At 34.1% G+C, this 111422-nt stretch overlaps 1 protein-coding gene across 1 annotated transcript; it reads right to left on the bottom strand.

Moving 5' to 3' along the window:
* Positions 1-19742: 19742 nt before the first annotated feature.
* LOC146536388 (lachesin-like) lies at positions 19743-55960 on the bottom strand. The gene is made up of 7 exons (XM_085190333.1): positions 55796-55960; positions 48385-48496; positions 46700-46779; positions 45831-45964; positions 45074-45276; positions 25447-25543; positions 19743-20331 (listed from the first exon to the last, which is right to left on the bottom strand). Exons 1-7 carry the CDS (start codon positions 55906-55908, stop codon positions 20222-20224), a joined length of 849 nt encoding a protein of 282 aa, XP_085046459.1. The 5' UTR covers positions 55909-55960; the 3' UTR covers positions 19743-20221.
* Between the last annotated feature and the right edge of the window lie 55462 nt (positions 55961-111422).

Genomic DNA, 111422 nt, shown 5'->3' with positions numbered 1-111422 from the left:
AGTCCTTCTTGTGAGACGTTCTTGTGAGACGTTCTTGTGAGACGTTCTTGTGAGACGTTCTTGTGAGACGTTCTTGGGAGTCCTTCTTGTGAGACGTTCTTGTGAGTCCTTCTTGTGAGACGTTCTTGCGAGACGTTCTTGCTATACATTGAAACAAGATACTGAAACAGGATGTTGAAACAGGATATTGAAACAAGATGTTGATCACTGTATAACGGTCGGTGACTGTCGGCTCTATTCGTGTCTTGTTCCGATTCTATCTTCTTCCTGTTGTGCTCACCGTTGATTGCCGACTGTCTCTGTCTCGCCCGACGCGCACCTCCGTTGCGCGGAGCTAAACGGTAACGAGAGCCGCGAGCCACCGAGCCGTTTTATCTTTATTTACAACAATATTTTTACTATGATTATCACACATTTACATTTATATTTTAATAACTAAAAATCGGATGTTTTTACAATTTATACATATTAAAAGAACATAAAAATATCTATCTATCTATGTATAAAACATTATACTATTTAAGTATTATCTATTATTAAATTACGAAAAATGCTGTTACGATGACGAATTTTACATGAGTTTTTACAATGAAAATTCTCTCTAAAATTAATTACACACATTAGGAATATACAAATCTGTTATTTTGTTACAGAAAACTATGACAAACAATAATTAATAATAAAATTTACTATACGGAAGTTACTATTATATAAAAAGCGATTAATGCGGCAAATCATAGTACAACTATACAAATAAGATATAAAGTCGAAAATTATTATCTAAAACGGAACCCAAATCTATTTATATTTATTATTTAATGTAATTACTTATTTACAAAGGAAAAAACACTATTAATTTAGAAAAGACACTAATAATAACATTCAAAATTACGAGAGTGGTATGACGTCACTTTTTGCCAAACTAAACAGTCTCTAACATGTTGTGACGAGTTCACAGCCGATGATGCGCGTCGGTTGTCGCGAACAATATAAAAGGACTTGTCCTCACTGACTGAGGTAAGACGCACGCACAGCCGTAACCGTTGATGGTAGAAACGTGGAATTTGGACAGATGTTTACCTTCGTAATCTGGACATCCACTAAGAAGGGATTTTGAAAAATTTTAACCCTAAAGGGGTGAAATAGGGATTGAAAGTTTGTATGGAAAAAAAATTAAATCTGCACCGATTTTTATAAAATTGTAAATTCAGACTCTTAAAAATATTTAATTGAACATGTGTTTCATGGTTTTCTAGAATTCACCCCCTAAGGGTGCAAATAAGGGGTTGAAAGTTTGTTTGGAAAAATCTTTAAAACGCACACATATTTTTATAAAATTTGAAATTTAGACTCTTAAAAATATTTCATTGAACACATGTTTCATGGTTTATTAGAATTCACCCGTAAATAGGCAAGCGAAGCTGCGCGCGTCCGCTAGTATTCTATAAAGCCTTACCATATATTGATAATGAAATGTAATTTCAAAGTTACCAAAATTAATTATAATACTTAAAAGCTTTTATGTTTCATAATTTCGTACAATTATATACCGTTCTTCATTAAATTTTCTTCGTATACAATCTTTTGATAGCGCGATTAGTTAAATTAACCTGTCATGACGCGATGTTTTCCGCGTTGTATCGTTACTTACGTTTATAGGTAATTTTAATAAAATTCGTGGCAATATAAAAAGGAAATTGAATATAGCTTATATTTCTTAATTGTTTTTTTTTGTTTAGTTTTCTATAAAAACTAAGTGGCCATCGAGGACAGTTGTAGCGCAGAGGCACAAGTGTGACTGTAAACGCGACAGGTTGCTGGTTCGATTCTCACTCGGGGAAGTGAAATATTTAATTTTCATTTTTTCGCTTTAGTGTCGAAGCGAAGCGTGGCGTTGACTTTTGCCACTCAACAAACAATGCTTCCAGAAAGTGGGGAGAAAGTGTTAATACTAGGCTCCCTCTGACTACCCTACCATATACGGGATACAGAGTGATGCTTAAAAAAATAAAAAAAAACTGAGTAACTACGTAAGAGACGCAGATATTAGGTTAATAATTTAAATATTACAATATCGATGGCATAACGCAGTTGGAATGCACGTGATGGTTGCTGGTTCGATTCTCACTACATTTTATGTAATGTCTTCATAGTTAGAAATTATGTAAATAAAGAAACCTAGCACTACATTTTTTCTATTTATCCTTAAGATGCGGAAAACCGTTTACCGACCCATTTGGGAACCTTCTTCTTATTGAAGTCGGTTAAAAAAATAGTTCCAACCGTAATTAACTATAAGCCGTATGAAATAATAACATTTTGTATAACTAAAGTAAGCAAGATCCACCTAATCTCATGACAAAGTATTCCTGCAAGAAGCTCGACAAATCCTCAGGATATCTTTGTGGAGGATGCTCTCTAAGATATTCATAGCTAGGGACAGATCATAACAATGTGAATGAAAAGCGGAAAAATACTTGCGGTTCGAGTTTGTTTTTCTTTGTAAATATTATGAGGAGTTTTTTTGTCGTTGATGTTCTTTTTCGTAAAAGAAGCCACTTCCTCCTGATTTTGTTTCAGGTTGAAGTACGTTACGCAGACGTTGACTGTGACATGTTATTTTTAATTCTGTGAAATTTGAGGACCAATATACAAAAACATACATGCTTGTAAATCTTCATAAATTTATTTTATTTTTTTATTACCTTCACGCTATATCCCGCAAGTTAGGCAAAGGGAACCTACTATTTTAAGACATTCCTTTCTATACTTTCTCTGTTTAAAGAAATCAACGCCGTGTTTTGCCTTATTACCAATGGAAATCGTACCCACCATCGTCATTTTATCAGTTACGCGCTTATGCCACCACGATAATCCTTTTTTTAAAATTGATTAAAAAGTGAAAACAATTCAATTGCCAAATCACTGAATGGGCCTGTATAAGGCCCAGGTTTAGCGACATAAGGATTCTCATCCCGGGCTGGCATCGGCAAGTCACATGCTTGTGGCCTTGCCTTACCAGCCTCTTATAAATAGTATATACCTAGCCAAAAAAGAAAAAATATTTGAAAATACACTTACTTAAGTAAAAGTACATTGTACATACGAGTACATTCAAAGCCTAAATAAAATAAACCGTTTATAATAAAATTCATTCGTTTCAAATGCCATTTCCTTGCGAGTGTTTCGTCTGTTATCTAGAAAGGAGTTCTTGAATTATGCAAGAGTTTACGTTGTTTAAAACAAAATCCTTCTCTTCCGACGGTAAAGCATTTTTATAGTGAAACCCGCCTCTAAGTGCTATAGAGAATCTGTTTAGAAAGCTAAATTTACTTAGGCTTTAGCCGCTACTGATCTGTCATTATATTAGGAAAATGTTTATCTTAAACGGTTACGGAAATAGATTTTTTTTAAATATTTTTTTTATATTATTCGGTTATATAATACGGACTAACTCTTTTTTTTTAATGATTGAAAGATTGCATGTGGAAATTTGTGTTGAAATTTCATAAATAGGTTGGGTTGAGAAGTGTAGGGGGACATTGAAAGAGATGTGAAATTTTAATTTGAAATTCCTCTAATTTTTTTAGCTTCATGCTGTTTGTAGATTAGGCAGATGGAACGTAGTGTACTCGTCACTTTCCGTCGAAATTTTCAAGTCATTGTGTGTTGAGTGGCAGAACTCAACGTCGAGCTTTTGGCCTTAGTGTCTAAGACGAACGAAGAAATTAAAATATTAAGAAATAATAATTCATTCCCACGAGCGGGGATTGAACTTACAATCGTCGCGCACACCTCTACACCACCATGGTCTCTTCTTTATTTTATTTGACACATAAAATTTTGCTCAAAAACAATAAAATTAAAATAAAAAAAAAAACTATTCCAAACAATACCTTTCTTTAATTTCACACTAAAGCACCTTCCACACTATCTAAAAGTCCACAAACTGCCGTAACGTGAGTACACGAAGTACCTACTTGTACTCATATTTCACAGTACGTCGACACTATAGCAGCACTCAGCAATTTGCGGCATTAAAAAGGCAATTTGGGAACTAAATTGGGAACCTTTAAGAAAATTTACACGTAAATCACGTGTTTATTGCTTGGTGAATTTAAATGAGGACAATTTTCCAGTGTCCCGTTGTAAATTGGGTGATTCTGATTTTGGATGGCGGCCAGCGCTAACTATTAAAATATGATATATGTACCAATAACTTGATGCTATTGGTGTGATCGATAAATTTCAAATTGATATTGTTTTTTATGGATAGTTTTTTTTTTGTTTCGTACTATATTCCTTACATAGGACTGTAGGCAGAGGGAACCTGGGAACCTAGTGTTAAGACTGTATTCGTTCCCATGATCCCAAAATTTCTTCCACTCAGTTTCCCTAAACTATCTTCTATTATATTTTACCCTAAGAAACATTAACATATAATTAATTTAACAGAGTGTCTTGACACTAGCTTCCCTCTGCTTGTGTACATAGTTTCGTTCTAAGTTTCAGAACATGATAATAGAATGATTATTCGGGAAATACGTGAAAGTAGTGAAACGTATGAAAGAACACTATTATCTTTTTCCCGCATAATATTGGAAAAAGCGTGAAACTGCGTGTAAGTACACTTAATTATAACACGATCATATCTTGAAACTAAGATCCACATCGAAACGGCTATAAGCTATGTGTTGACTCTCCCTGTAATAATGTTTGTAGTTACCTCCTCATACGTCAAGCGAAAAATAAACTCGACAAATAGGAAAATGAGGAAAAAGTAAATAAAGTCTCGTGTCATTTCCAACATTTGCACAGGCCAATTAAATTCATATGAATTTTGTTCACATAATATATGTATATTGAAATATTATTCCTGATATTTTTATAAGGTAATGATGGCTCAATTGATGTTGTTTACTTTTATATAATATCTTAGATATAAAGTTTTATCCACACACAACAGGGTAGGCAGAGGGAATTTAGTGTTAAGGTACTCCGTTGCCAATTATCCGTTGAATTCTGGAGGCTTTGCCACGACACCAGAGTGAAGAAAATGGAAATATTAAATATTTAATTTCTTCAAGTGGGAATCGAACCCATAAATTTTAATTGGGGAACGTTCATTTTAAATAACATGTACTTTCACAATCTGAGATAACAAAGAATAACAATTTTATATTTTCACATTCACATAACATTTTTAACAAGACGTTTTGATTCAATAAAAGGCATTGACAATGACGTTCAGTCTTGTCTCCCAATTGGAAATATATTTTTTTATTTCGGTATTCTCTTTTAGGAAATTCAATTTTTTACTTTTTATCCATTCTGTGGACATTATTTTTATTTACCAATATTATAAAAACTAATGAAAATATTTAACACAAAAAAAGCAAAACTACCCTCATTAAATGGCAACACCGACTACTTGACCGCCGATATAATAGAGTAAAGGAAAAATTTTCATATTGTCTATTACAGCGAGACCGCGTATCTACCTACAGCAATTTCGTGCACGCGCTCGGCCAACTTTTATAAACTTTCTATATTAAAAACATAAGAATACTGAAAGTAGTGTACTTTTTCGTGTATCTTGTAAAACAAAAGCTGGTTAGTTTTTTTTTTAAAGTCATTTTTGGAATATTGTATTTATAAAACAGCTTCAGCGTCATGCTTTAAATAGGAAAGGTATCAATAGGAAAGGTATAGGGAACCTAGTGTTAAAATACTTCGTTTCTCCCTTTTTACAAAATACTCCAGATATAGCGTGTTGAATAGCGGAATTCAACGTGCTAGCTAAGCGGAGAAATGATAATAAAAAAAATGAAAATAATCTTTCTCCGAGTGGGAATCGAACCCACAACCAATTGCGCTTTAAGTTGTATGGAAAGTGATTTCTTGACAATAGGTTTCCTCTGCCTATAAAGTACGGCCTATACAGGATAAAGGAAGTAGCTTAAAAAAGATATTTCTTCTAATAATAATTGAACCTGTTATCATTACGTTTCTATTTAAACGGCTGAGACGCTACTCTGATAAGTAAAAGATATTTAATATTTCAATAACAATATAATTTTAGAAGCTACCTTCTTAAAGCAAACCTTCTTCTTCCTTCTTCCTGGCATTAATCCCGGCTATTACCAGGGTCTGCCTTCCTGCTTAACCTACTCCACTTTGCACGATCTTTTGCGTCCTCGGTGGTTAGACCATTGGCTCTCATGTCCTGCATCACGACATCCAACCAGCGCTTCCTTGGGCGTCCGGGAGGTCGCGCCCCAGGAACTAGTATAGCAAGGCACTTGCGTCCGACATAGTTCTTAGGCCGGCGCGCAACGTGGCCAAACCATCTCAAGCGACGCTCTTGGAGCTTATCCGCTACGTCACGGACCCCAAGACTACCTCGAATGAATGTGTTGCGTATGCGGTCAGACCGCGTTACGCCGCACATCCACCTCAGCATCTTCATTTCCGTGACGTGAAGCTCCAGAGTGTGCCGAGATAGTGCTGGCCAACATTCGCTGCCGTATAAAAGAACCGGTCGGACGATGCTCTTGTATATCAGCCCCTTGAGCTTGGGCGGTATTCTGCGGTCGCAGACCACACCAGTGACCTCCCGCCATTTGGCCCAGGCAGCGCTTATCCGGCCATGGACATCGTGGTCGATGCCTCCAGACTCGTGCATAACGGATCCAAGGTACCTGAACTTCTCCGACTTAACGGCTGGCTCAGGACCTATAAGGATGGTGCTCGAGTCCCGGCTCCCGCAGGCCATGTACTCTGTCTTCGACACATTTAGTTTAAGACCGCCGTTCTCAAGCGTACCCTTCCAGAGGTTCACTTTACGCTCCAGCGTCAGTCGGTTCTCGGCAATGAGTGCTATGTCGTCGGCATACATCATCAGCCATGGAGGCTGGTCCTGGATGTGAGCCGAGACAGTATCCAGCACTACATTGAATAAGAACGGACTAAGAGCCGAGCCCTGGTGAACCCCCACTGTAATCGGGAAGGGTCTAGTGTCGCCAACAGCAGTCCTAACCATAGAAGCGGAATCGTGGTACATGCCTCTGATAATCTCAATATAGGCCTCAGGGATCCCTTTGGATCGCAACGCCCACCAGATACACTGACGAGGCACACAGTCAAAGGCCTTCTGCAGATCTAAAAAGGCCACGTGCAGAGCTCTCCTTTTTTCCCTGTATGCCTCCATCAAAGTTCTGAGGGCGAAAATGGCGTCCATGGTGCCCGATCCTGGCTGAAATCCATATTGAGACTCAGAGACAGTACACTCTCGGCGGAGCCTGAGGTCGATCATGCGCTCGAAGAGCTTCATGGTATGACTCATAAGCTTAATGCCCCTATAACTACCACAATCTTGAACACTGCCCCTTCCCTTGTAAATAGGGGTAATAAAGCTAAGCCGCCACTGATGCGGCATCTTACCAGTGTTCAAGATATGGTTAAAAAGGTCAGTAAGCATGAGCACACCAAGAGAGCCCAACGATTTCCACGCTTCGATCGGAATGTCGTCAGGTCCCACCGCTTTTCCGTTCTTCATGCGTCGAAGGCAATTACGTGTTTCGTCAAGGGTTATTGGGGCAATAAGTCCGAGGTTAGGCGGTGGGTCGTGATGAAGACTGCATGGGTGCTGAGTATTTAGCAACTCCTGGAAGTAGCTTCTCCACCTCTCCTTCACAGAGTCATGATTACAGAGCAGCGTACCCTGGGAATCTCTGACGCAAAGACATTTTGCAATATCTTGCGTCACTTTATCCCGGGAACGTGCCAGTTTGTAAATGAGCTTCTGCCCCTCCACAGTTTCAAGTTTATCATACAATGGTGACAAACTCTCACTGCGGGCTCTGGCTACAGCTCTTTTACTGGCACGTTTAGCTACTGTGTACTCCAGTCTGTCTTCAGGAGAGTTGGATTCCTGCCACTTCTTAAAGGCAGCCTTCTTTTCACGAGTCACCTCCTGGACCTCGTCATTCCACCACCATGTCTCCCTGTCGATGACACGTCCTCCCCTAGAAACGCCAAGAACTCGCCTGCCTGCCGCAATGATTGCCGACTGAGCCCGATCCCAAGCATCCTGAGCAGTCTCGGTGTCAGTCGAAAGATTATGACTTTTCACCTCTGCCAGGAAGTCGGTCTGCATCGGTCCATTCAGCAACCACCACTTGATCCGAGGCCTACGTTTCTCGGCTACTTTCTTCTTCGGAGTGACGTTAAAGTCCATGACAAGAAGACGATGTTGGGCCGTTAGGCTTTCGCCTGGAATGACCTTACAGTTAGTTACCCTGCCCATATGACACCGTCTGGTCAATAAGTAGTCTATTTGAGTTGAGTGGGACCCGCACTTATACGTGATAAGGTGCTGAGAATTCTTTTGGAAGAACGTATTCACGACGGCCAGATCAGACGCAATACAGGTTCTCAGAATGTTTTCTCCCTCTGCATTGCGAAGACCGTGCCCAAAACCCCCGTGAACACGTTCATACGGCTCAGCAGCCCTACCGACGTGCCCGTTCAAGTCCCCCCCAACTAAGACCAATTCAGTAGACGGCACAGCAAATAGCACCCCTTCATACTGCTCCCAGAATGTCTCCTTTTCGGCCGCGCTACATCCCGCCTGGGGAGCATAGGCACTGATTAAGTTTGTGATGACGCCCTCAATCAGTACCCTCACTCGCATCAAGCGGTCGGAGCGACGGTCAACTTCAAGGAGCCCATTCTGAAGCTCTTCAGAAAGCACTACCGCTACACCGTTTCTACCCGAAGGTGACCCAGTGTATATAAGCCGGTAACCCTGTCCGATGTTACGGGACTTATTGCCCTTCCAGCGAGTTTCCTGGAGGAAAGCACACTGGACCCGACGTCTCATGAGTACATCTGCGAGTTCCCTGCATCGTCCGGTTAGAGAGCCAATATTCCGCGTTGCAAAGCGGAGTTTCTGTCTGGGTACTCGCGTCTTTAACCGTGCCCGTACTTGACACGGTAGCCCTTGCCCACTTGTCGCAGGTGTAGGGCGATGTGCCTGCGCGTCGTTTAGCGGCGACGCCCTAGCCGTACCCAGTTTCTTTCTGTGACTCTCCATTATGTCGGCGGATGGCGGTTTTTTACATGGAGCGACTGCCGTCTGACCACCAAAACCCCTTTGTGGGGAAAAACCGGGGGGAGAGGAAAATAGAAGGGGTAGGATAGGTAAAAGGAGGGAGCTAAGGAAAGGAGGAGGGGAAGGGGGGGGGGGGTTAGGACACCATTCTTACGGACTGGATGAGGATGTAAGAGTGGCGGCTCGAGGATCCGGGGTCGCGTACCCGTATGCCCATAAACAAACATCGGACAGATATTAGTCAGGACATCCTCCTTCTTAAAGCAAACATGAAGAATAAACGTTGTTAAATAACTAAACCATATTTGAAAGCGTTGATAGTTAAAATAATACACCGTATATTTGAATTTCTTAATATTTTAACTAAATAAAATAACATTTCTAGCTTCAACTCTAACATATATGATGTTATAAGCATTTACTAAATTATATTAATTTGTGGATTTTAATTACGAATGTAAGTTTAAGTTTTAGCTTCAAAATTTCAAATGAGAACGGAATTATTTATTTAATGTTTCCGTTTTTACAGTATGGTTTAATAAAGGAAAATATAGAAAGGATTCACCACTCTATTTTCCACTTCCCGTGCAATTTTGAAATAAGAACCGGTTAAGTGCGAGCTGAATTCACCCATCGAAGGTTCCATATAAAATTCATGATTGCGTTGTTTGAAAGTTTATTTTGTACTGTGCTTGAAGGGACTAAACATGGAAATTTGATATCAATTTTATCTTAATATCTCCATTCGATCATAAGAAAGATGGTCTTGATAGACGGAACCGACAGATGAACAATAAATAGATCCTACAAAGGTTGCATTCACTTCTTTTCAGGTACGGAACCTTGAAAAGTACCCAAAATGAAAATCCAACAATAGGAAATAGTCCAGTGTTTCAAATCTATCTACCATTAAATCCCTGAAGTTCGAAATATTTCCATAAATATAATATGCTGAAATTTTGAAAATGTTTAGCTACACTACACACTAACCTTATTTTTTTTTAATTATATTTTTTTTTAGTATTTATAGCTTCACGCTGTATACCGCACACAGCAGGGAGAGGGAACCTGGTGTTAAGACACTCCGTTCCCCACTTTCTACTTAATTCTGGAGGCATTGCGTGTTGAACGGCAAAACTCAACGCCGCGCTTTGCCTCGACACCAGAGCGAAGAAATGGAAATATAAACGTAAATAAATATTTCACTTCCTCGAGTGGGGATCGAACCCGCAACCGTCGCGTTACAGTCACACCCTTGTGCCGCTGCGCCACGAAGGCATCAACCTACTTTCAATTCTATTTTTGTCACGTAAGTCCTGCCTGTCACGCAGTCGGACATAGCGAAGCACGCCGGAGTTGAATATTACATACATATTACATACTAGGTATATTAGTCTTATTCAAAAGTAAATCTGGTTTATAAATGTGATGGGATCGTGAGTTAAGTTTGATTTGTTTAGTAGAATGACATAATAAATAATTTGTGACGGCGTCTTTTTTAGTTCCATGCTTTATCCCATACTAGCGGACACGCGCAGCTTCGCTTGCTTATTTAGGGGTGAATTCTAATAAGCCACGAAACATGTGTTGAATGAAATATTTTTAAGAGTCTAAATTTAATTTTTTTTAAAAATCGGTGGCGATTTAAAGATTTTCCCATACAAACTTTCAACCCCTATTTCACCCCTTTAGGGTTAAAATTTTTCAAAATCCCTTCTTAGTGGATGTCCAGATTACGAAAGTAAACATCTGTTCAAATTTCACGTTTCTACGCACAGCGGTTACGGCTGTGCGTGCGTCTTACCTCAGTCAGTGAGGACAAGTCCTTTTATATATATAGATAATGGTGGAAGCCTAGTGTTAACATACCCCATTCCTTATTCTCTTTCAAATGTTCGAGACATTGTGTAATTAATAGCGGAAATTAACAACGCACTTTAGTTTGGTGACCAGAATGAAAAAAATAATATTTTAATTATTACACGTGCCTCTTACATGAAGATACATACGATAAGATTTTTTTTTGCTTCACAAAATACTCTGGCTTTTTGCTTCCTTCTGGCTAAAAACCCAAATAAAATAAAATTAAATACTATAGAGAAATAAAAAAAAATCTCTATTAGTTCTTTATTTCATTATTTTAATTTTGAGTATATTCCTAGTAAAACAATTCTAACATAAGAAAGTAATAATTTAATTTGGAAACCTTTTTAATAGAAACAATACAGCGGAAGTCCAAAAGAATTATAGGAAATATTAAATATACCTAGTTAATATAAGAAAAGTCGAGAGTAGTCTTCTAATGAAACGTTTGAAATATTCCTTCATAAATTTATTTTAGTCGACGGCTCTCTAGAGAGGAATTAACGCTTTTTGTAAGTTTTTATTAAAACCATTAGCTGGTGAGGTGACCTTCCCCCCTCGAATACATTTGATGAAATTGCTCTTTCCCATAGCAGCTATTCTCGTTGAATTAGTTTACTGTTTGAAATTTTAATCGTGTGGCTGTGAAGAATGTTTAAGCAGTTATTTTAATATAATAAAAATAAAATTTTAAAAAATCAGCTTTACGCTGTATCCCGCACACATCAGTGTAGACAGAGGGAACGTAGTGTTAAGATATTCCGTTCCCCATATTCCCATTCTGCCGAATTCTGAAGGCATTCGCTCAATTCCCTCTGTCTATCCTGCAGAGTGCGGGAAACAGCGTGAAGCTGATAAGAAAATAAATATTATCCTTCAAAGTAGTTGTGGGGCATTAAGGTCGATTGTATTCGTCAGTTTCGTTTCCTAAATATATTTAAGGTTTGTATTTTCAGAAAAATTATAGCAAATTCAAGAGAAATTGTTAAAATACCTTCGAGTCTACCATTAAAGTACGTTTTTACTTTGTAAGTCACAAGGGAACCTTTAAAAAGAATTCTGAATAAATATTTAAATATGTCAAGTCCCAATTTACATCTGTAAAAAATATTAATGTCTTAATGAACATTTTGTTCCGAAAATAAAATCGAGATCCTATTGAATGTGCTATCAATATTTTTTTTCAATAGACGGTTAACGCTATGGTTGGCAGTTCAATTCCCACTTGGTGCAAATAATTATTTTCACATCCACACTCTGGAAATAAAACATAGCCCAGCGTTCAGTTCCACCACTCAACACGCAATTTCTCGAACGTTGGGAGGAAAATGAGGAAAAGATTATCTACCCTGCGATATGCGGGAAGTAGAGGGAACCTAATGTTAAGACACTATATTCTTCTGCGTTAAACAGAGTGAAGCTAAAATAAATATTAAAGCAAACACGAATGTTATAACTATTCTTTAGTTCAATTAAAACTCAATAGTACAAACATTGGTATGGTAAAATAGAAAAAAATCGCTAGACCCAGTTCGTGACGGACCAGTTCTATTGTGTGTTGAAGTGTAAGGGAGAGATTATGTGTGTTATACAAACAACATGTACGTATCGATTTTTATATAAATATTTTCATTTATTAATAGTACTTTTAGTTCTTAGTATTTCAGTATGTAAGCAGTTTTAATTAATAAATATTTTCGGCTGTAAGCATTGTCAAGTCAACGTCGTATTACATATTTTTCAAAGCGGAGAAATGAAATAAATTCTTTACCCTAAGTGAAGATCGAATCCATAACCATTATTTACCAATATTAGTAGTCAAATACTATATAGAGGCGATCCCCATTCGAGGAAGCGAAACATTTATTTAGTATTATATTTCCATTCCTCTCTCTGGTGTCGAGGCAAAGGGTGGCGTTGAGTTCTGCCACTCAACACGCAATGCCTCCAGAATTTGGCAGGTTCCCTCTGCCTATCCTGCTGTGTGCGGGATACAGCGTGAAGCTGACTGATTTGTTTCATTTATTGAACAAAACAAATTTATTTTCATTATATTTTGTACAAAACAAAGTAAAAATAAGGTTTTTAATATTATTTTTAAGTATAAATACATCCATTCGTTACACATAATACAAAATATATCATCTCAATTTCAACAAGAAAATAGAAAATTGTTAGAACAACTGCTATGAATAATTTAACAACGATGCTCCTAGAAGCGGGGTAAATGCAGAGGGAGTATCAAAATAACAAAAACTAAAGCATGTTTTTTTATACTTTATTATTTCATATACTAAAGGTATCTACTATATATACTGCTTTTTGTTTGTTTTTGTTTGTTTCATATCTCGTAGTTTTATTTATACCTTACATTGTTAAATGCAATGCGATGCTTTCAGAAATCGGCGCAAAGTGAGGAACGGTAGTGTTTTAATGGGAACGTAGGGTCTCAACACTAGGTTCCCTTTGCCTACCCTGCTATGTGCATGATACAGCGTGAAGCTAAGCACACAATATAAATATAAAACACTTGTCTTCCATATTGCAAGGCGGTCGTGGTGTAAAGGACTGTGATCGCGACGGTTGTGAATTCAATTCCCACGGAGTTCATTAATTCATTTCATTTCTTCGGTCTAGTAACAAGGGAAAGCCCAGTGTTTAGTTCCGCAATTCAACTCGCCATATCTTAAATATTGAGCGGAAAGAGAGAAAATGGGTGTTATAACACTCGGTTTCTTCACGGTAGGCATTTTGCTTCTTGAAGGATATAGCGTAAAGCTAAAAAAAGTTTCTTTTTTGGTGAATTAACCCATCTGAATACTTTAATATTTTATGAAAACGTTTAAAAAGAGTTAAAAGTTGCAATAAACAATCCTAGTATTTTATAAAGTCTTATAGATTTCCAAAATTAATAAATTTTACCCAAATAAATTCATTATAATTATAATTTTATTTTTCTCATTAGAAAAAGAGTAATGGACAAATATAGCTAGGAAAAGTACTAAAACAACATATTTAATTTGTAAATATTTTATTAAAAAACATTCTTATCACAATATTACTATTAACATTATTATAACTGACGTACAGTCAACAAAAGCACCGATATGTAATTTTTTTTATATATTACAAATTAATAAATTATTATATTATGTGTGTATATGACATTTCTACATATAAAATCAAGGCACGTAAAGTAAATACAAAAGTAAGTTTCAAATATTTTTTGTATGACTATCATAAATTTTATAACACTAGCTCTTGTTTGTAGCTTTACATGAGTATTTGCTCAGATTTTTTGAAAAAATATGGAATAGCTAATATACCTAGGCTGTCCTAGATAAAATTTCAGATGGCAATAGGTACTATTTTTGGAAGCATATATCTAAATACATGTATATGTAGGTTTTTTTTAAATCATCATACAAACATGGCTTTACTACAATTTATTACATATTATATTAAGATATATATATAGAGATAATATTTACTCATATAAAATTTTTACACGAATACTTACGACATATAAGTGCAAATTTACAATATGTTACAATGATATGACAGTGCTTGAAACAAGATATATAATACAAAGATTATTTTATAATATTAACAATAGTATATTATAATTTTTATTCTAGAAGTATAATTCTTATATCCCATAAAGCTAGACTATTATATAAAACACGATGGCTGTTTTAATTAATAAGTTTCTTAAAAATATGTTATTAACATTAATTTATTTCAATTATATTTACAACTTTTAACCGATTTAAAAAAAAACGATGATGTCCTGTGTTCAACGCCTATATTTTTTATTTTGATAATTTTTTTGGAATATAAGGAAAGCTTGAAAAAAATGTTCAAAATATTCACTAACTTATGAGTTTGCTTATACTCCTTTAAACGTTAACGAAGTTTGGTAAACATTCGTACTTAAAACAAAACCTGGTAAAGCGAAGTAAGTTAATGTATTCATGGCAGAAGTAAGTAGAGTTGGAAAAAAAAATAGTTTTTATTTTATTTTTAAAAATACGGAAATATTCCAAATACATTCGTTACTACTTTAAGGATTCATGTTAAAGTAAATCGTTACAACTAATAATTAATTATTTAAATTGATAAAATATAACTAACGATATAATCTTATATCAGTAGTATTTATATTATTTTTCTATTAATTGCTTATGTAAATTAATTTTATTATTTATATTTAAATTATTTTTATTTTGCTAACGTTACCAGCTTAGCATACGCGTGTTCTGTCATGTGAAACTTCATTTTGACGAAGTTTTGATATAAACATAGGTGTTAAGTTGCTTTAAATATTTTATATACTTTAGTAGCACGAGGCCGTAGTGGCGCAGCGGCACAAGGGTGTGACTGTAACGCGAGGGTTGTGAGTTGGGTTCGAGGAAGTGAAATATTTATTTACGTTTACATTGCTCTGGTGGCGAGGTCAAGCGCGGCGTTGAGTTCTGCAACTCAACACGCAATGCCTCCAGAATTCAGCTGAAAGTGGGGAACAGAGTGTCTTAACACTAGGTTCCCTCTGTGAGCGGGATAAGCTGATTGATTTATTTCATTTATTTAGTATCATAAATATATTTTTGTACCAAATTTATTTTTACCTTATTTTGTACGTAACAAAGTAAAAATTCATTGAAACTGAACTTCAGTGGAATATATAATGGGTCAGAAAACTGATATAATAATAAAAACATAATAATATCAGTTTTCTGACCTATTTATACTTTTATTTTTACTGTGTTAATTTTTGTGTATTTTATTTTATTATTTAAAAGGTTTACATGATATGAATAAGAACAAAAAAAAATATTTAATTCAATTAACAAGGTTAAATTTTACAATTTCAATAAATTATTGATTTTTATGATTTTATGATATTTCTTAAGAAAAAAATTAAACATAAACTTAACTGTAAGTATTAAAGATATAATCTATATATATAAAAGGACTTGTCCTCACTGACTGAGGTAAGACGCACGCACAGCCGTAACCGCTGTGCGTAGAAACCTGAAATTTGGACAAAAGTTTACTTTCGTAATCTGGAAATCCACTAAGAACGGATTTTGAAAAATTTTAACCCCAAGAGGTGAAATAGGGGTTCAAAGTTTGTATGGAAAAAAATTTAAATCGGCACCGATTTTTATAAAATTTGAAATTTAGATTTTTAAAAGTATTTAATTGAACACGTATTTCATCGTTTTCTAGAATTCTCTCCCTAAGGGTGCAAATAAGGGGTTGAAAGTTTGTATGGAATCTTTAAATCACCACCGATTTTTGTAAAATTTGAAATTTAGACTCTTAAAAATATTTCATTGAACACATGTTTCATGGGTTATCAGAATTCACCCTTAAATACGCAAGCGAAGCTGCGCGCGTCCGCTAGTTATATATGTATGTAAATAACCTACTTTCTTATTAACATTTTACATAATATAACGAAAATCTTGTCAACGAGCAAAGTAATGAATCTTCAATGAACTCAATCATTCGAGTATGAAATAAATCAATTTCCCTCGCATATGCCAATCATAAGCTTTAAGCTTAACAAAATAAGGTCAATAACCTCTTGAAAGCTCGTCACAATTTTGTCCTTGTTTTTATTGATATATTAAAGTCGGCATAAATGTTCTACTTGGTAAGGTTCAGTTAATTAAATTATACGCTTGGATAATATTAAAATATATGTACATTAAGATATTGATGAAATTCCATTATAGTGTAGAAGTATTTAGCGATGGTTATAGGTTCGATCTCGGTCTATGTAATTTGTGTTTTACTTTTTTGGACAGATAGTAAATTAAAGTTATTTTTTTTCAATTTTCATTTCTTTTATATATATGCAAATATAATTTATAGTTTAAAGTAATACATTTTGTTTGTTTGAATTAACGTTATATTTCAAATAAATTCAAGAAAAGTAAAACTAACAAGTGATATTCAGTTTATTGATATGTAGATAGAATTACATTCTATAAAATATTACTACGAATAAATTACTGATTTTAAAACTGGTCAAATAATTTCATAATTCACGATATGTGTAACAATATGTTTGTCAGATTTTGGTAAATTTTACTATAGGTTGTCTTAGATTATTTATATTATAAAATATTTTAGTAAGCGAATAAAATAAATGTACCACGATTCGAACCTGCACCTCTTGGAAACCGTTCAAGAGTTTTCCAAGAGGCGTGGATTCAAGTTTTTTTCTATCATTAATGTGGAATAGCATAATAAAACGTCAAAAATTAATTATTATGATATGACATTCAGTAATTCTAATGGTAATCGTATTGAGTCATTTTCTTATTACAATTATAAAGTTCATACTACAATTATGAATTAGTTTTAAAATACACATATTCTTATGGAACGACGTTTTTTTCTTTCGTTCAGTCAAAAATTACAATTAAATGGGTACATCAGAAGGAATCCTGTTAACATAGAATTTAATATATTTATTTTAAAAAAATACTGTAGAGTTAGTTACCGGCTTCTCATCAGAACAACCTTCCTAATAGTTGGACTGACACTACTGACATTTTTACTTAACTAGACAATTCAAAAGTATTTATTTAACTGAGCGTTAAGTCTAGTTGAATAAATAATAATGTAATATTTTAAATTTAATTATTTTACCATTTATATATTTAGTGCTATTTTTATACAAAAAATGTAATTATATTTACCTTATATGTATATTTAACATTATATACATTTCATACAAACACCCGAGGACGGTAACTGATGCTGTGGATCTTTCACTGGATAAGCAAGTTTTCTTTTAAAAAGTTTAAAATAAAAATCTTTCATTAAAAATTAACGAAAAACAATATTATGGACATTCCTATTATATCCAAATTTGTTATAATTTATTTGTGGAAATATTTATTTACTTTTCACTTTAAAAAAAATAGAGAATTTTAATACTCATTTTTCCCAATTAATTTTTTAGCTACTACCTTCATGAAATCGCGTGTTATAATTTAATAAAAAAAAACTTTTGCACAATTTGAAACAGCTGTATAACAAACATATTTTTTCAGTGCACGCGCTAAAAGTCAAAATTTGCATATCTAATTAGTATTTCACATTATACAGGCGGTTCGGTTAGAACTAACAATTTCGTCAAAGTAAACATTTACGGGGCTCGTTGGAACTTCACGGCACTAAAGTTCTAAGTGTTTACACTACGCCCACTAACCTAATTAACTGTTGCGTTTTAATTACATATATAGATCCTGATCTGGGAAATTAGATTTTCAGCATTTTCATATTATATATGTTAGTATATATTAGTTAATTACTTCGAAATAGACATGATGGTTACAGGTTCGATATTCAACAGATTTTTTCAGCTTCTCATTGCATTTCGTACATTGCAGAATAGGCAAAGGGAACATAGGAACCTAGTGTTTAAAATACTCCGAGGACATAATAAAATAAATATTTCTTTCTCCCTAGTGGCAATTGAACCCACCGGCACGCCTAGCCTCGGTGTGGCACTTCGTTATTATAATTATTAGGTTTTTTTCTTATTACAGAGATTAATGCCTGTAATATTTTAAACGGCCCGTCCTCAACGTTTAATTGTTCGTAAATATGATAAGCTTATTAGGAAAATTCGAGTAGAAAAAACGAAGCAGTTTTATTAATGTAGACACTGTATTTTCTTCTAAATAAAATTGTGTCATCGCGTGTATGTCGGTGGAGTTCAATGCCCTATACTGCGGTAAAATGAAAATAATTTATTCCTCAAGTAGGAATCGAACCCATAACGATCGCGTTAACAGCAAAAGGCTAATCCATATGAAATACGAGTATTGTTCTAAAGGTAAAAGCAAATAGACAATAGAGAAAGCATCATATAACATTGAAATCTGACAATTTGAACCCATTGTAACTCAGTGGGTCGTCGGATTATATTAGAGATTAATGAGGATTCGATTCTCATTCGTGGGAATGATTATAGTTTTATTTATTTGCTCTATTAAGACAAGGGAAGACGTTGAGATTCGATACGCAACATACAATATCTCGCGAACTCGGCTGTGTGGGGAGCGGAACGTCTGGTTCCCTAGGTTCCCTCTGCCTACTGTGTTGAACGAGAAATAGAGAGAAGCTAGTACAAAAGTCTCTCAATTAAAATTATATTAATTTTCAGTTTCCTCCAATATTTTTTAATATAAATGCTCATGTTCACGTTTTACTTGTGGTCTGTATAAATCTCCTGTGAAATTATTTAATATTTACTGCACAGTTTCCATATTTTTATTGAAATTTTGGCTTAAAACGTAAAATTCAACAGATTTTCAAGAATATAAATATTTGCTGAATATTTAATGAAGTATATATTTATATGAACACATTATATTATATTATCTTTTATATCTTTTTCAGGCCCTCGTGGCGTAGTGGTCGACGTCTGTTTCTTGTTGGGGCATCGATTATAATTAATTAAGAATAATTATTAATTAAATAAAGAACGGAAAAATATGAATATTTTTGTATGTATAGTATTAAAATATTGTACTCAAGTATTTTTTATAATATACCTTTACAGTTAGTTATTATGTGTAACGAGGCGTCGTCGTTACCTCGTTATTTTCGTTATGATTGACTTTTACATTTTTCATTATAGGTATTTTTAAAATATATTTGTAAATAAAGTTATTTTGCTTAAACATTCAAATAATTCAACATTATACTTATAAGTAAGCAAATTTTGACTTTTCATTTTGTTAATTTTCATACAAAACAAATACTTTTATATACAAATACATATTTACGCGATATGTCACAAACATTATTTTCCATATAAATAAACAAAAAGAGGGCGTTATGCCGCAGAGGCAAAAAAGTGTGTCTGTAAAGCGACGGTTGTGGGTTCGATTCCCACTCCGGGGAATGAATTATTATTTATTAATATTTCCATTTCTTCACTCTGGCACCAACGCAAATGCCCGGCGTTGAGGTCCGTCACTCAATACGTAACATTTCGAAAAAATCGGCGGATAATATGTAACAGAGTGTCCTAACACTAGGTTCCCTCTGTCTATCCTGCTATATACCTTTAAAGCTTTGTAAATCTAAAATTCTCCTCGAGAAGGTGAAATACAGTCGCTTAGTATAGCGACAGCGATTTATTAATATTAATTTGTTCCCAGAGAAATTCCTGCGTTACCCAGCCTTTCTTTTCTTTCCATTCTAAATAGGTCATCTTATATCGTGGCAAGTACTAAATATGAATAGAAGTGACGTGAACAGCAAGCTCATGTAGCTGGTTGTGGTCTTGACTCCGCTCTGTAGCTCTGCGAGACTTGAACCTGTGAACAAAATGTTTTAATACTTAATATATATTTTTTATATATAAACTAGTGGACCCGAACGCGGCTACGCCCGCTTGAACTGTACCAATATTTTATTAAATATGTTTATGAAATTGTTTTCAATAGAGAGATGCGTTAAGCAAGCTCATTTTGGGTGACATTTTCTAATAAAAAACTTTGCAAATCGTTATTATTAACATGGCGGAATAAATTGCATGTCAAATTAATAAGTATATTGGTATATATCGAAAATATTACAAATATGAGAAAAAAGTATCCTATGTTCATCCCGAGACCCTCAAGTATCTCTATATGAGTATTTTATCACAATTAAATTAGCAGTTTTGCCCTGATTGCGTAAAAGACAGACAGACAGACAGAGAGAGTAACTTTCGAATTTATAATATAGGTATGGATTAAAAGGATATCTCATCTAGTCGATGCGGCCGTCATGACGCAGGGGGAGTGACTGGTTGTGGGTTCGATTCCTAATTGGGGTATAAAATACTTAAAATTCTCATTTCCTCGCTCTGGTGATGAGGCAATTCGCGGCGTTGAGTTTCGCCACTCAACACGCAATGCCACTAGAATGGCGAACGGGAAATTGGGAAACGGATGTACAGAAGTCGAGTGAGGAATATATTCAGCCGTTTCAATACATATTTTGATATTTTCTGAATCTCGAATATTATTGTAATAACATGTTTATATTTACTCTCGCTAAGTCCCTTAGGGTATCAAATATACATAACGTACTACATGATACCTATACGATATCATATCGATTTTGATAAAGAAAATGTTATATATATTTTTTGCAGGTACTTCGTTAACAATGTATAACAAGAAATATATGATGAAAAAATCATATACCTACATCTATATATATAAAATCGAAAGGTTACTCACGTGATCTCAATAACTACAAGTGCTAGGAAACTCAAATTTTGCATAGGAGTTTCTTATAGGACGTAGGTGCTCGCTAAGACGGGAATTTGCAAAATTCGACTTCTAAGGGGTTGATTTTGGGGTTAAAAGTTTGTATGAAACTTCGTTACTACAAATGCTAGGAGTCTCAAATTTAGCATGGACGTCACTTATAGGACGTAGGTACTCATGGAGACAGAAATTAATAATAACGTAGTTCACGCAGGCGAAGCCGCGGGCGGGCCGCTAGTATATTGTATATCTTTTTAGGTTCACGTATATGTCAGATTAAGCAGAGGGAACCTGTGAACCTAGTATTGAGATAATGCGTTCCCACATCCGCCGAGTTCTTGAAGCATTGAATGTTGAATGGTAGAACTCAAGGCCGAGTTTCGAAAATATTAAATATTTCTCTGCCCAAATGGGAATCGAACCCACAACCGTTACGTTTACAGTATCGCGGCCTCCTGTCTATACCTAGCTAATATTTTATAAATATATATATACTAGCGGCCCGGTAGCGGTTACACCCGCGTGAACTATGTTATTATTAATTTCTGTCTCCATGACTACGTCCTAGTGACGTCTATGTAAAATTTGAAACTTCTAGCATTTGTAGTAACGAAGTTTCATACAAACTTTCGACCCAAAAACAACCCCTTAGAAGTTGAATATTGCAAATTCCCGTCTTAGCGAGCACCTACGCCTATAAGTAACTCCTATGCAAAATTTGAGATTCCTAGCACTTGTAGTTTCTGAGATTTTGTGATGAGTGAGTGACCTTTCGATTTTATATATATAGATGAAAAATACAGTCCCAGTCGTGCTATTCTCGTTATATCCTGCATAAGCAAGGTAGGCAGAGAGAACCTACTGTTCTCTATTTTCTGCCAATTCGAGACATTTTATGATTATGAGGCCGCCGTTGGTCTTGCAAGAGCAGGAAAGTGTGAAATATAAATTCTCCCAAAATAAGAATCGAACTCACAACCACTACGCTTACGTAAAAACACGTAAAACCACCACCCCACACAAACTACAGAAATATTCCACACGTAAATTCAAATTCCAGCCAAATCTTTAATACTAAAGTCTTCATTTAACTCTCTGTTCCAGCTCTCTAATCGGCACACACTGTACATCCGGCCAGTACTGTCCTTTCATCCGGCCTCTTGTGAATGAGAATGGGGTGGCTAGTTAGCATTGTTTGCTTGCTCTTAATGACTTTTGGTCTGTCATTAGGTATTTTCAGCTATTTGCTATTTGTGATGGACTTTAGTTTCTTAATTGCGTTTGATGGTAGGTAGGGGGTGGTGGAACTGATGTGAGGATATACAGATATGATGATGGTGGGTTCGAGTTCGACGTGGTGCAGTGGAATAGTGTTTGTCTATAACATGAGCGACAGTTGTAGGTTCGATGCCTTATCAGAGGAATTAATAATTTTCAATTCCTCTCTCTGGTAACAAGGTACGGCGGCTATGAATTCTGCCACTTAATACGCAATATCTCGAAAATTGGGCTTCATATGGGGAAAGAAGTGTCTTAACTCTAGGTTACCATATTCCCTATACTTATCATGCTAGAATAAAACTTTCTTACACATTTTTTCATTTCTCAGTTCGTGTACGAGATTAAAAGGCGTTGATTTACGGCACTCAACACTCATTGTGGGCAAGGGGAGTATTTAACTAGTTCTCATCAAAAAATATTTGTCATCCTAACGACCTTGTTAGTGTCTCAACACTAGGTTAACTCCATTATTTTGCGGGATTCAGCGTGAAGCTAAATTAATAATTCTTAACACAAACATTGCATCGGAAGTAATATATGTTTATTTCATCTTTCGCTTAAGAAGTCTTGTATTTACTAAGTGTTATTACAGCTGTTTGAGATTTAATTGTTTTGTTTAGATGAGCTCGTTCTTGTTTCACTATATTATTATTGCAAGATTCATACTGTTACTCATAAAATTTATAAATTTCATAATTTCATTTTAATTTAAATTGTATGTAAAATTGAATGAATTTTACTCTTAAAGACAAAGCGCAGTGTTGAGTTTTGCCACACAACACGCGATGTCTTGAAATTTGGGCGTTGTGTAGAGAATGGATGTCTTCTTATATTTAGATCCTTCTGGTAGGATGTAGGTAAGCAAAAAAAGTTTCTTTTTTTTACTTTTTTTCAGCTTCACGCTGCATCCCGCACACAGAAGGGTAGGCAGAGGGAACCTAGTGTTAACACTCCGTTCCCCACTTTCTGTCGAATTCTGGAGTCATTGCATGTTGAGTTACAGAACTCAACGCCTATCTATATATTATATTTTACAAATTAAGCACTTTCATTTGAAATTTATATTAGGTGAGTATTTGTTGCAGCGGCCCTTTTGTTGAATTAACATCATCATAATTCAAATTTTAGCTCAATTGGATACCGACAAATGGGTATATCTGAGCAAGATTTTACATACTGACACGGCAAGTTAAATTCAAAAAGTTAAAATAAAGGATTTTTTTTAACCGAATTTACATTTGCTTATTACACCGACTCATAAAATCTGAGGACACGGGACGTTAATTTTCGATCGCTGTAAAGGCGTTAAAATGTATTTATTTTTATATAGGGCTTTTGTTGTAAGCCCGTATTTCTGTAATACTCGTATATAATTTTTTTTTATATAACACTAGTGGACTCGAACGCGGCTACGCCCGCTTGAACTATACGAATATTTATTAAATATATTTATGAAATTATTTTCAATTTTCAATAGAGAGATGCGTTAAGCAAGCTCATTTTGGGTGACGTTTTCTAACAACAAACTTTGCAAATCGTTGCTTAGCAACGACGGTTGTTATTAACATGGCAGAATAAATTTCATGTCAAATTAATAATTATTTTAATATATTGGTTATATATCGAAAATATTACAAATATGAGAAAAAAAAGTATCTTATGTTCATCCCGAGACCCTCAAGTATCTCTATATGAGTATTTTATCACAATTAAATTAGCGGTTTGGCCCTGATTGCGTAAAAGACAGACAGACAGACAGACTATTGAGTGAGACATAATTTATATAATTTTATACCCTGAAATATTTCCTTATAATTAAAGTGTATTCTTAATAGGTATTAACTGTATTAGTAATAACATTAACTATCAAACCGTAGGAAATTAGGAAAGACATAAATTAATTATTGATGCAAATTATTATAATTACATACTAACTACAGTAGTTAGCGAAGCGTGCATATATATGTATGTATATTTATCGTCTTCGCATATATGTATATACATACATTGCTTCTAAAATGTCATAAGACGAGGATTATTTTGGTTTATATAGCAGTTTTAACTTCATTATTCTATTATGTGTTTATTACTGATTGCTCTTTCGACTTTGCTTACGGTTTGGCCAGCTTGAACTATGTACCTTAAAGTCCAAGGTCGAAACGGACTACAGTAAAATTAGCTTCTGCTTTTCCTCTTTAATTATTCTTTATTTTATTTGGAAAGAAAAATATTTATCTAGAAAACATACTAAAATTTGAACGTAGCGTCGCTTGGATAACTCTAGTCACTAAGCCATATGTCCAAGCTACGTCGAAATTCTTATTAACTTGTTACAACTTATTGAAATTATTAAATATTTCATTATCTCGAGTGGGAATCGAACCACGCACCTACGCCACGACTGACCCTAATAGTTCTAATTTCTTAGACCTAACTACCAATTAAATGCATTTAACCGTTTAAAATATAAACTATACACGAACACTTCTAAACGTATGCAAGATATGCCAGATAATAACGAGCCTCATGAAATTCATATAGCCCTCATTTAAATAACTGGCAGATTTCTACAGTTTGCTATGTACGAGTAATTGTTGATTCTTAGTACAGAAGCGATATAATTTATACAGAAAGTGGGTAGATAGATAATATTGTGATGCCGGGAATTAGTTTAACCTATATTTGAACCATAATTTAGTTGTTCAGGTCGTTGTGGCACAGTGGCAAATCGTCTGAAAACGTGACGTTTATAGGTTCCTTTTCCACTTAGAATTACCTTCTTGTGTTGAGTTGAATAGCGGAACTCAGGAGAAAGAAGGAAATGGGAATATTATCATTTTTGGTCCCCCGAGCGGCAATCGAACCCACAACCTTTATAGAATTAAATCATACCTTGTAATACGTGGACTCTAGCCATAGATTTCATAGAAATTGGCGCTTCAAGAGAACAGGTGTAGTTGCCCGCATCCTCCACTTTGAGATGCGCTACCTGTAACAAAGTGCTTGTTAGTGAAACACTTAATAATAAAATACAAATATTACAGATGTCAGTCGTAGCTCAGGGACTCAAGAGTGTGTGATTCGATTCCCACTTAAGAAAAATAAAATAAAATATTTTAGTAAGGAGTAAAAGCGCGACGTTGAATTCCGCAACACAACACGCCATGTCTGCCATGCCAACTAAAAAAATATATGTTAAAAATATAAAATAAAGTTTTTTTTTTCAATATAACGTTATTTTTATAATGATAACTGCAATATAACCAAAAAAAGCATGAACCTAAAATACCCTTGCAAGGAAGGAGGTAGGAGTAGGAGGTAGGACCCCTACTATGATAAGCAGAAAAAATATTTTACGTATCTCTTCTATCTAACTCTTACCCTCTTAACCTTCTCCCTTAAAACCATATAAACGGTTGTTGAGAAGTACGAATTGGAGACGAAAACTATTGTTCAAATTTCATTTGTGTAAATTTCATTTCAAACCAGACTGATTGCTAAGATGAGTGAACTTAACCAAACTAACTCTTACAAAACAAAATTTTCAGCTTTATAATATTAAGTACAGACTTGAAATAAAAAATAAATAAAACACATAACTGTTTCTAGCAATATACATAAAATAAATAGAAAACAAAAATAGTTTTCCATACAATAATTGAATAAACTAAATAACTACAAAATCTATATTACTCATTCCTTTAGGCACGAGCTACGTATTTAAGGAGAAAGACCCATCATTATCTATTTCCGGCACAAAGAAACACGTAAGGGTAAATCAAGTTCAATAGAGGTTAGGCTGTGGATATTTAAACGTTTACCTTCGAAGATTTCCTTGGCTTTCCTAATTGAGTATTTAGCCAGCATTTGTGATGTTTAGTGATAATTCACTCTGTTTTATATTTTCTATAATTTTAGTTATCTTTTTGTTTGTAAACACTTCACGTTGCTCATATTTCGTCATCTGGAGGCATTGTGGGTTGAGTGGCGGAGCTTAGCGCCACGTTTTGTTTCATTATCAGAACGATAAAATGAAAATATTAAATATTTAATTTTCTCGAGTGGAAATGGAACTCACAACCCGTCGCGCTTATAGTTCCTTAGTGCTACGACTGGCTCTAGTAAGTAATCTATAATTTACAATTAAATGAATTCTGGAATATAATATGTAAAATGAATGGCTGTGAAGCACAGGAACGAAGAAATGAAAATTAAAATTGGTGTTTCACTGTTAAACATGATGATTATGGGTTCGATTCCCACTCGGGCCAATGATTTATTTTCAATTTCTCGCTCTAGTAACAAGACAACGCTTTGACTAGAGCTTAATCACTCAACACGCAATGTCTCAAAAATTAAGCAAAAAGGGAAACAGCGTGTTAATACCAGATTCCCGCTACTTATCCTTATGTATGCGGGATAAAGCGTGAACGTCAAAAAATTATGTATCCAAGGTAAATATTAAACGTTTCGCTCCACACATTCATTTCCTTTTTTCAACGACACTTATGCCTCTTATATATTCAGCCATTCAATTTAGGCAAAGAAATGAGAGGTGCAAAAAATTTAGCTTTACACGGTGGAAAATTTCATAACCGCCCCGCATATTGTATAATACAAAATTTCTTCGTAACTTATTGTTATATTTTACTTTATAAAATTAATCTTTGTAATGTAGGGAAAATGTAATTTTTTTGCATGAGGTTTTTTTTTTTTTGGAGGCGACGACGTGGCTTATTGATTGGGATAATAGCTGATTGTAGATGCGATGATTGTGAGTTCGAATTCCAATTAAGGAAATGAAATTTTAAATTATTTATATATTCCCGCAATATTTATTTAAATAAGACATCATAATAAGTTATATATATATATATATATATATATGTGTGTATGTTTTAGTAGGTATTACTAAGACTGTGCTGTCGGTCTGTCTCTCATCAATCTAAATCTCATGAACAGTAAAAGTTAGACAGTTGAAATTTTCAAAGATGATATATTTCTTTAACAATTTTAAGGGGGCCCTCAACACACATGATTTTTTACTGTTTTTATAGATAATGGGAACCCTTTGTGGGCGACTTACACTTTTCCCTATTAATAGATATCTATAGTATATAAATATAAATACATAATAATATTTTGTGTATGAAATCTTTAAAACTGCACTGCGTTTAGAAATTACCTATCTAAATATTTTATTTCAGAGTTCATAAATTATTCTTAGATGTTATAGGACTTATAGGTTAAAGGTAAATTTGACACAACATTAAGGCTTTGGACGGTAGATTAAGATAATACAGGGAAGCATAGGTGCCTGACATCTGCACCCTTTTATCGGTCCCATAAATATTTATATCGTAACTAGCGGCCCGCCCGCGGCTTCGCCTGCGTGAACTACGTTATTATTTATTTCTGTCTCCACGAGTACCTACGTCCTAAAAGTGACGTCGATGCAAAATATGAGACTCTTAGCATTTGTAGTAACGAAGCATAATCATATTTTTAATAATATCATAATTCATACAAATTTTCACCCCAAAAACAAACCCTTAGGAGTCGTCTTAGCGAGCACCTACGTCCTATAAATAGCTCCTATGCAAAATTTGAGATTCCTAGCACTTGTAGTTTGAGATTTCGCGAGTGACCTTTCGATTTTTTATACATAGATAAAGCAGTTACTATTATATTTTATTAATCAATAACATAATGTATACGAAATCCATAGACGTTATAAATAAATTGAATCACGCTTTATTCTGTATTCCATATAGTAGGGTAGGCAGAGGGAACCTTAAACAGAGGCTTTTACCTTGGTGCCAGAGCGAAGAAATGAAAATATTATTTAATATTAATTCATTCCCTCGAGTGGGGATCGAACCCACAACCGTCCCGTTACAGTCACCCTTGTGCTTCTGGGCTACGATGGTCCCAATAGTTAAAATCTCTTAGAAATTAAATATCTAGATAATTCTCTTTAGTTAAAAGTAGCAGATAAAAATAAAATATAATTAAAACTGATAATTATGAGAAAATAAAAAAAATGTACGGACCACTGTCTGTGTCTGTAGGATTTAGTTAAAATATATATAAAAACAAAAAAAATAACAGCTTTTGAAATTAAAATTTGTCTTAACATTTTCCTTTACTAAATTGAAACCTCGTACGAAATAACCCGTTATATTCAAAAGTACTCCAAAGCCTTGTAAAATTGCTTTATTAGAATAAATGTCCATTTCGGAACAAGCCTTGCATAATACTAGCTTGTCCGTGCCCAGTTACATGGGAGCAATTGAATTGTGCAAATAGGCAACCCGGAGAGATTGAAAACGACGAATATATTAGCATCAGGGAAATATCCAGTAAATGTGGTAGTGTTTCGATTTGGTGATATCTTCATTGTTAGTGTATTAGATGATGATGATAATCATTTTCATCATCTCTCTTCATCATTTCTCTTTTGAGTTACTAGTGTAGTTTTAATATTTTTCCCCAAATCCCCATTTTCCCCAATTTTTTAATTTCGATAGTTTACATAAGGACCCTCGAAATACGAGAATGTTTCTATATCAATTTTACAATAAAGTAAAATGAGTGATTAGTTTCACGTGCAATTTCGTATGTAGCGGGATAGACAGAAGGAACCACTAAAAAAGGGAAAGGGAAAGTGGCGAAATTCCAAACAACGCTTTGTCTTGTTACGAAAATTAATATAATTCATTTCCACGAGTGGGAATCGAATCTAAGAACTCTAATTGAACATTCATGTAAGAAGCTACCAGGGTAAGAGAGTAAGGGATACCCTACGTACGTGACATACTCGTAAGTAAATCCACCGTGTTTAGTAAACTGGACAAACGTGTTAAAACAGGAAGTATGGACAAAGCTCAAAGTCACGTTTTATCCTAATGATCCCATATAAATCCAACCCCCAAGCAAGCTGCATTAGTCAGTTAGGTATTATGCTCCATTTGGAGAAGTATTTCCCTTGTACTATCTTATCCATTCAAGATATTGAAGCTTAGTGAGAAAATGTATAGTAGATTCTTGTTTATATTACTGGGAAATGTATTTTGTTGCATATAGAATACAAATCTCAATAATATAAAAAAATCTAATCAGAGGGAACCTAGTGTTAAGACACTCCGTTCCCACTTTTCGCCGAATTTTTGGAAGTTTTGCGTGTTGAGTGGCGGAAATCAACACCGTGCTTTTGCCTCGACACCAGAAGTGGAAATATAAATTTAAATAAATATTGTATTTTTTCGAGTGGGGATCGAACCCATAACTAGTCGATATTACAACAAACTTTGTTCTTCTACGCCACCACTGGGCACAAGTTTTTTTTGTTAATTTTCTATTTTCTAATAAATTAATACATAAATTATAAAAATTATCAATTAAAATTTCAATAGCTTATTACTTAGGTGTGGGGCCAAGAACCGTATGCAGAAGACAGTGTGGTACTTGAGTGCTCGTATAGTGAGTTGTTCTGCACTCTGGATTTCTAATTATACTGGCTTGAATCTCAGTTTTAGTGTTGATGATATTCTGTATAAAATATATTTAAATAAACAATTTAAAGACATATATATAGGTTAGAGTATAGGTTTTTCAAATGTTATCGAGACATAACTTGTTGACTGGCGGAATTAAACGCCGCGCCTTGCGTTTTTAGAAGAGCGAAGAAATGATAACGTTAAATAATTCATTCCTCTCAGTGAGAATCGAACCCACAACCTTCGCGTTCACAGTCGTCACATTTTTATTGTATTAAAATTTTAAATTTCAATCGTTGTTTTTTATTAGATTTACACGGTATTCTTATAAAGCAGGGTAGGCAGAGAGAATAGAACATAGAATCTTGATATACAATCACACACTTATATCACTGTGCTACGACGGCTTCAAAATTATTATTTTATTTATACACTTAAAAAAATATATATAAATCAACAACATAAAAAACAATTACCAAAAGTCAGCCATTTCTCTTATATAACACTAACGATGATTCTTTTGAGCGAAGCAAGCTACCGAGACAGTAATTTCTTCTTTTTCGTTGGAAAATTTCATAAAAGTAGCTATACGAATATAAAATGACGCGAAGTTTTCATTCTCTTTTTACTCCTTTATTAAATTTTAATTTTCAATCGTTATACAAAATAATAAATAATGTTATGTTAATATAATTTAAGAAATGAGGGCATTTGTGGCGGCGGGGTACAAGCGTGTAAAAGCGACCGGTTGTTAGTTCGATTCCCTCTTGAGGCAATGAATAATAAATACTGTCTTGCCGGAGAAATAACCCTACCTAAAATCGAAACCCGCTTAAATAACATAAAATCCCCTACATATAAAACTACAATATTTAAAAAAAATCATATCTAAAACACCAATGAAAAAATCAAAAAAATCTACCTATTCCTTTGACTGGCTCTAACATTAAAAGCTTGCCAATTCAATTTTTAAATCTGTCATTTTTTCACAAAGCTTATAAAAGCTTTGTCACATATTCAGTTCTTTCAAAATGGAGAAGAACAAATGTTTTTTTTCTCTAGTTGAGTCAATATGAATATATTTACTTATGTTGCTTCACTCGTATAGTAGGGTAGATAGAATCTAGTGTTAAAACACTCTCAAAATATTCGTGATATAATTATAAAAATATAAATATTACAACTAATTAAATCTCATTCGTGTGAGCTTTATATTTTAATTCGGCGGAAAATGAGGGCAAGTGTCTTCATGGGAACGGAATGCCTTAACGTTAGATTCATTAGTTCTCTATAAAAAAAGAATAATTCGTATAATAATTTCATATTTCCATGTATATATATACCATTATCCACAAGTATTTACTTGTGGCTTAATTTTACACCCCCAAAATATATCAGAACCCACGCCTTTTGGAAGCCATCCAAACTAGTTTCAAACAGTTTCCAAAAGGCGTGGGTTCGAGTACCATTACGCTAAAACTTTTATAAATTTTCTTTAAAAATTAATATAAACTTTTGAAGGACATTTGTCCACAAGCATACTAGAAATCCTTGTAAAAATGGAGAAATATGCCCAAAAATCTTCTTTTAGAGGAGAAATAGCTGCATGGTTTCTTACAATCTTTAACTGACCATAAATTATAGTAGCGACATTGATGTATAGGATCCTCTATCGGAAAGGAACGTCTTCCGATTATTCACATCGAAATTGTTTGAAAGGGTGGAAATTGACATTTACTAACTGATTCAAAGTCTTTATATGTAGTTAGTGAATTGAAATTTAATTTTAAATCTATTGCTTAGCTTTTTATTGGTTTCTATCATCTATGGTTAGTCTGAAATTCATCTAAAATTACGATGAAATATATAAATATTTCGTCTCCTCGAATGGGGATCGAACCCACAATCACTAGACCAGAAGAAATATTTATTTAAATTTATATTTACATTTTCTTCGCTCTGGTCTCTAGGCAAAGCGCGGCGTTGAGTTCTGCCACGCAATATACAATGCCCCCAGAATTCGGCAGAAAGTGGGGAACGGAATGTCTTAACACTAGGTTCCCTCTGTCTACAATGCTGTGTGCGGGATACCGAGTGAAACTGTTGATGATGAAATATTTTATCTTCTTTTTTTTCAGCTTTACACTTGTATCCCATACATCATATAGCACGGTACACAGAGAAGACCTAGTATTAAAACACTCCGTACCCCACTTATGGCCGAATTTATCGAGATTTTCGTTTGAAATAAAATCAAAAACAAAATATTATTATATCCATTTCAATCACTTTTCAATTGATTGAAGTTTTAATAAACAAAACAAAATATTAATATTAATAGCTTCTTTAAAAAACTACCGCAAAACTATACTTTTAGTTATTTATAAAATACAAACTTTCATATTTTGCTAAATGACCAGCTTGTTGCGATCATCGTCACTAACGACCAAAGTTTCTAACAACGATTTTGCGTTACAGCGCTTAGTTACGGGTAGTTAAAGTATCAAAAAACTATGACATCAGTTTTAGCTCAAGATATTTTTTGTTTCCAACAAAATTTAAATAATGTATTGACAGGAGCGAGGAAATTTTATAATTTATGCTTTTTTCCAAAGCATTTCTTTGCGCTTGAAAGATTGAGGACAGCGTGGCTAGTTTAGTTTACGCATCAATATAATATTAAATAAAAAAAATCAGTTTCTCAGAACCAATTTTTGCCGAATTCTGTGGACATTGCTTGTTAAGTGACAGAACTCAACACCGCGCTTTGCCTCGACACTAGAGCGAAGAAATAAAAATGTAAACGCAAATAAATATTTCACTTCCTCGAATGGGAATCGAACTCACAACACCTGTTACAATGACCTACTCGTTATAGTTAAAGAGTGACTTAACACTATTTTATCTCTACCTGTCGTGTAAAATAAAAAAAAGAAACATTACGGGATTTATATATTGTGAGTATATTTTAAATTTAATTAATATTACTAAAAGGGAAGAGTAAAGTTTTGCTCTTGTGGTTTAAACAATTTTGGTTACTTCGGTCACATTCTCGTACAGGAAATGCACAAGCCACAGCGTATTTGGAATGTTCACTTTTATATACCTATATGTGGAATTAAAATTTACAATTCTGATTGTAAGCGTAACGGTAGTGGGTTCGATTTCACTTGCGAGCCTCCTCTCCCACCTACACCCACCTCTTGACACCCTATGACACGAAATAAGGCGGAATGTGGAGAAATAAGTCTATTATTTCCACCCTTCACCCTCTTGAGTTAATGAGATTTTCTTATTTATATATTTACTAGTGGACCCGGACGCGGCTACGCCTGCTTCAACTATAAGAATATTTATTAAATATATTTATGAAATTATTTTCAATTCTCAATAGAATTAGTAAGAAAATATAAGCTCAAATAATCAAAAAGAATAATAAGTAGATACACATTATTAGAAAAAATTATCTGAGTTATTGAAATGAGCTAACAAAAGGAATAAAAGTAACTAAAGGATAGGTATTCTTAATATTAGAAAAAGTACCTAAAGTTTTCCGTACGTGCGTACATAGATATCGACTCTACGAAATAACTAAACATTTCTCTCTATTAAGTAGGGTAATTTTAGCGGGCAATATCAAATAAAATAAGAAGAGAATCAAAGTGTATTTTAAATTAATTATAAACAACAAATAAAGTTCGAAAATGTATGAAAATTTATAAAACCGTCAACGTCATCTGCCCGTTCGCGTCGGTCATACTGTGCCGCCCGCTAGGTGGCTAGGTCATTTGGAATCAGTGACATCTCCTTAATTATTTATTAGTATGTTATACAGTAAACTATAATTTCAATCTAGATAAAATGCTAAAAGTGACTATTATATTTATTTTCATAAGGATGAATATCAAAACGTCGCGGTAGCGGTCGCGTAGCAACGACGGTTGTTATTAACATGGCAGAATAAATTGCATGTCAAATTAGAATGTACTTTAAAATATATTAGTATATATGTGTAATGTAATGTTATATAGCCTATAGCACTTCTGAAGAATGCAGCTTTTATACAAAACAAAAACAATGAAAATCGGACTAGTAGATCCAGAGATCTTAGCGTTCAAACAAACAAACAAACAAACAAACAAACAAACAAACTCTTCCGCTTTATTATATTAGTATAGATAGCTGTAACCCGCATATAGCAGGGTTGGCAGAGGGAACCTAATATTGAAAAGCCGCGTTTGTCATTTTTCGTATAATTTTCGAGACATTGCGTTTATTGAATAGCGTAACTCAACGCCGCGCTGATATGTTATCAAAAACACAGGAAATAAAAAGAAACTATTAAAAAACAATATTATTTAACTAAAACAGCCCTTAACTCGGTTTCTATCATTATTTTATTATAATTATGATAATAGGTTTAACGCTGTGTTCGTAATTAACATAATAATACATATTTACATAATATTTATCCCTCGATTAAAAATGTTTGTGACACAAATATAAAATAGCCTTGTTTCACGAATGAATTTTGTATTTTAATAGTAGTCGCTCGCAACTCTCCGAGGATGAGCTATAAAAAAATCAGCTTCACGCTTTATCCCGCATAAATCCGGGTAGGTGTCGCCTCGAAAAATTCGGTGCAAAGTGGGGAAAGTGTTAGATACATATATAATATGTGCTTGATCCTTTACTTTTGATATTCGAGCTCTTGCGAAGTCGAGGCATATTTTTTTAACTTCATGCTGTATACCGCACATAACACGTACCAGGGTAGATAGAGGGAACATAGGAATCTAGTGCTAAGATACTCCGTTCCCATTAAGACATAACTGTTCCCTACTTTCCTACCAAGTCTGGAAGAAATGCTTGTTGATAAGGAACTCCGCGTCCGTAGGCGAAGCCCAGTATGGGCTTCATGACTCTAGATACCCTACACGTGACCCCTGGGCAGTGCTAAATGGACAACACTCTTTCCGGTGGTAGGCTCCGGCCGTGGCTGGTTACCACCCTACTAACTAAATCGTACCGCCAAACGGTATCACCGCGTTCCGGTACGCAGCTAGTAGTAGCCTATGTGGAGGTTGGGTCTGTGCAGTTGCATCTTGACAGTAAGCGGTTTGGAGCGCCTGACTGTCGCGGCACCGGGTGTCTGGCTCTGGAGGCTAGCGGGATCCGAAGCACGGTGCACCGCTGGCCGACCGTAGGCAGTTGGGGGCCCAAGTAGCGGGAAAGCCACCCGTGAAAGGCTGCCCCGCCACCTGACGAAAAATCCCGGGTTGTTCCACCTTGCCGGTTGGCGACCGGATGGGAGGACCAGGTGAGCATCCCCGGGGGGGTTCGGGCGTCCCCGCGGTCTCCAAGCCAGCCTCTTCTGTGTGTGGTCGCAGTCAGCTCGCTCCTTTGGCTAAACGAGTCAGGATGCCTCGCACAACTGCCTTCTTCCTGCCTATTCACTTCTTCTCTCGTCTCAAATAATAATATTATGAAGCACAGAAACAGAAACAAGGTTAAACAGCGGTTGCACGTCCTCCCATTGAAAGTGCACCTCACCAATATTCGAGGCTTGCACTCTAATATCAACGCCGTCCACCACCACCTAGAGACCGAAAGACCGCATCTTCTGTTCCTAACTGAGACGCAGATCAAATGTCTAGCTGACGCTTCGTACCTCAACTATCCTGGCTACTCCTTGGAACACAGGTTCGAACTGCGAGCAGGGGTCTGCGTGTACGTTCGCGATGACATCTGCATCAAGCGTCTCAAAAACCTTGAGGTACCGGGTTTTTCTTTACTTTGGGTACTGGTCGATACTGGAGCAACACAAAATGTGTATGCTGGTGTCTACCGCTCGCACAATGGGGATGCGGAGACAACCAGGCTCTTTGGTCATCTCAACGAAGCTGCTGAGGAGATTCAGCAGAGGTATCCAGCCGCACAGTTATTCATTCTGGGGGACTTCAATGCTCACCACAAAGAGTGGCTGTTCCCATACCAGACGACTGACCACGCTGGACGTGAAGCGCGCAAATTTTCACTATTGCAAAATCTTTCCCAGCTGGTCAATTGTGCGACGAGGGTCCCCGATGTTGGGTCCCACACAGCTAATTGCTTAGACCTTCTGTTGACTACAGACCCAGACCGATGCTCTGTGGCAGTTACGGCCCCGTTGGGCTCCTCTGACCACTGTCTGGTGAAGTCTGTATCCGTCTACTCACCACCCGATCAGGGCCCTTGCGGTATAAGACGGGTGTGGAGATACAAGTCAGCAGACTGGGATGAGATGCGCCACTTCTTTTCAGCTTATCCTTGGAGATCTTGTTTTTCTTCAGGAGAATCGTCGAGCTGCGCAGAAGCCATAACCGAAGTCTTACGGCAGGGCATGGAGTATTTCATACCATACTCTGATATTCCTTCTGGTGGTAAAGCTCGCCCATGGTTTGACGCTGACTGTGACCGTGCAGAAGCGCGGAAACAGAAGGCGTACACTGCCTGGGCTGATGCTCGCACGCGCAAAGCTCCGAATACTCGTGAACTGAAGAAAAACTTCAACAGGGCCTCCAGGCTAGGCAAAAAAGAATTACGCAGAGCTCGTTTCGACCGCATTCGTAAAGTAGGCGCTAAGCTTGCCTCGTACCCAGCGGGTAGTAAAGCATTTTGGTCACTTGCGAAAGCGGTCGAAACTAACTTCTGTCGGCCCTCTTTGCCGCCCTTGCAGAGGCCAGATGGTTCGCTTGCTCACACTGCGGAAGATAAAGCGAACTTGTTCGCTTCTATGTTTGCGGATAACTCGCGTCTAGATGATGCTGGTAAAACACCACCATCATCACCCCGCGCCGACTGCTCTATGGCAGCTGTCCGCATTCGCCAAAAAGAGGTACGCGTAGCCCTGCAAAATCTAGACGTGAATAAGGCGAGCGGCCCAGACGGCATTCCTGCGATTGTGCTGCGAAACTGTGCACCTGAGTTGTCTCCTATTCTAACACGCCTGTTTCGACTCTCACTAGAGACTGGGGTAGTGCCCAAGTCGTGGAAGCTTGCAAACGTGCAACCTGTGCCCAAAAAAGGCAGTCGGGCTGACCCTGCCAACTACAGGCCGATATCAGTCACCTCCATACTCTGCAAGACTATGGAGCGTGTACTGAACAAAAGGCTTGTGGCATATCTGGAGGATAATGATCTCCTAAGCGATAACCAGTACGGATTTCGTAAAGGACGATCGACGGGAGATCTCCTTGTGTATGTCACTCACGTATGGGGCGAGGCTATCGAGAGATATGGCGAGGCCCTTGCCGTGTCTCTCGATATCTCTAAAGCATTTGACAGGGTCTGGCACGCAAGCCTCATAAGTAAGCTTCCCGCATACGGAATACCGCCTGACCTTTGCATTTGGATATCAGACTTCTTGAGTGAGCGATCGATACAAGTTGTCCTTGATGGCCGCGTATCTGATCAACAGGCTATAAATGCCGGTGTTCCTCAAGGTTCTGTTCTGTCCGCAACCCTATTCCTGCTGCACATCAACGATATGTTAGTACCCGGTATCGTTGGGTACGCTGATGACAGCACGGTTGTTGACAAATATCTGTCTAATGCGAAGGCCAACCGGAACGAAATCCAGTCTTGTCGGGAGTCTATGATCAGTCGTCTGAATCTGGCACTTCAGGGCGTCTCCGAATGGGGTGATGCTAATCTTGTCAGGTTTAACGCTACCAAAACTCAGGCGTGTTTATTCTCTACAAAACGGAGCCCCTTCGATCTTACTCCGACTTTCCGAGATGTACCCGTGCCGATGGCTGACCATCTTGAGCTTCTTGGCATTAACCTTACGTCAGATCTGAACTTTGGACGTTATATCGAGTCTCTGGCTACTACAGCAGCTAAAAAACTAGGTGTCCTCTCAAGGGTTAGGCAGTATTTCACACCGGGACAGCTTCTTCAACTTTATCAAGCTCAAGTCCGATCGTGTATGGAGTACTGCTGTCACCTATGGGATGGATCTGCTAAATATCAGCTAGCGACCTTAGACGCGATTGAAAATCGCGCCAAGAAGCTCATTGGCGACACAGAGCTTGTTGAGGCAAAGCTGCAAAGCCTCGAACACCGTCGTAAAGTAGCATGCCTGTCGGTATTCTATAGGGTACATTTCGGAGAGTGTGCAGCAGCGTTGCATGACCTGATACCCTCTTCTCCTTTCCATCAGCAGAGCACTAGACGTAGGCTGGGGTTTCACCCATATGTTATCGATGTGCCTGCTTCTCGTACGCAGCGCTTCGCCTCCACTTTCCTTATAAGAACAGCTAAGGAGTGGAACTCCCTGCCTGCTCAACTGTTCCCCGTTAAATATAACCTGACCGTCTTCAAGGAAAGAGTGAATAGGCATTTTCTGGGTAAGCATGCTCCACCATCGTTCGCATCGTCACTTACCACCAGGTGAGATAGCGGACAAATGCTTACCCATCTTCAATAAAAAAAAAAAAAAAAAAAAAAGGAACGAGAAAATGAAGTGTTAAATATTTATTTATTTTAATTCGGAATCAAACCCGCAAACCTGCCGTGTTTACAGTCGCACGCCTGTGCCCCTACGGCACTATATGAAATATATTTCATGAAAAATGAAATATAAATAAAACTATATTCAGAAACAGCTCAAATAATATGGAGGTAGAATTAAATAACCATTTTTCAAGTGAAGCATAATCTGAATAACTCTTAACGGTGGATGACTAAAGAGTACTTTTACCAATTTTTTTCTTACACCAAAATAATGATCCTTCTCCCCTAAAGAATAAAGTCGAAATTTCAATACAAAAATTACGTTGGCTTGTTACCAAAGACTATAAAATCTGATAGCTCCCATTTGTGCTATACTCATTGATTTTGATACTCATTTTTGTAATTGAATGAGAGAAATCCTTTAGTGCTTGACCTTCATGGTAATACAATTAGGTAGAGGCAAATAAGCTTTTGGAATTAGCGATCAATTCAAATTCAAAATATTCTTTATTCAAATAGGCAATTATTATGAGCACTTTTGAATCATCGAATGTACATATGGACAAAAAGCTACCACCGGTTCGGAAGGCAGTTCTGCTGAGAAGAGCCGGCAAGAAACTCAACAGTTGCTCTTTTTAAAATCAATGGTACAATCTATTACATTAGCTGGCAGCTATCCTGCATTACATTCAATAGACATTAATTCCATACATGCTTATCCTCTAAATACAATACAATACAAATCTTGAACAGTGTAATAAGCTTTACTTGTTAGAATTTTTTTTACAGATATTTTAAATTTTTGTAGTGGCAAACTAAGAATACACTGCGGAATTTTATTATACACACGTATACTCAGACCCATAAAAGATTTATTAGGGTATCAGAAAAAGTGTACATTTTGTGTCTTTTCTTGTCCCGCTACTTTGAATGCGTTTTAAAAATACAATTTTAAAGATAATTTAAATATTTTGCCATTTACGATAAATTTACTTATTAACTTAAAGTTTTTTGTAATATTTTAAATGTATTATGGCTATTAATAGTATTTTTTGTTAGTTGCAAAAAACTTTTCAAAATGCTTCCATACAATTTTTCGTGTCCCATTCACTACTTTACTTTTTAAAAATTGATTTGTTACGAATGTTTATGGTTTTATTTGATTTCAGATATGTTTATATTACTTTACTTTATGCAAAATATTAAACAAAAGTACTTTTATTGATATATTATTTAATAAATAATATATATGAATTAAGTAAATTTGTCCCAAAATATTGTATTTTTTGTTACTCAGGGCTAGTAACGTACAATTAAATTATGAATGCAATTATTTTGGATGGTGTTTAATATTAGTTTTTATTGTGACATCATAATTCTAAAAGTCAATGCTGTCGTAGCTACAACAAGTAGTGTTCTCGCAGCAGTTGAGGGGTTCAAATGTTTTAGAGGGAATATGTAAAATTACATCTCAGGGTTATAAACGGCTTTTATTTTGGTAAGTATTCTATAATTTTGTTTTCTTGTTTATGTTATTTGCTTCTTTTTACAAAATCTCAAAAAAGAACTTCAGTGCTTACACATGCAACACGTGGCTTATGAGCAAATATTTAAAAAGATTAGAATTTCTCAGACTTTATTCTCAATTGCGTTATATTTCGTTACGTAACGAAACTGAGAAAATATGAAGCCTAGTTCATAATTACGTTACCATCGGAAGATATGTATATAAAAAAAAATTGCTGGCATATGAAAAAAATAATTGGTGACTTTTGATAACGTAAAGTAATGATTTTTAAGTTTTTTGCCTGTTTGCTTGTTTGTCTAATGTGTTTGTGCACGCTTATCTCAGAAACGGCTTAACCGATTTAGTTAAAAACATTTTTTTATTCTTCCTGAAATTAGTTGTGATTTTGTAATTACTATTTTTTTCTCTGGAGATAGTGAATTAATAAATATGTAGTTCAAGTGGGTGAAGCTTTTATTTAAAAACAAATACGTTCTGTACTAGCGTTGTTAAAGATCTAAACAATAAACATAAAATATTATTAAATATCTATTGATAAATATTTTTTTATTTTCAGTAAGCGTCATGGCTCCTATGTCAAATGCTGAAACACATAAAAGATATAGAGAACGTCTTAAAAAGACCAATCTTATTAAATATGAAGATATGCGGAATAAACACTTACAAAGAATTAAACTTAATTCCCGTGATAACGACTCAAATTTTGATATATTTTAAAGTGGATTTAATTTTATCATTAACTTTGTGATCTCTAACTAGAAATAGAAGAAAGAAATTTATTACGTTACGAACTAGCATTATTATATTGTTAATATTGTCACTTTGTTATGTTTTCTTACATTTATAATCTGTTAATTCAACGATTGAATCTTTAAAATTTCAATTTGTGTCTCATTAAATAAAAACAACAGTAGTTTTATTCGTATAATATCCTTACTTTGTTGTGTATAATGCCTTATATCATCAGTTTCGTAACAAACATTATCAGTGTTGTTACTTATCAGTTACGTTACGAATTCGAAAATGTCCACTTTTCTGATTATGACCCATTAACTTTTTGGAGGCGAAAACTTGGTGTAACAAGTAATTCTCTATCAACTAATTCTATTATTTTCCTGCTTTAACAAGATACAGCGCGGCGTTAACGTTCGTTCTGTTATATTCATATACATATATGCAGGTTGCAGGGTAGGCAGAGAGAATCTGTGTTAAGATACTCCGTTTCCATTAAGACACACGTCTCCTATACAAGTTCACGTTTTCACCCGTTTCCTATTTTTCGCCGTATTCTTGAGGCATTACGAATTGAGTGAAGGAACTGAACGCCGTGCTTTGCGTTGATGCCAGGGCAAGAAAATAAAAATATGAAATAATAAATGAATAATATTAATAATAAAATAAACATGATATTGAAAAAAAAAATCTAGTGCTAACTTGAGATTACTAAAATTTATGTTATAGTACCTACATATATGTATTTTATAATATTTAATATGAACAACTCGAAATAAAAATTACTCAAACTAATTCATATTGACTGTGATATATTATTTTTTTTGCTAAAATTAAGTTATTTATTTAACAGCATCGATAATTAAATGAAAAAGTAAATTTATTCAATAAAAAAAGTATTCGTGTTCATTTAAAGCTTGGTAACATTTATTTGAACCAGTCATTTCTAGATTAACAAATAATTATTTATTGACACGTGCTTGTTAGTACGTAGTGAAATTTCAATATAATAAAAAAAAATAAAATGAAGTCAGTCATGGCTCATAGGATCAAGCGTGTGACAGTTATCGGGATAGTTTGTGGGTTCGATTCCCATTCGAGGAAATAAAATATTTAATATTTTCATCTTCTAGTATACAGGCAAAGTGCGGTGTTGATTCTCGAACGTGGGGAAATGAAGTACCCTTAACATTAGGTTCCCTCTACATACGCTACTATGTGCAAGATATAGTATGAAGCTACGACGAAAATACAGTAAAAAAACCAGTTTCAAGCATTTCCCAGATATATAAGGATAGACGGTCCCTACTTTAGAGAACATGCATCGCATAACTTAACGCCGCGTTTTATCAAAGGGGAGAAATGATTAGTTATTTTTAAATAATATTTATTTTTGGAATCCTAACTCAAATCGTATATATTTATAAAAAATATATTAGTAGGATTTGCGCCTTTTGGAAACAGTCCAAACACTAACCAATTAAGCTCTGCTTGTATCATACATGACTATCAATGTGTTCATAATGATAATAACTCTTGAATATATTTTAAAATTATATTACTAAATATATTTACGAGGACAGTCGTTGTGCAGGGATACAAAGTGTGTCTATAAACGCAACAGATTATGGGTTCGATTCCCATTCGAGGAAATGAAATATTAAATATTTCCATTTTCTTCGAGCGACGCGCGACATAGAGTTTTGCAACTCAAAATACAATGGTATAAGTATTGGTCAGTGCGTAGAGAACGGAGTGTTTTAACACTATGTTCCCTTTGCCTACCCTGGATCTGGACTTTTTTTACAGTGTGTAAAAAAAGTCCAGATAAGTATATATAAAAATAAAAACATAAATAACATTATTACATTCAAAGAATTTTTTCCACTAGCCTTGTGGAAGATAATTCCATAATGTTTTTAAGGCAAATAAAATATGCTCACTGCGTGCATCTTTGTCGGCGAAAATAAAACTACACAAAAACGTGACTAAACTAACGTTATTTTTCTTAAAATATTAAATTAGGTACAAAATTACGTTACATATAGCTAAATTCGAGGTAGAGCAGAATTACTCAAGCGAATAATACCTAGTTTAAGTTAATTTTTCTTTATGGTTTCTTTTGTTTTTATTTTAAACTAGCGGCCCACACGCGGCTTTGCCCGCTGGACCTACATGAATATTAATTTAAATAATAACATAACATAAATATACCTAGCTAAAATGTATCTATAAATTTCAAATTCAATTCTTTTAAATTTAAAAGCATATCTGTGGTTTTGGGTTCAATTTTCACCTCGGTGATGATTGTATGAAAATTTAAGTGAAAATTCAAATTCAAATTCAAATTCAAAATATTCTTTATTCAAATAGGCAATTATTACAAGCACTTTTGAATCGTCGAATGAACATATGAACAAAAAGCTACCACCGGTTCGGAAGGCAGTTCTGCTGAGAAGAGCCGGCAAGAAACTCAACAGTTGCTCTTTTCAAAATCAATGGTACAATCTATAACTCAACAGTTGCTCTTTTCAAAATCAATGGTACAATATATAAATAGCAAATTTAAATAACAAATAATGTGATAGGGAAAAAAACAGTCGACGCTTTACAGTCCATACAAACAAAATCGAGACCTAAAGTCCATTGATGTAAAATTATTTAATCCAACGGGAAATCGAACTAACAACTACCAAGCACATATGAACTATACCAAAACGATCCTAATTTCATTGAAAATTCCAATATATAACAGTAATCATTCATTCATTCATTCAGTATACGATAGTATTTAATTAGCAATTTAACTAGTCCAGAACAAATAGCAAACACGATAATCGGAAAATCCAATAGAATCTGTCAATTTAAAGTTTCAATCGCACTAAATACATACATTCATTCAGTTTGACCTATTTAAATTATAGTGAATTTATTTTGGACATGTTTTTTTTTTCATTTTCATTTCTGTTGAAAAGTTGTTTAATTGATTTTTTTTATATGTTATACTAGTTTTGAATTCTTTTGTTTTTTAGAGTGAATAAAATATATATAAATTTTAAATTTAAATCTTTTGAATTTATAGCTACATGGGGAAATAACTAGAGTGCATTGAAATATATAGATTATATTATACAATATACAGTAAAAATACATATACTTATGTTATACTTTAAAATATATACTATGAGTAAAATATTTATCTATATATTTCCCATATACAGATAAGTATTTTTTGCTTTACGTTATATACACAGGGAAGATGGAGAGAACATAGTGTCAAAACCCTCAGATAGACTCTCCGATTCCTGTCTGAATTACAAGCATCGCATTTACACAACAGTCACAGAAAATTATTTAAAAAGTAATCTTCATAAGAAAAACACACATATAAAGTATAAAAACACCTAAACTCTAAAAAGGACCGACATCCCTCTCAGCTAGTAAAAAATGTATAAAAGTAATAGCTCTTCAAATTCATCGTAATTCCCCCAAAGCAACACTGAATGGTCTAAAGAGGTTCCTTAACATAAAAAATCACTTCACTTTTTAAGTATAACGACTCAGAATACATTAGAAATGAATGTAAAGATAACTTTTGTTAGGGAAGATAAGATTGTTCTCTTAATGAATTGGAAAAGTAATTAGACTTGAATTTTATTAATGGCTATACTCGTATAACAGTCTTTTCTGGGCCATGGAATATAGCTATGGAAAGTTTTCTTTTTAATTGAACAAGAAGAAATGGAAATATCACTTTAAATAAATATTTATTTTCCTCGAGTGGGGATCGAACCTACAACCAGTCGCGTCTACAGTCACACACTTATGGCCCTGCGCCATGACTGGCCTCATATTTTTCATGTAAAACTTATTAGTAGATAAATAGAGTCGTAGTAAGCAATTTTTCAGTTTAAAGCTAGAAAGCGAGCAAAAGCTCGAGAGCGAAAAGCTCGTCATATCCTTTCATTTTATCATGTTTAACCTTACATATCAAATATGACATTTAAATAGACTTTATTATGCATTTCTGTCTCTTTGATATAGCAATAGCAGAGAAAACCTAATATAGAAAGATTTCGTTCTCCGTTTTCAACCTAAATCCATAATCATATTGAATAGGCGGAACTTAACGCCGTAGTTTCGATTTTTTTTAGGGTATAAAACCCTAAAAGTAATAATATTAATTACCTCAACCGTGAATTGAACCCGCAAACATCACCTTTAAGTGATAATAAATTTACAATAAAATATAAAAGAAGCTTACCTGAAGATGACTAGTAAGAGTCAATAGGTCAGTTTCTATAAGAACGCCACCTCTTGTCTCGTCCAGTGGCATGCTATTATTGCCTTTATACCAATGTAGTAAAGGTATAATTTCCTTTACACTCAAATGTAATATTGCACACTTCAGTGACAAAGTCTCGCCGCTCTCGAGGAAAGCCTCTTTGCTCATTTTTATTACGGGCGCTGAAACAATGACTTTTATGAGTTTTTTTTTATTGTTTTTGTTTTAAGAGAAATTAAATTGTTTGTTTTGTTTAGCTTCACACTGTATCCTATTCATAGCATAATAGGAAGAGGGAACCTGGGAACCTATTGTGTATACGCTATATTTGACATTAACACTCCGTTCCCCAATTGTCGCTGAATTCTTGAGGAAATTTAATTTAGTCATTGTGGTGTAGCGGCACAGCACCTGACTGTAAATGCAAAGGCTGTGAGTTCGATTACCAATAAAGGAATTAAATAAATAAATGAAGAAGAAACTCGGTCTTAATTTCTGCGACTCAACACGCGATGTCTCGAAAATTAGCTCTCTGCCTACATGAAGTTAAAAAACAAAACTATTTTTTCATCAATTAAGTATTTTAAAGCTTCACGCTGTTTCCCGCATATAGCAGGTTAGGCAGAAACCTAGGGTTAAGACACTCTATTCTTGTTTTAGGAACTGAAGTGTCTTAATGGAAATAAAATACTTTAAAAATGTCTTAAAATATAGTTTTAGCTATAAAAGTACTTACGATGTACTACCAGCTGGAATCGCCTCAGCATAGGCGGGTGGGTGGACACGTGACAGCAGTATATGCCGGAGTCCTGCACTTTGGCGTCAGACAAAGTAAGCTTCCAAGTTTCACCTGCTACGTCGACTTTGTACCTGAGTGGAGATAATGGGATGTTAGGTATTTTGTAGTATGAAGATAAAGAGCTTAGAATACTTTCTCTTTTTCTATCTTTAGTTGTATATAAAACTAGCGGCCCGCTCGCGGTTTCACCCGCGTGAACTATGTTATTATTAATTTCTGTCTCCATGACTACGTCCTAGTGACGTCCATGCAAAATTTGAGACTTCTAGCATTTGTAGTAACGAAGTTTTATACAAACATTCGACCCCAAAAACAACCCCTTAGAAGTCGAATATTGCAAATTCCCGTCTTAACGAGCACTTACATCCTATAATTAACTCCTATGCAAAATTTGAGATTCCTAGCACTTGTAGTTTCTGAGATTTCGTGATGAGTGAGTGACCTTTCGATTTTATATATATATAGATATAGATATACTACTTATTACTTGAATTATTTCATTTTCTCGAGCGGGAATCGAACCCACCTCCTGTCGTGTTAACAGTCACACGCTTGTCAGCCTGTGAAACGACTGGCCTCACAATTATTCCATACAAATACATTAATTTCATGACAACACAAAAAATAAATAAGTTCACCTTAAAATTGCAATTTCTATACTATTTTTTTTAATTATGTTATTCAATCAGTAGTGGTAAATAAGCTGAAGACAATATTCTCTATACCAAATTTAATATATACTTCTAGAAGGAGGGACGAGTTTCCTGCTACTCCCATATAAATGTTAATTTAAACTTCTAACCTACCTTGAGTCAGCTGTATGTGTTTCCAGGTCCACAGTTAATAGTTCTAAGTTTTCATCATCAGATACTCGGATCCACGAAACCTAATATAGAACAAATATTAAGTTATAACCACGCTTCTTAGTAAAGTTACTCAAAATGTTCAATATAAGGTATAGATCTTATTTAGAATATTAAAAAATAAGATAAGAAAACAGGTTTTTTTTCTTAAAGCTCATTTGGAGCAACAATAATTTAGTTGTACTTTTTTATTTACATAAAATAACATTTAAAAAACTTATTTTTAAAATATAGCAATTACCAGAGGGTAAGATACTGTCAGCTAAATCTCCAGGCCAGGCCAGTACGCGAGGCAATTAAGAAATCATTGGCGGTAGTTTCATATAATAATAATGACAACTGACAGACGAATGCCACCTCAGTCTACCCTCGACCACGGACTACTGCAAACTGTTCGAAACGTCGGGTTTGCAAAAATTTTTAAATTTAATATACATGATTAATCATTTAAAATTATAAAATGTTTATATAATTATTTTTGTTTAATTAAATCAAAGTACATTTTACTTTATGTTAAGTGATTTTTTTTTTATTTTTTGATTTACTGTTTAAATTTGACGTCGTTTTTTTAATAACCTCCGTTTGTGCTCCAAATCACGTAACATTAAAGAAGTGTTGAGTGCTCGATTGACACGTTCGGAACCAAGGAACGAAAAATAATCACAGAAAAGGACAAACTATTTGACTAAGGAGTTGGAGACCGCAGGTAAAAGCCAGTTAATTATATTTACAACTTTTCAGTCAGCAAGAATAAAAAAAATCTAAATCAAATCAGCTTCATGCTATTTCCCGCACACCGCAGGGTAGGCAGAGGGAACCTAGTGTTGAGATAAACCGTTCCCCATTTTCCTCTGAACTCTGAAGGTATAGTGTGTTGAGTGGCGGAACTAAACGCCGCGTTTTGCCTCGACAAACAAACAGAGCAAAGAAATGGAAGCATAAATTTAAATAAATATTTTATTTTCTCAAGTGGGTATCGAACCCACAACCAGTCTCGTTTACATCACACTTTATGCCCCAACGCCACGACTAGCCCCAAGAATAAAATAATTAAGTTTATATTGTATGTCGAAAGCGTACTGTTTAGCTTTTGTTAGTCTAAATTAATTACTTATGTAAAGGCTCGTCTGACAACAAATAATGAAATTGTTTTAGGAAAATAATCTATTATTAACTTAGAATTTAGATGTATTTAATTTAAGTGAAATATTTTTTTATCTTTTTTCTGTCTTTTATATACAATTTTGCTATTTCACTATACTATTTTAGTTTGATTTTATATAAAAATGTATATAAATGTAAAGTGGCAAAATATTAGATATCATTTTCTCGTTTTTCGCGTAAAATATTTAAAAGGTCACGATAATTTAAAGATATTTAATACTACTTATTTCATTTATACATTATTTTATTCTTATAGATGTATTTTAATACAGTTTTTCATTGAAGCCGAAAATTACTTAAGATGTGTTTTCTGAAGCACACTGGGCACCTTCTTTCTTTCATACCGTAACTTAACACCGCGATTTGCCTCTTCTACTTACAACTTCACTATAAAATCTATATCTTATTTAAAAGCATTACAGAACTATAAAAGATAGTAAACTATTAATTTATTAAACACCAACCGTTTTATCTCTCAAGGAGGACACTCGGCAATCAAATAGAATCGTTGCACCTGTATCGGCGTCGATAATGGCGTCTGAGCTCATGTCGCCTTCGAAGGATGGCGCTTTGAATCTGCAACAAAGTATTTTATGATTGTTTTATATATACAATCGTTACAATGATAATAAAAATAGAATCATTTTAGTAGGGTATTTGATTATATGTGTTGGTTGTAGGTTCTATTTCGATTCGGGGGAGTGATTACATTTTAATTATGTATTTTTGTTTATAGATACTGTTGCTTTTGCTGTTCTCAATGTTTTTATTTTGGGCGGAGAGCGGAGAGCTCTGTAAGTTATAATAAAAATATATCTAGGGACTGCTGTAAGATGTTCGAAAATACAAATCGGGAAATCTTTATCTGATACCAAACAATAGCCGACAGCTCATTATGTTTTTAATTAAATATCTAATCGTCGTCGAGGCCGTAGTAGCGCAGCGGCACAAGGGTGTGGTGTCAAGGAACTGAAATATTTATTTACGTATATATTTCCATTTCTACGCTCTGGTGTATGGTTCCACTCAACACGCAATGCCTCCAGAATTCGGCAGAAAGTGGGGAACCGAGTGTTCACACTAGGTTCCCTCTTCCTACCCTGCTGTGTACGGAATATAGGATAAAGCTGATTTTAAATATCTTATAAATACAGAAATAAGTTAATAGCATATAAGAATGTCGACATAGCTTGAAAAAAAGTTAGGCTTACTGGTCATCGCTTGGAAAGTTTCCAAGTGACAAACATGGATTAGTGTCCCGCTACGTTAAAAGAAAAAAAATCTAATAATAAGGCTATACATAAAATAGCCTCTTTATATACTGTTATAAAATAAATTTACATTTTTAACTTTAATTTCTTTCGTGCCAAATATAAATTCGTTATATTTTACATAGTTTGTTATTTACCAAGAAACAAATAACTGTAGAGCTATAATTTCTGTTACTAGAATTCAGTTAAAAATATTTTTTTAAATACCATCCAAATAGTGTAAATGTAAAACATTTGAAGGTCCCACAATTCGTTCTAGCAATAACTTTTAATTATTACGTCGCGTGACGAATGTAGTGCCTTTGTGGTACTAGCCTCTACCACGAGGATTGTTGTGAATTCTCAAGGGAAATAAGAAATTATGGAGCTTGTTCATTTCAATGAAATAAGATTATATGTAAATTAATAAAATGTTATATTTTTTTTCAGATCGGTAAAAGCAGTGGAAAGTTTTTTTCCAGTAGTTTTCGTATTAGTTCTTTATTTTCTTTATTAAATAAGTAAATTAATAAATACAATGCCGCGAGAATTCAGTGGCAATTGGAGAAGAGAGTAGCTTAATGGGTACAGAGTGTTTTAACACTTTCTAAGTGCAAGATACAGGGTCAAGCTTAAAAATAGCTTAAAACGTCAATTATTTTATACTCACTTTTTGTTAGAAAGACGAAAAAAATAAATATTAAAATAAAAAATACAGTCGAATTGATAACCTCATTTTTGAAGTCGGTTAAAAATATATTTTATTACTCTATGACAATATACAGACAGTGTAAATTAGCGTCTATATAGATGACTAAGCTTGAAATAAATTGATAACATTTTTAACAAAGGCACCGAATAATTTGCCGCGACGTCGTTCTCACCCTATTTATTGTATCTTACATTAAATATATATTTTTTTCTTCTTTTTTATTTTAATATAATTGGTTTGATGCTATAGTAATATAAAATATGTAATAGTCAATTTAAGAAAGAAACTTTGGTGATATAAAAGAAATATATTTTGTGAAAAATCATTAGGAACTCTGCCTGTACTTTCGGTCTAGTAGAGATATTAAAGCACAGATTCTACCTAAAGACAGAGCGGTTGTGGCTTAGAAAGAACTAATTATTTTTATTTCCTCCCTCTAGAAAGAAGATAAAACCATAAACGTGTCTAGAAATATTTTCTTGGGGTTCTGGACTTATTAAGCTTTGAACAGATATTATATTTCTCGAATGGACACCAGATTACTATGGGTTGGGCACGGACCACCCCTGCCTATTCCTACGCCCATAGATAAACCGCAGCAATTGATTCAAAAATGGTAGACAGAGACTAACACTATGGCTTTACTTACCAACCAACATATATAATTTTCTTTAGATTATACTTTTATTATTTTTTAATACATTTCATGTAAAAGACAATATATTCTGAATAAGTAATAGATGAATAATTCGAACTGTAACATAGTTTTTTAAATTAGTTTCAATTCTTGTTATTTCAAGTACAAAAAGCTGATAATAAAGTTTAGTATTCTTATAGAAACTTTTAGTATTTCAACATCTATTTGCAAGTGAAATTTCCAATTTTGTCTTGTCCCAGTGACCTTTTTCGTGTAGAAGTAAAAAAATAAAGTGACTATTTGTAATGTATGTAATAATATAAAATTGTTATATATTGGATGGTATAGCGCAGTAGACTGCTAACGCGAAGGTTGTAGGATCGATTTTCTCTAAGAGAAATTCCTTCATTTTCCCACTGTGATAAGGAGATAAATCACGTTGGATATCGCGCTAAATTAGGGTCCCTCTTTCTCCTGTTTCTACTATCTGCTATTTTTTAGCTTCAGTATAACCCATATAGCAGTACCCTGCTAAAACTCGAACATATTGAAGGTATCTACCTGGAAACATAGTGTTAAAGCACTCTGTCCCCATCGAGGTACTTCCGTTCTTTGCTTTCTGTTGAATTTTAGAGACATTGCGTGTTAACTCGCAGAACTCAACGCCGCACTTTGCCTCAATACCATAGCGAGAAATTGAAAATATAGAATATATAATTACCTACAGTGGGAATTGAATATACAATCTGTTTTGTTAGTTCTTTTAGATTTGTAATGAAGATACAGTTACAATTACAATGAAAATATATAACCAAAATATAATTAAGTTTATTAAAATGATTAATTTTATAAATATTTTCATTTCAACGTATACTGTATACGTATATAGTACATTTTTTAGAGTTACGTACATAAAAGAATCGTTGTTTGTCTGCTTGTCTGTCAAGACTGTTTATTTAAAGATCGTGTGGATATGTTAAGCTGTAACATATATCAAATAACCAACGTAATTTAAAAGATTGTTGTTTTTGCTGTATTTTGTGTAAAATTAATTTTATTAATTTAATTAATAAAATTAATAATTTTATGTCGCGACCGCTGACACCCGCGACACGTCAAGTGGCGCGGGTGGGGAGCCCCATAGTATTATAATATAACTATTTAACTATATATAAATAAATTATCTTATAAAAAAGTTTCCAGGTCCGTTTTCCTTTAGATATACTAACATAGGGATCTATCGAACTGACAAATGTAAACCTGACGCAATGGTGCGTTTCTTAATATTGGCGAAAGTCAGCAAAGTAAGGGACTACAAGGTACTACTAGGTATACTATAAAAGAATATAGATATATACAAGGACCAAAGACGATCTTCAATGAGGATGATCAAAATCAACATTATTCTATATTTGAGTAAAAGTAATATATATTTATTGTATTAAAAGATGAAATAAAAAAACTATTTAGCTTGAACTGGTGGAGAAAAATATTTCATCTAGAGAAATTTGAAACTTGAAACAAAACTAGAATTTTTTTTTTTAAATAATAGAAAATTGAGCGGAAAGTGAAAGAACGTAGTGTTTTAATCTCTGTCTACCCTGTCTGGTATGCGAGAAAAGTCGTAAAGCCGAAAGAAAAAATACCGATACGTTTTTATTATAAGATATATCCCAATATAATAGTAATTATATAAAAAAAACAGCTTTACCCTATATCCCGCACAGAGCAAGGTAGGCTTAGGGAACCTAATGTTAATAAAATATATATAATACCAATAAATTTCATATTATTCATTCGTAAATTTCATTCATATGTAATTATTACCAGTCCCTTGTCAGACATTTCAAAATGGTGAGCTGTTCTAGCGTGAAATTAACTATATTTTTCCTTAGAAGCCCTTTACGGCTTTTCTATACAAATTTTTACAAAATATACATAAGATAATGGAAAATGGTATTATGCAGCAGTTTTTATAATAGCTTTATTCAGCTTAGGAATAAAGTAGCTGTGTTTCATTATAGACAGACGGAGGGTGGAAGAATTTTGCAGAGAATATCTCTATGGGTTTGATATTTTCTAATGTCACTGTATAGATATTTCCGTTCTACACTCTCCGTCGAATTCTCAAGGCATTGCTTGTTGATTAACGAAACTCAACGCTGTAACTCAATAGTGATTATTTCATTCCCTGGAGGGGAAATTGAACCCACAACTGTCACGTTAACGATGTTTAGTTACACTTTTGTTTGTGTTTTTCGAACGGAATTCGAAATATTCTATATTGAGTAAATGTAATCAATGCTACGTAAATAGGCAGATAGTACCGACATTTCTACGATAACTATTTATTTACAATATAATATCTGTAATTTAATTAATTAAAAGTATCTATCAAGAAAATGACTTAGAAATATAAATTTGTCCTCCGTTTTTCACTATAGAAAGAAAGGTTTTATGTATTTTTAAAAGGAAAATATAAGACTACTAGCGGCCCGCCCGCGGCTTTGCCTGCGTGAACTACTTTATTATTAATTTCTGTCTCCATGAGTACCTACGTCCTATAAGTGGCGTCCATGCAAAATTTGAGACTCCTAGCATTTGTAGTAACGAAGTTTCATACAAACTTTCAACCCCAAAAACAACCCCTTAGAAGTCGAATATTACAAATTCCCGTCTTAGCAAGCACCTCCGTCCTATAAGTAACTCCTATGCAAAATTTCAGATTCCTAGCACTTGACGCGACGGTTGTGGGCTCTAAACCCATTCGAGGTTGTGAATTATTTTCATTTTCACGCTCTAGTAAAGAGACAAAACGCGGTGTTAAGCTCTGCCATCCAGTACTAGTAGAATTTGAATGCATAACCATTATATAGATTGCGATACTTACAAACTTCATCATATCGAAGTTATCGAAATAACACACACAGTATTTCTTAAGCATCTGACATATTACAAACAATTCCCAAACAAAATAAGCTTTTAAAAGTAAGCTTAAATAAATATAAATGTGTGAATAGTAAAAGAAACATAAGTCTTTTTACGGAACTTTCCGTAAAGTCAGTACTTCAAACGTAAAATCCGCTTAGCTCAAAACTTACATACATAGATTGCATATGGAAAGGTTCTATTTTTATTTTTAGATTTAGTACTTAAGGCCTCTGTGGCATAGTGATAGAGAGTCTATATGAAAACGCTATGGTATATTTTCATAATACAAACCACGGCGTTAATTTCCGCCTTTTTTAAATATCTGTGTAAAGTGTATCTTGATTCTAGTAAACCTATCAATATCTACCCTGGTATTGGGAAGAAGCACAAAGCCAAAATATAAGAATCGTTATATTTAATAAGATATTTGTATTAAACTTCAGCTTCGCTCTGTCTCTCGCATATCTATACATATAAAATCGAAAGGTCACTCACTCATCACGAAATCTCAGAAACTACATGTGCTAGGAATCTGAAATTTTGTATAGGAGTTATTTATAGGACGTAGGTGCTCGCTAAGACGGAAATTTGTAATATTCGACTTCTAAGGGGTTGTTTTTGGGGTCGAAAGTTTGTATGAATAACTTTTTAAACTCTCTCTCTCTCACTCTTTTTAAACTCAAATTTTGCATAGACGTCACTAGGACGTAGTCATGGAGACATAAATAAATAATAACGTAGTTCACGCGGGTGAAACCGCGAGCGGGCCCCTAGTTAGGTATAAGGTTGACAGAGACCTAATGTTTTCTAAATGGTTCCTAAATTTTCGAGACATTGGGCTATGGTGAAAGTTAACACCTCGCTTTATCTTATTACCAGATCGAGGATATTAACAAAATTCATTTCCTTATATAGGAATCGAATCCGCACCCTTCGAATCTACATTCAGGTGTACAGTTGTGCAATGACTGCCTTGTAAGTACCTGTACCCATTACCTATACTATATATTCTATATAAAACTTTGAAGTTTGAACATATTAGGAAATGTACTTGCGCCTTTTGGAATCCGTCCAAGCGCGTTAGCCAAACAGACTGTACGTTCTTATTCTTTGTATCGAAATTCTTATACAGTCGTTACAACTTTTGCTGTTAGCATTTGTATAGGTAAATACTTTTAAGATAATGTTTTGAAAAACTATTTTCTTCTGCTAAATCTATTTTTTTTATTATATTTTTTCTCAGCTTCAACTGTATCCCGCATATAGGAGGGTAGGTAGAGAAAAATCTGACAACCTGTTAAGACAGTCATTGCTTGAGAGGCGGAACTCAAGGCCGCGTTTTTATTTTATAATGTTTCAATAACAAAAAATGTGCAAATATGTATTACTTCTACAATCCAATTAAGTATTAGTCCCATAACAATCGGTTCAGCTGTTACGGAGATTGTCCATACAAACAGAAAGACAGACAGACGAAGTTGTTAAAATAAGTTGTTTTCGTTTTGGTATGGTATAAATAACTATATACACTAAGAAAATCACAGATATTTTGAAATCTTAAATAGACTAAATTTTATTTATATGTATAAATTGTATATCACCTTCTCGGCAAAAGAAAAAAATTCTTAACACTTAGATATAATTTATTTTATGCAAAAGTACAATTCTATGTTGCAATTTAACGTAAAAATCGTAAAATTCTGAAAAGCTTTCAGCTTAATAAGTTAAGGGTTGTTTCGTAAGTATTAAGGAAGACTTCTTGTGTACTTAGTAAAATATATCAATTACAGTTTTTTAAAATAACTTTACGCATTTTCTGGCTTTTGCTGGAATAACACGGATAAGTTATATACATTTTTTTTAGCAGAACAAGCAGAAGCGTTGTGTAAAGACACTCCGTTCTACATTTTACGTCAAATTCTCGAGGCATTGCCTGTTAAGTGGCAGAATTTAACGCCAGATTTTCTCTGTTACCAGAGCGAGGGAACGAAGATATTAAATAATTCATGTGTTTAAATGGGAATCGTTTACAGTGACACTATAATTTCAAATTTTAAGAACGTTTTATGTACAAATCTGGATGTTTCTTAAAAATAATCTTAAATATAGACATTTTGGGTTAGATTGTCACCGAGGAGAATGAAGTGTTTTAATAAAGAAAAAAGAAGAAAGAATGTTGAAAAAAGAGAATATTCGTTTGGCAACAAGAAAACGTGTTCCAAGTTTCAAGAAAAGAGTAAAATAAAACAATTAATTACTCCGAATGGGAATCGAACCCTTAACCGCCGTACTTATTTATTCATAATAATATAAACTACATAAAGTAATAATCTTCTATAACTCACCTATCATGAAAGTGCTTATTACTTGTTGCATACGAATCGAATATATAATTGAGCATGGGTGAGTCACTTTTTCCTCGTCTAGCTGACATTTTGCGGTGCTTCGTCAAAGGCATGGCCACTGTGGACGACACTGTACTTCCCAGATATGTAGCTGATTCTGGCACTGAAACAAAAATTAAAAATTAAATCAGCTTCCCGGTGTATCCCTCACAGCAGGGTAGGTAGAGGGAACCTAGAGTTAAGATAGTCCGCTCCCCAATTTCCGTTGAATTTTGGAGGCATTGTGCATTGAATTGCGGAACTCAACGCCGCGAATTGCCTCTAAAGAAATTAATATGTACATTTTATTAACATTTATTTTTTCATTTCCTCGAGTTGGCATTGAACCCACAACAAGTCGTATAGTTACACATTTTTATAAATAAAAATATTTTAATTTCATCATATTATTTTAATAAAAAATTATCGTATTACTGTGACATACATTTTACTTCAGATACGAAGCTGACTCGGGCATTAACAATATAGGGATTAGCTTCATACAACTTCTATATGGACAATGGATACATTTTCATTGAAATTTTAATTTTGAAATTTAAGTCTATTAATTTCCAGTTAAAAATGTGTTTCATTTTGTATATTTAGTTTAAGTAAGTATTTTTGAATGTTGTCGATTTTTCTTATTAATATCTCATAGAATTCCATATAATTATTGTAAATATGTTATTATTTATTAAGTAAAACTAGTAGCTAGTCGAGGCCACTGGTGATTAATTTTGCGGAATTTAGGGAAAGGAAATATCTCAATGGGGCTGGAGTGTTTTAACACTAGGTTCCCGGGTTCCCTCTACCTAGCCTTCTATGTACGGGATACAAGATGAAGTTATAGACAATACAATTACCGTAATTTTTTAAATATTCTATCTATCTATCTATTTTTCTATTACGCTTAAATTTTACATATAAAAGATTTGTTATTCATTATGTATTTTTGTTATGTAAAATGTGTATTTTCATTCAAATAAAGTTAATCTCTTATAAAACGAAGCTTATGCCGTATTAAATTACACATCCGTAAGTGCTTAGAAGTGTTCTACTTAACAAAGCTGAACGTTCTCATTATACCAAGGTGGAATTTTGATATGGCTGCTACTAAGATTCTGTAGGAAAGCATTTAGAGAGCTTCCCTTATCTCGTATGAATTCTAAAATTAGAAATAAAATAAATTTGTTTATTATGTCATTTTAAGACAATTCGCGGCGTTGAGTTCTGCTGCTGAAAATGTCTCAAAAATTGGGTGGCCAATGAGAAAAAGCGTGTTTCTTAAGTCTAGTGGAGATTTTCTTAGTTTATGTATTATTTTTGTTTTAAAAATTAATAATTACTAACCTTTTTATAGCTTTGTTTAAAAATAAAATAAATAAAACAGTAATTCACAATGTAAACTATTAAAATATATCAAAATTCTAAACCTGTGACATGTATATGGGAGGTGACCGCCCTTGAGAACAGTGTCATCAGCAATACGATGCGGTGCATGCCGTTGCATCCTACCCGCTCAGCAGGCACTCTGGAATGAAAGAAAATATGTGAAAAATAAAATTTTATTATAATTTTCTAATAATTATTATACGTTATTTTCAATTTAACTAAATTAACTCAATGATTTTAAATCTTATCTATTATTTCAACTTCCCAGTAGGTTCCCATATGCGGTATACAGGATGTTATAAAATTTTCGTAATTTATTTCCGAGAATGGAAAGCAACCGTTGCGATTTACAATCAGCAACCTCAAAACGTTATTCAACATTTGTTCTACACAAGGAGCAAATATTCCCAACAATTTCCACTACTACTTCCTTTTAGCGCACACATACCGTAGAGGTACATATAAATGAACTTTTCGAAGAGAAAAGGAAAAACTTTTTGCCAACCGTTCTGTAGACTTAAACTTTCGTGAGTGCTGTAAATGTGGGGCAATAAGGTTACGAGTAGTTTCCCTAAGGGTCCAAAATATATTAACATGTAATAAAAGTAGTGTATCGAGGCACAGTAGGCAAGTATTTAATTGTAAATACAATTGTAGTAGATTCGAATCTAGGATCTTTTTTTTATTATTATTTTTTATTTCAGTCTAGTTCAACGGAATAACAACAGAATAGCCAAGTCATGAGTTTAATTTTTACTCTGTTTAAAACATTTAAGGATACTTCTGTTAAATATTATAGGTACTAGCGAACCGCTTGCGGATTCGCCGGCTTGAGCTATATGATTATTTATTTATCTGAATAGCGTTCGTGTTCATACATATATTTATTTACACTTAAAGTGAGTGACGTAATTTTTATGTTTTTATAAATAAAATGTGTAATGATTATTTATTATATACAGAAATATCTTCTATAAAATTGGAACATAGTCTAAATTTATAAATAAGTAGTGTAAAGTTACTAAAATATATATTTATGATTGATTAGGTTAAGCACAAACATGAGACTTGTCTTCTTCAGAGGCCAGTTAAACAGTCGGTCCTAGATGTCAATCTAAAAACTGACAGTTATTGCGGTCCCAGGTCCCAGCCTGTAAAATTTTGACAAGTGATCCAGCAATAAAGCTTTAATAATGTAAATTATAGTTTCTAGCAGTCACAGCACAAATTTTATCATTTATAGGCCAGTCGTGGCGCAGGGGCACAAAGTGTGCTGCAAAATCGACTGGTTATAGGTTCGATTCCCACTCGAGGAAAGGAAATATTTATTTAAATTTATATTATCATTTTCTACGCTCTGGTGTAGAGACAAAGCGCGGTGTTGAGTTCCGCCATTCAACACGTCGGAAAGTGCGACATCGTGACAACGTGTTGCAAAATTCTTTTGCTGAATTATGCTGATTAATGCTTTATTTTACAAAAAGAAGTTAAAGAGAATTTAATATTTTAGGTTGAAAACATCGTTAATCGTTAATCGTTATCGTCTAATTCTTGTTGTAATCGAAAACAATACTCATTTTTAAATGACGTTATTCAATTCATTGTTTTATTAGCAAAGTCGAATAAAGATTATATACAAAAAAAGGCAACGAAATATATTTTTCGTCAGAAAAATTATTGTTTTAAAAATATATTAAACATAAGAAACGACTTTAAATTTTAAATTTAATTTGAATAAACATTGTTCATTGAAAGGCTTACGTTGTGATATCAATAACTCTTGTCCGTACGTGCCTTTTCGGCGAAAATGTTCGAAATTGTAATCTCTTGTGTTTAAAATATGGATGGAAACATAATTTAAATATATTAAATTTATCTTAATGCTATTTACCAGGTAGCAAAAAAAACCCCCATTCAGTGTTAGTTCCGTTTGAAATTAATTAATTACTTTTATGATAATTATCAATTATCATTATATTCTACGAGGCGAAAGAGATGTATAAGTATTATTACATTTAAAAAAGTAATTAAAAATTAAATCAGCTTCACGCTGTATCCCGCACACAGCAGGGTTGGCAGAGGGAAACAAGTGTTATGACACTCCGTTTCCCATTTTCCGCTAAATTCTGAAAAATAATTATTTATACTTCATAGATATTAACATCAACAAATTGAATTAATATCAGTATTGTTATCAAACAATAGATTGAATACCGATTATTATTGAATGGCCGACATTAAAGTGAAAAATTATTACAATAAAGCTGAATTAGAGTTATTATTCATATTTACAGTGAACAATCGAGGAAATTAAATGATTTCAGCTTCATCCTGTATCATGCACACAGCAGGGTAGGCAGAGGGAACCTAGTGTTCAGTTACTCCGTTCCCCACTTTCTGCCGATTACTTTTTTTAGTTTTTCATTATTAATTACTAGCGGACGCGCGCAGCTTCGCTTGCGTAATTAGGGGTGAATTCTAATAAACCACGAAACATGTGTTCAATGAAATATTTTTAAGTCTAAATTTCAAATTTTACAAAAATCGGTGGCGATTTAAAGATTTTTCCATACAAACTTTCAACCCCTTATTTGCACCCTTAGGGGGTGAATTCTAGAAAATCATGAACCACATGTTCAATTAAATATTAATAAGAGTCTACATTTAAAATTTTATAATAATCGGTGGCGTTTTAAACATTTTTCCATAGAAACTTTCAACCCATTATTTGCACCCTTAGGGGGAGAATTCTAGAAAACCACGAAACACGTGTTCAATTAAATACTTTTAAAAATCTAAATTTCAAATTTTATAAAAATCGGTGCCGATTTAATTTTTTTTCCATACAAACTTTGAACCCCTATTTCACCCCTTTAGGGTTAAAATTTTTCAAACTCCAGTAAACATCTGTCCAAATTTCACGTTTCTACGTACAGCGGTTACGGCTGTGCGTGCGTCTTACCTCAGTCAGTGAGGACAAGTCCTTTTATATATATAGATTACATCTTTTGTAATATTAATGAAATTTTAGTAAAAATGGTAAAAGCTAATGAACATAAAAATTAGTTCTTTCGTATAAATTATATCTTTATTATTATTTTTAAAAACATTAACATGGCAGTGCGGCCACGTGTCAAAACTTTTCGATTTGATCTGACTTTGTTAAATATTAAAAATTTATAACTTTGCAGCTCGTCACCGTCATTCGTCATCCAAAATCCGTCATCTATCATCTGTCATCCGTTATTTTTACAAATAATAAAAAGAACGTTAAAATAAATAAATAAACTAATATTTTTCCACGCAATCGGAGGTTGTAAGATAATAGAAATAAATGTATAAGAGACGACCGGTATAATAACTTTTAATAACAATATTGTTAACAATTATTAAAGTAAATTAATGATTTTTTATATAAGAGTTATCTTTAAATAAAGTTAATTTTACTATATCATTTTTAGTAAAAAATTGTTGGTAAAAGGCTAAAATTTCATACGAATCTTTGTTTATAGATTTTAAAGCGGGTCGAGTACTTTTTACTTTTCCAATATTGAGTTGAATAAGAACTAATATTGGTTGGTGAAAGCTGAAATAACAATTGATATTTCAGAAGCATTAAATAGAAGGATTCAGCGATTTTGGAAACCTTTTAAGGCAATTAAACAATCAAATTTTCAATATAATTTAGAAAAAAATGAAAAATAATTTCTTATTTCATACCGTAGTGGTACAGTTGTCATATACGATGGTTATAGGTTGAAATTCTGGTTATAATGATTGTGATATTAAGAAATGTATTAAAATATGAACGTAGTGGGAATGGAACCCACACCTCTTGTATAGATTTTAAATATTTTTCCTTTAACTATATTTTAGATTTTTACTGTTTGCGATAATACCTTTCTAATGATCCAGCAAGATTTCCAGGAATATCAGAAGTTTTAAGGAATTTAATTAAAAACATGTATTTTTAGAACTCTTTTGTCCAAATTAATTAAATTTCAATCCAAAAATTTCTAAAAATACACAAATAAATTACCAAAAACCATTACGTATTTACGGAATCGTAAAAAAAACGACAGTTGTTAACACAATGGAGTAATACGTAACGTTTTCCTTTTTACATTTCCTTCTTTCCATTTGCGTCGAACATTAGCTTCTAGCTTCCGTATACGTAATGTAATTCTTCTTGGAAAGAATAATACGCGTCGACATCTATCAAACTTAGTAGTTAAAGACAAATATTCTAGAAAACGAAGGTTGTAGGCTCGATTCCCAGTCGAGAGAGAAACATTTAATATTTTCATTTCTTCACTCTGGTACCATGGCAAAACGCGGCGTTAAGTTCCGTCACTCAACACGAAATGCCTTCAGAATACTACCAAATTACACCACAACATTGTATTTACATTCAAAATATTTCTTTTAACTAATAATAATAAAATATGCAAACTTTTTTTAAGTACAATAGAGACCTTTTATAAGGAATAGTTGAACGCCGTGCAGCAAAAAAATGCGTCATGAAGAATTCCACTGATAAAATGCAAGCGAGAATTTTAAAATACGCTAGAACGGTATTTAGACGGACTTAAAATTTAATTCTAATTTAAAAGAGTTATTTATTTAAAATTTTAAAAAGCCATGGAAGCGCAGTGCGGCATCTCTTTTAGTAGATACGGTTTTTTTTATTAGCTTCACGTACTATCCTGCACATAGCAAGGTAGAAATACGGAACCTGGGAACCTAATATTAAAACACTCTGTTCTCATTCAGACACTTCCGTTAACAACGTTCTGTCCAGTTCACAATTCTCTCAAGCTGCTAGTTCTAAAAATCAGCTTCACGCTGTATCCCGCACACAGCAGGATAGGCAGAGGGAATCTAGTGTTAAAACACTTCGTTCCCCACTTTCTGCCGAATTCTGGAGGCATTGTGCGGAACTCAACGCAGCTCTAAGCAGACGAAGCCTTATTTTGATGACCAGCTCGTTTAACGTTCCCTACATCAACATGAAATACAAAATATAACGAACTCGCATACCGTATGAGGGTGTGATATGTAATTTTCTAATTGGATGCCTATTCAAAGGTATTACTTGTGTAATTGTCACATTTAGTCACGGAGGCGGGCGCGGTCTTGCTATTAGTGTAATACGGTTTTTTGCCTATTCAAGGCCGTTTAAACTGTAAGTAATAAAGGATACGTAAATAGTGATACTAGCGGAAGCGCGCAGCTTCGCCTGCTTATTGCTTAGGGGTGAAGCCATGAAACACGTGTTCAATGAAATATTTTTAAGAGTCTCAATTTCAAATTTTATAAAAATCAGTGGCGATTTAATTTTTTTTCCATACAAGCTTTCAACCCCTATTTCACGCTTTTAGGGTTAAAATTGTTCAAAATCCCTTTTTACTGGATGTCCAAATTACGAAAGTAAACATCTGTCCAAATTTCATGTTTCTACCATCAGCAAATCCTTTTATATATAAAGATAACGAGGCCATCGTGGCCATAATGGGGAACGGCATTCCGTTATACAAAGGGAACCTAGTGTTAAAACACTTCTTAACACTGGGTTCCCTCTGCACACACTGCTATATGCGATTCACTCCCAAACATATCAACCTACTCAAAAACGGTTGACCAAGTCTGTTGATTAAGGCTTCGCCTGTAATGGAACTTAAATTATAGAATATTATATTATTAACAAAACACTTTGTCGTAGGCCAAAACACGGCGAGACGAAAATTGAATTTGGTGAGATTGTGGAATAACTCAAACTGTCAATATTGTCTATAACAATAGCTTACTATATGACTTTAATTTAATATTCTGGTACATGAAATATTATTATGAAATTTATTAGTTAGGTATACGTTTAGTTCTATAATAAATATAATAATAAACGAACTAATAAAGTAATAACACCAGGCACGTTGATTTTTCAGCCAGACGAACCTAGAATTAAGTCACTCCATTACCCATTTTCCGCCGAATTCTAGAAGTATTGCATGTAGAGTGGTGGAGCTCAACGCCGTGCTTTGCCCCAACATTGGAGCGAAATAATGAATATATAAAATATATCATTACCTCGAATGAGAATCGATCCCACAACCTGTAATTTAGTACTAAATCTACCAATTTATACCTGAAAAATATATTTTTCTATTTGTGCACATTTTATGAGTAATATTATCATTATTTATTACAAGATAAAAATGCGAAAAATGTCCAAAAACTATATTTCAGATTTTTTACAACAAATTGGGATATTGTGCTACACAAACCACAATATTTCAAATCCGAGTGGACAAAAGAGGATTGACATTAGATTCACTCTGCAAATATATTTTTTTCTAATTCTATTAAGCAATCAAAGATAATTTGAAACATTTATTAAATAAATTTTAATTTTAATTTTATGGAAATTGTATTGTATAAGATCTAACCAGTTCTCGTATATGGGCTCACACTCCCCAGAGAGCCAAACCCTTTTAAGTTCGTTCATCAGAAATGGAACTCGAGTCTCTCAGGGAAAAGTTATTTTGCATGACAGACCGTTTTTCATAAGGGAATGCTTATATGCCACGAGTTTTGAAAAGTTACGAAATTTTTGCAATTCTAAGGTTCCTGATTGTATTGTACAAGTTTTAAAGAGGATTCCGATTACTTTATTTATAAAAGAATTTTTGTTATCTACCATATATTTGTTTAATATTTTTAGCTTTAGACGTGTTCTTTCAAATAGAATTACCTATAAAATGTAAACGAAAATAATCTTGTTTTAAAACATTTCGTTATCCACTTCTAATCTAATGTCTTCAAAGGTGGGAAAATAAAAAAAAAATCCAAAATAAGTTTAACTTACATAACTGACATTTACAATCGCTACCACACTATGGTTTTTAAACATAATATTCTTTAATCATGATAGCGAACAGCACCATTAAATTCCTTTCCTTATAACTTAATACTGTCGTGAAATGTGACCCATCCGTCTTCAACATTTCTTATGTTGATTTGTATCGATCGACCTTTTACGTATTACTCGAGTTGTTCTTTTAAGATATTTGTTCGAGAAAGATGTTTTTTGTAAAGAACTTAAAATATCAGCTTCACGCTATAGCAGGGTAGGCAGAAGGAGCCTAGTGTTAAGATATTCCGCTTTCCACTTTCCACAATTTTTAGTGGCAGAACTTAGCGCCGCACTTTTATCTCGATACTAGAGCAAAAAATAATTAAACATTCCACGTCCTCGAGTAAGAATCGAGGTATTGCATGTTGAGAAGCGCAACTTAACGTCACACTTTGTTCTTTTCTAGAGCGTGGGAATGAAAATATTAAATATTTAATTCCCCAACTGGAAATCGAACCAATAACCGTCTCGTTTATAGTAGCACGTGAGTGAGATATGACTAGCTTCACTTTAAATTTTATAAAGGAAGAAATTTTAAATTAATTGCTTTTCAAAAGATTTTATACAAATAAATAGTATGATTCTGTAATATTAACGTAATCAATTAAGTACGCCCTTTTACGTTCACAAAAAGCTGTATACAAATAAGCTTTAATTTTCAACGAGCGCTTCGTCTCAGGTCACCCTCAAAGCTCTTTCGCTTTTCTCTTTTTAAAGAAAACAGAGAACGTCCGATTGGGGAAGGAATTGACCTACTTTAAAATATTTCAATATTAAAAAATATAACTGGTATAATATATTTTTCAGCACTTTAAGTGTAGACAGAAATAATATTCTTGTAAAAAAAATCCCCGTTATTGTTAAATACATCCCATTATTAAATGGTGGTGTTTAACGCCGCAATTTGCTTAAAATCAAAAAACTAAAAATGTTTGCACGTATGGTTCGATTAATCGTGCTTTAGATGCAATATGCTGACCAGGTCAGAATGGTGACCGAGATGAATTCATTTGCATACATATGCATTACAAAGTTTAATATGAAAAGCTATATACTTATTATTTTTAATGTATATTTTATAATTATTTCATGTTTTAGTACAGCTGTACCCCATATACAGCAGGGTAAGCAAAGGGTACCTGGGAACCTAGTGTTATGTTCGTTCCGGGCACTTTCGTGCCTCACTACCTCCGCCAAATTCTGCAGGCATTGTGTGTTGAGTGGAGGAAAAGGAGTGAAAATATTAAGTAATGTTCCCAATCGGAGGATTGAAATGTTAAATATTTTCATTTTCTTTATTTACTTTGCAGTTATTTTACATTGGAATTATTAAATACAACACTGACTTACGTTTTACGTCGGTTCGGTTCGGTTCGGTTCTTTATTTATGGCGCTTCGAGCGTGCCAGTTGAGCACTATTCACTTCGCCAATGTCACGTTGTATGGAGAACACACAAAGGAGGTTGTACGGTAAAAAAGAGATTATATTACACGATAGGAGAACGTTTTACGTCGACAAATAAAAGTTTTGTTAATCACAGAACACTGACAATCCAACTCTATATGACAACCAATGTTTCGCTATTTCACGATAAAGGGAATAACTAACTATACATACTATACAAATATTAACAATTTTTTTAGCTTCATTTAAATAAATATATTTTTTGATATGGTTGTTGAATTTTCACATATAATTATTTGTATAAATTTGTATTTTTTTTATATATTATTTTTATCTTAATCTGGCTAAAACTATTATTAATACACGTCGTCCCCAACTTAATGCTCAATTTTCGAGAACAGAATTAAAAAAATATTTGAGAGTATCCATTTTTCTCATTACCAGAGCGAAAAAATTCATTCCCTCGCATGGGAATCGAAGCTACAGCCGTCGTAGTTTCACGACTACATAATTTTAAAATAAACTTAAAATTATATTGCTTCAGAAAAATCTTATGAAACGTTTAGCGATATTGCTGACTTATCTACCTCTGAAGTAAATGTTGACCGAAAATTATAGCTAGTTTAATAGAATTCTATTTGGATTATTTATATAAGTTTTATATAATATGAAATAATAGAAAAAAAATATATTTAAAAAATTCGGAATGAAATTTTTAAAAATGGGAGACGGAATGTGTTTCTCTTGTAATTAAAAATAAAAAATGCTAAGCTTTATTTAATCTATCATTTTAATAAAATAAAAATGTGCTATTCTATTTATAATTTAGAAAATTTCAACGGAAACGCTTTCTAAATTTCTATATATACGAGTTGATAATACGAAATTTCCAAAAGGAATGATATTCTCGACGAGAAATATATTCACGTCACGTAACTGCTTCTCAACCGGTGCGGTTCACGTAATTAAGTATTCTGGATGTACGGAGCTATAGTTTCGACCATCGCCTATAGTAGATATAGCTAAAGATCCTAATACTTTTTTATAATATATTTTTTTCTATTTTTTAACTTTATTTTATTTTACACTTGTGGCCCAGGGGCACAAAGTACACGTAAATGGTTGTGAGTTCGATTGCTACTCGAGAGAATGAAATATTTATTTAAATTTATATTTCCTTTTAATAAAATAAACACTAAATAAACACTAATTAAAACTTAATAAACTTAATAAACACTAATAAAATAAACATTAATTTCTTGAAATTAAATAAATACTAAATGTTAAGGGACGTTTGCTAAAATACAAAAAATTGCAAACAAAGCCGCAAACTTACATATAAACCGACAAACAGACAAAAAATAAAACCCTACTATATGCGGGATAAAGCGTGAAGCTTATAACTCTAACCACAGAATGAAGGATAAAGGAACAAAAGTATTAATTACAATTTATGACTAATAAAAATCATATAAAAAATAATAAATAGTAAATAGTTTTCATGAAACAAACTAGTGTATACAAGCGTAATAATAGTTTAAGAATGTAAGATTTTTATAAATGTCTTCTTATTCTAACAGTAAGGCTGAAAATTGAAATACTCTACACTCACAGCTTATTGTTCACGCCTTAATGCCTCGAATACTAGAATACCAACTTTTAGACGATGTGTAGAAAGTAGCCTCTAAAGCTACTAGTATAAGGACTAGATAGCAAATATGTAAATATTTACGAGAAGAACTCAGTTTAATAAAGGAATCATAATGTAAAGAAATTGTGTAGAATATTTTTATTTGTTTTACCATATTGGTGTGGGAATGCATAAAATAGAAGTGTTTCTAATGAAACTTTTTTTAAATAGATGTATTTATAGTATAGTTATTATAATAAGTTTTTTGCTGAAATATTTACCAATTATTACTTACAGAACATTCTATTTACTGCCCATTAACGTATGGGTCTGAATGGGTTAAAACACTTCCTTCCCATTAAGACACTTCCGTTCCCCACACTCCACCGAATTCTGAATGGATTGTGTGCATAGTGGCGTAACTCAACACCACATTTTGCCTCTTTATCTAGGACTAGGAAATGAAAATATTAAATATTTAAATTCCAAGAATGGAAATCGAACCTATAAACCCTGTTGCGGTTACGGTCGCACGCTTCTGCCCCTGTACCACTGGCCCCAATCGTAAGTGTTTATAATAATCCCTAATTACGAATATTATAAAATAATTTACATACATTTACAATTTAACATGTTAATTTAAAACGGAATACCCGAAAAGCCTTCAACTCCACCGACCCATATAAACATTTAACCCAAAATGTCAAATAAACGAGCACCCTAAGTACATTAGCACTAAATAACTGTATGTGGAATTTCACTTTACCATAGAAAGTGAAACCGGGAAAAATATGTCCTTGGTATGCAAACTCCTGATAATTGGCAAATCGATAGCACAGCTAGTAATAGAAAATATTAAATATTTTAATTATTCAACTGGGAATCGAACTCACAACCTGTTGCAAACTTGTGGGCACAACTGGCTTTAACTTTATTTAAAATAATTAAGTAGTTAAGTTTAGGGATGCGGAAACCATACAATGAATTAAGTACCCAAGTAGATTGTTCATATTTCACTTAATCGTATATTCAAAAGGCTTACAGTTTGAGACTTTAAGTCATATTTGCATATTATAAATGTACGGCCATCATGGAATTGTGGGACAGTGGCTGATTCATAAACAAGAATGGAGAAATTGGAGAATGGGGGTTTAATGGAGATTGAGGATATTGTTATATTTATAAAAAATACTTTTTAGAAATCATAAAAATTTGAAAGTAGCGGGACTTGAAGTCTTGGAAGCCCTTTTTTTGTTATCCTGCTCTGCTAAGACAACACATAGTGTTGAGTTACGCCACTCGATCGGCAATGATCTACGGCTGGCTCTATGGAATATTCTGGTTGCAATTTTTTAAAATTCTTATTTAAATATTATGGATTGGATCGTACGTTATGGGTGGTACAATAGAGCGAATAAATTACTTCTTTATATGTAAAGAAATAAAATAGATTTTTTATCTATAATAAATACATTTTATTAAAAAATGGTACTGAAGTAGTGGTAGTGGTGCTTTAAATATTATTGTGACAACTCTCACTTACATTTCTCACCAAAATAGAAACAAATAAAAATAATAGAAAAAAAAATAGGTCACATTCTTGCATCGTAATGCCTATTTTGAGCTTTCGGTATGTCTGAAATGTGTGACGAAATGGAATTTTAGTTGCTATTAAAACTGTATTGGAATAGAGCACAGTGTATGAATGTGAGGGATACGGGTTCTATTCCTATTCGAATTATTTTGACTATTTCGTTCTGGAAACAAGATAATTGGACGAAAACTAGGGAACGGAGTGCCCTAACACTATGTTACCTCTATATGTCCTGCTGTATGAGAAATAAGATATATACAAATCAAAATTCAAATAAAATATAAAAATAAGCCCATTTTATACGATTTTTTCATCATCACCTGTCAACAACACATCTATTACTTCTAAAAGATAAAGAACTCAGCGATTCGTTCGAAAGTTGACGTAAATGAAGGAGATTAGATGAGGCCTACGGTGTCTGTCGTTAGTCAAGTCTGGGATTACAGTTCTGTTCAGTATTTTTTTTGTGATATCTATCTTTTACTTTATTCTAGTCAGCTTAAAATATAATTTATGTTTAATATTCCTTTTTGAACGTGGTAGGTTATATGGGTTCAAATTCGATGGGATTAAATGAAATATTTAATAGTTCCATTCTTACGCTCTGGTAACGAGGCAAAGCGAAACGTTGAGTTGCGCCACTAAGCATGCAATACCTCCAGAATTTAGTGGGCGAAAGTGTCTGAATGGGAACGGAGTATCTTAACACTAAATCCCCGGGTTTCCCCTATCTATCACCTATACATCTAGAAAATGTTAATTTTTTTTAGTTTCATACATTTTCTGCAAAGCACCATCAGAATTGAGAACTTAATGGCAAGACACTCTGTTCATCACATTCCGCCCGAATTTGATATACATATTGCTGTTGAATAGCGGAATACAACGCTGCAGTTTTTTCCAACAGAATGGGAAAGTAAAAATAATAATCTTATTTTATCCTACCGTCGTGATCGGTACCAAAACCAAAACCATCGCGCTTAGGTCTTATATCACCATGATACAATGATCTTTTATATTGTTTTTCGTTTGGACGATTGCTGCTACGTAATTAATTAGAAAATAATAATTATTTAAAAATAATTTTCTTTCCTAAGTGAGATACTTAAAAAAATTGCAATAAATTATTTTTTCGTTTCATCGAATAGTTCTACGAAGTACGTACAATTTTATCTTGGAAATTAAATATTAAATCGGATTTAACAATATTTATTGCGCATTAATAATAAATTAATTGAACTAGATCAAAAATGTATAGAAATTTAGCGCTAATAAATTTATTATCGTGTCAGTTTAATTATTATTTATGAATTGTATGATTAGCCTTATTAGGTAAAGAATAACAATGCGGTTTCTACGGTATAATAATGATTTTCATGATTAACGTTGTGTGTTGAATGGCGGAACTCAACGCTGCGGGAATCTAAGGGAGCGAAGAAATGAAAATATGAAATATTTCAATTCCCCGAGTGGGAATCGAACCTGCAACCTTCGAGTTTTAAGTCCTCCGCGACGACGGCCTCTAGTTTTCCTAATATCCATTTTACTTATTTATAATAAAAATTCTTCGTTGAATAAAAACCTTATCAATCATAAAGTTGCGTTAGTATGGAAGATAAAGTAAATTACTTTACACAAACGAGATTAAACAAGTCGACAGATTGCCTTTCTTATACCTTAATCAATAATTTCTATGAAAATTCATAATAATATAACAATAATAGGTGTTTTTTCCTTTTGTTTGTTTTTTTTTTCGTTTAGTCAAATGGTATTGTTTCGTGAAATTATTAACTCAATATTAGTGGTTTACAATAGCAACCATTGATAATATTAATTAATCAACAATAGGACTATAATTATATAATACAAAAATACTTTGGGTTTATGAGATGGAAAGAGTGGTATTTCTAGTAAAAAGCGTTGTATGGTGTTTCTCTTCTTTTCATTCATTTATAGAAATTGCTTGTTATATATAACTGTAGAAATGTTTTATTTTATACTGGTAACTTCTTTATTTACAAAGATTTTAAGACGTAAAATAGTTTTTTTTTTCGTTTTCGTAGGAGTTTTAAGAAGTTCGAAATGTCTGAGATTTGAAAATAATAGTGTTTTTCTAAGTGTATACCATTTATCATTTACACGATATAAAAACGCATATAAACAATTTTAAAACTATATGCACTCGGGAAACACTATTATTTCGATATCACAGACACTTTAATTTAGTTTATATGTATAGAAAAAGAAGCAGGCGAAGCCGCGTGGGACGATATTTAAAATTATAAACAATTGAATAGATTATATTAATATAAAAAATGTACTCTATGAGGCTCATTTTGTTTTGTTCTATATAAAACAAATATTTACTGTTTGATGTTCAACTTTCTTGTTAGAATAGATACTATAGTACGGTAGAGTTCGTCCTAGTTATTGTTACAACAATATTATCTTTTATCTTACTCTATAGCATAACATAAGCAATAGTTTACTGCATTCAGAATGAAGAAAACACAATGAAAATGAAGAAAATCTTGCTCAGGGAGTTTGGGTACGAGGAAGGCATGAGTGACACAAGATTTTTGATGAAGCTAGAGTGGTTAGAGAGGCAGGAGGAGACCTTCCTTCTAACCTAACTTCTAACCTTTGAAAAAATACTATCGATAATACTGCTGTATTTATATTTTTAAAGTTACTTTAGAAGCATTATAATCTTCTCGGAGTGTCAAGATATTGATGACAGTGGACGAGGCCATTTGAGCTTTTCTACTTAGTTACAAATATAATTACAATTTTTTTTCCATCATGAGGAGAGGAGGGAGAGGGTACTCTGTCCCTGAAGAAATGCAAGCACTACGTGGCTGCCTGTAAGGAAGTCGACGACTGTAAGGAAGTCGAACCTCAGCTTGCGGACGTCGATCGGTCTGGTCAAATACTCGTACTGTTTAGTTTCTACTTTGGTGCATAAAAACAAACATACACACATACGTAGACTGATAGGCATATACATACGTATATATCCTTTTCGTCACGCAGTCGGTTAAAAAAACTCTGTTTTATAAGAATTCATATACATATATATTTTTTAATAGGATCCATCCATATAATCTATATATATAAAAGGACTTGTCCTCACTGACTGAGGTAAGACGCACGCACAGCCGTAACCACTGATGGTAGAAACGTAAAATTTAGACAGATATTTACTGTCGTAATCTGGACATCCACTAAGAAGGGATTTTGAAAAATTTTAACCCTAAAGGGGTGAAATAGGGATTGAAAGTTTGTATGGAAAAAAAATTAAATCGGCACCGATTCTTATAAAATTTGAAATTTAGACTTTTAAAAGTATTTAAATGAACACGTGATTCATCGTTTTCTAGAATTCTCCCCCTAAGGGTGCAAATAAGGGGTTGAAAGTTTGTATAGGTTTTTTTTAAATCGTCATCAATTTTTATAAAATTTGAAATTCAGACTCTTAAACGTATATAATTAAACACATGTTTCATGGTTCTCTAGAATTCATCCCATAAGGGTGTAAATAAGGGGTTGAAAGTTTGTATGGAAAAATCTTTAAATCGCCATCGATATTTATAAAATTTGAAATTTAGACTCTTAAAAATATTTCATTGAACACATGTTTCATGGGTTATTAGAATTCACCCTTAAATACGCAAGCGAAGCTGCGCGCGTCCGCTAGTATAAAAATAAATAAATAACAAGTTACCGTAGCATAAAAATAAATGTTGAGTGGAATGTCCTCTCGATTTTTCCCCATCATCAACTCCAGAAACGTATTGAGATAAATTTAAACGAGCTCGGTCGATGGGGCCTTTGTCTATTGATCTCCATTAAAAGTGTTTCCGTTTTTCCAACGTCGTTATCACACCTTGAGATTTTTTATATTTTTTCTTTTTATAATTGTAGCACAGTTGTTAAATATCTCACTAACAGATGTCGAGGTGGTTATGGGTTTGATTTTTAATGGGAGAGAAAATCCTAATATTTAAAATGTTTGAAGCTTCCTGGTGTAAATCAAGAGTATAGTATCATATCAGTTAGGTTTTACCTGGCTACCATGTTTAACAAAAGTTGTTATGTAATATTAAGGTGAAAATCACAAAAGTTTTAGTAAAGCTCAGTTACCAAATTAGCGTAAACATCAAAAATTGGTTATATTACATTTTCAAATATATATTTTTTTGTATTTTCCATTATTCTCACGCATTTCCTAATCCATATCCAGTGCCAGACCTTCAGAACCTTCTCTTCATTGTGCTACGAGTGACAGATATAGTAGCGTAGGAAGAAGGGACCTTGGAACCAAATTTTAAGATATTCCATTTCCCATTAAGTCGCTCCGTTAACCCACTGACAGCCGAAGTCTTGAGAAGTTTCGTGTTGAGTGGGAATTGAACCCAGTATCGTCATTTAAATTAAAGTTTAAATCCACGATCGTCACATTTAGTTTTTATCCCAAATTCGAGACATAGCACTCTGCCTACCCCGTTACATGCGGGATTACAGCGTGAAACGAAACCAAAATAAAAAACTATAGTACTAAATTTAGTGTTAAAATATTTTATGTAAACAGACCTAACTGTAAGAGAGTCGAAAATTCTTAAAGGCGTTTATTTATTCGTACGACCGTACTACGTATTCTTTAGCGTTTTCATAGCTATAATAAAAATAAAACTTTATTTTTCTTATATTTTTATAAGAAACAGGCGATGTATACATAAGCTAATATTAGTAACGGCCTGCTTTCCTTTAGAATTTGACATTTTAGGACTTGTTTTAATAATTTTAAATAACCATTCTAAATAAATAAATAAATATTATAAGAAATTTGGAATTATTAATATTGTATTTGAATTCAAATTATTTAGAAGCAAAAACAAGAGACCAGGTGTAAAACAGTGTAAGTAAAGATGTTATTCTGACTTGAATTATTATATCATTGTAAAACGTCGACCATCCCTTGTGCGTTTGATACTTGTCATAGAGCTTTTAAACTAAAACAGGTGTTTCTAACAAAACTAAGACTAAAATATTGAAGTTTAAATAAATTTCTAATTATTTTAAAGATCATAGAAATATAAAAGTTTAAATATAATAAATTGTGTTTTAAATTTTATTAAAAAAAAGACCTTGGAACGTACTAAACATAGATTGTTGTCGATGTACATACAAAAATAACGAAAACAAACAAACAAAATAAAAATCTAAAACAATATATGAAAGGAAAAGAATAAAATATATAACATACTGTTTAACTTAACTCATTTATTCTAAGCTTAATGTGAGTCTAAAAAGTTCTATACTGAAACTGCAATACTCGTTTTAGAAGTTTGATGCAATGTTTGTGTAGAAACTGTTATCTCAGTTTCTGATAATACCTTATAGCTATAGCATACAATCTTTTTTTACAAATATATCAATAATTTATGAAATATTTTTTATTAAGAACACAAAGAGCGGCGTTAGGTTCCGTAACTCGACGATTATTTCGAAAATTGTCTTAACATTAGGTCCCCCTGCCTACCCTCCTATTTGTGGGCAGTGCCGTAAAGCTTTTGTTGTATTATCGTCCCACAAGTCATAATTTGTAATCACACTGTATACAGCATAGCAGAGAAGGCAGAGAAAACCTGGGAACCTAGTGTTAGGACACTCCGTTCCCAATAAGACACTTCCGTTCCCCATTTTCCACAAAACTCTGGAGGCGTTGCGTTACGAAAAAATGAAAATATTAAATGTTTTTTTTTATGAATATAATTTAAAATATTATTTATTTATTTTATTTGTAAAAATATTTTTACCAAGTTAATATATATTATAGTTAATTCAGCTTAATATTTTTCTCTAGCAAATTAGTAGCGGGTTTTTCGTGTCCACCGTTTCTAGCTACACACTATACAATAAATTTTACTTACAGCGATTATTAAACCACTTTTCAGGATTTCTGTATCGACGTTTGAATTTATTCAATCGACCAGGCGTATTACGACATAAATAAAGCTTAAGAGCTTAAAAAAGTGAAGAATTTCACGTTATTTTCTTTTATACAATGATAAAGGTGCTTTATTAGGATTTAGCTTTAAAAACTTAAAATTCGCTTCGCTTAAAAAACTTACAAGCTTCATGCTAGGCAGAGGGAACTTAGCGTTATGACTTAGGGCAGACAGATTAGATTAGTTAGCATTGCGTGTTGAGTGACGGAACCCAACGCCGCACTTTTCCTGGACAGCAGAGTGAAGAAATAAAAATGTTAAATATTTGCAATGCCTCCAGAATTCGGTGGAAAATAGGGAACGAAGTCTAGGTTCTCAAGTTCTCTCCCTGCCTTGCTATGTTTGGAATAAAGCATGAATCTAAAAAAAGATAGCTTAATAAAGAAAATATTCAAATAAAAATAAAAATAAATGGCTTTCCAACTTATGCACTTAACGAAATAGTAAAAGATTGAATTGTTTTAACACTCCAACCTCCACCTTAATATCAAGTTTCAATGCATCTCTTATTGAGTTGCGGAACTAAACGCCACAGGCATCAAAAATGTAATTTCTTCTCTTTCTTTCCTTAAAACACAACAAGATACCAATATATCTAAAAAAAGATAAATGAAAAGTTAGATAAGATATAACTTGTACATTTTAGACCTCATAACTGATGGCCACCATTTGATTTCTCGACAGCTACAAAAATCTTTAGCGAAAATAAATGTATTTTGGTGGAAATCGTAAAACTGATCTTACAATTCAACGATAACCTACAGCTGTGCTCGTTTTATTCTTATTTATATCATATTTCGAATATATGTATAAATAAACATTTTTACCCAAATTTTAATCTTGCCTTTTTTATTAATAAAGTATAAGTGGTATAACTGGTTGCTTGGACGGTTCACTAGAGGTGTGGGTTCAAATCTCTCTAAATATTTTTTTTTATGGTATGTTTTCTGAAAAAGTGTTGTTTTTCAATTTAAATATAATTATTTCCCCTAAAGGGCATCGAACACTAAACATGCATATTTATAGTAAAAACTGTCCAATTGCGAATAAAAATTATTACTATTAAAAAAATCTAAATATTTCACAACGTTCTTTTTTAATAATGAGTACATTTCGATATTTAAACAATAATCCTGGTGTAAAACTTTAAGCTATCTGTCAAAGAAATAATTATTTACGTACAAAACTTTACACTTTGTTTCCAGGATCGTATTTCAAGAAGTCGAGTTTCTTAAACGACGTCGAGTTCTTCATTTTAAAGTTAACACTCGACAGATTTCCAATTTCTATAATTAGTAGGCTCAAAGTTGGTGACTTGAACAATTGGAATATTATACTACAGAAAATATCTTAAAAATCATATGAAAAGTGGGGAACGGATTGTTTAACACTAGTTTCCCTCTGGAAAAAAGCCGAATCAGCCCAAGATCCTAGACAGTCTCGCATATAGCAGAGGAAATCTCACTATCTTTTTCTTTCCCCACTTCCATTCCCCACTTTCCGCCGAATTTTTCGAACCATTGAATGGAGAAATTTAACGTTGGGCTTTTGCTCTGGTGCCATAACGAAGAAGTGAAAGTGTTAATAAATATTTATTCAATACCCCAAACGGGGAACGAGCCCACTACTTCGCGTTACATTTACACTCTTGTACCCCTGGGGCACGACAGCCTAGTTTAATATAATAGACAAAAATCAAACATAATAAGAAAGCAATTTCTATTTCGAACCTGTACTCATAATTTATTCCATCAGTAGTTCCACCAATGCCCCAAAGATCACCAGTAGTTATCTAACTTCGATAGTATTTAATACAGTTGGAAAATCGCCGTAAGCCTTTATTGGCAAGCTGTCATGATAAAATTATAACACCTACACCTACAAATGTATACGAATTTACTGTGATATTCGAATCGACACTATCTCTCTATGAATAAATCGATGTAGTTCGTTTAATTAGTTGATATTTCGATCGTAATTATTATTGTTTTGTGCCTATTATTAAATGGATTGTACTAAGTTTTATATTATTAAATATGTTTACGATTTTTTAGAATAGAAGGCTTGTGGCGCAGGGGATAAATCCAAATTCGATGAAATTAAATATTTATTTAAAAAGGATGTCAAAGGATGACGTTAAGTTCCACCACTCAACACACAATGTCTTCAGAATGTGGAAAGTGGGGATAGGAATGTCTTAACACAACGTTCCCTCTGCCTACCCTGTTGTGTGCGGGATACAGCGTGAAGCTGATTCATTTCCTCACTCTGGTAACGAGGCAAAACGCGGCGTTGAATTCCGCTACCTAACACGCATATGCATATGTTGTGAGGGAACGGGGTCTATTCACACTGGGTTCCTTTTGTCTATATTGTTAAGTCCCCGATCCCGCTGTGCCCCCAAGCTGCGTGCTATGCGAGACGCAGGGCCATCCCGCGAACTATCGCGGATGTTCCCGCGCGCCGCGCAGACGCACTAGGCGCGGAGGCAAAAAGCGCACCTCCAATAAAAAGGAGCCGGCTCCTACTCAATATGAGCCCGCCCCTCTCCCTAAAGAAAATGCGTGGTTTAAACCCGCACCTACACCGGTCGTCGCCCTCGCCGCGGCACCGGTACAGCCGCCTACCCCTCAGGTAGCGGCTCCCCGCCCCGCGCTCGCGCCTTCCGGCGCGACCGCGACCGCGCCCTTGCGCCCGGCGCCTTCCCGCGCCGCGCCCGCGCCCGCACCCGCGCATTCCCGCGCCGCGCCCGCCCCCTCTTCTAACGCTAGCGACTTAGCACTTGTGCTAAGATTCGCTAGATGTTTTGATTTCAAAGAAATCAAAGTCCTCGCGGCGAAACTTAGGAACACGAACGGTTCCGACGATCGCGCTCAAGTTATTATAGATCATATAGATCTCATCGAAGCCATTCAAGGCTTCGTCGCGGTTTAAATTTTTCCAATGGCGGTCATAAATAGATTTACCCCACGGCCCGCTGACTCGCAACTCGCGCGTATTAAACCTAGAGCCCTGTCAATAGCGACCTTTAACGCAAACGGTGTCAAACGCCAAAAAGAGGCTGTGAGCGCCTTCGCGCACGCCCATCAATTAGATATCTTATGTATACAGGAGACTTTTCTTAAACCTGCTGTTCGTAGTCCTGGCATTGCGAACTACAGGATTGTAAGAAATGATAGAGCCACCCACGGTGGAGGCACTATGATTTATTACAAGAAGAATTTACACTGTATACCACTCGACCCTCCGTCTCTCGAAGCAGCCGAGGCGTCGGTGTGTCAGGTATTCCTCACAGGCCATCAGCCTTTAATTATAGCTTCAGTTTATCGTTCGCCGTCTAGGCAATTATTAGAAAGCGACATTTTGGCGCTACTTAGTATGGGAGACTCGGTCCTTTTGATCGGGGATTTCAATTGCAAACATAGACTTTGGAATTCGTCGGTGACTAATGTCAGCGGCAAGAGGCTTCTAGCCTTCACAGAGAAATATAACGCTTGTGTTATAGGCCCGCCTTCTCCCACTCGCTTTAGTGTCCTCGGCACAGGCGATGTACTCGATATTGCCATACTTTCGAACGTTGCACTGTCGCAACGCTCAATAGATACCATTCTCGACCTAGATTCGGACCATCGTCCTGTCATTCTCAAGTTAGGTGACGAGCGCCCCTCTGGCCCTCCCACCAAAACTGTGGTCGACTGGAGGAGATTTGCAAAGCTCCTCCGCTCGAATGAATCCCCTCTTAAGGAATTAATACCTGGCATCGCCGACTCCGCGGCGCTAGCGATAGACGCGGCGAATAAATTTACCGATTATATTTTAAATACAATCCAGAGTTGTTCGAAAGAGGTAACAAACTTGCCCGACGGTAGGTTTGATATCTCAGAAAAGCTCAGGCGATTGATTAGACGCAGGAACGTAGCTATGCGACGACACGATACCTACCCGACTGACAACAATCGTAGGGAATTTTACAGATTAAAGAGGAGAGTTCGATTCGAATTCGAACTTCTGCGCGGTGAGTCGTGGGATAAGAAGCTCGAGGGGCTCGCTCCATCGCACCAGGCATTCTGGGCGCTGTCGCGAGCTTTTAGAGTCGATTGTCTCTCGACTATGCCTCCTCTAGTTAGGTCAGATTGTTCAATTGCCGCCGATGACACCGAAAAAGCGGAATGTCTCGCTGACAGTTTAGAGGCTCAATGTACCCCGAGTAGTCAGCCCTGCGATCCGAGCCACATTGCGCGTGTGGATTCCGCGGTCGCAGAATGGGCGCTGACGCCCCCGCAAGGGGAACCGCTCCGCCCGACCTCTGAAGACGAGGTCAAAGTCATCATCAAAAACCTCAAAGATAGGAAGGCCCCGGGGCCCGATAAATTGTCTAATAGAATGTTCAAGTCCCTACCGGCTCAGTTCATATCTCTATTGGTCATCATTTTCAATTCCCTTCTTAAGTCGTGCTCATTCCCCGACGAATGGAAGGAGGCCATAGTCATAGGCATTCCCAAGCCTAATAAGCCGCGGAATATCCCGTCCAGTTATCGACCTATCCTTTCGTAAATTTTACCTAAACAGCCTTCTCAGCTGTTTAGGTAAAATTTACGAAAGAATCATTCTCGTTAGACTCTCAGAGGTGGTAGAGGCCGACTCTCTGCTCTGCAATGAGCAATTCGGTTTCAGAAAGAAACATTCCGCCATACATCAAGTCCACCGTGTTGTAGAGCATATAGCTCGATACAACCTTAGGGATCCTTCTCACAGCAATACAGCTGCTATTTTTCTCGATATAGCGAAAGCTTTCGATAAAGTCTGGCATAACGGCTTGATTTACAAGCTGCGCGCCGTTTACGGCTTGCCAGACTGTCTCGTACACATCCTGCGGGACTTTCTCTCGAATAGGTACTTTCGCTATAAAGTCGAAGGCACTCTCTCTTCCCCCCGCCTCCTCCGCGCAGGCGTGCCACAAGGCTCTACGCTTAGTCCTATCCTGTACTCGTTGTACTCCAGTGATATCCCGCTCACTCCGGGTGTTCACCTGGCTATGTACGCCGACGATACAGCCCTCTTCACAACCTCGCGTTGTACTATCCTATTAAAAGATCGACTCCAGAAAGCGGCCCGCGCACTCGGTGAGTGGTTCCGCCAATGGAGAATCGAAGTCAATCCCGAGAAGAGTAAAGCAATACTCTTCCCTCTCAATAAAAATATAAGAGTCTCTACCATCCATGTCTTAGACAAACCCATTCCCTGGGAAAAACAGGTCAAATATCTAGGTGTCACTCTAGACTCTAGATTAACTTTCAAACCCCACATTACAAAAGTCTGCAATAAAGCAAAGTACATTCTCAATAGATTATATTATCTCATAAACAAGAATAGTAAAATGTCACTTAGAAATAAGCTGACACTATACAAAGCTTGTATTAGACCTGTCCTTACTTACGCTTGCGTTGCGTTCGCGCACACCAAGCTTGCTCCCTTGCAAAAAGTGCAAAATAAATTCCTGCGCATCGCATCAGGTTCCCCCTGGTACGTGCGTAATGTCGACCTACATAGAGATTTTGAACTGGAATCGATTCACGAGCACTGCAAACGCTTAGCGAAGCGCTACTTTGAGCGCGCAGGCTCGCACGCGAACCCCCTCGTCGCTGAGGCGTGTAATTACACGCCTCACGCGATTCGTAGACGCCCGCGTAGCGTCCTCTTAGACCCCGATGACGCCATTACCGTAGCAAACGGCCCGTACGTAGGTAGGAAACACACTACACACGCACGACACACACACCGTCGTCGCCGGAATCGACGACGTAGTCTAGCTTATCTCACGGCCCGGCGGCGCCTCGGCGCCGTCGGGTCCAGCGGTTAGGGACCGTTAGCTCCCTTAGATTAGTCTAATTTTATCCCCCGGTCGCGGCTTCTGTGTCGCGGCCGGCTTTGCTTAGAATAGGGAAACTCCCAGCCCGCTCGACGACCGCAAGCCGAGGTTCGAGCCCCGCAGGGGGCGCCCTTGCGTCGTCGGCACTCCCCACAGGCAGCCACACAGTGCCTGCATATTTTCAGGGACAGAGTACCCTCTTCCCTACCCACCCGGTGTCGCTGTAAAGGCCAGTAAGGCTAACAGCATTAAAGTCAAGTCCGAAAAAAAAAAAAAAAAAAGTCTATATTGTTAAGCGAGAAAAGCGTGAAAAGAGATGATTGAATGTAAAATAGTAGGTAAGATGATTCAATTTATCCTTTAAAAATTATAAATAAAATAAAGAAGAAGCCAGTATTCTAAGCTTTTTTAATCATAATATTTCACTTTACCTAGTTTCTTTTTATGCAATAACAATAAAATTCAATTTCAGACTAACAAAGAAAAACACATTGTGTTCAGATGTCTCTTTCAAGTGACTTTCAATTTTCCATACAATTTTATAGCATTTTCTTATAAAATTTTGATGACATACTTATTGAAAAAAAATATAGAAAATAATTTAGGCCATTCTGGCTCAGGAGGATAAGCGTGGGACTGTTAACGTGGTTGTGGGTTCGATTCCCACTGGATGGGATGAAAAATTGTATTTTTCCATTTTATCGCTATGGTAACATGTAAACGGAGTATGGTAACAATAGGTTCCTAGGTTCCATACCTAGCTTGGTAAGTTTGCAATATCATGCTGCAAGTATAAAATATTAGGGCAATAAGATATATTCATCTAAGCACTACTCATTTTTTTTTTACTATTTAAGTTAGAAGATGAAGAAGAGACATTTCACTCTAAGAGTGAGAAAAGCTACTATGTAATTATTTAAGGTTCCGTACTCAAAGGGTAAAACGGGGGAAAAGACAATAAAAAATAATATTTAGCATTAAATTCATTAGAGTAATAATTAGAGTAATTTTCTTGAGTCTCCCTGCTAATGCAAGACGCGGTGTTAAGTTCCGCCATTCAACATGTAATATCTCGAATTCTAGAAAAATGTAGAAAATATTTTAACACTTACTTTTCACTAAGTATCAAGCTATACAAGCAGATCTCCCTGTCGTGCTTTTAAATTAGAAGGAATAAACAATGAGCATAAAATGATTTCCAACAAAGTTATAACAATAGCTAGCCTCTAACTTACAGTAAACTTTACTTATACTTAACTTACTCAGTTAGTACTATTGTAGAACTTTACTTGGGTATCGATCTATTAGGGGGAGGGGGGTAAATAGGGGGAGAGCTTGCGTTCAATCTCAATTTTATAGAAGGGTAGGCATAAGAAATCTAATGTTGAGACACTATATTCCACATTTTTGCCGAATTCTGGAGTCATTGGGTGTTTAGTGGCGGAACTCAACGCCGCCCTTTTTACTCTACACCAGAGCGAATAAATTAAAGTTAAATATTTCATTTCCTCGAGTGCAGATCGAACCTAAAGCCAGTCGCGTTTACAAATACACACTTGGACCCCTACGCCACTACTGGCCTCTGCTTATAGCAAGTTTTCTTTAGTTTTCCACTTTACTTTCTATATAGCAAGGCAGAAAAGAGAAACTAGTCATAAGGAACGTTCATATTCGAGACTGTGTATGCAGTCGCAAAATTTAACATCGCAATTTGCTTTACCAGTGCAGAGAAATGTAAATAGTTCACTCTCTCGAGTGATCGAACCCACAAACATGGCGTTTATAGTTAAATGTATTCCCATGACAGCCTCGATTAGTAGTTTCCTGCTTATAAAAGAGTAGGCAAAAGGAACCTAGGAACCTAGTGTTAATACACTCCGTTCTTATTAAGATTTTTCACCGAATACCTCAACATGCAATGCCTCCAAAATTCAATATAATTCTGTTAATGAGAACGTGCCTTAACACTAGGTTCCCAGGATGCATCTGTCTACCCTGCAGTGTGCGTGATACAGCGTGAAGCGAAAAAATAAAAAAATACTATACTTTCTTTATTAAAAACGTTTGCCAATAAAAACAATCAACCGTAGTTATGGTTGCTTAACCAGATAAAGATTCAATTTTCAGTTTCAATTTAACCCCAGGCCATTGAGAAGCACAATAAAATAAAAACCATTCAGTGGACTATCTCGATGCTTGCAATATTTTGTTTAAAATATATCCTGTCTAGAATATTCTAGGATATTCTAGAATATTCCAGTTGTAATGAAAAAGGAAATGAGTTTTTCTATAAGCTGTAGTTGGTACGCGCTAAAGATATTGTCATTTAAATGATAAAATCGAGGTGCCAATTCTGTATTAGTTAAGTGTGAACTTCATAATGTATCATTGAAAGAAGTAAGGTTGTTCTGGCCCAAAGTTAACAGGATCTGACTGTAACACGGCAGTTGTTTATTCTATCCCCACTCGAGGGAATGAATTATTATTTATTGAAATTTTCATTTTCTTCGCTCTGGCACAAAGGTAAAACCAACCAGCGGAAATGGGGAACGGAGTATCTTAACACTAGTTCTCTCTGTCGTCCTTGCTGTGTGAAGCCGATTTATTTCTTTTTATTATTGAAATAATTAAATGAATAAATATTACTTAAAAATAAACATAAAATTATGGAGAATTACTCTTACACATGCATATATGTATAAAAATAACATACAAATGACGAAAAAAATATTTTTTTTACTTAATGTTTAAGGTCAAAAACAATGAAGAGCTATTTCAAAGAATGTAAGTATAAATCTTTGCATCGTAACGTCAAGTTCACTCTGAGCTTTTCGTGGGTTGGTAGAGACAATGTGATAAATTAATTTATATACTTACTGAATAAGTACTCCTATCTGTGAGAGGAAAGAGGTGAGGCAAAGGGAACCTTGTATTAAGATACTTTGTTCAACTTCTCATACATTTCGTGAGGAAGCGCTGCAAATATATAGTTAAATAATTTTAATACACGCTCCACTATTCAATAGTTTTCTAGTCATTACTCTCTTCTTTCTTTGTATAACATTAGAAATTAAATAGAAGAATTCCATATGGTGATTTATGGGGAAGCTTTGGCCAGAGGAAGGTGGAGAGTGGGGAATGAAAAGTAGCTGTGGATGTGAGTTCAGAACTGACAGTCATGAAATTTGGAGAAAAGTGGGGAACAAAAGGCCTTAACGCTGGGTTCCCTCTGCCTACACTAGTATATGCGGGATACGGAGTGAAGCTGAAAAACAGATTTTTTGGAATATGATGATGAGGCCGTCGTGGCGCAGCGGCACAACCCACCACCAACCCACAAGGGTTCGATCCCCACTCGAGGAAGCGAAATATTTATTGATATTTATATTTCCATTACTTCGCTCTGGTGTCGAGGCAAAGCGCGGCGTTGAGTTCTGCTACTCAACACGCAATGCTTCCAGAATTCGGCAGCAAGTGAAGAACGGAGTGTCTTAACAGTAGGTTCCCGCTGCCTACCACGCTGTGTGCGGGATACAGCGTGAAGCTGATTTAATTTAATTTTTTAACATGACTTACAATATAATATGTAAGTTATAATAAAATGTTCAATGAAAAGGTCAGACATTTATCTGATATCCGTACAACTAATGGTAGCTGAATTGGCCGAATTGGCAACAACTATCGGAATGCTATCGACGGAGCGAAGTGAATGTCGACGTGCTTACAATCTATTAAGATATACCGCAATGTTGAATTACGTAAAAATATGTTATTTAACATTATATAAGAGAAAAATATATTTACACATAGCAGGGTGACAAAGGGAACCTAGGAACCTTTTAAACACTGTTTCCCATTAAGATACTTTAGTTCTGGAGAACGGATAGTGGACTTCCCGCCGAATACGAGTTGAGTGGCGAAACTCAACGCCGCGATTTGCCTCGTTATTAGAACGAGGAATTGAAATAAAATAAATATTTCATTTATAATTATTTAACTAAAAATAAAAATATAATTTCTTATGATAGTATTTTAGTTTTTTTGATAAGCCTCGCAACGTTTGTAGGTTGGATTTTCACTCGGGAAATTGAATATTTATTATATTTTCAATTCCACATAGTCTCAGTAGTCTTTAGTTTGGTCTTAGCTGACTAGACTGACCCTATGTGAAAGTGTTACACAAATAAACGGCTATACTGGCTTTCCCGTATCTACCCGGATTAAATTACCATTTATAATATAGAACATTAATTAATACGTAGGTATTTATATTAGACCTAGAATATTTAATTATAAACTACAAAATTATGATAGGGTCGGTTCCAGGTTCCTCTAAATAGTTTGTGAAGTAGGGTTGATTTTCAGCAATTATTATTGACTAGTGACTTCAGACGGCTTCACCCGTTTGAAGTTATTATTATATTATAGCCAAAATATATAACATATTAATTAGAAGTCCATACCGTATTGGTCAAATTAAGAATTGTCTGCCAGTATACGAAGGTTCCGCATTCGATTCCTACTCGAAGAATAATACATAATATATTGTTAGCGAACTCGTGTGAAAGAGGGCAGATGTGGGTGAAAAATATTATAAAAGCAATGGAATTGTGTCAATCGGGGGCAGTTGTTTTTACTCTTTCCGAATAATTTACAAACACGTGCAATATTTTGGCTCTAGGTAGAGAAAATTGCGACGATGATAATATACTTTTAAATTACTTTTCTGTATTCATACAACAGCCTTACTTAATGCATTCAAAAATAAAAAAATAATAAATTAATTTGCTTTACAAATTAGCATTGAATTTTTAAATGTAATTGAACTCCTTGAAATTTTAATAGGCGGTGCTTGACTCGATTTCTATTTAATGAGAATTTAAATTAAAATTTATTAATATGATGTATTTTAAAATTATAGGTATATATTACAAATAAATTATAGATATATAGATCTTATTCGTTTCACTAGCAACACCTTCCAACTATGCTCGGTAAATATTCAAAACTGTTTCGAGATTTTATTATCTTTAAGCATGAAATTTACGCAGGCCGTTCGTGGCGAAGGGGCTCAAGCATGTGACTGTAAGCACGAAGGTTTTTAGTTCGATTACTACTCGGGGGATATTTGATATTTCGCTCTGGAGGAAAAGAAATTTTCAGCGAAAAGTGGAGGACGAAAGGTTCCCAGGATGCAGAACTTAGTGTTAAGATACTCCTTTCTTCACTTACCACAATAATTCGAGAGGTTACATGTACTTGTAGAGCGCCAGAACACATTGCCTTTATTTATGTTATCAGAGCAGATAATAATAAAAATATTTGGCCTGAGTGGTCTCTAATACTTTATATCATTTCTTAAGAGATTGAACTTATACAACAGCTGTTTTTTATAAACCCTCAAATACTTCATAATATGGAAATATCTAAGTCTACGTACTTCTTATCTGTTATCTAAAATATCGTCAAGCTGTAATTTCTTTTCTTATCCATACCTATATTATAAATTCGAAAGTGACTCTGTCTGTCTGTCTGTCTTTTACGCAATCAGGGCCAAACCGCTAATTGAATTGTGATAAAATACTCATATAGAGATACTTGAGGGTCTCGGGATGAACATAGGATACTTTTTTTTCTCATATTTGTAATATTTTCGATTTATATCAATATATTAAAATACTTATTAGTTTATTCCACCATGTTTATAACAACCGTCGTTGCTAAGCCACGATTTGCAAAGTTTGTTGTTAGAAAACGTCACCCAAAATGAACTTGCTTAACGCATCTCTCTATTGAAAACTGAAAATAATTTCATAAATATATTTAATAAATATTCGTATAGTTCAAGCGGGCGTAGCCGCGTTCGGGTCAACTAGTTATCTATAAAAGGATTGCTTTATTTAGAGGAAACCTGGGAACTTAGTTTTAAGACACACCTTCCCATTAGGAAACTTACGTTCCACCATTTTCGGCCTCATTCTAGAGGTATTGCGTGACACTCAAAGTCGTACTTTATTCTAAAAGAATGAAACGGAAATATAAATAATTAATAGCCTCGAGTAAAAATCGAACCTACACTCATTGCGTCTACAGTCAAACACTATATATACCACAAGGCTTCGATAACCTAGTATTACGAATAACTTAATTACGGAGTGCCAGAATATAATTTTATAATGGAATTTTTCTAAGAACCCTCAACGGCTGACAATTTATAACTAACTAGAAGTCCACTACTAATTAAAAAGGCATTATAGTGACATTGCTGAAATAAATTCTACTGAAATGGCACGCCCACGAGCCTTGTATAAGGTTTTATAAATTATTAATTCAATATAAAATAGCTAGTTTTTGTTTTAAATTAAGTAATATATTTTTTTAACTTAGTTAGTCTTGTATGTCACTGGGTAAACAGAGGGAACCTACTGTTAAGCAACTCTGTTTGCTGTTCCACCAATTATTATTAAGGGAAATAAAAATAATTTGTTTCCTGAGTGAGAATCGAACCCAGAACCGTCAAATTTACAGTCAGCCTCAGTAATGTTATGAGTGAGTGAGTTAGTAATGTTAGGGGTGTACAGAATTTTGATTTGTGTAAGCAATTTTACGTTTTTGACGATATTTTTAGTTTTAATAGGTAATCAGTTAGGATACGCAGAGTGAACCTGATAAAAAGACATTGTCAATTTTCCACTAATTCGAGACATCGCTTGTTTGATAGTGAACTAATGACTCAATTGTCTCAACAACACACGTTTTTTAAGGGAACACAAACGTACAAAAATATTCTTCGATTTTTTATATATTTTTTTTATTATTTTGGGTGTAATTAAACTAAATAAAATGTGTTAAAAAATATAGCAACGTTATTTGAAACTTTTCCTCTAAGCTAAGCCTTCACTGTACACGGTAAACTAAAGTACTTACTTAACTACAGTCACTTACGTAACTTACCTAAGTAGATTATCACGTAATCGATAGTACTCAATTTGTCATAATAATGTTTCACGCTCGCTAACGTTAATTATAAAGGGGCAGTTTTATTAAGAAATTAATACCATAGCTGCGTCGTTCATTTTTTAATAATATTTTATGGTGAAAATGTGATTTGAATATTAATGAAATAGACATGTTATGTGTTAGGTTCTTAACCAACTTTAAAAAAGGGAAGGTTATTAGTTTGACGTTTTTTTGTGGTATTGTAGGAATTGGATAGTATTAGAGTATGAAATTATCGTTTAGCCAGGCATTAGTTATTTGTAAGTATATGTGGATGTGTATGTATGTTTGTCCATTAATATCTCAGTCACAAAATCACATTGAAATTATTCTTTTCGATTTAAATGAGGTGTATTCCAACTTAAAAAGTAAAAAGTTTTTTCAAAATCCATTTAGTTGTTTTTGAGATATATATTAAAATCCATTTATTTTACTCAAGCTAACTAACTCAGATATATTTAATGTCAGTTGAAATTACAATTAATCACAATTTATTTCATTTCTTCACTCCCATATCAGAGTATGGAAAGAAAATTTAATATAGAGAAACACCATTCTACGCTTTCCACTGGAATTCGAGATATTATGTGTTAAGTGACTGAACTCAACACCGCGTGTTTTCTTTCCAAAACGGAGAAATAATAATAAACTACCTCTAAAAATAATCCCACCAATATATATCGAAATCACTACTACCGCGTTTAAGTACTATATAGAAAATAAAGAATGAAGCTAAAACTATGTAAATTAATATTACCTTAAGCTTACTATATTAACTTTTTTGTACTAAGCTTGTTATCTAAAGTATTAACTTCATAGTTTAATACTTTAATAACATTATTTTTAATATACAACTATAAACAGTTTTTTATATCCGTAGTACTAAGAATTTTTAAACATTATTTCTTTAATTAGATTAAGATATCAAATATTTTAAGTCACATATAATAATTATCTTTTACCTATTATTAATCTACAAAACGACAATCACGTAAAAAATCTAGTGTTAGGACACTCTGTTCCCGTTAAGATACCTTCATTTTCCACACCAGGCATTGCGTGTTGAGTGGTTGAGTTTAACGCCGCGTTTTGCCTCATTACTAGAGCGAGGGAATGATAATATTAAATAATTTATTTCCTCGAGTGGGAATCGAACTCACAACCTGTACTTTTCCCTACATACTCAGATGTTAAATTATAATTTATTATAATGTCTCTTGGGTACGCAACTCATATAACACAGACCTTGTCTTTTTCGGAGCTTTCATTGCTAAGCTCATATTTACTAAGTAAGAAGTAAAGAATTAAAGTAGAATGTCACTTTTTGTTTTCTTTTTATTCCATATATGTTATTTAGATATTTATTTATATTAATATACTGTTTCGTTTATATATAGTAGCGTATAATTAAAAAATATATATATTTTAAAAATGGCTTAATAATATTGCAAATTATTATTTATCTAAAAATACTATATTTATTAAAATCCAAATATTTCAACGGAATTTTACCAAAATATAGTAAATTCAGTTCATTCAATCAAATTTAAGAATTATTTGAGTATAAGGATAACTATAAACCACAAAATAAAATTTAAAATATCGTAAAACTAAAAGGTAATATTAATTAAACCAACCTACTTTAGTCGTCCGTTGCTTTGGAGAAGAATAAAAAAATAATCATCACCATATTAAAATTAATTTTCACGAACACACTCGACACGTTTACAAAATAATATAGTTTAATTATATTTATTTCAATTAAATACGATAGGTTTATCACGTATTTCGAAAGTTTTTAGGGCAAAATCGCCTCCATTCCATTGACGTCCGCCCAGCCCGAATGCTGCGGCTATACTGAAGTATCTACCTTTTCATGAATGAGATGGAAAGCTCCACCTATATGAGAATTTTCTTATGTTTGGAATAGATTAACGGTTCTATAAGCTAACTTTGTTTTAATTAGAAGATAAAAGTAGCGATGTATGTTCTTTATTTTAATTTGCTAAAAATAAAAAATGGACGTCTAACTTAGCGTAAGTGACTATTTGTAAATATTAAACTATTTAGAATTAAATTAAATCAGCTTCACGCTATATCCCGCACACAACAGGGTAGGCAGAGGGAACCTAGTGTTAAGACACTCCGTTCCCCTCTTTCTGCCGAATTCTGGAAGCATTGCTTGTTGAGTGGCAGAATTCAACGCCGCGCTTTGCCTCAACACCAGAACGAAGAAATGAAAATGTTAAATATTTCACTTCCTCGATTAGGCATCGAACCCACAACCTTTCGCGTTTGCAGTTAAACGCTTGTAAGGTATTATTAATTAATGCGTAAATATAAAACTTACTTAGTATAACTTTGCTAACAAAACTATTCTTATAATATAACTTATTTTTGTTAAGTTACTACGTAGAAAATTATACAATAAAGCACACGCTGTATAACATAGTGGTTTCATACAATATCCTAGCTATTTCATAAGAAAGTGCGCCTCAATATAATAAGTTCTTTCGAGCTTGGTTGTGGAGGAATTTTTGATATTAAATAACTTTGAAAAATGCTATGCGAAAGGTGTTTAAGTTTTACAGACAGACAATAGAGCTTTTTTCATTTATTTTTTCTTATATGCATAATAGCTTAGTGGGAATGTTTTTTATTGGAAACGGTGGTCGTGACTTCATATACGATTTGAGGTAAATTATTTGCATCATTTTGTCGATTATGTCGATCTGATTGAGCTATCGATGTATAAGAACTAACTAAATTGCCAATATTTTTTTAATATATATGATATATATATTCTTTTGCCTCGCCATACTATATATATACTACAAATTTTATTTATATACTGTGTGTTCAATAGCGGTACTCAACGCCACACTCTGTCGAAAAAAGTTGGGATATGATGCTCAAGATCCCACGACCTCCAGACCTACATTAGTTTAGCAAAACTGAAATTTTGAGGACTATTAATCTAATATGTAAATTAGACAGAATGCGTACTCACTAACTTGAAAGTCCTTTCAGAGGTAGCGCGAAAAAAAGGTACATATCGGTCTGGGAATAAAATTAAATTAAAACCTGCTACTATAACGTAGATAGACCCAATTTAAGCTTTGCTAAAACGACGTAGGTCTGGTAGTCCTGGGATCTCAGTCTATATAGGACATACTATAAGGCATAGATAACAAATATATAAATTTCTTCAAGCATTTACAATAGCAAGCACTCCTTACTGCCATTACTGGCGAGTTTTCCAGAACTAGTTCTAAGAACAACATTACAAGATATTTATTTATCGTACTTCTAAAGAAAAGCACTACGTATTTTTAATTGTGTATCAAAATTCTACGTGTTCATACTGAACACGTTAGAAGAATAAGAAAATATTGTATTTTATTTACTGTAATTGCAGTGGTAATGCAAGTGAAGTTGAAGTTTAAGTTATAATCAAAGATATCCTATTTCTATTTAAAAGGGCTACTTCTCGTGGACCTACAATTATTATTTATGTCAATTGCTACCTCAAAAATATTAAGATATATCTAAAATGAAGTTGAAGCCAGTTGTGACGGATAGTATAAGCGCGACAGGTTGTAGGTGCGATTTGATATTTCCTCGGTCTGATAACGAGACAATGTGCGAGGCAGACTTCAAGCAAACTAAAAAGTAAAAAATCAATTTACTTAACATAGAGCAAAATGTACTTTGATTTTGTTAAACAAAAATAATTTAAAAAGATTTTATAATTAACCCATATATAGACCCGCCGTGCCCAAATGTGTACACCTACAATAGTACCCTTGTTTTTTTAATATTTTTATTTTTATGCAGTTTATGTCTAGAATTATAAAGATAAGTAGTATATCCTTATGTTGTAGCCGTAAAATCCAATTAAACATTTTTTACAATCGTTCATTTCGTGCCTTTTGTAAAGCTGTTTCACGAAATGTGTGAAGGCAAAATGTAAGTATTTTTATTTTTAAATTTTTCTTCTAAATACATTTGTTTTGGTACAAAACATACTTAAGTACTTAGTATTCTATGTAATATAATTACATTTGATTAGAAAAGAAGAGTCGTAATAGGACAAATTCAACTTTTACGATGATGTCCCCATTTGGGGCCAATGGGCTCATCAGAGGTCAATTTTTATGTTTTTATACGCATGTCCATCCAAAGTTCATCATGACTTTTAGGATATTTAGTGGTCGCAATGAATATAAGGGTCTTCAAGAAGCAATCACAGGTGTAATTATTGAAGAAAAAGACTTCGGAGAGGTATATTTAGTTGCGCTGCCTCTAGAACCAGGTGTGGTAATCGACGAAGAAGAAGATGTAGATATAGAAAGCACTGGTAATCTGCCTGCTTACTAATAGAAGCAATTATCAACCTTTTGCTAAGAGACGGAGAGGAACCGTAATCTTGAGCAAACCCGTTGGTGTAAAACTGATCCAACTACGACTAATATACAAGGTCGTCTTGAGAAATGTAATAATTGTTAAAAGATGAAACTCAGCAGTAAAGGATATGAGAAGAAAAACCGAGCCGATTTTGATTACTGCTTTTACCAAGTTAACCAAATTTTATTAGTGCGAGAGTTTTACAGTGTGGTATGAGCGGGGTTTATCAGGCTGATCAATCTTTTTGCTTATATAGCAATGCTGTACGTGGCAAAAAATGGTGGTGGGTTTTATCCACATATACATAGGATCTTGCTGTTGTAAATTCGCGGCACCTGCACTTGCTAACCAATATAAATAGGATAGATTAGCTTGATTTTTTCGTTACATCGCTCGTCACGATTTAAGAGACGAAAACATCAACGTATTTATGCGACCAGCAGCTTCTGCAGTAACAAGTCTGCAGCACCTCGGGGTAGACCACTTCTCCCAAAAATTTTGCTAGCAACTGAGACGTGCAATGTGCCATAAAAAAAACGCGTTGATAGTGTAAAAAGTGTTATAAAACATTTCGTGTTGCAAAAATAGTTTCGAAAATTCACATACTACATATGCCCATTGGCCCCATTTAAGGACGGCATTTTTTTATATTTAAATAAAAAAAAATATTTTTTTTTTACGTTTTTTATTTTCTTACGTCGATATATATCAATTATTACATAAAAAACCTTTTATTTATTGCTAGTTTGAGTATGGGTCTAAATGGGTTAAGAAGTCGGTGCCAAGTAAAACAGACAGGCTTAGTAATTTTCTGTATCTGGTACAGGAATTGATGAAATTAGCTCTGGACTATCCACTAGTATTACTTATAATCACATTTTTAAATATAACTTTATTTTAATAAATATTAAACACTTCCTCGAGCGGGAATCGAACCCAAAACCGTCGCATTACGGTCACATCCTTGTGCCGCTGCGCCATGATGGCCTAAGTAACTTAAAATCACTCCAATTAATCAAAAATCCGCTTAAACCACTGTAAAATCCATGTTAAATAGTTATTTCAAGTTTATATCGCAGTTCTAAATCACTATTGACAATTTAAACCTGAAAGCCCGACGTGAGGTCCAAGGTATCCCATTTACATAAACAGTACCCAACTCAAATCTCTTTATTTGGTGGTTCAATAACAAAGTAAGGTTAAAATCTGAACTTTTGTTTTTATGTGAGACCCTAACAATGATCTGACCGATGAAAATTTACATAGATTGTGTAGTTTTAGTAAAGATAAACGAAAATTGTTGATTTTAAGTGAAATAAACGTTTTGCTGAGTTTAATGCTTTAATTTTTTTTTCATTTATAAATGGAATGGATAAGTAGTTCTTTATTAACTTCACGCACATAATAGTGCAGGCAGAGGGAACCTGAGGAAGTAGTGTTAAGATATGCCAATTAAAACACTTCCCTTTCCCACTTCCCACAGAATATAGGAGACAGGCGATAAATAGTTATGTTCTTCTCTCTTCACCTCCAAATATATATAATAAATTCAATCACCTACGTATATAATATACAAAACACTTCCATTACTGAGTTATTTACAGAGAACGCACGAACGAAAATATTGGCACATAGGGAACTGAAATTTGACGTGTTAGGGTTGAGGAGTACTAAGAGATTTCCTCGAAATTATTAGTGTCTTCCTACAACTTTCTGTCTATACATATATTTTAAATATATTAAAACAAAAATATAACTTCATTGTTCTTTTCAAATAAAATATAAAATTAATTTCAGGAAATCACAATATAATAGATATTTCTAATAAACCGCCTATAGAACTCTTATTTTCTATTGGCAGGATAACTTCAGTAACTGGCTATATACGTGTGACCCATATACAGTACGGTACTAACTTTTAACTGAATGTGGTTCGTAGTGTTTGAAAAAAAGCTGAAAAACCATCGCCTAGTTGCTAGTACACCCAGTTTACTATATACCAATTAAAAAAATTGTTGCTTTATAGAACTTTTTTCAATTTTGTAAATTTTTTTGAAACTATGGCGTTATTTTGCGGTGGAATAGATTGTTTCTAATAATTTTTATTTTCATAATATCTATATATCAGAATACCGTCAGTATCACTCGATTTGCGGGTTGAGTGACGGAACTCTACGCTGCACTTAATCTTGTTATCAGACTGAGGAAATGAAAATTACATTATCTCTATCTCATTATATATGGATTACATATATCAAATTAATAGTATTAATAATAGAGGCCAGTAAACGCGATTGCTTATGGTTTCGATCCCCACTCGAAGAAATAAAATATTTATTTAAGTTACTAAGTGACTTACAAAACGAAAACTACTGAACTTAAAAGGTTAAATTTGGACATAAAAGTAGGTTACATTCAGGGGAACTATCAATTATGGGAGGATATCTGGAAATCAAAAGGTCAACGAAAAAAAACCCATATATTCCATTTTACATCTTACAATCCACTCACCAAAGTTGCAGGGCACGACTAGTTCCATATAAAAGCTGAATGTAGAAAAGGATTATTGGTAAGCAATCATCTTTGCCATACATACGTACGTACGTGCGACGGGGAATGTCTCGTGGATTTGCAGCTCCGAGTGTAACACGCGGTGACACTTCAAATACACTGATGTAGTTTTATGAAACTACTTTTTGCTATAGTCGTTTTATTATATATTTGTGGTTGACGAATCGTGCTGAGATTTGATGGGATATTTGGAATATTATTTTATTTATTTATTTTGGTTTCACGCTATATCCCGCACCTATTAGGATAGGTAGGAGGAAACCTGGGAACCTAATGTCAAGGGTAGTGGAACTCAAAGGCTCGATTTTCCTCGTTACCTGATCGAGGGAATAAAAATATTTTATTGACTCGAGTGGTAATCGATTTCACAACCATCGCGTTTACAGTCGCACGCTTGTGCCCTTACGCCATGACGGATATCCAATGGATATCCTAATCCAATCCTATGGGTATCCTATGGATATCCTAGTCCAATCCTATGGGTATCCTATGGATATCCTAGTCCAAAGATATACAATGGACAGCCTATGGATATCCTATAGATATCCCAGTTCAATCCTACGGGTATCCTATGGATATCCTAGTCCAAAGATATCCAATGGATATCCTAGTCGTTAATTAGTCAATAGGTCATTAACAACACAATAAACATTAATATGTTGTTGCTAATTACCTATATAATACGAGAACCGAGCTGAATTAAAATTGACTTACCAATGGTGTTAATTTCATCATATAGCTAATGTTCTAAGTGTAGACTTAATTCAGTTATTTGTGGTTGATAACGCATAGTAATTAACCAAGAGAATTAACCCTTTTTCCAACACAATCGGTTAAAAAACATACCGTGCTCCCAGTTCAATACAGCGATCGATTGAGCCGCGTAATCAGAATGGGATCGGTGGCTTAGCGGAGAGTAAATACTATTTGTAATTGTACTGCAATAGCTTTTGTATTTGCTCTACGATCTGAGGTTTAAGGTTGAGATTTAACCGCTTTATTTTTCTTGGTTCCCATTTCTGTATTGTTTCTTCAATTCTCCAAGTTGCAATTAACGGTTTTTCTTTGGAGAAAGTCAAGTATTAAGATCAATTGAACAGTTAGTAATGAAGTACAGTAATATTGAGACTGGCCAAATCCTAATTTGGATTTCCAAATGATAGGACCGATTCACACACTAAGGGGGCTGTACCAATTTCAAGATTGTACGAGTATGTCAACGGGAAGTAAAAATTATAAAAGTTGACAAGCTTAAGTGTGCTGACGTTTGTATACATTTTGACATTAATTACAGTTATAAGTTCGTAATGTTTTTTTTATTTGGAATACCTATAATTTTTTCTCTTAATTTTTTTTTTATAACTGTAGGTTAATGGTAAGTACCCCATAAGGTAGGGGTAAGTACCATACAAAATACAGACAAACGATGCTTAAAAGCTCACAATTTTGGGTAGCGGTGACTTGGAAACATATATATGTATATGCTGCAATGTCCACGTGTCAGTTATATCACTTGAATATGGTTTTGGGTATTGTAATATTATATGCTTCACGCTCCACAAGGAGCTCGATTAATTACTCGGTTCAATAAACCTGATTTTCCACAACCACATTTTATATGAAACAGTTTTTATACATCAACTTAATCCCAATGTTATTCTACGTGATCTCATTAGAGTTCGGCCGATGGATAAACTCCATGGTATTATAATACGAGTAGGTCGACAGTTGGATTGGCCTTTGACTATATGTTCGATGGCTATGGGTTCGATTTCCGCTGTGGAGAATGTTTATTTTTATAGAGTAGGATAGGTAGAGGAAACCTAATATTAAGATACTCCGTTCCCATTTAGCAATTTTTTGTCGAATTTTCAAGGCATTTCATGTTCAGGGGTGGTAACGACCAAAGCAAGAAAAACCTCCACAGTTAGGCGGAAAGTGTGGAACGAAGGTGTCTTGATGGGAACAGAGTGTCTTAACGCTGGACTCATTCTGCCTAAAATCTTAAGCTTTAACTAGGACCTAGTTATGCCAAATTAATTATTTCTCGATCACTTATACTTTGTCAAACAAAATTAATCCAAAATGTCTAAATAGTACTGTATAACTACTTTTATTATTCACATTGTTCTATAGGTTGACGACTCAATCCGAATCCCTTGCGAGTTATGATCAACCAATGTTGGCATTGTATTGGCTTTTATTAGGATTATTGTTTAGACGCCATTGTTCGAGCTACCTTTGTTTTATTGTAGCGAATTAGATTTATGTATCACTATTTATTATTTTAGTATTGAAATCTTCGTGGCCAGCGTCTGATTGTAGACGAGATGATTACATAGGTTTGATTCTAGTTTAGGGTAAATTTATATTAAAAATTAAAAAGGCAAACAAGAAATGTCCTACAAACTATAAACATTTTTTTTAATAAATTTTATAAAAAAAAAAAAAGGCTGCCAAGTCTCAAGAAGTTGTATTCACTGACTACTAAATATTAATCGCTTAGACGCTGCATAAAGGCAACTTAGTTCTCGCTGCGGTAAGACCTTCTATGTAATGTGAGACTTCTAATCTAGGTACTAGAGGTTCTCGACATTTATGTAATACTAGTGGCCCTCGCGTGGCTTCGTCCGCTTGTACAATTGTTATCTTTATCGCATCTCAATTATTTTTGTTATCTAATTATTATTATCTAATAACATCATCCTTTTAAGGACAATGTCCATATAGTTAAAATTTTACAGTAGTTGAATCTAATAGTGAAAATTCTATTTAAATCGGTTAAGCCATTTCTGAGATTACCTTCAACAAACGAGTTGCGTGTTGAGTGGCGGAACTCAACGCAGCGCCTTGCCTCGATACCATAGCGAAGAAATGAAATTATAATTTTTTATACATATTTTTCATATTTTTTAAATATTTTCATTTTCTCGCTTCCAGAATTTAGCGGAAAGTGTAGAACGGCTGTGTCTTCATGGGAACGGTGTTCCCAGGTTCCCCCTACCCACTCTACAATGTGCATACATCATAAAGCTAAAAAACAATTTGATACAAATATTTAAAGTATATAATAAAAAATATGCATATCTACTAAAACATGCAAAATAAACAAGTCGATTTCTATAGTAATGATCCCATTAAACTTAACCCGACTCCAAAACATTGTTAACGCTGCGTAATTCTTCTTATAGTTTCAACTATGACTTCATTGCAAGTTTTCTATAATAATTTTACAACTTAGTAATTATCTTTATAAGATAATGTAAAATTTTCTAAGAACTACATGTTTTTTTAGGGTTTCAGTTAATACCTAAAAATTACACAATTGATTGCAAAACGAAGAAAATTTAAAATTAAAATGATCTGAGAGAACTTTTAATATTTCTGGAAATCATAGATTAATAATTAAAATATTCATATACAATCTATATTCAAAAATAGTAACTCAGGTGGCGTAAACTAACGCCGTAATTTTGCTTGTCAGATCGAAAACATTTAATCTAAATTAAATACTATCGTTTCTCTAAATGAAATCGAATCGACAACTGGCAGTATATACACCGGTTGTCTCATGTCAATACCACTGAACTACTATGGTACTGAAGCATATTTTTAAATGAATACCACACCAACCGTTCCCAATCTCCGCCGTCCATTTAAGGCAGTCTCTGACAGTCTTCACGGCTTCCGGTAGATCCTGACTCTATTTCCGTTATCCAGACCAGACCAGAGAGATATTTTATCACCTCAGAGCTAAATCTGGAATATGACAACGTTGGGCATCATTTTAGTTTATTATATACAGATTCCAAAAAAACCATATCGAGACTAATTTGGTATGTTTTTATTTATCTATAATTCTATATGTATAAAAGGACTTGTCCTCACTGACTGAGGTAAGACGCACGCACGCACGCTGTACGTAGAAATGTGAAATCTGGACATCCACTAAGAAGGGATTTTGAAAAATTTTAACCCTAAAGGGATGAAATAGGGGCTGAAAGTTCGTATGGAAAAAAAATTAAATCGGCACCGATTCTCATAAAATTTTAAATTTAGATTTTTAAAACTATTTAATTGAATACGTGTTGCATCGTTTTCTAGAATTCTTTTTCTAGAATGCAAATAAGGGGTTGAAAGTTTGTATGGAAAAATTTTTTTAAATCTCCACCGATTTTTATAAAATTTGAAATTTAGACTCTTAAAAATATTTCATTGAACACATGTTTTATGGTTTATTAAAATTCACCCCTAAATAAGCAAGCGAAGCTGCGCGCGTCCGCTAGTATAGGATATAATTTATAAACGTTTCATAAAACAATTTCCTTTCCGCCGCAACTCGACCATATCTTACAATTATTAAAAACAAATCTCCTATAAATAAAACAACCTTTATTGAAAAAGGTAAACGAAGCGGAAATAAATTGTCAAAATAAGCATTAAGAGAAAAGGGAGAAAACAAAACAAAATGTATTAAAATATTGAAATTTAGGTAAATCCCCGCAATCTTTAGATTTATCATTTCGGTACACAATTCCATTGTAATCTCACATAAGCTCTATTTTTCGAATAGATTGTAATTTATTTTCGTTTATAACTAAGTATGGATTTTGGGAATTTGCCTCGCGTCTTTCTAGACTACAGGTAATTGGAATCTGTAGACTTAAGCTTATTACAATTTAATTTATTTCTAATAAAACAATTTTTTTTATAGAAATTACGTTTTCTTGTTGGTAGTGACTAGTGGATAGATTTTGGCGAGGATATTCCTTTTTTTTCGTTAATCCTCCTTTATCATATACACTGTGTTCATGAAAGTCAACCGAGGCCCAGTTGAAAATGCGGTGGTCGCGGGTTCAACTCCCTCTAGGGCAAATTACTTATTTTCATTACCTCGCTCTAATAAAGAAGGCAACCCGAGTCAAAAAGGGAGCGACTTAGCGAGTTTCAATTCTGCCAAAAATGGGCAGTCTGTAGGGAAGAGTGCCTTAACTTAAACCAATAATAATATATATTTTCATATATAAATTCGTATTTATTATTCTATAATTTTATAGCTGTATTATCTATATATATAAAAGGACTTGTCCTCACTGACTGAGGTAAGACGCACGCACAGCCGTAACCCCTGATGATAGAAACGTTAAATTTGGACAGGTGTTTACTTTTGTAATCTGGACATCCACTAAGAAGGGATTTTGAAAAATTTTAACCCTAAATGGGTGAAATAGGGGTTCAAAGTTTGTATGGAAAAAAATTTAAATCGGCACCGATTTCTATAAAATTTGAAATTTAGATTTTTAAAAGTATTTAATTGAACACGTGTCTCATCGTTTTCTAGAATTCTCCCCCTAAGGGTGCATATAAGGGGTTGAAAGATTGTATAGGTTTTTTTTAAATCGTCACCAATTTTTATAAAATTTGAAATTCAGACTCTTAAACTTATATAATTAAACACATGTTTCATGGTTTTCTAGAATTCACCCCCTAAGGGTGCAAATAAGGGGTTGAAAGTTTGTATGGGAAAATTCTTAAATCGCCACCGATTTTTATAAAATTGGATATTTAGACTCTTAAAAATATTTAATTGAACACTTGTTTCATGGGTTATTAGAATTCACCCTTAAATACGCAAGCGAAGCTGCGCGCGTCCGCTAGTTACTAATAAAACGCCTGTTAAATATAAATGCCCAATACGGTAAAATTGATTAAAAGAATATCGAAATAAAATGATTAAACAAAAATCGTGACTGGGCTTAAATATTCCTATATATGTATAAATTATACAAAATATATGAAATTTTGCACTCTCTCAGCGCTGTAGAGAATTATATTGTGCTAAATTGAAAAATACGTAATTGCAAGAGTGTAGATGAAATAAAATATACATTTATATTCTTATTCGTTACCATCCTCGGTTATCGTACACGCTCGTTAAGCCCAAATATTGTTATTTTTTGGGAACAATCATAGAAACGTTGATTGCGTAATACTTTGTTTTTTACTTATTATATATTTTTTAAACATAGAAAAGAAAGAAAAGAATATTTTAATTCTCGCTCCTCGCTCTCGCCCTCGCTTAGGTAACGGTCACTCGCGGCGTTGAGTTCTGCCACTCAACAGGCAATGCCTTGAAAATTTTGTGGAAAGTGGGAAACATAAGTGTGTAAATGGGAACAAAGAATCTTAAAATTAAATCCTCAGGTTGCTTGCCCATCCTGCATTGTGCGGGACGATGTGCGTGAACCTAAAATATAACGTGAGATAAGAGATAGGGGAAGGCAGAAAGCACTCTTCTATTCCCTTTTGTCTCGAACGAAATTTTGCGTGCTTACTATCCAAAGAGAAAAATACTTTATGAAATCAAAGAACTGGAAGCGCAATGAAAAGCTGATGATGGATTAAATTTTATTAATTTTTATTTCTTCATTTTCGTGAATAAAAGCGTGTATGCAATATTTTGTGAATTTGACAGAAAATGGAGCACTGATTCTCTCACCACTAGGCTTCCTTATCTCCTACACAAGAAAATACAAGAAACCTTTAAAAAAAGCAAGCAAATATCAACTTAAGTTAGCAACGACCCAAAACAGACCTCACTGACTAAACTTAACACATAATTTCCATCTTAAATCTAAATCCTGAAACCAACATGTTTAGTCAACTGCTAGTAACGCGTCCTTTAATCAAGATTCGTTAAATTAGATAAGCTATCGACAAATCTGAAGATATATTTGATATCTTCTAATGATCTATCCCACAATATATTTACTATGTGCTCTACAGTTTATTACTGCTATATTCATTTTTTCCCCCAATAGTTCTGTCATCTGTCAATACTAATATTTATCTTATACAGTGTGTTTGCTTTTCAGAATATTATGGACTGCGGGGATTTGGGGTGGAAATTATGATATTGGTTGACATTTCGGAAATTATGTTGGTATGTTAACGTGATGATAACGATAGATATTGGTTCTACATGAGGACATACAGTGGTTTCTATAGCGCGAAAAAGTGGAGAAGTCTCTGTTAAATAATAATAATAATAAACACGGTAATGTCTTAGAATTTTTTTTATTCACATGCTTCATTTCCGCATAACAATAGGAACCTAGTGGCAGAAGTCAACATCGCGTTCTGCGTGACTTTAAACACGCCAAGTGTGGTCTGAGTTCGATTCCCACTCGAGGAAATAATTAATATTTTCATTACTTTGCTCTGGTATTGAGGCAGAGTGTGTTGAGTTGCAGAACTCAACGCCGCGTATTGGGTTCTGTCACTCAACACACAATGCTTCCAGAATTCGACGGAAAGTGGGATACTCAGTATTTTACCAACTATCTCTACCTAACCTGCTAAAAGCAGGATACACCGTAAAACTGAAAAAAAAAATTAACAATCACCCTACAAAAACATCGTATCTGAGCGACTGCGCTACAACGGACTTACTTTACTTATTTACGCTAGTCATTCATTACAAAAGTCTTTATTGAAAAGGAACCGCTAACTTTCAACGTTTAGCCTCAAATTCTAGCAGAATGTGCTGACGTTGGCATATTTCGTTGTTTTTTTTAACAATACACTGACTTTTTTGTGATTTTTGCTTACGTAATCAAATGGGCATAATATTTTTTTCTAACTCCACCCATATGATATTACCGCTCCCCACTTACCAACGAATTTTGGAGGTACTGCAATATTGGGTGGCGGACCTCAATGCCCTCGCTTTGTCTCGATACCAGGGTGAAAAAATGAAAATAATAAAAAATGTAAACTCGAAATATCGATTGAGGAAATCGACCTGTCGCGTGTACTCTTTTGCCTCTACGCCACAACTGGCCTATTGTATTTTTTGCACACTGTTGTACAAACGAAGAACGGTTTTTTCGAGCCAATGCGTATTAAGTGGCGGAACTTAACGCCGGCCTTTTGTCTTGATGCCAGAGCGAAGAAATCAGAAAACAACAACATAATTATAATTCAGTAATAAAAATTCAAATTAATTCGTAAAAACATGTAATTTTTCCACAATGTTTTTTATGACGTTATTACATAAAATTATTGTCTGTTAACCGACTTTTCAGACAACCAGTTATATTACTCGTAATTTTCATGGAAATTTTATTTCTACTAAAAGAAAAAAAATAAACATTTCCAAAATTAAAAACATAAGTACCTACAAGCAAAACAAGTAGTTTTGAAATTAAAAGATTACGCTTTAAACGATTTCGATTCACGTCAAGCTAAATGAACATAAATAGCATTACGTCTCTCCTAAAACTACGTACGTACGGCTGGGTCCTTACAAAACTAACATGAATTGTAGAATGTTGGTTTTCTATTCTATATATGGAAACTATAAATATATTTAACATAGAATACATTTTAGAGGTTGTTGAGGTGCAGCAGCACAATTACTGATTGTAAATGCGGCGATTGTGGGTTTGATTCCCTCTGGGATTTGGGATTTCAACCCCCAGATGCCTTAAATATTTAGAGGAAAACGAGTAAGTTCCCTTCAAATACCTTGTTATATACAGGATACAGCGTGAAGTTATAAAGAAGCTATAAATGGTTGATAATAGAAAAAAAAAATAAAGTTTAGCCAATCAACATGCAGTGTTTCGAAAATGGTTGAAAAATACGAAACAGAATAAATCTTGGTTCCCTAAATTCCGTAGGTTCCCTTAGTCTACCATGCTGTACACAGAATAAAGCGAGAAGTTATAAAGAAAGGTATAAATAAATGGTTATAAATGGTAGCTAAGAAAAATATTTATAAATTGAATTCAGCCACTAAACGCACAATATCACCAAAATTAGGCGGAAAATAAGAAACGGAGTGACTTAACACTAGATTCTCCGTTTCTCTACTCAGCTTTGCGAGAAAAAATATATAAATTTAAAGCAAATCTCCTCCACAGAAACACCAGTCTAAACAACATTTCGGTCTCTACGACACTCGTGGCCGCTAACGAGTCTCACATTCATACGTATTCAAATTAAACCTTTGGCGGTTTTTTCGTTATTTGGGACGCTACGCGGTGCGCATTACAACGTCGAATGGGGAAAAAATTTAGGCGCTAAATAAAAATCTTGTACAGCCTTCCACTTTGTATCATTATCCATACCTATATTATAAATTCGAAAGTAACTCTGTCTGTCTGTCTGTCTGTCTTTTACGCAATCAGGGCCAAACCGCTAATTTAATTGTGATAAATTACTCATATAGGGATACTTGAGGGTCTCGGGATGAACATAGAATACTTTTTTTCCCACATTTGTAATATTTTCGATATATATCAATATATTAAAATACTTATTAATTTGACATGCAATTTATTCCGCCATGTTTATAACAACCGTCGCGTTGCTAAGCAACGATTTGCAAAGTTTGTTGTTAGAAAACGTCACCCAAAATGAGCTTGCTTAACGCATCTCTCTATTGAAAACTGAAAATAATTTCATAAATATATTTAATAAATATTGGTATAGTTCAAGCGGGCGCAGCCGCGCTCGGGTCCACTAGTAATACATATATCCATAGGTAAAGCTACGTATGTCTGTATATATTTAGGAAAATTATATATAAGAAATTAATGTCAATTTTAGATATTTCTCTAAATCTGCCTTTTGAAATGCCAGAGTCAATTTGTGATAGAATACGAAAAGTGTGTTAAATATTTTTAAATTATGTTATAATCTCAAAAGATATAATTAGAGGCCTTCGTGGTATAGGGGGAGTGAAATATTTAATATTATTACTTGCACCCTCTGGTAATGAAGGAAAGCGCGGCGTTAAGTTCCGCCACTCAACACGAATTCCTTTAGAATTCGGCGGAAAGTGGGGAACGGAATGACTTAACACTAGGTTCCTTCTGCCTACGCTGCTGTGTGCGGGATACAGCGTAAAGCTGAGACAATATAAAGTACTAATATATTCCTAGAATAATTAATTAATTACAGAAACAAGTAACAATATTATTACATTTAAGCATTTTTAATTTGCCTAAACAAAGAACACACTGTAAGGCAACAAACATACAAAAGATAAGATAAACAAAACATCTCTAGAAGGGAATCGCTTGCAAATACACTCTCATTAATATTTAACTAATGTCTTATTCATTTGAGCGTTGGAACCCTTTTGGGGTCCATTTTGTGAATTGTTATTAGTTTAATTATGTTATTTAGAGAGAGAGAAAAGGAGAGAGAGAGTCGCACCCTGTCTGCGCCATGACTGGCTTCAATAATAATAAATAAAGATATCATGTTTTATTTAAAGCATCTAAAATTTAACTTAAGAGCCTGCACTTCTGAGCTAGAACACAGTAATCCTAATAATTTGATAATATTAGTACGTATGAGTCTCAGTGCTGAAGAGATATAACTCATAATTTCAGATTTTAATATAATATATCACTTTTTCTATAGCCACTGGTGAAGGCTTCGTCATTACCTTTTTTGTATGGTGCCTATTTATGAATTATCCTACAACCTATATCATTTTCAAAATTCAAATTCAAAATATTATTTATTCATATAGACAGTTATAAGAACTTTTGAATCGTCGAATGAACATATAAGCAAAAAGCTACCACCGGTTCGGAAGGCAGTTCTGCTGAGAAGAGCCGGCAAGAAACTCAACAGTTGCTCTTTTCAAAGACAGTGGTACAATCTAATACATTAGTTGGCAGCTATCCTGCATTACATTCAATAGACATTAATTCCATACATGTTTATCCTCTAAATATTCTTGTACAGTGTAATAAGCTTTACTTGTTAGAACTTTTTTTACAAATACTTTAAATTTTGGAAGTGGCAAACATAGAATACACTGTGGAATTTTATCCACTCCACGGCTGGTTTCTTATTTAATTAATACTAAACAAAACTCTAGTTATACCCTATTTGCCTCGATACTCCTTTATATATATCTACGTAAAGGTTAATGAGTATGACTGGTAGACCGTTGCGACGTTAAGCCCGGTACATCACAGGTATTAATGTACGGCCACACTGCCGTTGTAAATTATGCAGGTGACACAAAGCGACGCGGTAATATGCTACTATGAAATAATGTTATTAGTTATAAGGCTTTTAGGGTATCTAGGTTTGATAATGTTTTATGTATGTATGGCTAGTGTCTGTCTTTTAGGTAAGTGCTAAGACACTCCGTTCTTTTCTTTCGAAACTTACGAGATGTACTTAAGTTTACGTGTTGAGAAGGCGGTAAGCCGAGGAAAGGAAGTTCTTTCAAAGGAAGTTTTTAAAATGAGTATAGAAAATTCTTTAAAAATCCAAAACAATCTATAAAAATTTCAAAAGAAAACTATCGGCATAATCATATTCGTTGAATGATATATACATTTTTATTTTTCCACACAGCCGTGTGAACAAATCAACTTACTCGGTTCGTTCGTGGATTGAATTGCACCTCTGGAGTATTTTCCCCGTTTGTTCCATTTAGTGGATGTTTGCTTACCTTTAGAAGTATTTTTTGTACAAAAATACATGAAGCTAACGAAAATTGAATAAAGTTAGCTCTAGTTTAGCTTCAGAAAAACTGAAACATGATTTAGTGCAAATAATAAACATGTAATAAAGACTGAGGCCCTCGGGGCGCAGAGGTACTGTGCTTGCGTGGCGGTTGTGAGTTCAGTTCCATTAATGGGATAAATTATTTCACATTTTCATTTTAATTTCCTGTTTCAATCAGGGGCAACGTTTTCATTAAGGATCTATTTGTTAATTTCATTGTAAAATTTCAATATCTCGAAAATTGAGCGAAGTGGGGAACTCATCTTCTTAACTTTAGGTTCCGGAATGTCTCTTTATTGGACCTTTTGCTGACTTCACATCCGGAACGGTACTAGATGGTTATCGAAGCCTTTTTGGGAAAGGGGGGTTTCCCTTCCGCTAGTTCAAATGAGGTATCAGATGAAAGGGATTGATGAGCATATTCCAATATAGCATCTCAAATTTTTTTTTTTTTATAAGTTGTACTTCCCGATAACATACAATGCATTATGAAATTGGAAACGAACCCACGGTATACGTTCGATTCGCATTTAACTGGATTTTTTTATATCTTCGCTCTGGTGCCGAGGTTAGCACGGCGTTGAGTTGCAACGTCTCCAGAATAAATGAAAATGTAGAACAGCATGTCTTAATACTAGGTTCCCTCTGCCTACTCTGCTATCTATATATATATATATATATAAAATCGAAAGGTCACTCACTCATCACGAAATCTCAGAAACTACAAGTGCTAGAAATCTCTAATTTTGCATAGGAGTTACTTATAAAACGTAGGTGCTCGCTAAGAAGGGAATTTGCAATATTCGACTTCTAAGGGGTTGTTTTTGAGGTTGAAAGTTTATATGAAACTTCGTTATTACAAATGGTAGGAGTCTCAAATTTTGCCATTTTGTCACTTATAGGACGAACTCATGGAGACAGAAATTAATAATAACGTAGTTCACGCAGGCGAAGCCGTGGGCGGGCCGCTAGTTATTTACAAATTTCACATTGCAACAAAAATTAAAATTATTTCTTCTTTTTGTATAAGTCTTTGTAAATAACTTTATCATATTTTCATACCACTCGCAAACGAAACTTTATATACATACATAGAATATAACACTGAGATAAGCAGCGTGTACTACATACTAGAAAACGCGGTTCAACGAAGCGTATGACTATTAAATTTGAAACTTAAGCTGGCGAAAATGCAAACAGTGGGAAGAGTTGTAAATTAGGAAGTTTGTACACTATTATATTATATTATTTATTTAGAGTTCTCATTATTTTAAAAGAATAATCATTACGCCTTTACGCTTCACGCTGTATCCCGCACACAGCAGGGTAGGCAGAGGGAACCCATTACAGCATTAGTTTAATATATTAGAAATATTATATTTTAGCCGTTTGAGACCGTCGTGGCGCAGCGGCACAAAGAGTATATGTAACGCGACGGTTGTGGGTTCGATCCCCACTCGAGGAAGTGAAATATTTATTTACGTTTATATTTCCATTTCTTCGCTCTGGTGTCAAGGTAAAGTGTGGCGTTAAGTTCTGCCACTCAACACGCAAAGCCTCCAAAGAAAGTGGGGAACGGAGTGTCTTCACACTAGGTTTTCTCTGCCTACCCTGCTGTGTGCGGGATACAGCGTGAAGCTGATTTAATTTATTTTATTTATATTTTAAAGAGTTGTATATTTAGTCTGATGCTATGGTCATGGCGTAGCAGCACAAAGTGTGATTGTATTCGCGATAGGTGATTTTTCAAAATCAAATTCGGCTTCGCGACCTATATAGGAGCCCTTCTTCTTCTTCTTCTTCTTATAATGTCTCTCCAACTAGTGAATGTCGGCAGTTACCTTCAATATTTAGTCTCGTTCTTGGTCAGATGAAGCATCTTTGATCAAGCATATCTATAGCGTTTTTAATTCCCGTGCATGATATTCCTGGACCATTACTTTCTTATAGCTCATCATAGAATCAATGCAAATTTTCATGAATTAAAAAAGATTCATCAAAATCGGTTCATCCAGTAAAAAAATCTGAGGTTCTCCTCTTTTGAGAAATTGGTTAAGAAAGAGAGTAAGAAGTCCCCATCACTGAAATCGATGTAGATTATAATAGTCACCCTGTTTATTTCCTATAACATAATTTAAATATGTATCCAAATTGCCTACAGCTTAGTTGAATGAAGTAAATAATATAATAAAGAGCAACTCTAAACTTAAACTTAACGATATTTGCATTTGGCAAGAGCTATTCGGGAATGCATGTGGAAATAGAACATTTCAATATTAGTTCCTAACATATATCCACCGATCTGAAGTAACTTAGGTATATTCGAACATGTCTTGGATCTAGTACGACTATTCGAGTTTGAGAGAATAATACTAAAAAAACAGACATAAGACAGTGGAATATTTCTATGATCTCTACTTTCTGCTTATTTGTGTTTTAGTTGTGAGTTTCACCGCTCAACAATGACTCGTGTTTTAAGCGGAAAATGGGGACCGGAAGTGTCTTAAAAGCAATGGAATATCTAAACACTAGGTTCCCAGGTTCACTCTGCCTGCCTGAATTTTTTTAATATAATTTAATTTAAAAGATAGATAGATAATTTAATTTAGAAGATAATTTAATTTAAAAGATAATTACATTTATTTTAAATTTAATCTTTATCCCTTTTTCTCTTATACATTTTTATATTTAAATTCTCATATAAAATATTTTTATATATTCAATATTTTCAAGTACAACAACATATAAAGGAGTTAAATAAAAAATCTGTAAACGTCAGCGCAAACTTCAAGCTCCACTGAACTGAAAACACCGATAACAAGTCCCGAAACTTTAGGAACACTGAAACAGTCATAAATTAATCTCGCAGATTAATTACTTTCTTAAGACCCACATAGGCTATAAATTTATTAATAAAATTATAATTTCCTTAGATATTATTTTCTATAAGTTAAATATTGATTTAACTTCATTGAGAATTTATAATTCACTTGAGGCAGAAACAGCCTCACAATTTTCCCAAAGTGTCCCGTAAATCGTTTTTCATCCCAATTCAAGACATTGTGAGTTGTGTGGCGGAACTTAACACCGCGATTTGTCTATCAATGAAAATAATTTCCATTAATCATTACGTTATATTTTCCCAACAAGCCCAAAAAACAAGAAGCCTTAACTTTATATGTTTAATTTTTTAACATACATTAAAATAGTAAGCACCTTATATTTATGTAATTAAAAGCCTTAAAAGGTTAAATAAATATCATTATTGTTATTTTAAGTTTCAAAATTGTCTTATCGATTCATACAAAAAAAAAACTAAATGAAGACCAAAATCTTAAACGAAAGTTAGTATAAAAAAAGCTAATTCAGGTTCAGATTTTCACAGTCAAAAGCTTAGGTATTACAGTCCTCTAATAGCGGCGGTAATTAGAGACGTAGTTATGCCACATTAGTTTAGCTTAACAATATTTTGACTTTAATAAGGAATGCCTCTTCGTGTAATAAAGAAATGATCTTCTTTCATAAACTATAAGATAAAATATTTTTTTTACCCAAATTGGATTTTTTTGAGGGCCTCGTGGAGCCAGTAGTACAAGACTGTGATTGTAATACGACGGTTGTGGGTTCGATTCACACTCGAGGAAATAAATAAAATATTTATTTACATTTAAATTTTCATTTCTTCGCTCTGGTGTCGAGGCAAAGAGCGGCGTTGAGCTCTCACCATATAACACGAAAAATAGGTTCTTTCAAATCAAATAAATTTATATATTACAATCTATCTATATATATAAAAGGACTTGTCCTCACTGACTGAGGTAAGACGCACGCACAGCCGTAACCGCTGTGCGTAGAAACGTGAAATTTGGACAGATTACTTTCGTAATCTGGACATCCACTAAGAAGGGATTTTGTAAAATTTTAACCCTAAAGGGGTGAGATAGGGGTTGAAAGTTTGTATGGAAAAAAAATTAAATCGGCACCGATTCTTATAAAACTTGAAATTTAGATTTTTAAAAGTATTTAATTGAATACGTGTTTCATCGTTTTCTAGAATTCACCTCCTAAGGGTGCAAATAAGGGGTTGAAAGTTTATATGGAAAAATCTTTAAATCGCCACTGATTTTTATAAAATTTGAAATTTAGACTCTTAAAAATATTTCATTGAACACATGTTTCATGGATTATTAGAATTCACTCCTAAATACGCAAGCGAGGCTGCGCGCGTCCGCTAGTTTTATATAGAAAACTGCGTCCTTAAATGGGATTTATCCTAAATTTAATAAAATCACACTAGCACTAACAAACACAAGTAAAAGATAGCTTACTCGTATATCTGTAGCTAATTCAATAACCTGTTTACCGCGAGCTTGGGGATTAACTGAGAGAGAAAGCTTACTCTGGTTCTCTATTACCTGCCTCAGTATTTTGTTTCGGAAACTGCATTAAAGTTCCCTCATTTAAATGACTGATGCTTCCGCTTTTAGTATTAACTTTTATATATTCGTAGCAAACGTTTGTATTGTGAAATTGCGTATTAAATAAGGCTAGTGATGAACGGGAACCTAGTGTTGAGACACTTCATTCTCCTAATGGGGAAAGTCATTCTCCACTTTCCGTCTAATTTTGGAGGTATTGCGTATTTTATCGCCGCACTTTGTCTCGTTATCATAGCAGGAAAATGTAAATATTTAAAATTAAATTTAAATATTTTATTTTCTCCGAATGGGAATGAAACCCACAGCTGTCATGTTTACAGTCAGTGGCACGCTTCACTGCACGCAGTTGCACGGAATGTCTTAACACTGGGTTCCCAGGTTCCCTCTGCCTACCGTACTACGCGTGAAATACAACGTGAAATTACAAAAAGAAATCTCATTTCTGATGCTTGCTGTGAATGTTAAAACAAAGTTAGACCAAATTAAATCTGCCCAAATATACGCGCCGACTCGACAAAGCTGCACTATATATGCAAATAACTTGATTTTGTGCACTATTTACATTTGGTGTTTCGATTACAGTGTTATTTTTATCTTATATAGGTCAATAAAATATAATTTAAAAGTTAATTGGTTTTTTAATCATAAACCAGTCAAAACATAACCAATGAAAGCCAGCTTGAGGACTTAGCATGTAATACCTCTAGAATTGCTCGACTCGCGGCAAGATGGGGAACGGAGTGTCTTAACACTAGGTTCTTATATTTATATAATATTTTATTTCAAAAAATATGTATCTATTTAAAAAAAATAC

The sequence above is a fragment of the Heliconius melpomene genome, chromosome 9 (genome assembly GCF_056956725.1).
Source record: "Heliconius melpomene rosina isolate 202511_hmr_F chromosome 9, ASM5695672v1, whole genome shotgun sequence".
Classification (NCBI taxonomy): Eukaryota; Metazoa; Arthropoda; class Insecta; order Lepidoptera; family Nymphalidae; genus Heliconius; species Heliconius melpomene.
This window is presented reverse-complemented; position numbering and strand designations above follow the sequence as displayed.

Coding starts and splice junctions, on each gene's coding strand:
- LOC146536388 (XM_085190333.1), bottom strand. CDS start 55,908: ATGCCTTTGACGAAGCACCGCAAAATGTCAGCTAGACGAGGAAAAAGT. Junction 46,780..48,384: donor CCTCCTTGAGAGATAAAACG/GTTGGTGTTTAA, acceptor GTTCTATATTAG/GTTTCGTGGATCCGAGTATC. Junction 25,544..45,073: donor CTCTTACTAGTCATCTTCAG/GTAAGCTTCTTT, acceptor ACTTTGTTACAG/GTAGCGCATCTCAAAGTGGA.